We start from the raw sequence: 109,296 nt of genomic DNA on the forward strand, positions 1-109,296 counted from the left end.
CCCAAGCACGGTGAAGTCTCTCTGTAGGTACTTGGTGTCCCTCTAAACCTCGGTGACTCCAGCAATTCCTGGACCTAGAGGAAGGGGGGATGTGCTGGCTTGGGGTGCTCGCTGCCAGACAGCCTGGGGGCTTGATGCTGGATGGCTTGGGATGCTCCATGCCAGGGTGCTCCATTTCTGGATGCTCCATTTCTGGATGCTCCATGCCCGGGGTGCCCCATGCCAGGGTGCCCCATGCCCGGGGTGCCCCATGCCAGGGTGTTCCATTCCTGGGATGCTCCAGGCCCGGGACGCTCCGTGCCCGGTGACCAGGACACTCTCCAGACGCTCCCTCCCGGGACACTCCGTGCCGCGTGGTTCGGGTGCTCCACACCCCGTGTCCGGGCCCGTCTCTGCCCGCTGCCGTGGGCAGCAGGAGCTCCCCCGTCCCCAGGGACCTCCTGGGGCCACCCTCCCCCCGCAACCCGCCTCCCAGCCGGGGCGGGGGACGACAGCGGGGGGCGACAGCGGGGGGCGACAGCGGGGGTCCCAGCAGCGCCTCTGCCCCTCCGCCTCCCGGGGGGCTGCTGCTGCTGCAGCCGGTGGCCCCTCGTGTCCCGTCCCCCCCCCGCCAGAGCTCCCCCTTTCCCCACCCGCCCCGTCGCGGCGGAGCCCCGGGGGCGGGGGCCAGGTACGGCGGGGCGGGCCGGCCCCGGGGGGGCGGCGGCGGGGGAGGGCCCGGCGGCGGGTAGCTAAAGGCAGGTGGCACCGGGAAAAGCGGAACCGGTGGGAGCCGCCGTCCAGCGGAGCCGGACCGGGGGGAGGGTGGGGGGGGGGGTCCCGAGCCCGGCGGGACCATGCGACGGGCGGCGGAGCCGTGAGCGGGGCCGGGACGCCATGGCCGGGGCGGCGGCGGCGGCGGGGGGGGGGGACGGCGGGGAGCGGCGGGCGGCGGCGCTGACAGCGGTGCGCACCGAGGGTGCGGGGCCGCCCGGCGGGACCCCCCCACCCGCCGGGACCCCCCCATCCGGCGACACCCCCCCACCCCGCCGTCGGGGGCTGCTGGCGGGATCGCGCCCCGGGGCCGCCTCCCGCCCCGCCGGGCCCCCGCGGTGCTGCCGCCGCCGCCTCCAAAACTGCCTCTACAACGTGCTGGAGCGGCCCCGCGGTTGGGCCTTCGTCTACCACGTCTTCATGTGAGTACCGGGATCCCGGGGGGGCTGGGGGGGGGTACCGGTTGCAGCATCCCGCAGCCCAGGAGCCGGTCCCGGTGGCTGGTCCCGGTGGGGCGGGCGGGGCCCGGTGTACCGGGGGGTCGCGGGGCAGCCGTCGCTCCGAGAGACCCCCGGCCCCGGCTCCCCGGGCTCCACTGGAAAAGTTTCTCCGTGAGTGTTTGGCGGGGCAGGAGGGGCGGCGGGGGGGGGACACGCGGCCGCGGTGCCCGGTGCTGCCGCTGGTCCCGGTCCTGTCAGCGGGGCCGGTGCGATGGGAGCAGCGCGCTGGGGGGGCTCCGCCACCGGCTGGGCCCCGGGGATGGGGGGCACGGGACAAGCGGGGAGCCTCGGGGAGGGGCGGGGGGGGCGAGCGGCGAGGACTGAATCCAGCGGCGGATTCGTGCCAGCGGCTCCGGTACGAGGGCGTGAGTGTGGCCCCGGGGGATGGGACTTGCCCCGCGGGGTGGCCCGGGTGCCCTGAACCCCTTCTTGGTGACAGCGGCACGGAGCTGGTGTCCCCTCCCCTGGGGGGGGGGCCTGGCTGGGGACTCTGGGCCCGTGGGGAGCCTCAAAGGGTGACAGGGCAGGTCTGGATGGGCCCAGGGTCCCTGTCGCCGTGTGCACCTGTAGCGGTGATGGGACACGGCCGAAGTGCCAGCCCAGCACCCCGGGACCTGCGCTGGGGTGCGCGAGGGAAAGTGGGGAGTGGGTGTTCTGGACCCCGAGGGCTGCGCCTGCACCTGAACCCCGGCACTGAACCAGCCCCCGGGACGGAGCCTGGAGGCTCCCAGTAGCCGCGCTGCTCCCTGCCCCGCTCAGCGCCGTTTCCCGGGCAGGGGGGTGCTGCTCTGGCTTTGCCCGCTGGACCCAACTTTCCTCGCTGGCAACGAGCATCCGACGGCTTTTGCAAAGCAAAACCTTCCCCGAGATGTGTGGGCTCAGCTCCGGGCTGAGAAATTCAGCCCCTTGGGCTGTAACGGGGTGCAGAAGTGGGGTGCCCGTACCGCACCCTGTGCTGGGGGGCTGTGCCAGGCATTGCGCCATGCCCCGCAGCCCGGCTGAGCACAGACCCCTCTCTGAGAGGATGGGCCAGAAAAAAACCACCTTTCCCTCCGCTTTCCGGAGCAGTAACGCGGTGCTGAGTCGTTAGCGGGGTGTGCGAGCTGGAGCTCGTTAAAAGGCAGGAAAGTGGGTCTTGCCGAAGTTAGCACATTGAGGTGGCAGGATGAATTTGTCACTGGATGAAAGGGCACCTGAGCTCCCCGGGGAGCCGCGAGAGGAGCCAGGGGCCCATTTGTAACGCCTGCCGACACCTCCGCAGTGTGCTCCAGCAATACTCCCTACGCTGCAAATACTGCCCGCAAAAGAGCTTTTCCTGCAAGGAATTAATATCAATGGCAGCCAAAACCTCCTGCGAGGGGAGGGGGCTCAGGCTTTTTTGCCTAAGTGCTCACCAAGCTCTGGAAGAGAGATCCCCCAGCTCACCTCACGGCTGAGCCGTGTGTGCCTGAGCGTCCTCCACTGGTTCTTCCCCCCAGCCTGTGCGTGTTTTACCCCAGAAACAACCACACCGGACCCAGCGTCTCCCCTGGCAGAGCCCACCGAGCTCTGGGCCCTTCCTCTGCCCGGCCCCCAGCTCTTGGGCGATGGGCTTTGTCCTACATGGGCACAACGCGTCGATAGCAGGAGCGAAACGTCCTTTGGTGGGATGGGGAGGGTTTGTGTTCGCTTGCTCGCTGAGTTTTAGGGCTGAAGTGACATTGTCAGTCCTGCCGGGGCCCCCCCGAAGCCAGTGGGAAGATGCCACAGTGGGCGCAGGGTGTGAAGGTCTGTTTTGTGAAACCTTCCCTGTAAATGTTGCTCCTTTTGCCTTCTTCAAAGTTGGTGGTTGTTTTTTGGGGTTTTTTTCTCTCCCGCAGCGGATGGGAGTTCCTAAGCTGTTGCAGTGCTGAAGTTCTCAGGAATGGTTTGTGTGTGCCTCAGTAGCTGAGGACTGATTTTTAAAAAGAGGAGGAAGGTGTTACCCCCACTCTGAGGGGGACTGGGCCATGCGGGAGATGAAGCCCGTGGCCCAAGGTCCCCCGAGGTCGGGGCAGCGCTGGTCCGAGGACCCATCCTCTGAGTCATGCCCCCCCCTGAGCAGCCTGGCTCCAAGACAGGGCTGAAAACTGCTAAAATGGAAATACCCGCTGAGAAGCGAAGCGCTTCCCTCCCCTGAGCCGGTTAGTGTCTGGGAGCACGTAGCAGGGCTGAGCTGATACCGTTTATTGGACAAATTCTGTCTCTTTCTGTCGGCAAATTGATCCCAAATAGCTTCTCATCCCCAGCGCCCGCTCCGGGCTGGGCTGGTGCTGCTGCACCTTGCAGGATGCTTTGGTGGCTGCAACGTCTCTGCAGCCCCTGAGCTGTGCCGGGCACCTGCCCGCAGCCCTGCCTGAGGGGTTGGAGCCCCTCAGATCCCCCCATGCTGGGTGTCTGCAGGCTCCCGTGCTCCAGCGTTTGCAGGAAGGGGATGGGTGGAAGCAGGTGCCCGTGCAGGTGTAAAGCTGGGGCTGGGGTGTCGGTGATGGCCACCCAGCCCCATCCCCTCTAACCCTGCCCGTAGCCGGGCCCTGGAGGCATGTGCTTGGGCTAGGCCGGCTCGCCAGGCTTGCAAAGCTGTGCCTTGCCCTCTTGAAATGAGAGTTTCTAGCCCTGGAGCTTACAGAGGAAATCTGGGAGTGCAACCAGAGCATTAACCTAAAGATTTTACACTCAGAAGGCAAATAAAACGTCCTTCTCCAATCTCCACCTCTACAGCAGACGGGCAGGCTGGTCTCATACCCAGCTCGTGCCTTTAGCTGCGGCCTCTGCCCCTGGCACGGGCACCGCTGCCAGCCCAGGCCGGGGGCTGCCCCCCAGGGGGTCTCCAGCAGCCTGAGGGGGGGTTTCCAGTTCAGGCTGTTCCTCCCCACCTGCCAGCCCCCTATGCACCTCCCAGAGCTGCTGTCCCGATGGAACCGGGGCTCCGGGAGCTCGTATCGATGGTTATGAAACTGCTGGGTGCACCAGAAGCTCAGCTCAGCACTTTTCCAGTTCCTGGAGGAATGCTTTAATAAAGAACAGTTTGACCTGAAGCAAATTAGGGAAGACTGAGCCAGCAGCACCAGTAACAACCAGCAACCCCCTGCCTGAAGCACTGTCCCCGTTGCCGGGCCAGCCCGCTGCTGTTGGCAGCACCTCGCCTGGGTGCTGCTGAGTTTTCTTTACCTTGTGAAAGTCTCACCCGGGGGCAAGGAAGAGACGGGAGCACAGAGCTCGGAGGGTGCCCATCCCTCAGGCACGAAGGGCGGCTGTCCCATGGCACCCCCACCTTGCCCTGGCTGTGTTGGGGAGCAGAGGGGGGGCAGCTCCTGGCAGAGCCCCAGGGCAGCCCCCGAGCCGGCTCGGCACTGGGCGAGCGATGCCAAGCGCTGACTCTCCCCGGCTCGGGGCTGGCCGAGCGCCTCAGGGAAATCCCGGCTGGCTCGGGGCAGTGGGGGTGCGATGGGTGCAGGGCAGCAGCTGGCGGGTCCCCCCCTGTGCACCGGCCAGCTCCTGGCCAGGGACCAGCCTGCTGACAGCCCGTAATCTCCCGGAGTCTCTCTGCACAGGGATGCTGCTGTGGCCAAGAGCTGCGGTGGGCAGGGTGGGTCTCCCGCCCCCATGGAGGGCACCAGCACGCTCCCCTATCTTTCCTCTTTTTCCCTCTTTTTCTGAGGAAAAACCCTTTCCTTGCCGTGCTGGGGATTGTTGCCACCTTCAGTGCCCGCAGCAGCTCCAGCCCAGGCCCTCCCCATCCCACCCGAGGCCGCAATGGGCTGAAGTCCCGGAGGGTTTGCAGAGAAATTGCCTCATCCCCTGCTCGCTGCTGCTCTCCACCTCCTGCTTGAGAAAAATCTCTTTTATTAAGTCTCGGGGGTTTAACTTGCTGTCGCTGGTGTCTCCCACAGTGCCGGCTGTGGTGGTTTCCCACCCAGCTGCTGTCCTCGCGTGGCGAAAATAAAGGGGCCTGTGGAGGCTGCGCCCTTCGAGGGGGGGGCTCTGCTCCCGGGGGCCCCCCCCTGCTCACCTTGCCCAGGCGTGAAACGGGAGCTGCGCTTGGGAGAAATGTTAGTGGGAGGAGAAGCCGGCACAGCAGTTTCCCCAGCCTGATGCAGTGTCACCGGGGCATAAAATTAAGCAACTTCGGCACAATGTGAAACTGTGCATTGATTTTTCTTCTTTCTTTTTTTTTTTTTTATACCCTTTTTCCCTCTTGCTGCTCCTGTCTGACCCCCCCAGCCCAGAGCGGGAGGTGCTGGTTTGGGTGCCCGAGGCTGTCTGGCCCCAATGGTGAGGCTGGGGCGGGGGGGGGGGGAAGCCCTGCTGTGGGGGGGTGCAGAGGGGATGCTCGGTCCCCCTGGAGAGGCTTCGGTGCTTTGTCCCCCCAGGGGTGGGGGTTGGAGTGGGGCTGAGCGAGCACCCAGACCTGCCCCCTCTGCCTGTGGGTTCTCCTGCCCTCCCTGCGATATTGGGGGGCTCAGCCTGCCTCAGCATCTTGGGGCCACTCATCCCCCTGTGCCCCAAAGATCCCCTGTCCCCTGCGGAGTCCCCAGGTGCTGGAGGGTGGGGACAGCCCCGATCCCTTTCCTGGGGTTCAAGGCCCATCAGGCATCTGAAAACACGCCGGTTTTCTTTTCCCCTGCTTCAGCCAGCTCCTTGCCAGATGATTCAAGAGCAAAACTATCTCGGCTGCTCCGTGTGAGCATCTTGGCACCGTCCGCGGGAGCCGTGTGACCGTGGGGACTGCAGGGCCAGGGGTGGTGTGGGGGTGCCCTGCGGGGGTGATGGAGGATGCGTCCGCAGGCTTCGGCTCCCACTCGCCAAAGCACAAAGGTCTTGGGGCCATCGGCTCCTGCACGCTGTGGGTCGTCATCTGGAGCTGCTGCTGTGGGTGCCGCCAGATCCCTGCTGTGGGTGCCGCAAGATCCCTGCCGTGGGTGCCACCGGGTCCCTGCCGTGGGTGCCACCGGGTCCCTGCCGTGGGTGCCACCGGCTGCAGGAGGAGGTGTGCAGCCCGCAGACAGGCTCTTCATCCCACCCCTGCTTCCAGGCAGTGTCAGGCCGCTGGAAACACCCCATCCTGCCTTCCCCCCGCCAGCACCCCCAGCGAGGGGGGCGAGGGGGGCTCTCAGGGCAGCACCTTTCCTCTCCCGGTGCTGAGAACCAGGTCCGGGTCGGGCTGGGAGCGTGGGCTGGGGTTTGCGGTGCCGGTGTCGTGGCGGGACTGGCCGGCTCCTGGTCCAGCTCCCGTTTCTCTGGCCGTGGGGAAACACTCGATGCTTTTCTGCTTCTCTTCTCGGCCGCACGGGCAGGAGCGTGGCGCGGGACGGGCCCTGCCATGGTTACGGGCGCAAACAGGCCCGCTACACCCCGGTTATTTATATCCCCCGGAGCAGCCAGGCCGCCTGCTCCACCTCTCCTGAAGGGCTGTGGGGCGAGGGACGGGGGATTTGTAAGCCGGGCTGTTTGCACAGCTGCAGGCGGTGCTCAGGGAGCCCGACCACGCGGGCTGGGCAGGCTGGAGAGCGAAGCGCCATCCCCAGCCCTGTCCCCAGCCCTGTCCCCAGCCCCACCCCAGCGGGGCTCGGGCAGTTTTGGGCCAAACAGCCGGGGGGGTACAGCCCGGCTGGACACCCAGCACCGCTGCCCAGCGCCGCGGGGACCTGGCAGTGCCACGATGGGGCCAGGCCTGGCCGGAGAAGGGAGCTGTGCGTTGGGTGGAGGCTCTTTGCCCGCTCGTCCCCCGGCTGAGCTGTTTATCCTGCGGCGCGTGGTATTTTCCTTCCGCTGAGTTACTGCCGGGCTGTCAGCGTGGGCCTCCCTGCTGCTGCCAGCTCGGGGCTTTCTCGCTGGGGGAGAGCGAAGTGAGGTACAGGCCGGCCCCGCCGGGGCACGGGGGTGCCCAGTGTACCCCCACTTTGAGCTTGGCACCCACCTGGGGCTGGGGGGCTCAGCCTGGCCGCGCTGTGCCCTCTCCCTGCGCTGGCTCCGAGCATCTCTCTCCCATCGGCACTGGCTGCACCGGGATGCGGTGGCACAGCATTGCCCAAACTATAGCGGGGTGAAGCTCCTTCGCCCGGGGGTGGGCACCGGGTGCTGGCTGGTGCCCCCTTGCCCGGTGCTGCTCCTCGCTGGCCGGGGCTGACCTGGCCCCGCTCCCCCTGAGCTCAGCAGCTTTCCCGGCTCACCCGTTCCTCTGCCGGCACCGCGCTGCCGGCGCGGGCAGGAGCATATGGCAAAGCCCGTTCTAATGAAGATTAATGTGAGGAGATTCACCTTCTCCAAGCCGGGCCCCCCACTGGGTTTTAATTATTTTGGGGAGGACTTTTCCTGCGGACAGACTTTGCTCCTGCAGGGGTGAGAGCAGCTGGAGGGGCCTCGTCCCTGTGCCCAGGCTGCCGGTGACATGTCCCCTCCGGCACGGGGAGCGACAGGATCCCTCTGGGGAGGGGGCTGCTGGCTGAGGGGGGGGCTGGCCAGGGAAAGTTTATGGGGGAGAGATGATGCACCGGCTCAGCAGCACCAGCATCTTCTCCCTCCATCCCCCAGGACCCTGGTGTAGGCGAGTGGGGAGGCAGCCAGGTCCTGCCCCACCATCTCTGCCCCATCCCTGCTTTCCCTGGCAGCGCTCCTTATTATTTTTTTTTTTTAGTCTCACTTGGTGGGTGGGAAGAGCAGTGAATTCGGGAGGGGGAGCGTGCTGGTGGGGAGCCTGGCACCGCCAGCACCACGCAGGGGTTTGATGGAGAGGATGGCTGAGCCCTCGGTTCGGGGCAGAGCTGCTGAGAGCAGCACTTCTGCCCCAGGGGGGGACCGGGGCTGGCGGGGGGGGCCCGGCTGGTTCCTGGCTCCCGAGCTGCCTTCAGGCACCTGACTCTTTCCTTAAGCTGCTTAGGCGCTGCCAGCACGGGGCTGGGGCGCTTGCCCAGGCTTTACAAGTTAATTCCTACCAGGTGATGTGTTCCCAGAAAGTTTCTTTCCCAGCCAGCCCCGTGGGGCCTCGCATGCCCGTATCCTTCACCGAATCCTGTGGGATGCCGGGGCGGGAGGCGTCCCCACCCCGGGGATGTGGGTTTCCATCACCGCTCCTGCAGCACGGTTTTACCGACCGGTTGCTCACGGAGCTGCTGTGGGGACGGGTGACAAGTGGGGATCGGTGACAAGTGGGGAACCTGCTCGTTGCAAAGGCACGGTGACCCGCCACTGCCCGGGGCAGGGCCACCCACAGCACATCCCCACGGGGCCAGCGTGTGCCCAGGCACCCAGGGACCCCCCCTCCCCGCTCCCTGGCCGGGGCGAGAGGCACAAATCTTTGCGGGCTGGGAGAATTCTGCCTTTTCTTCTGCTTTGTGCTTCGCTGCCCATGTAATTGCCCGCTAAATCCTGATTGTATAATCGTCATCGCTGATGGTGCACAAAGCAGAACGGCTCTGCCCTGGGCTGCTCAGGAGGCCGATGACCTGCTCAGGGCTCCCTGCCCGTGGCCCTGCTGCCTGCTGGGCCAGTGCAGGCAGGACGGGGGTATGGCTGTGCCCGGCTCTGCCTTCACCTGCCGGAGGAATTAACGGCAGAACCGCTGGGCCGGGGGAAAGGGGCTCGATGGATAATTCAGAGGGAGAAGGATCTGGCTCCAGCCTTCTGCCGTGCAGATGGGGAGTGTCTGGGAGAGGAGCATCGTCCTCCGCAGCGAGGGCAGGGAGGTGTGGAGGCTGCGACACCCCCGGCACGTGGTGTGTGGCTCCAGCTCTCCTTTCTCCGTACTCTGGCTCCAGCACTTGCCCCATTCCCTGGGGTTTCTCTGCCATCAGTCCCATCTCCTCCTGGTGGTTTTGGGGAAGGGGACCTGCCTGTCCCCTTTAGGCTGGATTTTGAGCTGGGTGCTCCCCCACTGTGGGCCTGGGGCACTCAGCAGCCCCCTCATGCCATGCCCAGGTTTGCAGAGCCCCCAGCCCGACACAAACTGGGGGTTCACTGGGCGGGTGCGTGTGTCCCTGGGCCATGCTCAGCCTTGTGGGGGGCCCTCGGATCCCCCCCACCCCCGGTGCTCAGTGTCTGCACCTGGTCCTGCGGAGGGCACAGAGCATCGTCCCCTCTCCCCCACATCACCCAGTGCCTCCCCGCCAGCTCTGGGCCTGGTGTGTGGGTTGGGTCTGGTTTCACCCCTCGCCCACCCCAGGCAGCCGGTTCAGCTCTAAAACTCCACATCAGCCACGAGAAGAGACGGGAAAGTGCTCCTGAGTGGGTGTCGGGCAGCATCTCCCCGAGCCGAGCCCCCCTGTGCTCCCTGGAGCACCACGGATGGGTCCCACGGGCATTGCTCACCGTGGGGAGAGGGTGCTGGGGGGCCAGATGGGTGCCCACCAGTTCGGGGACGGGGTGTCAGGGCCACCTCGCTTGCACTGCCAGCCTTAGCCTGGGTGCCCCGGTGCTGCCGGCGGGGCCTCCCCGCAGTGCCATGGGCCCGCGGGTCCCCGGAGTCCCCGGTGCCGTTACGGAGCTGGCTCTGGTGGAGCGGCGGCCCTTTGCACGCCGTCACGTGGGCCGGTGGCACAAGCCCTCCACTTTCCATTTTTAGAATTGCTGGATCAGGGGAAAAAATGTATTTTGGGAGTTTGATTTGCTTCAGAGTCTATTTTTTTTTTTTTTCCCCTCCTTATTTTAAATGGGCCAAAGCCCCTTGTGTCTCAACCCAGCTCGTGAGGACAGAGAGCCCTGGAGCAGCTCCCTGTTAACTCTTCCCCTGGGTTGGCTGTTCCCAGGTGGCCCCCGTGGCCCTGACAAGTCCCCGCGGTGGCAGTGATGCTGGGGACAGTCAGGAGAAGCTCTGCTGCCCTTTCTGCAGCAGCAGCAGCACCCTGCCGTGGTGCAGGACCCCCCCAGCTCCCTCCCTGCCTTAAATTAGTGTTTTTTTTCCCGAGCAGAGGCCACAGGGCCACACCGGAGCTGTTTACTGAGCCCCGTGGCCACTGGAGCCTGGTCCTCCTCCTTGGTGCCTGTGGGACAGCCTGGAGATGTCCCATGCCACCAGCCGGGGCTGACACACGGCTGCCACACAGGACTGGTCCCCATCACAGAGGGGACCAGTGGGAGCGATGTTCCCTCTGGGCACGTGGCTTGGGGAGCACCACGGGACCCCCGGCCCTGGCTGAGGGTGATCAGAGACCCTGTCCCGAGTGTGCCGGAGGGATGTGCAGGGAGTGGAGGGATCCTGTCCTGGGCACTCAGGGAGGTGCTGCCTGCACTGAGCATCCCAGTGCCACCGGCAGCCTTGGGCAGCCGGGTTTTGGGCACAGCCCTGTGCTGCACCCACAGGCAGCTGCTTCTGGGCTCCTGAATCGCTCCGTGCCACCTTCGAGGGACAAACCATGTCCCCAGTGGCTGAGCCACGGCCGTGGAGGTCGCAGCTGGGGGGGTCAGGCTGGGAGCAGGGGCCAGCACCACAAGCTGGGCTCTCCCCGACGGGCCCCAACACCCTCACCAACACCCTCTCCTTCCAGATTCCTCCTCGTCTTCAGCTGCCTGGTGCTGTCGGTCTTCTCCACCATCCAGGAGCACCAGAAATTGGCCAACCAGTGCCTCTTCATCCTGGTGAGTGTGGAGCAGGGCTGTCGCTCCTACTCTCCCTCCCCACATTACACCCTGAGAGACTCAGACAAAACCCCTCCAACCCCTTCCCCAGCTCAGATGTCACTACTGGTCGTTGGTCTTAATGGTGGTGGCCTCTCCGGCACGCTGGGGAGAAGCTGCAGGGTGGCCTCACTGCTGCGGGTGTCCCCATGGCTCGGGGTGGCCCACCGCCGCAGCTGGACCTCTGCGGTGAGGAGAGGCATAAACCGTTGGGAAAGGCAGGGCAGGAGGGGCTAAAAAAGGCAACTTTCCCCCAAACTGTCAGAAACGGCTGACGCTGGAGTTCTTCCGAGTGATGGAGACTAAATTGGGAAGGTCCTTGTGACTTTCCCGCGAGTAAGCAGAACGGGGGCTTGTTTGTGCGAGAGGTAGGAGGACAATGCTGACGGCGGAGGAAAAGGACCCAGCTCGGTGTGAGCTTGGCACAGGTAGGAGAGCCGGGACGCTCAGACAGGCTCGACGGCCACGGCTCCCGTCTCGCTGCCCTGATTCCCCCGGGATGGCTCCAGCCGGGGCTGTGACCCTGGGGGGACACCGCGCTCCCCGCTGCACCCTCCTCAGCACCAGCATTTCCTTTGGCCACCCCCTTCGCTCCATCCTGCCCCTGCCCTCTCCACCTCACCCTCCTGCCCCCACATTTTCCCCCCATCCCCGGCAGGAGTTCGTCATGATCGTGGTGTTCGGCATGGAGTACATCATCCGCGTCTGGGCCGCCGGGTGCTGCTGCCGCTACCGGGGCTGGAGGGGACGGTTCCGCTTTGCCAGGAAACCCTTCTGCGTTATAGGTACTTGTGGGGGGGAGCGCAAGGATTTGGGGACTCACGCCACGGGTGTTTTGAGAAGAGCGGGCTCCCCTGACTCTCGCTATCCCTTAGATTTCATCGTCTTCATCGCCTCGGTGGCCGTCATCGCCGCCGGCACCCAGGGCAACATCTTCGCCACATCGGCGCTGCGCAGCATGCGCTTCCTGCAGATCCTGCGCATGGTGCGCATGGACCGGCGCGGCGGCACCTGGAAGCTGCTGGGCTCCGTCGTCTACGCCCACAGCAAGGTGAGGATGGGGGGACATCACCCGGCCACCCCCCCCACCGCCCTCTCCGAGCCCCCTCTAACCCCGCTCTGCCCTGGCAGGAGCTCATCACCGCCTGGTACATCGGCTTCCTGGTGCTCATCTTCGCCTCCTTCCTCGTCTACCTGGCTGAGAAGGATGCGAACGCCCAGTTCACCACCTACGCCGACTCGCTATGGTGGGGCACGGTAAGCTCGGCCGCCGTGGCCCCCCCCCAGCCCCGGGAGGGGATGAGGAGGGTGAGATGGGGCCATGGGGGGGGGAACTCCCTCCAGGCCTTTCCCTGCTCTGCCCCCGGGCAGGTCACCCTCACCACCATCGGCTACGGGGACAAGACACCGCAGACGTGGCTGGGACGGATGCTGGCGGCTGGCTTCGCCCTGCTCGGCATCTCCTTCTTCGCACTGCCTGCCGTGAGTAGGACAGGGGAGAGGGTCCCTGCGCCTCCCGCCCTGCAGAAATCGGGGAGAAAAGGGCCAAATCCACCCCTGTGGTGGGAGAGTCACCACCTCTGGCAGTGTGGCCGGCACCCACGGACCCCATCCCCTCCTGTCCTCAGGGGATCCTGGGCTCCGGCTTCGCCCTCAAAGTGCAGGAGCAGCATCGGCAGAAGCACTTTGAGAAGAGGCGAACTCCAGCGGCGAATCTCATCCAGGTAGCCCAGGGCTGGCCTGTCCTGCCCCATCCCTTCCCGGGGAGGCTCTGCTCTCCCCCGCCATCTGCTCTGCCTGTCCCTGCCTGCTTCAGGCGGGACCCACATTCCTGACCCCACATCTGGCAGCTGGCTCCTTTGGGCTGGACTCTGCCTGTGGTGGCCAAGGGGGATGGAGGGGGCTGGGGGGGGTGGGTGGTCTCACCTCCAGACCCCACAGGGGCTGATCCTGATGCCTCGGGGGGTGTCTCACTCCTGCATAGGCTGCCTGGCGCCTGTACTCGACGGACGACAGCCGGGTGTACCTGACAGCCACGTGGTGTTACTACGACAGCCTCCTGCCCTCCTTCAGGTAGGCAGAGTGCGGGCTACGGGGGTCCTGGGGGGGTCCCTGAGGCACCAGGAGCGGCCACGTGGAGCCACCGAGGGCTTGGTGAGGTTGAGCAGCACAGATGGCAGCTCAGCCCTGGGACGCCAGAGCCCCAACACAGCATCTGCCGAAGTGCCCAACACCTTCCTCCATCCTCACCATCCTCACAGCGCCCAGCGCCCGTCCCACCTTGTCCCCTCCCGTCCCATCCGTGACCTTCCTCCCGCACCGCCGCGGGGAAGAGGACGGTGCCAGTGGCCGCAGGGACCTCGTACGGCCCTGCCCTCCTGCCTGCCCCTGCCTGTGCGTGCTGCCCGCGCTCCACGTGTTCCTTTGCGGTGACAAATTCATTGTTCTGTTTCCCTCTTTCATTTTTTCAAAGACAGGGTTCTTAACAGCTGCCGCAGCGAGTCCCTCTGGTCCCCGACCGAGGAGATCCGGCTGCCCGCCCGTCGCCACCGAGCGCGGTGCTGGGCTCTCCCGGCCCCTCCAGCCGTGCCAGGAGCCGTTTCTCCGGCAGCGGGGAGTTGAGATAAGGCCGAGCTCAATCCCTGCTGGGTCTGAGCTTTCCCCTCCCGGCTGCTCCAGTTGGGATGGTGGCAGGTCCCCCTGTCCCCACCCTGTGCCAGGGCGGTTGTCCTGCCAGTCCCCTGCCTGATCCCAGCCCAGGTCCAACCCCTCTGCCAGCGCCCAGCCTCTGTGGGGCCCATTCCCAGCACCCCCTCCCCAGCACCGTCACCCCTGGGTGCTGCCTCAACCCGCGGTGCCAGTCGGAGCTGTTAAGACACCGTCTGTCGAAAGAAAGGGCTGGTCTTTGCTTCTGGTTTTGCTTTGGTTTGTGCAGAGGAGGACCCGGCTCCACTCAGCCTTGGTTTGCTCATCTCATTTGCTTTGGAAAGTTTAATTTCTCCATGTTTTTATTTAACCCCAACCTCAGAGAGCTGGTCCTAATGTTTGAACATTTGCACCGAGTCCGCAACGGAGGACTTAGGAATTCAGAGGTGAAAAAATTGCCCGACGGAGCCCCACCGCCTTACCACTCCTTCACCCCTGGCCAGAAAAGCACCAGCCCCGCCGCTTGTCCAGGGGACAGGTAGGAGGGTGCAGCCCCGCAGCCCCATGTTCTCCCCCCTCTCTGCCCTGTCTCCTCTGCTCGTCTGTGTCCACCTGTGATGCCACCGCGGTGCCCGTCACCGCCAGACCGGACCCCAGAGGAGCAGCCCCCGGCCCCGCTCCCCGCCCCAGCGCCGTGCCGGGGCACCCATCCTGCCCTGCCGCCGGCTGCCAGCCCTGCTCCCGGCCCGCAGCTCCCGAGGGGACACATTTGCTCCCCGCGGATGGACTCTGGGCTGTTGGACCATCGCGAAGCCTCCTGCAATGTTCAGCTCCACCTCGCTGCCCTTTTTGACGTGGCCTTGGCCCCAGGACCTTGCACCAGGTGACCGAGTGGGGCTGAAAATGGCCCTGCAAAGGCTGGAACTGTGCGGCCCTGCTGCAGAGCCAGGCAAGGAGCAAAAACCAGTTCCTGCAGTCCAAAACGGGCTTCCTGTGGCCGCAGCAGTGGGGAGCAGTGATGCCAACCTGCCCCAGTGCTGACAAGAAGAGGCAAGAGGGTTCGGGGCTGCCGTGCTGGTGGTGGCAGCTGCTCTGCACCTTGTCCCCAGTCCCCTCTGACCGAAGAGCATCCCCAGCATGCCACCACGGCTGCTGGCCTGCCACCCAGGACATCAGCACAGCGTGGGGCCCCAGGCCAGCATCAGGGTTAGGTAGGGGGAGGCAGCGCTGCTCCTCCGTGGCGTCGTGCCTCAGTTTCCCCTGTGACACCTGAGACAGGGCTGCAGGAGGTCTGGTGCAGCGTGGGGATGTGCTGAGCCGTGGGGCTGCGGCTGCCCTGCTGTGGGGACTGAGGGGGACCTGCTCCCCCCGCAGCCCCGAGGTGAGTATGGGCTTGGGGGTCTCCTCCCTGCGGCAGCGCCAGCCTGGGCTCCTGTTTCCCAGGGAAAAAATCCCACCTGGGGGGGCCCGAGCCTCCCCCCATCTCTTCCGCGAGCATCACCTCTCATAACATCTCATCTTCTCTCTCTCCTCCTCTCTCCTGCTCACTCTCCTCCATCCCTCCAACCTCCCCCCAAACCTTCTGTGCCCCCCCCACTCCCCCCCCAAGCTGGAAGGAGGAGGACGTGCAGCCCCACAAGTGCTTACGCCTCAGGTAACGTTCACCCCGGCAGCGGCCGCAGCCAGCGGGGCAGGGGCCGGGGGGCCGCAGGGCCCCAGCGATGTTCGCAGGGTCGCCGCCGTTCAGCTGCTCAGCACCAAAAATCGCTTTTTTTTTGGTGGAGAAACCGGCCTTCCCTCTGCGGGGCAGGCAGAGGTGTTTATACAGGACCTACACAAACAACTTGACTCGGGCTTCAGAGGCCGGTGCCGTGGGCAGGGCCGGTGGAGTGGGAGATGCTCACCGGTGGCAGGCAGGGACCCTGCGCCCACACGTCGGGGTGCAGGCATGGCCGGGGCGTCAGGGACACGGTGGCCCGGGATGCTCCACTCCTGGCCACGGGCTAACTCTCGTTTTCTCCTGTGTCTCTGCCCTGACCCTCCAGCCCGATCTTTAGTGGTAAGAGGAGGCTCTTGCGGACGTGGGGCACGTGGAGACGGAGGTACTGCCTGCCCGTCCCGGCTGCCTGCGCTGGGGAGCACTGGGGGGGCATGGTGCTCCGTGCCGGGCTGCCTGCGGGGTGGAGGGGCCGGGGGGGGCGAGGCAGAGGGGGGACGGTGCAGAATGAGCCTTCTGCAGGGTCTGTGCGTGGCCTGGGCTGAGCTGGCCGTCCCCGCGCTCCCCCACCGGCTCCCACAGCTAGCCCTGCCTCAGTTTCCCCCTCCTTGTGGCATGAATGAGCCCAGTCCAGTGGCCGTGCTGGGCTTGCCGAGTCCAACAAGAGGCACTTGGACGTTTATTTTATGTTTATTTATTTTGGATGTTTATCCGGCCTCCGGCACAGCCTGGCAGCACCGTGTGCCACCTGCTGCAGGGGCTTGTGTCAGCCCTGCTTGCCTGGGACCAGCTCACCAACAACCTGCATGGGGAGGGGCTGGGAGACCCATGCCCTGCCTGTACCCCTGCCCGTACTCCTGCCTGTACCTCTGCCCGTACCCCTGCCTTGCCCTGTGACTCCTGGACCGGGAAATTCAGGAGGTTCCCAAATGCCAGGTTTTGTGGACCCTGTTGTGCACCAGGTTTGGGGTTTACTCCACGTCCTCCGCAGCTTCATCTTCCTCTGCTCACATCTGCTTGGCCTCCTCGCGTGTCCCAACGCGTGCTGGTGCTCCCCCCTCACACAAAAGGCAGCAGCAGATGGTGTTTTTGTGTAGGTCCTACATAAACGATGCTTGTTGGCAGCTCAACCCCGCGCAGTGGCTGGTTTCAGGAGCAGAGCTCGTGTTAGGGCAGGAGGGGGGCTGCTCAGCTCGCCCGCCGGAGCAGAGCCTGAGCTCGGTGCTGCATCCTGGGAGAGGAGGAGGAGGATGAAGGGGCCTGGCCGGGTGCCCCGGGACGCTTGGTGCCAGTGGGGATGGGGCAGGGCTGCTCCCTGCGGGACTGGGGCCGGTGGCTCCGCCGGCAGCTCTGCTGCCTGTCCTCCCTCTCCGCGCTCTCCTTCTCTGTCTCCTCTTTTCTCTGCTCTCGGGGGGGGGAAAAAAAGACCTTTAAAGCAGTGACCCCCCAAGCTGCTCCCCACAGGCACGTGGTACCACCTGCTCCCGGCCTGGCTCCCGTGCGAGCTCGCGCCCATCGTGTGCCGGGGGCTCTCCGTGAGCTCGGCACGGCCTCCCCCATCCTCACCCCCCCACGGTGGGCACTGTGTGTGCCCACAGCAGGGATCTGCTCCTCTACCCTGTCCCCATCCCTGTCCCCCCCCCCCCCAGTTCCCAGCAGCCTCTGACGCTGCCCACTCCCGCGCAGCAACAAGATGGGCATCAAGGACCGCATCCGGCTGAGCAGCTCGCAGCGGCAGGGCAGCCGGGGCAGGCAGCACCTGGGGCCCCCCCTGCACCGCTCCCCCAGCACCGAGGACATCCCCGAGGCCTCCAGCCCCACCAAGGTGCAGAAGAGCTGGAGCTTCAACGACCGGACCCGCTTCCGCGCATCCCTGAGGCTCAAGCCACGGATCCCCGTTGAGGGTACTGGTGGGGACTGGGTCTGGCTGGGGGGGTCACGCTGGGGGCTGCAGGCATTTTGGGGGGCACAGGGGGACAGCCCTCGGTTTCTGCCACCTGCCCACTCTTGGCACCCACAGCCGAGTGCCCGCCAGAGGACAGCGGGGAGGAGAAGAGCTCCCACTGCGACCTGACCTTCGAGGACATCATGCCAGCAGTGAAGACCCTCATCCGGGCTGTCAGGTGAGACCGTCCCCTCCCACGTCCCCCAGCATCCATCCTGCCATGCCTAGCTCCTCCCCTTGGGGACAAGGGGACGTGTCCAGAGACACCCCCCCATCCAGCCCATGGTGGTGGCTGAGCCGGGCTGGGAGCACTGACAGCTCCTGGCTCAGCCCCACCATGGGGACAGGGATCGGGACCTCAGTGCTTTGCATGCACGCCCCCTCCCTCACACCCCCCCCCCCCAGCACCCCTAGTCCTCCCCAGTGCCCTGAAGCCAGCCTGGGTGTCCCTGCAGGATCCTGAAGTTCCTGGTGGCCAAAAGGAAGTTCAAGGAGACCTTGCGTCCCTACGACGTCAAGGACGTCATCGAGCAGTACTCAGCCGGCCACCTGGACATGTTGGGCAGGATCAAGAGCCTGCAGATGCGGTGAGCTGCCCTGGGGTGGGGAGGGGGCTCCCCTGGCTCTCCCCGCCACTAGCCATGCCCACGGGGAGGGGTGCTGGCCCGTCACTATGGCTGGGGCCTGTTCCCAGAGCCCCGTCCCTTGTGGTGTCCCTTGGGCTGGCTGGGAGTGATGGGCTGTGTCGCTCCCCTCCCCGCCAGCGTGGACCAGATCGTGGGCAGGGGGGCCCTGGCTGCGGACAAGAAAGTGCGGGAGAAGGGGGAGAAGGCGGCGCTGGAGACGGAGCTGGTGGACGAGCTCAGCATGATGGGGCGCGTGGTCAAAGTGGAGAGGCAGGTCAGGAGGGGACAACCCCCAGGGACCATGTCACCGGCCCTTCGGCGCCTGCAGGGTGGGGGACCCGGGACCCCCAGGTCCCCTCCCCGTGAGGAGGGACCCGCTCAGCCCTGCCTGGCCTTGCAGGTGCAGTCCATCGAGCACAAGCTGGACCTGCTGCTCGGCCTCTACTCCCAGTGCCTCCGCAAGGGCTCCATCAACTCCTTCAGCCTGGCCGCCGTGCAGGTGCCCCCCTGCGAGCCCGACATCACCTCCGACTACCACAGCCCCGTGGACCACGAGGACATCTCGGTCTCTGCCCAGACCCTGAACATCTCCAGGTCGGCCAGTGCCAACATGGACTGAGCAGGGAGGCAGCGGGACGGCTCCTGCCAGCGTGACGCGGTGGGACGGGACGCTGGGATGTGGGAGCGGCGGGGACGTCCCTCGCCGTGTTACTTGAACCAGACCTGCCTTTGCGGGGGGCACGGCTGCAGCGGGGTGCCCGCTTTGGGATGGGGTGGGAGCCCGTGGCACTGCGGCACAGCCAGCCCGCGCTCCTGGGATGCTCCCGAGATGATCCCGGGATGCTCCTGGGATGCTCCTGCCCATCCTGGAGGGTAAGACCCCCCCAACCCCAGCCATGGCGGGGATGCTCCATCCCCTGGGGTTTGGCTCGTAGCCCCAGCCCTCAGGACGTGCCCAGCTCCCCGGGGGGGCCCTGCCCAGTCCCCCGGCGCTGAGCCACGGCCACCAGCCACCTATGCAAGGCTCCATCTCCCTTCTGCTGCCGGAGCTGAGCAGGGGCGTTGGGGTTTCACCTGTGTCACTCCAGGTCAGGGCAGCGGTGGGGGCCCCCCCAGGCTGGGGAGCAGGGGTCTGTCCCCCCCTTCACCCTCTTCTGCCTGGGTTTTTTTCCCTGCACGCAGAGCTGCAGCTGTGGCTGCACCTCTAGAAGCACAGCAGAGCCTTCTGCCTGCCCGTGCATGCTCCCAGGGCAATATATATATAGAAAAGATATATATATATTTATGCAATAATGTCTTAATATGCAACGCCCCCGGGAAGAGCAACCCGTGGGGACATAGGCAATAAGCAAACCCCCCCTACGAGCACACAGGGCTGGATCCTGCTGCCCGTGGGGGCCCGCCTGGGTGCCCTGGGGGCTCAGGGCTGATAAACCTCTGCCCGAGGGTGGCCCCGGGGCTACAGGGCTGGGCAGGGGGGGGCTGTGGAGGAGGGGGGGTGCAGGCACAGGAGATGGGAACAGTGGTCCCTGAGGAGCGTCCCTCCCTCTCGTGTGGCAGACCCTGCTCTCGCGTAGAGGATTCTTTCTCTGTCGGGTCCTGCGGTGCTCAGTTTGTCCCTCCCCATGTCCCCATCCCCTCCATGGCCCGGGGAGCACGGGCCGGGCCTGGGGGGTGACTGCCCGGTGGGGACAGAGCGGTGTTGGCCTCCTTGCATGCCACTCGCGGCAGAGCCACGGCAGCCCCCCGCTCCCCATCGCTGCCCTGACCCCAGCCCTGGGGCCGGTTTCCAGTCCCGCAGCGCTGGGCTGAGCCGGGCTGGAAGCGATCGTGGTTGTGCCAAAGTTTGCTGAGCTGGGGCTGGCGCCTGCTCCTGCGTGGCCGGGGGTCCCCGAGGGGGGGGCTTGGTGCCCGGTGGGGGCTCGGTGGCACCACCTGCGTGATCTGACCTGGGCTGACCAGGACCCACCGACCCCCTCGCCGACAGCGTGGCCTCTTTCTGGGCTTCAGACCGTGGGATTTGCACCCCCCTTCCTTCCCAAGCCCCCCCTGTGCAGAGGCAGAGGGGACACCCCCAGACCCTGCTCGTTTTTCTTGCCGCCTTAGTGCATGTGGCCAGTGCGGGCCGTGCCAGAGCCGCTTGCAGCCTCCACCTTGCTCCTGCACCACCCTGGCCCCCTCCCCTCGCCCCGGGGGTGCCCGTCCCCCCGGCTGGGCCGTGGGGGCACAAGGGGACAGCTGTGGGTGGGCATGCGGTGGGCCGGGGCGAGGGCACATGCGACAGCTTTGCCCGCAGCCGCATGCAGGAACTAACTCGTAGGACCTTCCCCTGGGCTGGCTGGTCCCCGCAGACCTCCCCAGCCAGCGGTAGTTACCTCACTTGATTAACTTATTAACTTATTTGTTTCATTAAAATTTGGAGTAGAGGCTGCCTGCCTGCCTGCTCTCTCTCTCCCGGCTCTCCCGAGAGGTGGCACTCCAGCCCCGCCGAGCGCCGCGGCCACTGGACCCTGGCATCCGGCCACTGGACTCAGGCGTCTGGCAACTGGACCCAGGCGTCCGGCCACCTCCCTGCCCCGGCCCAGCCTCCCCTCGAGAGGCAGCAGCCCCCGAAACGGGAGCAGGGCTCCCGCTCAGACTCAGTCCCCCTCCTCGACTTCGTGGTGCCTGGGGGCTGCAGGCCTGATGCCGCTGCAGAGGGGCCCGTGCCCTGGGTTTGGGGCGCAGGGCTGGTGGGGAGGGTCACCTCCCCGGGAAGGGCCGTGCCCCATCTGCCTCTTTAGAAGTGTCACAGTGTGTCCCCAGAGTGGGGGGACGACGCTGTGACGTTCCCAGAGCCACAGCACAGGAGGTGAGGGTGTGAGCCCCCTTCCCCAGGAGACCACAACCCCTGGAGGGCTGGCAAAGCCTTCACCCCATCCCTGGGTGCTGGCACCCCTGGATGTGGGGGGCTGTTGGGGGCCAGGGTGGCCTCTTTCCGCGCTGCCCTGCCCCGGCGCTGGCTGGGGAGGAAGCCGGGGCTCGTCTCAGGTCAGTCCCTGCCTTTCCTGGCTGCTTCTTGCCAACAAACCCACTCCCGGCTCGTCCGGGCACGCTGGGCTGTGCCGAGCACCGCAGGGGCCAGCACCTCTCTGCCCCAGCCTGATGGGAATGGGGTCTGGGGGTGACGCCGGTGTCCCCCCAGTCCACACCGAGCGCCTGGCATGTGGGGTGCGATCCCTGGGGAGCCTCGGCCACCCCCTGGCACAGCGCGTGTCCGGCTGGCGGGCAGCCCCGGTGTTGCTTTGAAGCAGCGGCTTTGAGGGGGGGCCAAGCCACGGCAGCACCCAAAAAGCCCCACGTGAGCAGCCGAGTGGCTTCCCCGGGTGGGTTTGGAGGGGGGCATCTCCCCAACAGCAGGGGGGGTTTTCCCCCTGCCATGGGGTTGGGTATCGCCGGGGGTGCCCACCCTGCACCCCACAGGGATGGCAGCGCTGTGCAGAGGGGGCAGCTCGGCAGAGCCCGTGCGTGTCCCTGCTGCTCCGGGGGGGCACCCAGGGATCAACCCACCCAAATCTGGTTTTTTTCCACAGCTCTGTGTGGGGCCTGGTGCTGGGCAGGGCAAGCGTGTGCCAGCCCATGGCACTCAGCTCAGCTTCCTGCGGCCACGTGAGCCCAAGGTGCCCCGGCTGGACTTTGCCCCCCCCTCCACCTCGTCTCCTCCACGTGTGTGAGAGGCTGCGGGGGACAGGCCTGGCTGGGGACGGGGCGGGGGGGACACGCTCTGGGGGAGATGGCAGCGTCAGAGGGAGACGCAGCGAGCTGTGACCCTGCAGCGCCGGCTCGCTGCGTCCCGCGGAGAGCGACGCTTGGCACGCCGAGCACGGCCGCAGGAAGGGGTGAGGGGGGGCTCGGAAACACTTGGCCTGTTGCCGCTCCCGCCTCCACACACGAGCCCTTATCGGCTAGAGGGCAACTACGGGAAGGGGAAGAAGGGGCCAGCACCCCAGGGCATCCTCAGCCGCTGGCAGGAGCACAAGGACGGGGAGGGGGAGCAGAAGCTCCTTTTTGCCAGTGGCTTTGCTTTGTCCCCGGAGGGTCTTGGGGAATTTGTGACTCACTCTGGATTCCTGTCAGTCCAGTCACGGAGAAAGTACACGAGGTTGGAGACAGTCGGACTCCGGGTCGGACCCAGTTCCTTCCTGAGGCGCTCAGCAGCCCTCCAGCTCGGCCCAAGGCCGCGCTTGCAGGAAAAGGCCTTTCTGTGAGCGCTGGCCGAGCGGCCGGGCGGGGGTCCCAGCGGATGCGGCTCTTGCAGGACCCTCGTCCGGGCACCCAGCGCACCCTGGGGTCCGGGGGAGCGGGCAGCCCTCATGCCTAGCGGGGTGCGGTGCTCCTCGGGGTGCAAGCACACCCTGACCAGCCACAGCATCCTCCCCACCGGGAGCCAGGAGCCCCCCCAGGACTGCCCCAGCTCTCCCGTGGCCACCCGGGGAGCCCCGCTCCCCCCCTCCCGCCGCCCTCGGTGCCTCCCGTCCTGGCTGCCGTGAGGCATCTTCGAGGAATCCCTTGGCAGCGGCCAGGAGATGCTCCTCGGGGGCCGGAGACGGGCAGGGGTGGGTGACCGGAGCCCTGCAGCCAGCACGGGGGGAACTGGAGCCTGGGGGGTGCCCAAGACCCCCCCTCCCTGGGTCCTGAGCACCCGCAGGCCACTGGCAGTGGGGACACGGGGCTGGCTCCAGGTGACACCGACTCCGCGCCCGGGGCTGTGACGGGATGTCCCTGTCTTGCTTCCACCCAGCTGCCCACACTGCAGGTGGGGTGTTGGAAAGGGGGGAGCCATGCAGCCCCCCCCTACTCCCCCCCACACCCTGCCCCGGGCGGCGGAGGGAACCCTCTGGGTGGAGCAGGGGGTGCTGGCGGGGCTGCCGAGACACCCCCTCAGTCTGAGAGAGGGGGGAGTAGGAACCGGGGATACCCCCGCGGAGTTAGGGGAGGGGGGGCGGGGGGCTGCCGCCGGTGACCGCGGGCGGGGGGCGTCGGGGCCGCGGTTCTCCCACCCGCCCCGACGGGACCCCCGGGCTCGACCCCAGCCCCGCTCGGCCCCGCTCCGCCCGGGGAGGGGCAGCGCGGCCCGGCCGGATCGCGGCTGCCCCCGGCGCCTCCCCGTGCCCCCCCCCCGGCCGGGGCGCGGCTATAAGGAGCGGCGGGGCCGGGGGAGGCGCTCGGCGGCGGCGCGGAGCGGCGGGCGCGGCAGGTACGGGGCAGGGAGGGACGGGACGGGACGGGACGGGACGGGACGGGACGGGAGGGGGGGTCGTGCCCCGCGAATTCCCCGAGGTTCACCCGACCGGCCCCCCCACCCCTCCCCCGGAGTCCCCAGCACCCCCACCGCGACCCCGCGGGCTGAGACCGGAGAACTCATCGCACTGTCCACGCCTCGGCGGCGGCGGGGAGCCAGGACAGGGGCCGGGGCTGGGATGGGGACCTGGGCAGCCCCCCCGGCTGACCCTGGTGGGGGGCCCATCCCACCGGGGCTTTGCTTTCGGAGCAGGGGTTAAGGTGTGGGTGGGCACGGGGCCCCTCGGCCGCCTGGGGAGCAGGAACCGAGCAGGGAGCCGGGGTTTTGGGGCATCGCGCTGCGGGTCCCCGGAGCCAGGGTGGTCTTAAGGGGAGTTAAAAAATCTGAAGATTTTGAGCGTCCTGGGGGAGGGCGGGGTGGGGGCTCGGTGGGCAGCACACTGGGTGCTGGTCAGGGTGGGCGATCCAGAGGGAGAGGGCTGGTGTAGGGTGCCCTGTGCCCACAGGCCCCCTCCCCGGCTGCCCCCCACCCGCTCCCTGCCCTCCCTCTGCAGCGGCTGCAGGTCTGGGGACATCGCCGGTGACATGCGGCTGCTGCGGGCCCTGCTCTGCCTCGGGCTGCTGGCCGAGGCCACCCTGGCTTCCCGGGTGCGCACGCGGCGGGAACTGGCCCCCGGCTTGTACGAGCACGGGGTCTACGACGCCGGCGGGTCCTACTGCCAGCGAGGGGACGTGTGCTGCCACGGCCGCGACGATGGCTGCACGGTGCCCTACCACGACACCCTCTGCTACTGTGACCTCTTCTGCAACCGCACCGTCTCCGACTGCTGTCCTGACTTCTGGGAGTACTGCCTGGGCATCCCGGCCCCCTTCCCCAAAGCCCCAGGTGAGGTGACACCCCCCCTGCTTCCCCCAAACCCAGCTGGGTGAGGGTCTCTGGGTGCCAGGGGCCAGCCCTGGGTGCCCCACGTGCTGCGTGGTGAGGCTGGTGCCCCTCGGGGTAGTGGGCGCAGCGGGATGTGGCACCCCACGGCCCTGCCCTCGCTGCAGAGCCGCTGCAGAGCGGCGGAAACTTGTACAAAGCTGCCAGGCTGGGGTTGGGCTCCCAAAAACGGGGCTGGGAGCCACCCGTGGCCCTGCAGCCCATCCCCTGTGCCTTCCCACGGGTACCTGTGGGGCAAAGCAAGGGCACGGGGGGACTCCATCCAGGCTTCCCAGGTCATGTCTGGGGCAAGCGGATGCTGGCCCCGATTTAACCCGCCTGGCAGCTGGGACGGGCAGGGCGGACGGGGGCGAGAGGGGGGCACGGGCAGCCCCCGCCGCGCAGCACAAGGCTCTCTAAGAAGTCCCTGCAGAGCGGAGCCAGCTCCCGGGTACAAGTGGCCCCTTTATCCCTGTCCCGCCGGGCTGTGCAGGCGAGGCTGGCTCTGCTCCGCAGCCCCACGGTTAACCCTCCCCGCGCTGGGCCAGCCCCGCTCCCACCCTGCACCGTGGGGCGCGAGCTGGTCCCCAGCCCAGGTCTGGCGGTGCCGAGATGCAGCCAGGCTTTAAGGATGGAGCTTATTTTCCCCTCAATATTTCCACCCCCCGGAGCTATGAAGGTGCTGGCAGGACCTCCCGATGCAGCCGGGTGCTCACGGGGGTTCTTCCCCTCTCCCATCCAGGTTGTGCCCGCGCCGGCCGCCGCTACCCCACCGGAGCCACGTACCGGGAGAACTGCAACCTGTGGTGAGTGCCTCAGCGCATCCCGGTGCCATGCGGGCACCGCCGGCACGCTGCCCGCCTGGAGAAAAGGCATCACGGGGCCTGCGAGCACCAGGGCTGCCCTCAGCTGGCTCGGTGGGAGCACAAGGCCCGAGCTGGGTGGCGGGAGCCGGTGCCAAATGCCTTTGCTCTGGCATATTCAGAGCGGAGAGCCCGGGGGCCTTGAGCCGCTCCCAAGTTTCGGCGCCTGCCTTTGTGGGAGCCGCTCGCTCCGCCGGGTGAGCGCGTGGCCGGGCTGCCGACGCGGGCTCGGAGTTGCCGGGGGTTTTTGCTGGCCACGCTAGTCCAAGCCCAGCTTGCCCAAGCCTGACGGGGCACGTCTGCAGCTGGCAGCCGTGGTGGCTCCGTGCCAGGCGGCCCGAGTCCGGCCCCGCTGCCGGCTCTGGGTGCGAGCAGCCCGTCTGCGCCGTGTGCCAGGAGCTCGCTGTTTGCATTAGCGAGCAGCGCGGGGTTTATCTGGAAACGGCTGCGGTGGTATTAATGGCATCCCGGAGGTGGGGGATAAGGGAACCTGCGGGCACAGATCTGCCCGTAGACAAGGAGCAAACGCGGCAGGGCTGGCTGCCTCGCAGCGATGCGGCAGATAAGGGAAATCAAAAGCTCCGTCTGGGGCGTGTGCGAGGGCATGAGCACGCGTGTGTGCATGCGTGTGCGGGCATGTGAGCTGAAGGTGAAACGCCAGTCTGAGCCCTCCCCAAAGCCCCGATGACGCCCAGAATTTCTCTGGGACCGTGGCACGGGGGCAAAGGGGAAGGTCAAGGTCCCAGAGCTGCGTACTTGGAAGAGTGGTCCCTGCTGCTGGGAAAACATCCCCTTTTCCCAACAGCGCGGGCCCTCGGGGCTGAAGCTCCTCTTCTGCCAAAACCTTCGTCCCCCCCCCCTTTCCTCGGCGCCTAGAGAGCTGCAGTTTCTGCAGCGCTTCACCCCAGACCTTGTCCCTGCAGACACCCGCAGGGGCCGGGGGGGTTGGCAAGGGACAGGTGGAATGACTGGGTGGAACAGAGGGGGGCTGCTGCGGGCACCCCCCCGAGGTGCCCCCATGAGAGTCGCCCGGGAGGTGACAGCCAGCCACGGGGTCCCCAGCGCAGCACCGGGAGCGCTCGGGGCTGGGGAGGGGGCAAGTGCCAGGGGGTGCAGGTGCCACCGGCAGGATGGGGCCCGGCTGGCGGGACACGGCTTCGGCCTCGCAGGGCTCCTTAAAAGGGAAGAGTGTGGCGGGAGCTCAGCCGGCGGGCAGGAGGGAGCATGCCGAGCATTGCTGGCTGCGCGGGGGGAGCACAGCCCAGGGCTCCCCAGGGGCATCCGAACCCGGCACAAACACACACCCCCCCCCCCCCATCCTCTGCCCCGGGTCTCAGCTCTCGGCTAACCCGGCCAGAGCGGCTTGTCCCGGGTTGGGGGGACACACAGAGGCAGCTCCCAATCCCCTCCCCGGGCTGGCGGCCAAGCCCTGCTCTGATGTCTGCAGGCCTGGCTGCTTTTCAGCTGATTTTCTGTCCCATGCTCTGTCTGCCCTCCGGACTCCTGCAGAGGGGACCGGGACCGGTGGGGGGGGACACACACAGCCCCCAGGGCCACGCAGCGGGTTGCCCACCAGCTCCTGTCCCGGCATCACCCCATCCCGGGGTGCTGAGCAGCCGTACGACCCCCAGACCCCGGTGCAGAAGCAGCCCCAGCCCATCACAGCAGCAGGTCGCTGGTTTGGGAGGGGCAGCACCCCCCGGGGTCCCCCCAGCCAGCCCAGGGCCGCTGTCCCTCCCCAGCTGACTGTCCCCTCTGCAGCACCTGCGGCCCCGGCGGGACGTGGCAGTGCGAGGATCACGCCTGCTTGATGGACGGGGAGCTGATCGACGCCGTCAACAGGGGCAATTACGGGTAAGGACCGGGCAGCAGGAGGATGGGGAAGGGACCCTTCACTCGGTTGGTGCTTTTCGGGGCACCCCTGACCCCTGCCCCCTCCTCCCACACAGCTGGAGAGCCGCCAACTACAGCCAGTTTTGGGGCATGAAGCTGGAGGATGGGGTCCGGTACCGCCTGGGCACCTTCCGACCCTCTCCCACCGTCATGAACATGAACGAGATGCACGTGAGTTGCCACGGCCGCGAGGGGAAACTGAGGCACGCCGAGGGTGAACCCTGCCTGTCCCACGGCTTGTCCCAACGCTTCACCATCCCCTCGGCTGGTGATGTCCCCGCAGTGTCCCCGGCCCCGGGAAGGGGCTCTGCAGCCGGGGGGGAGTCAGGGAAGGGGCCGTGCCGGGTGGGTGCCACGGACAGCCCTTGTGTTTGGAGACAGCAGCTCAGCAAATTCCCCCTGACAATCCCCGGCTGCCAGTGTTGTTTTTTCCCCCTCTCCTCCGTGCTGCTTTCCCATCGGAAAGCCGGCCCCACAGCTGCTGAGTCGGCAGAGCCGGCTGCGCCAGCGCTTTGCGAGAGGGGTGCCTCCACCTGCCCCCAGGCTGCACCCGAAACCCCCCCCTGCTTTGGGGTGGGCAGCGGCCGGGGGTCCCATGGGCGCTGGCGGGGAGCGGGCGGCGGGCGGTGCACGCCCAGCGCTGTGGCCTTGACTCCCGGCGAGGTTTAATTTTAGAGGCGCTTCCTGTGCTGGGTGTTGTGGCCGCGTCCTCCCCAGGAAGGCTGAACTGTGCATGGCCACGGCGGGGGCACTGTTGTGTGTGTCCCCCCCCTGTCCCCCCCAAAGCGGAAAGGCTGGGCAAGAGCTGGCCAGAGGCCACAGTGAGAGTCTCGAGACACCCAGGGCCGTGCACTTGGGGTCCCCCGCCGGGCCCTTGGTGCTGTGGCTGCATAAGGAGCTGCTGGGGCTGAGGAGCCCAAATTTAGGGCGAGTTGAGGGATCCGGCTCCTCTGGGAGAAGGGGGCACCCGAATCGGGGTCACACTCTGCCAGGGGTATGGGCATCCCCAACCTGGGGGGGCCCTGCAGTGGGAGCTGCTGGGGATGGGCTGCTGCGAGGTGGGGGGCGGTTGTTCTTGAGCCCCCCTCTGCCTCCGCAGATGAGCATGGACTCCAACGAGGTGCTGCCCCGCCACTTCGACGCAGCCGCAAAGTGGCCCGGGATGATCCACGAGCCCCTGGACCAGGGCAACTGCGCCGGTTCCTGGGCCTTTTCCACGGCGGGTGAGAGGGGACGGAGCGGGAGGGGGTGACGGGTGGGGACGGGGACTAAACCTGCTGCTGTGGGGCTGGGAAGCGGGGCAGGACCCGTTCCCTGACCCCCTGCTCGCTCCCAGCCGTCGCCTCCGACCGTATCTCCATCCACTCCATGGGGCACATGACACCCGCCCTGTCACCCCAAAACCTCCTGTCGTGTGACACCCGCAACCAGAGGGGCTGCAGCGGGGGCCGGCTGGACGGCGCCTGGTGGTACCTCCGCAGGCGAGGGTGAGCAGGGACCTTCAGGATGGGATGGGGGGGACAGAGGCTGCCCCGCTGCGGGGGTGGGATAAGGGGGAGAGCTCGGGGTGCCCTGTGCATGTCCTGTCCCCAGGGCTGTCCCTTGGGCAGGCAGGGACAGAGGGCTGCTAGCCCAGGTGGGATGGCGAGTGGGGTCTGGGGATGGCGATCGGGGTGGGGATGGACCCGTGTGGGTGGCTCTGCCCCTCCTCATGTCCTTGTCCCCCGGCTCAGGGTGGTGACGGATGAGTGCTACCCCTTCACTAGCCAAGAGAGCCAGCCGGCGGCCCAGCCCTGCATGATGCACAGCCGCTCCACGGGTCGGGGCAAGCGGCAGGCGACGGCCCGTTGCCCCAACGCCCAGACCCGCGCCAACGAGATCTACCAGTCCACCCCTGCCTACCGCCTCTCCTCCAGCGTGAGTGCCCGTGGGCCAGGGCCAGGCGGGGCTGGGCCACCGGCGTGGGCGAAGCAGGAGCCGCTTGGCGTGGGGAGCGGGAAGGGGCTTGGCTCGGGGTGGTTTGCTGGGGAAAGCCAAGTTGGGAGAGGAAGCCGGGAAAAACCCATTGCGTAGCCCCCGGGGGAGCTGCTCCTCCAGCCGGCATCTCCCCAACACCCCGAAACAGCCTCTACCTGCATCCCCGCGGGTGGGGGGGCAGTGCCGGGGGTCCCGGCCCCGGTACCACCCGGTCCTGTGCTTGCAGGAGAAGGAGATCATGAAGGAGCTGCTGGAGAACGGCCCCGTGCAAGGTAGGGAGCGGGTGTGGGCCCCCCGTCCTCGCGGCCCGAAGCTGGGCGCTGCAGCGGCCAGGGGAGGGGGGGACGAGGTGGGTGGGGGACCAGGACCCCCCACTTCGGCTGCTCTCCCCGGTTAATGTTCAGCCACGTGCCCAGGCAGGGCCGTGCTCTCGCCGGCCTCAGGGTGCCCGTCACGCTGCCCACACCAGCGAGCGCTTGTTGCTCATTAACTCCGGAGATTTAATCTCAGCAGTGGGGTTTGGTTTACTTTATTTTTTTAATTTTAATCCTCCTCTGAATCTTGTCACATCACCCGGGGGAGGATCCAGCTGCTACACTCCCTCCTCCCGGGCAATGCTCCGTGTGCCCCTGTGCCCGTATCCTTCACGCTGGGGGACGCGGAGCCCCGGGGGGGGGGTGGGGGTGGTGGTGCTCAGCACCCTGGTGTCCCCAGACCCTCTCCCCCCTGCCCGCAGCCATCCTGGAGGTGCATGAGGATTTCTTCATGTACAAGAGCGGGATCTATCGACACACGCCGGTGGCCGAGGGGAAGGGGCCGAAGCACCAGAGACACGGGACCCACTCGGTCAAAATCACCGGGTAGGTGGGGGGTGGCGGGGGGGGAGCCCCGCTCTGGGTGGGAGAAGCCTCCTCCTCCAGGGAGGAAAGGTGTTCCCTTCCTCGGGGAGGGAAGGAGGGTGCAGGGAGCTGTGTGGGGGTTCTTGTTCCAGCGCTGTGGCCACAAGTGACACGAGTGCGCAGTGCTCAGCCCCCACAGAGGGAGGCGGGTTGGAGATGCAGAGCCCGAGGAGGGGAGCGGGGCCGGCTGCCCTGTGCTGGCGGCTTCCTTCCTCCTCCCCAGGGCTAAATATACCTGCCTGTGTTTTGGGAACGGATGTAAATACCTCGGCCTGACCCTCAGGGAGGTGCCGAGGCCGGGAAACAAGGGGGGTCAACACAGCACCCCACTATCCTGGTGCCCCAGGACACCCCACCCGCCCTACTCACAGCCCTGCCCTTCCAATGCAGGTGGGGAGAGGAGCAGCTGCCTGATGGCCAGATCCAGAAATACTGGGTGAGTGTCGGCGGGTGTCACGAGTTTGCTGGGGCTCAGTCAGTGGGGTGGGGGTGTGCAGCTTTCCCATGCTCAGATGGGGTTCAGCTTGGGGATTGAGGGGCAGGGGAGTGGAATTTGGCTGAGCCGTGTCCTGTGTCCCCTCCGCAGACCGCGGCCAACTCCTGGGGCACGGCGTGGGGCGAGGGCGGCCATTTCCGCATCGCCCGCGGCGTCAACGAGTGCGAGGTGGAGACCTTCGTGGTGGGCGTCTGGGGCCGCGTCAGCATGGAGGACATGCCCCACAAGTGACCCCCCCTTCAGCCCCGCACCCCCTCCATCCTCTCCTGGGGGCACCCAGGGGGTCGGACACCCCCCCGCCCCAATCCCTTCCCTTCCCTGCAGGGCTGGGCAGGGGGATGGGACTGTCCCCTGGGCCCCCCGTCCCCAGGGGCTGCGTGTCCCCGCTGTGCTGACACGGCAGCTGGGTGCAGTGGTGCATGTGGCTTTTGGGGTGGGGGGGGTGCCCCTGGGTGGTGGTGGGGTCTGCTCTTGCGTCCTGTGGGATTTACCCACTAATCCCCCCGCCCCGGGCTCGGCTGGGCTTTGGTGGCGGCCAGGGGGGTCTTCAAAGGCAGCCGGCCCCCCCCCGCCCCGCCCTGGCTGGCGGCTTCACCACCCTCCTCCCACTGCAGCGGGACCCCCTGAGGCTCCTGCACCCCGTATCTGCACACGCTACCCCCCCCCAGCTCCCCCCGCCTTGGGCACACCTGGAGCCGGGGGATTAAAATAACCCAGTGGTGCCCAGAGTGGGGGTTCACCCGTGTCTTGGGGGTCAGGATGGGGTCCCCCCACCCTGTCCCTGTCCCTATGGTGCTATAGCCCCTGCCCACCCCCCCCCACCCCCCCCTTGGGGATTGCAGGGATGGGGCTGGGGGGGGGCACAGCCCCGCAGTGCCCCCGTCCCGGTGGGGCCACAACTGGGGACCACACAGCAGCACAGCCCCAGGCCCCCCTGTCCCTTCCAACCCCCCCCGGGGCTGTACTTTTAAGATGGTTTTTTTGGTGTATTTATTTTGCTTTTTATTATTTGTAAATAAACTTTCTGAAGCCTCAGTGCCCCGGGGGGGGGGGGTGGTTTGCCTTCCCCAACCCCAGTCAGGGTAGGGGGGGAGGTGGCCCTGCTGTCCCTTCTCTGACCTGTCCCTGGGGGGGGGACCTAGCTGTGGCCCCCGGAAGGGCTGCGGGCTGAGATAAAGCCCCGCTCATTGTGCACCTTCCGGCCCCGCTGGCTCCCGGTGACCGTGGCCAGCGGCCAGCACTGGATCTGCCACGGGCATGTGCAGCCACACAGGCCACCAGAGCTGGCACTGTGGCTAGGAGTGCCACCACGGCCACCCCACAGCCAGGAGTGCCACCAGAGTCACCCCATGGCCAGGAGTGCCACCACACAGCCAGGAGTGCCACATGTGGCCAGGAATGCCACCGTGGCCAGGAGTGCCACCACAGCCGCCACATGGCCAGGAGTGCCACATGTGGCCCGGAATGCCACCGTGGCCACCCCATAGCCACCACACAGCCAGGAGTGCCACATGTGGCCAGGAATGCCACCGTGGCCACCCCATAGCCACCACACAGCCAGGAATGCCACATGTGGCCAGGAGTGCCACCAGATTAACCCCACGGCCAGGAATGCCACCATGGCCACCATGGCCGGGAGTCCCACCGCAGCGGGCTCACAGGAGCGGTGGGGAAGCTGAGCAGGCCCGTGGTGCGGAGTGCTGATATTCCTTTTTAAAAAATTATTTATTCTTTGCGTTTCCTCTCTTTCTTTCGCCCCCACCCGGGGCGGGTACGCGCAGGCTGGAGTTGGGTGCCACCTCGTGGAACCAGCCTGCACCTGCGTGCGCTGGGTGACAGCAGGCACCGTGACAGTGACAGCTCCTGTGCGGGTGACAGCGTCAGGGCAGGAGGGTGACAGCCCGCAGAGACAGTGACAGCCACCATGCGGGTGACAGCGTCAGGGCAGGAGGGTGACAGCCCGCACAGGCAGCGACAGCCTCTACGTGGGTGACAGCGTGGGGTCAGAAGGGGCGACAGCCCGCTGACAGTGACAGCCACTGTGTGGGTGACAGTGTGAGTTCATGAGGGGTGACAGCCTGCACAGACAGTGACAGCCACTGCACGGGTGACAGCGTCCAGGCAGGAGGGTGACAGCCCGCACAGGCAGCGACAGCCACTGCGTGGGTGACAGGGTGGGGTCAGGAGGGGTGACAGCCCACAGACAGCGACAGCAACAGCCACTGTGCGGGTGATTTAGAGTAGCAACGAGTCTCAAAAAGCACCTGAGTGTTCTCATCGGGGCCAATTAAAGGATAATCACCCAGCCATCGTCTGAAAACCTTCACCTGTACCTCAGCAGGACACCCCAGCACCTTCTTTTCTGCAAGAAACGTGGAAGAATTAACTTCAGGAAAGCAGCTGGGAGCAGCACCCAGGGGATGTGTCCCCTCCCTGCACCCAGAGCTGCCACTGGCAGCCCCCGTTGCGGGGGGGGGACAGGGGGCAGAGCAGCATCCCCACGAGCCGCTCAGCAAACACAAACCACTCAGCACCCAGTGCACGTTGCCTTTTATTCAAAAGCTGTAAAAATAAGCTCTAAACCGTTTCTGAGTTTGGCTTGGGCAGACGAATCAAAACAGATGTTGGCAACAATTGGGGGGTGTCGATGATCCTGCGTGTGACAGCAGCGACATCGAGCAGCCCGGAGCGAAACGGGGCTCAGAGCCCCCAGAAAGCCAAGGTGCTCCTGGCAAGGAAGGGCTGTTGGTGACACCGGGACGAGCTCTGCCACCGCTTGTGCCCTTCCTGCTGCTTTTTAAACAGAGAGTCCCCAAAAATGTGCCGAGACAGGGACGTTCCACCGCAGATGTCCTGCCACGCAGAGGGACAGCGTGGAGGAGGGGGGGGGGGGGGGTGTTTAAGCACATTTTTGTGTCTGGCAACGGAAAAATCTAAGCGCTCCCAGGGCAACGTGGCACAGGTTACTGGTTTGGCTGCCCCACTCCGCGGCACGGCCCCAGAACCAGGCTCCAATTTGGCGTAGAGGCACCCACTGCCACCGAGTGGGGATGAGGGATCGACATCGGGAGGGTCCCAGTGCTCCTCAGGTGGAGCAGGCTGGAAAACCGGCCCGGGGGAAGCAGCTTGCTCTTTGGAGGGGTTCAGCCACAGCCCAGCGTGAGGATGAGGATGGCTGCTGCTCCTGGAGAGTCCCCGGCCGGCTCGCAGCCCTCGTCACATCATGCGAGTCACCACCATGGTGAGGAAGTCCTCGTAGCTCAGCCGCACGTTGCCCACCAGCCCCGTGTCCTTCTCGCGGAAGGCGTCGGTCGTGCTCTGCAGCTGCATGCAGATCTGGATGAAGCGGTCGAGCTGGATGCTGGGGTTGGAGGATCGCGGGGCGTAGCGGGCCAGCAGCAGCTGGCTAAACTGGGGGCTCAGGTTATAGCCCATCTGGGAGAAAGCTGGGAGGCAAGAAACACTCGGATTAAACCTTCTCAACAGGAGGGAGAGCAACCATGCCCTCCATCCCGTGTGCTCCGCAGTGTTCACTTCCAACAACAGGTTTATTGACCCAAGGCCCCAGCGCCAGGCCCCGAGGGAATGGCCTCAAGCTGCCCAGGGCAGGGTCAGGCTGGCTCTGAGGAAGGATTTCTGTGCAGAAGGGGCTGTTGGGCATTGGAATGGGCTGCCCAGGGCAGGGGGGAGTCCCCGGGATCCCTGGGGGGGTTGAAGAGTCGGGCTGAGCCAGCGCTGAAGGATCTGGGGCAGTTGGGAACGGTCAGGGGGAGGGTCATGGTTGGGCTGGAGGAGCTTCAGGGGCTTTTCCAACCCGGATGAGTCTGGGATTCTGTGACGGGTATGCTTGGGCAGGGCTCTCCAGAGAGAAGAACCCAACCAAGGCAGGAATTTCAAACATTTTTCCCCTCCATCAGACGCACACACACCCAAGAGCTCCTTCCAGAAAACAGGCTTTAGCCACATGCCATTTGGGGTGGGGTGGGGGGGGGGCATTTTGGGTTTCCTTCAGGAAAGAAGTTCATGCCACAGCCGGTTTAGCCAGCCTGGCGTGCCCCAGGGAGCTCAGAGACACCCAGCCCTGCTGCAGGGACGGTGCCAGGAGTCGTCACCAGGCCAGGCTGGAAATAAAAACACCAAGCAGAGCCAGACAGCAGTCCCCAGGGAGCTCGGTAAGGGCCAGGTTGGTGTCTCTGCCCCTCGCCCACCTTGCTGGAGCTCATTGAAGCTGATGGAGCCTGACTGGTCCCTGTCATACTGTTGGAAAAGGTTTTTCCACTGCTGGATGAAGCGCAGCAAGGCTGAGAAGCCGTACACGTCTATGCGTCCTGACCTGGTCTTATCGAACATGTCTGGGGAAGAAAAAACAAAGCGCAGGAGCAGGGCAGTGACACGCTGCAGAGCGCTCGGGATCTGTGCCACGGCTTCCTGCTCTGGCCCCAAAAGCCCTCCCTCAGCAGGACTGCGACCAGCCGGGCCCTCCCAATCCCCGAGAGGCTGGGAGGAAACGGCACCAAACCTCGATGCCAGGGCAAGCAGGGGAACGGGGTGACTCTCCTCGCTCCTGGAGCTCTCCCTCCCTTTCCTCCCCGCTCTCTGGGAGCAGGGGCTCGCTCAGCCTCACGCAGAGCTGCGTTCCCTTTCCCAAGCAGCATTTTGGGCCCCCGACTCGCGTCCTCCACCAAAAGGACGCCCAGAGCTGCTCGGTTGGCCCAGCTCTCGCTCCAGAGAGCGCTCACAGGGCAGCGCTCGGGTAATGATGCCCAGGCAACAGGGGAGCACAGGCTGGGCTGGGCTTCACCCTGCCTGAGGTTCGTCTCGAACAGACCAGAATAAAAAGCAGCAGGAGAGCAAGGAGAGCCCAGACTCACTTATCATCAGCAGGCAGGTCTCATCGTTGAACGTTGACCAGTTGGAGTTGACCAGCGCCTGCTTCAGCTCCTTCACGGAGATGTACCCGCTGCAATCCGCATCCACCGCCTGGAACCAGGAAAAGGCCTCCGGGTCCACGCCGGGGGGGGCATTCCCTGTGCGGGGAGAGGCCGTCAGCAGCTGGGAGGCTGCTGGCGGGTCCGTCCAACACCCGGGGGTGGCTCAGGGAGAAGCAGCCAACACCCGGGGGTGGCAGCGCTTCCGCGCTGAGCAGCGTTTTACAGCTGCGTGATCCCGGGAAAACAGGCTGGGAAGGCGCGAGGCTGGCGGCGGGGACTGGGCGGTAAATCAGACCCCTCGCTGCCGCCCCGCCAACCTGGCGGTGCCGGGAGACGGACGCGCGGCTCTGAAGTTTTACTGAAGTTTTACTGAAGTTTTACTGAAGTTTTACGCCGTGGCCTCTTCGGCGCTTCCCTCGGCAGGATTTTAAAATAATAAACCGGGACCTTGCGGGCGCGTCCACCCGGGGAACTCAGCTGAGGAGGGCGAGGGGCGCGGAGCCACCCGCCCCCGGCACGGAGCGGGACTGGGCTGGGGGATACCCACCCCCTGAGCCCGCACCTCTGTCCCGGGACACACGGGGAGCCGGGTACCGGCCGCGGGAGGGAGCCCTCAGACCCGCGGCCTCACTCACCTCCGGGAGCCGCCCCGCCGTAGGGCCCCGGCTGGGGGCCGCCGTAGGGGCCGCTGCCAGGTTGTCCGTAGGGCCCTCCGGGCGCGGCGCCGCCTCCGTAGGGCCCCCCGGGCGGGGGCTGGCCGTAGGGAGCCCCACCGTAGGGAGCCCCGCCGTAGGGGCCGGCCGGGGCCGCGCCGGGGGCCTGTCCTGCGCCGGGGAAGCCCTGGGGAGGGGGCAGAGCCCGCTGTGCGGCCGGACCCGGCTCCCGCGCCGCCCCGCGCCGCCCCCCTCACCCCGGTCCCCGGCCCGGCCCGGCCCCGCCGCTGCCCCCGGCCCGGCCCCGCCGCGGCCCCACCTGCCCCGGATACGCCGCCATGACACCGCTACCGGCCCCTGCAGGCCCCGGTGACGTCACTGGAGATGCACGCTCCTATTGGCTGCGAATCGCGGTCCCGCGGAGGACACGCCCCCTCCGGGGTCAGCGGGGCGGGGCGAGAGGAAGCGGGGAGGGGGCGCGGACGGAGCGGCCTTAAAGCGGCAACGACCCCTGAGAGGGGGTGGGGCCCACTGCGTCCCCGAAGGATGCCCCCAGGGAGCGGGGTCGGGATCTCCCGGGATCAGGACTGGGATCTCCCCCGGGATCAGGACTGGGATCAGGCTGGGATCTCCCCAAGGATCAGGGCTGGGATCTACCCGGGATCAGGGCTGGGATCAAGGCTGGGATCTCCCCAGGATCAGGGCTGGGATCTACCCGGGACCAGGACTGGGATCTCTCCAAGATCAGGGCTGGGATCTCCCCAGGATCAGGGCTGGGATCTCCCTCAGGACCAGGACTGGGATCTCCCGGGATCAGGGCTGGGATCTCCCCCGGGATCAGGACTGGGATCAGGCTGGGATCTCCCCAAGGATCAGGACTGGGATCTCCCCAGGATCAGGACTGGGATCTCCTGGGATCAAGGCTGGGATCTCCCCAGGATCCTCCCCTCTCAGGCCCAGCGCCGTGGGGCAGGAGGGGGCTCGGGGGCACCGTGCCCCCACCCGGGGTGGCCTGAGCCCTGTCTGGCTCCAGGCCGCGGCAGAGCAGCGTCCCTCGGGGACCGGGACCGGGACCGCGGCCCAGCGAGGAGACACGAGGCGGGGGGGCACCAGCACGGGTGTATTTGGCCGGGCAGGATCCACCTGCCCTCACGATCGCGACGGAGCTGTACAACACCCGCACCCCCCCATGCACCCCCCCCGCGGGACAGGCAGAGCCCCCGGCACAGCGGGGAAACGATATTAACAGCAGAGGTCGGGGGGGGCACGGGGGGGGCCCCTCAGCCGAAGGGACCCTTGACGTTTTTGGGCTGGAAGAGGGGCTGCTCCAGGGGCATGGCCCCCATGCACTCCGCCGGGCTGCAGTGCCCCGTCTTGCCCGGTTGCCCCGTGGCACCCGGGGGGCCGGGGATGCCGGGGATGCCCTGTTGTCCCACAGGACCTGGGGGGCCCATCTTCCCGTAGCCTGGTGGCCCTTGGGGACCTGGAAGAGATGGAGAGAAAAAGCGAGAGGTGACAAGGTGCTGGGGCTGGTGGCAAGCTCCAGTACGGGGCTGGTGGCCACGCAGAGGGAGGGGGGCTCACCTGGGGGTCCCGGGGGGCCGCTGTCCCCCATCACCCCCACGCCTTTCTCTCCTTTCTCTCCCTTGGCGCCCGGCTCACCTGGAGGAGAGGTGGATGGAGAGGGGTGAGACCGGGGCACGACCGCTGTGCTCGGGGACACCGGGAACACCCCCATGAGCAGCACCTACCCCGCATGCCCGGCACGCCCTGCCGCCCCTCTCTGCCGATCTGCCCCGGCATCCCGGGGGAACCGGGGGGTCCCGGCCGGCCGGGCAGCCCGTCCTTCCCCGGGGGACCGGGTCTCCCCGGGGATGCCACCATCTCCACCGGGAAGTGCAGCCGGGAGGTGTAGTACGCCATCCGTTCTGCAGGGAGAGGTGGCCCGTGCTCAGCGTCGGCGGGGACGAGGTGACACCGGGGTGCAACCGGCCCTCGCCCCCGCTACCCCGTTACCGTCAAACATCTTGCTCAGCTCCTGCTGGATGAACCTCTTGATCTCGTCGTAATTCACCACGTCTCCCTGGGGGGGACACAGGAGGGGCCATGGCCACCAGGCCCTGGGGAGGGGGAGCGGGGTCCCAGCTGTCCCTCCTTACCATCACACCCGGGGGGCCCGGCAGCCCAGGGCTGCCCGCAGGTCCCGGTGAGCCGGGGGGGCCCCTTTCTCCCGCTGGCCCCCGTGGCCCCACGAGGCCCATGGAGCCGCTCTTCCCCGGCCCCCCGGGCATGCCGGCTCTGCCCTTCTCCCCGGGGTAGCCTCTCTCGCCAGGGGATCCAGCTTCTCCCTGCAGAGAGGTGGAGCGGCGGAGCTCAGCCCCAGCACCCCCAGTCCCAAGTGGGGGTACCAGGATGGCCACAGCTCTCCCCTCACCTTCTGGCCAGCCGGTCCTGCACTGCCGGGTTTTCCTGGAGGGCCCTGAGGAGACACAGAGGAGTGGGGTGGCAGGGGTGTCCCCCACCCTGGGGACACCGTGGCCACGCCAGAGGATGCCACGAGGTGATGCCGGGGTCCACAGGAGAGCCGCAGAGCCCACGCTCGTACCTCTTTACCGACGGGTCCGTCTGGTCCCTGCTCCCCCTGCGAAACCAAAGCGGGGCAGCGTGAGATGGGGGTGCTGTCCTAGACATCCCTGCTGCGGCGGGGTGCAGGGGGCTCTGCCACCCCCCTCGTGACCCGCTGCACTCACCGGCGGTCCCGGGTGGCCCGGGGGTCCCGGCTCTCCTGGCATCCCTGGCAGACCTCGCTCCCCCACAGAGCCCCGCTCGCCCTTCAGCCCCTGTAGGGAGGCAGGAGGGGGGGGGCCGGGAGCAACGGAGTCAGCGCAGGATGGGGACGGTGACCCCCAAACCTGCTCTCCGTGTCACCTACCCGACACCCCACATCCCACAGCCCAGGCAGGGTCTGGCCCCAGGCTGTACTCACCACTCCGGCGAGGCCAGCGGGACCCGGCTGCCCCGGGCTGCCAGGGGGGCCCTGGAGGCAGAGAAAGGGGTGTCAGCTGTAGAGGGGGGGCCACGGTGGTGCCCCCACTCCCTGCACTGGAGGGAGGCCCTGCCATGGGCACCGTCCCGGTGCGCTGGGGGGGACAGGTCCAACTTACGATGAGCCCCGGGGGTCCCTGCCGGCCTTGGGGTCCCATGGGTCCAGGGTCACCCTGGGGAAGGCAGAGTGATGAGGGGTGGTGTGGGGGGGGGCATCCAGCCCAGGGCCCCCCTGCCCACCCACCCCCTCACTCACCTCCGCTCCCGGCCGGCCTGTGCTCCCGGGGGGGCCGGGTTTGCCGCAGTCACCCTAAAAGGAGGAAGGGACATTGTGGGGTGCACAGCGCGTGGAGACCCTGGCCCAGGAGGGGGGTCCCCGGGGCTGTCCCCCACCATCGCTCACCTTCGGTCCCGGGAGACCTGGGTGTCCCGTCTTCCCCTTGAAACCCTGGAGGGAGAAAATAGCTGGGTGGGGGGTCCCGGCTCTCACAAGCAGACTGAGGCAGGTGACCCCCACCCCAGTCTCCACTGGGGACCCCGTCCTGCAGTGACAGGCCTGGGGAGGGGGAATGTGCACCCACCCCCTCGGGCTCAGCGTCCCCAGGAGCACACGGGGGGGACAGTCCCGGCTCAGGGGACAGTCCTGGCTCAGGGGACACCCGGTCTTAGTTGCAGGGACATGCCAAGCACTGAGCACCAGGGAGGGGTGACAAAAACATCTGTCACTCACCGGAGGACCCATCATCCCTGGTGGCCCGGGGGGGCCGGGGTCACCCTGGAGAGAAAGAGACACAGGTTGGGGTGTCCTGGGGGGGGCTGCAGGGTGGGTGCCACCCCTCTGCCAGCACCAGGGAGAGCCCCAGAGCCTCACCCGCAGCCCCGGTTTGCCATCCTTGCCGTCCAGTCCTTCCACGCCAGCGGGACCCTGCGGGGACAAGGTGAGGGTGTCACTGGGGAGGGGATCTGGGGGTCCCTGAGGGACCCACTCCAGGCACCCCAGGGCATGGGAACAGGTCCCTGGGGGATGGGAACAGTTTCCTAGGGAATGGGCCCAGCCAGCGGCGCTTCCCAGGAGCACGGTGACACTGGTGGCCCTGTCCACTCTACCATCAAGGGTGGCACAGGGGTGGGGGTCTTACCTGGATACCCGGGGGTCCAGGGGGTCCGGGGGGCCCTGGCATCCCCGTGGGCCCACGCATGCCCTCGCTGCCCTGCAGGAGCCACAGGAGGTCAGGGGGAGCCCCTTGGCCATCCCGCAAGAGCAGAGGCCAAATCCAGCCACCGTCCCCAGGGACGAGTGGTGCCACCACGCAGCCACGTCCTGGTGGCACTCACCCACGGCACTCACCTTCTCGGCCGCGGGCCCCGGTGGCCCAGCTGGCCCAGCCTTCCCTGGGAAGCCAGGGGGCCCCTAAAGAGAAGAGGGGTGTTGAGTGAGGGGGGTGGTATCGTGACAGGAGACCCCAGCCGTCTCCAAACTCATTTTAACGGGTTTGCTCTGCTTTCTGCTCCTTATCCCACGGGATGTGCCCGCGTCCCCCTGGTAGAAACCTCCATCCCCATCCTCAGCTGGCCACCCAGCCCCGTGGGGACATGGGGACACACAGCCAGGGTGGGCATCTCTCCCGGGGACACCCCAGGACGTACTCACCGGTGGCCCCGGGAAGCCGGGCTGGCCCTGGAAACCCTGTGGAGAGACAAGAGCTGAGCCGGACCCCGAGGGCCACATCCTGCCCCATGGGGGTCCCGGGGATCCCTGTCACCGTGGGGCCCTCGGGGATGCTCACCTGGTCCCCCTTCTCGCCGGCGCTGCCCGGGAGCCCGCGCTCACCCCTCGGTCCCTGCAGAAAGAGGGGGTGAGGTGAGTGGGGAGCACCTCGCTGCACCCACGGCCACCGCAGCCCACCCCCCCCTCCCTGTCTCTCCCTCCCCACAGCCCCCCCCCCCCCCGCCGGAGCCGATCAGAGTGGGCACCTACCGCTGGCCCTGTGGGCCCGGGGAGGCCATCCAGGCCGGGGGGTCCCTGGGAATGGGAGGAACACAGATGGATGTGGCTGCCAGGACCTCAGCCCCAGTGCACATGCAGAGGGGGGGCACCTCGGAGAGCCCCAGCCCCTCTGTCCCTGAAGCACGGCCCCGAGGGACTCACCAGTTCCCCTTTCTCTCCAGGGGGGCCCACGTAGCCTCGCTCACCTTTGATGCCCTGGGGAAGGAAAGAGATGAAGGCACAGGACATGGGGCACAGACGGGACACGGGGGATGTGGGGGGGGACAGATGGGGAAGGGATGGGGACAGATGGGACAGGATAGGCGGAGCACGGATGGAGCGTGCAGATGGTTGGGACACTGGGAATGTGTGGGACAGGGCTGAGCCCGGCAGGGACATGGGGCTTGACGCCCGCCAGGGTCCCCCCCACTGCCTGTCCCAGCAGCATGGGGGGGCCCCAGCGAGGCACATGGAGGGACACGAGTTGTCTGGGGGCTGGCACATGCTGCCTGGCTCCCCACGGTACTCACGGGAAGGCCGGCGGGGCCCGTCGCACCAGGGTAGCCAGGCTGCCCGGGGGGTCCCTGTGCAGGAGGAGGATGATGCTGAGCCACCTGCAATGCCCCAGCCCGGGGCCCAAAGCCCACAGGGCACCAGCGTGTCTCCCACCCCATCCTCCCACACCACTCACCGGCTCCCCTTTGGCTCCAGCGAGCCCGGCAGGGCCGCGTTCCCCCTGGAGACCCTTCGGAGGGAGAAGAGAGGAGCTGGGGGGGGGCTCCAGCAGCCCCTGCCCAGGGCTGTGCCCTCCTGGCAGCACAGTCAGGCAGAGCGCAGGGGCCAAGGACCTCGGCACGGCCCACGGGGGCTGTGATCTCCACCAGCCCACACTGGCCCCAGCCTGCCCGGCACCTCCGGGCACCGGGGAGGACCTGCTCGGCCCCCGGCTGGGCTCCCTCCACCCATGGCACCAGCCATGAGCAGTGGGCGCAGCGTGGCCGGGTACGCTCACACCCAGACACAGGTCGCTGCTGCCTGTGCACCCCACGCTGGGGGCCGCGGGCAGGACCCACGGGCAACCCCAGGGCCGTGGGAAGCTCAGTCCTGAGTGAGGTGCCAAGCTCCCGGCACCCTGGCCACTGCCCAGGACACGCTTCAGACCACAGTCGGGTGCCACCTGCTGCCTCCCTGTCCTCCCAGGCACAGGGGACATGGGGGACAGCTGGGAGCCCCCAGGCTCCGTGCCACGGGACCATTGGGGCGGGTTAGTGGGGTGACGTGGGGCCGAGGAGGTGGAGACTGGACAGGACACGCTGGCACACCACAGAGCGACGGCCCACACAGACCCACAGAGACCCACACAGACCGTGGTGTTACAGTGACATTAGTGGACACGGGGACAGGAGCAGGACACGACCGGCGTGGGAGGGCAGGATCCTCCGAGAGCCGCCGGCACAGCCCCGCTGCCACCTCGTGCTAGGAGGGAGCACAGGTGGGAACAGGCGGATGAAGATGAAGATGAGGATGAGAATGAAGATGGAGATGACGATCAAGATGGAGATGGTGGTGGAGGCTGGCTGACCCCAGAGGAGCCAGGGACCGGGGAGGAGGAGGACGAGCCTAGGCAGCACCCGCTGCATGGAGGGATCCTCCTAGTCCTCCTGAGGGGGGTCCCCAGAGGCAGCCGGGGAAGGGGCAGCAATTGGGTGCCATCCAGTGCACCCTGTGGGTGCTGGAGCGACCTGTAGGCACCAAGCCACAGTAGCCACCCCCGGCACACCGAGAGCGGCTGAGATGAGCCAACACGGGGGCTGCAGCCATCTCTGGCACACCCGGTTCCCAACATGAGCCTGAAGACCCCGGGGTCCGCTGAGACCCCCCCCTGCATGGGGATGGAGGAGGTGGAAATGAGAGGATGGAGATGGGTGGAAGGGGATGGGGGCAGCTGGGCTGTGGCCACTCCCAGGGGACACAGGGACAAGGGACACAGCCAAACCAAGCGGCAGCAACAGAGAGCACAGAGCAGAGCCGTGCTGGGTCCTTACGGGCAGTCCGGGTGCGCCAGGCGTTCCAGGAAAGCCTGGGGGGCCCTGAGGGGAGAAACAGGGAGATCACAGCCGGGAAATGGCACCCGGGAGCCTGGGCTGAGCCCTTGGGGGGGTGCAGAGTGGCTGGGCGCGGGCCAGCTCGGCCTTGGCCTCCCACCGAGCCAGGCTCCTGCTCCGTCTCCGCGCTGGCAGCACCTTCGCCTCCATCTCCAGGCTCGCCGGGGGCCCAGCCGTGCCGTGCCGTGCCACGCCGCACCTCCGCCTTGCCACGGCCCCGGCCCTCTGCCCATCACCGTGGCCTCGGGGCAGGGTGCCGGGCCCCCTTGACAACTTGCAGTGAGGGGCTGCAAGCCCCCCCAGGCACACAACACGACTCCTGCACAGCCCAGCAGCCCCCCGCCCCGGGCAGGGCTACTTACGATGGGCCCGGGTGGTCCTGGGGGTCCCCGCAGTCCCGGTGAGCCCTGGGGAGAGACGGCTGGGTCAGACGTGACTGTGGCGAGGGGGACGGGGGCCTGGCACCACTCCGGCTCTGAGGGGCACCAAGGGACCAGCCACAGCCCCCGTGGCCACTGGGAAGGGCTGGGATGGTGGGGAGGTGCAGAGGAGCAGGGCAGCGTTGCGAGTTGGGGGGGTGCACCCACCTGCTCGCCTCTCTCGCCGGGGATGCCCGGAGTGCCTGGCAGCCCGGGATCACCCACACAGTCCGGGTCGGGGCTGTCACCCTGCGGGGAACAGGGACACATCAGGACCTGGGGCCAGCTCTGCCCACAGCTGAGCCCTGCTAAGCCCCGCCAAGTGCCCCCCAAAGCAACCTCCACTCCCCAAAGCCCCAGGTGCTCCCGCAGTGGGGGTACGGTGCCGGGTCCTGCAGCACCCTGGGGACCAGGGAGTCAGTCCAGGGGCAGGGAGAGGGTGCTGGGCAACATGGTTCACTCACCCGAGCCTCCTCCGCTCTCGGGAACTGGGCAAGGCACTGGAAGAAAACCCAGGAGTCACCCGGGGATCCCTTTTAAGGATGCACTGGAGGAGCTGTGGGGCACAGCGGGGCACAGAGCACCCACATCCTGCACCCCCCGGGCGCTCAGCACCCGCTGCTCCAGCCTGCGCTGGGCCCTGCGCAGGACAAGCCCATCACCCTCCCCAGGGACCCCATGGGGGCAGGCAGGGGAGTCTGTCTGCTTGCCCAGTGGCACCAGCATGCCCAGAGCGTGCCCAGAGCGTGCCCAGCCCTGCAAGCACCCGCTGCTCTGCGCAACCACCACAAGAGCTGATGCCCCACAGCATCTCTGCACTTCACTGCAAAATTCACCAAGACCAGGGGTATTTGGGCACTGGGATCCCCACCCAGAGCTGGGCAAATACTCACGCGGGCACAGTTCTCACTGCCAGGGGCCCCCGGCATGCCCCCGTCCTCCTTCTCTCCCTTGACACCGGTGGGTGCTTCGAAGGCTGCCTGCAGCTGGGCGCAGTCCCCGCAGAGGGTCTGGGAGGAGGTGGGGAGTCAGGGGCACCCCGAAATGCTTGGGGTCCCCTCTCCCGGGCATGACCCACAGTGGGCAGGTGCTCCTCACCTTCAGCACCTCGATGTTCCTCTCGGCCATGACGGCCAGTGGCCCCTGGAAGAGACGCAGGAGGGAAGGGGACAGTCCCCACGCCAGGGGAAGCAGGACAGGTGGCCACGGGGGAAGCTGCCACGGGCAGCGCCACCACCTACCAGGTCTCCAGCCGGGCCAGGCAGTCCCGGCAAACCGTTGTGTCCTGGCATCCCCTAAAACCCAGGAGAAATATTTAAACCCGGCACTAAAAGCTGGGCAGGATCGGTCCCCGCTCACCCGCTTCATCTCCCATTGCTCACCTGGCGGCCTGGGGCACCAGGGGGCCCGGGGGGGCCCGGAGCTCCGGGGGGACCCTGCGACACCCCAAACACAAACAGAGAGAGGCGGAGGGTGAGGTGGGGGTGGGTGGGGGGTCAGCGGGCGCAGCACAGCGGGGGCAGCACCCACCTGAGGGCCCGGCTGCGGCTGCCAGGACATCCCGGTCCACAGTCCTGGGGCTCCCTGAGGCCGAGAGAAGGGGAAGAGTGTTCAGCGGGGGTGAAGCGGAGCTGGGGGGGGGCCCGTGGGTGCTCACGGTGCTTACCGGCATCCCGGCGTAGCTGGGGTCCTGGCGGGGGCCGGGCGGGCAGGGGCACTCCCCGGGGTCTCCCTGCAGAGAGAGGAGGTGAGGGCAGGGAGGGCCGGGGGGGGACACGGGGGTGCAGTTCGACTCCAACCCCAACTCACCTTCTCGCCCCGGGCGCCCTTCTCCCCCTGCGAGGAGGAAAGCCGGAATTGTGCATTAGTGGGGGGACCCCGGCACCCCCCCTTTGCTCTGTGCCCCCACCCATGGCCAGGTGAGCACCAGGGCACTGTGCTCAGCACCCTCTGCCACCCCCCCGTACATACCGGCTGCCCGCTGGACCCTGGCACCCCGGGGAGTCCCCGCTGCCCTTCGGGGCCCTGTGAGGAAGAGGAGGGTGAGGAAGCTCAGCTCCGGGCTCAGACCATGGCATGGTGGTTTTTAGCCGGTGTCGAGGGGCCAGGGGAGGACGGCGATGCCCGTCCTGGGGGACAGGACTTACCGGTGGCCCGGTGGCACTGGTCCCTGGTTGCCCAGGGGGTCCCACGGCACCTTTGGGCCCCGGAGATCCCTGCAGAGGAAGGACAGCAGGAGTGGGGGGGCAAGGGGGGGGTGCAGGGCTGGGGGACGCTCCCTTACCTTGGCACCTTTTTCTGCCGCCATCCCCGGGGGTCCCTGGGGTCCGGGGGGGCCCTGGGGGCAGGAGGGGGTGTTAGATCCCCCCAGCAGCCCCCTGCCACCCAGCAAGCCACGGTGACAGCATTGTCCCCAGGGCGAGCTGGCCAGGCCCCTCTGCCTCCGCCTGCGCTGGGGAGGGGGGCTGACACTGCTGGGGTGCAGCCCCCCCAGCTTGCAGGAACTGGGGCGGGGGGCTGGTGGCCGCCCCATCTCCCAGGGCTGGGCAGCCTGAAATGCTACTTACGGGGGTCCCGGGGGGTCCGGCGCTCCCGGGCTCTCCCTGGGAAAACCAGAGCGTGTGAGAGCTGGCAAAGCTGCCCAGAACATGGCACAGCACGACGTGACACGGCATGCCACAACACGTCATGACACGTCACGACATGACATGGCACAACACGGCACGACACGCCATGACACGGCACGACATGACATGACATGACATGGCACAGGCACCCCCCACACCCACCTGCGGTCCCGGCTGGCCGATCCCCCGTGGTCCCGGCTCACCCTGAGGGAGACAGCGGGGCAGTGAGCGGCCCCAAGACACCCCCCCCATGTGCCTGCCCCCCCCGACCCCCCCACGGTCTCACTCACCTGCAGCCCCTTCAGTCCGGGGGGGCCCTGAACCCCCGGCAGCCCCGGCTTCCCCTAAAACACATCAGGGTCAGCCCCGAGCGCACGGTGCCACCGGGCACCCACGGCACTGGGCGGGGGGGGCACTCACGGGTCTGCCCGGCTGGCCGATGCCGGGGGGGCCCTGGTCCCCTTTGGCCCCGGGTTTTCCCGGGACGCCGATCCCATCGGAGAAGTCACCATGTGGAGTGGGACTGGGCTCGCAGGCGTCTCCCTGCAGCGGAGGGAGCACAGGAGCGGGGGGGTGATGCCACGGTGACGGGGTGTGGGTCCCCAGACAAGGGGGGGGGCTCTCACCTTCTCGCCTTTGGGGCCGGCCGGACCCCTGATGCCAGGCTCACCCGACAGCCCCGGGAGACCGGCCGTGCCCGGGGTGCCGGGGTCCCCAGGGCTTCCTGCGTCCCCCTGGCAAAGAGAGGGGACAAGGCTGGCGCGGGGTAGGGGGGGGCACCAAGGCCCACAGCCCGTGGTGGGTCACAGCCCCCTCTGCCACCGCCAGAGCCCCCTCCCCAGCCCCTCTTACCTTCTGTCCCTTCTGGCCAGCGTCACCGGGTCTGCCCTGGGGGAATGGAGGAACGGGTCAGGCCCGTTGTCCCCCAGAACGGGCACCCGTGAGCAGGGGGGGGACACACACTCACCGCTCTGCCCGGGGGGCCACCCTGGCCCCTCTCCCCCGGTGGCCCGGGCACGGCCAGCACCGTCGCTGCCCCTTCGAGGGCCTGTGGCGTGGGGGGGCACTGCCCACACGGCTCGCCCTGCAGAGGGGACATCCTGGTGGCTTCGGGGACTGCAGCACAGTGGGGGCCCCCAGCCCCTGCTGCTCTCCCCAGCTCAGGGCTGTCCCATGCAGTGAGTTGCACAGGTCTCAGCTGGGGAGGTTTCAAGGACGGGGCAGGGAGCAGGGTCCTGGGGAGGCCCCCGTTGCTGGTCTCACCTTCTCTCCTTTGAGCCCCCGCATGCCTGGATCACCCTTGTCCCCTGGCAGCCCCTGCAGCCAGAAGCCAGGTGAGACTACAGCCCCCCCCTCCACTGGCTCCCACTCCTGCACCCCCGGGCTCCCAGCACCCCCCCTTGAGCCCCTGCGCCCCCACTCACCGGTCTGCCCGTGGGTCCCTCCTGGCCACCATCCCCCTGCAAGGCATCAGGGTCAGGATCGGGCCCCAGAAGGAGCCGAGGCTGCCCCAGCCCCACGGGGCAACGCAGCCCTTGCTACTCCCTCGGGAGGGGGCAGAAAGGGAGGGGAGGGGGGGGTCACTCACCTTCTCGCCCTTGATGCCGGCCAGCCTGGGGAGTCCCGCTTCGCCCTGCTGAACGCCCCACGTGGTTACACCCCCAGCACCCGCGCAGCCCCGGGGCACCCCTCCAGAACGGGAGTGGGGGGGCTCAGCCCCACGTTACTCACCGGCAGCCCTGGCTCACCCTCGAGCCCCTCGGCGGGAGCCCGCAGCAGCGCGGCGAGGACGCGGGTGTCACAGGACAGGCAGGAGTCCCCCTGCGAGGGCAGGGAGAGGGCACGGCTCAGGGTGGGGGGGCCACAGGGGATGCCCCCCCCCAAAGCAGGTAGGTGGGATGGAGGGATGGGCACTCACCTTCTCCCCTTTCATCCCATGGATGCCGGGATCTCCCTGGGATGGAAACACAGGAGCTGGGTGCTGCCAGCATGGGCTGGATGGTGCTCAGTGTCCCCCCGGCTCCGGCTGGGGATGAGCCAGCCCACCCCTCCGCCCCGTGTCACCTACCCTGTCCCCTTTGGGTCCCGCAGGGCCGGGTCTGTCCTGGGGAGCGGGAAACGAAAAGGGAACATTAGGGATGCTGAGACAAGACCCTGCTCAGCCCCGCACCCCACCCGCCCGCCCGTGAGTCCCCAGGCTCAGACTCACCGACACCCCGTCCTTGCCGGGCGCTCCGGGCGCTCCCCTGGGTCCCGGCTTGCCAGGCAGCCCGGTGGCACCAAAAATCCCCTCGGTGAGCGTGGGACACACCTCGCACAGGTCACCCTGCGTGGGGGGGGACAGTGAGACACAGCCCCAGGCTGGGGGGGGTTCCTCAGAGTGGCCCCCGAGACGCCCCAAGCCCTGGGACGGGCACAGGGGGCTGCCATGCCCGTGGCACAGCCCCGCACCCGGCCACGCTGTCACTGCACCCACCTTGTCTCCTTTCGGCCCCAAGACGCCGGGGGGTCCCTGCGGGGGGAAGGCAGGGGACAGGGCGGCTTCAGAGAGCCCCAAGGCCAAGGACTGCACCAGCAGCACCCCCAGCACCCCCCACTAGTCACAGCACAGCACAGTCCCGGCCCCAGACGAGGCCACTGGCCCTCCCAAACCCCTCTCTGCGCCTGGGCTCGGATCCCACCATGGCTCCAGCCAAGCAGCCCCGGCCCAGAGCCAGGAAACCCGTCCCTGACCCCGGGCTTTGGCTCCGGGCTCACAGTACTCACGGGTGTCCCAGGCGATCCTCCGGGTCCAGGAGCTCCCGAGCTGCCCTGGACCAGAGACAGGAGAAGCCTGAGCCCATCAAGGGAGAAAGCCGCAGCCCTTGGCATCCCCAGCACCTCCGTGCTGACCTTCCCCACCCCTCAGGGGGGTTTCCTGCCCCCCCCACCAAGCCCTTGGCCACCCAGCTGGGGCTTGCCCAGCCAGCAACACGCAAGCCAGCGCTGACTCAGCTCCGGCCAGGGATCCCCGACACTTCTCAAACCATGGGAAGGATGGGGAACGGTCGGGACCCCTCAACCCTCGCTCACCTTTTCTCCCTTTGGACCTGGGGGGCCACCAGGGTCACCCTGAAAGGGAGAGAGGACAGCATTAGCCCTGCCCGAGCACCCTGGCCAGCCGCGATGCCCACCCGCAGCCCCACGGCCCCGGGGGTCCTCACCGGCTTCCCTGGAAAACCGATCCCCGGAGAACCTGGCTTCCCTGGTGGCCCCGGCTCGCCAGCCAGCCCCTCGGGTCCCACGAGGCCAGAGTCACCCTGAAAGGCAAATCGGGGGTGTCAGTTCTGGTGCTGGTGCCGTGTACCCCCATCCTCTGGCACCCAGAGCCCCCCAACTTACCTTCTGGCCCTTGGGACCCACCACACAAATCTCTCCGGGCCGGCCCTGCCGGGATGGGAGCAGGGTGTGAAGGTTTGGCACGGGCAGCACCGTGCACCCCACAGCGGGGGGGGGCTGATCCAGTGGCCAGACCCCACTGCCCGGGGGGACGCCAGGGGATGCCCAGGTACCACCCATCACTACTCACGTCGCGGCCCGGGCGCCCCGGTTTGCCCTGCAGTCCCCCGTCGCCCTTCTCGCCCTTCTGGCCCTGCAGGACAGACAGATGTCACCCATGCTGTCTCCCACACCACCCAGGTTGGCATCAGCAGGTCCTGGCACCTTTGCCACCATGCCAGGACCCGCGGGACAGTTGTCCTCAGCGCCACACCGGGACCCACGGGCGGGCTGGACTTACCTTCTGCCCATCAGTGCCGGTTGCCCCCGGGAGCCCCTGTGTGGGAACAGGAGGGCAAAGTGGGTGCCCACGGGTGGGCTCGTGCCTCCTGCTCACTCCTTTCACCCCACCACCACCCACTGAGCTGTCTCCTCGGGGCCGGACCCCCGCACCCCCTCCCAGGGTACCCACGAGATGTTGAGGTTGGGGGGGTCCCCGTGTCGTGCCCCATCCGCCGAGCATCACTTACGGCCTCTCCACGCTGCCCCTTCTCGCCCCGCGGCCCCTCGGTGCACTGGGGAGGAGGAAGAGGAGGGAGTGGGGTGAGGGAGGGCAGCAGAGGTTGGGAGGGGGGGATGCGGAGGGTTGGGGGGGGGGTGTCTCACCTGCACGGGGCCACCAGGGTGGGTGCGCACGCAGTCAGCACCCTGCAGAGGGGGGGAGGCAGCTCAGGGGCTCTGCCTGCACCGTCCATGGCCAAGGACGGGGGGGCCATGGGGGGCAGGAGCCTTCCCCAGGGCAGTGGGACCCCCGTGTGCTGGGGACCCCCACAGGGAGCAGCCCTGCAGCAGGGAAGGGGGGTCCCTTCCCCAGCCAGAGCCAGGGACACTCACACGGTCGCCTTTCTCCCCCTTGCCGCCAGCGGTGCCGGGGAGGCCGCGCTCGCCCTTCCTGCCCTGCAAGAGAGGGGACATGTGGGTGACGAGAGGGGACACGTGTGTCCCCATGGCCACGCGTGTGCCCACGGCTCCCACGCAGGGATGCTCCAGGCACAGCCGAGGGGCTGCGTGGCCACGTCCCTGGTGGGGCTCTGTGTGTCCTGGGGGGTGACAAACCTACCTTGGGACCCGGGGGACTGAGCGTGACCTGAAGAGAGAGGAGAAAGGTGTCCCAGAGCCCCTCAGGGGCACGCTGCCTCCAAACAGTCCCCACCCTCCCGGGTGCCACCCCGGGAGCCCCATGGGGCATGTGGGGTCCCAAACACCCACCAGCTCCCACCATCAGCTCCACACCTCAGCCAGAGGTTGCCAGAGGAACGGGGCCACATCTGGAAGGGATCAGAGACCTTCCCCACAGCCAGATGTTGCCGGGCCCCAGGCCAGGAGGAGCTGCAGGTTGTGGGGGGCTGTTGGCGATGGGTGACACCCCCAAGCCAGCACCCCAGAGGCTTTTGCCATCCCCATCTCCCCCTGCCCAGTGCGGGACACTCACATTTGCCGAGGCCATCTGTGGCGAGCAGGGCGGGCACTGGAAGAGACGGGGACAGCGGTTTGCACCGTCCACAGCACCCACAACCCCACGGCACCCACAACCCCACGGCACCCACAACCCCACGGCACCCGCTCCCTTGGGCACCCCAAACCCATGGGGCTCACCCAGTAGCACCTCTCCCTGCCAGCCCTGGGGTGCCTGTGGGCACAGGGGGATGCCCAGGGCGGAGAAGGGAAAAGCTAGGAGAGCATTTCCCTGCCGCCGTGTCCCCGGGAGGGGAGGAGAGCACTGGCCTGGCACCCGGCTCTCCCTGCGGCTTTGTGGCTTGACCACAGCTCCACTGGTCCAAACCGGCAGCTCCAGCCCGATACCCTGGGACCGGGGCCAGGCAGGACGGGGCTGCCCACACCCTGCACCCGGGGACTGGTGTCAGCAGGGTCCCCGGGGCTCCCATCCACACCTCAGCCCCTCGCTGGGTGTCCCCAGCTGTCTGGGGGGGACCCTGTCACCCCATGGGAAAGCGACAAGGAGCAGAGGGTGAGAAGAAAAGCCAGGCAGGCTCGTAATCCCTGTGGCCCCCAAGCCATGCTGCTGGACCTGGCTGACACCCCGGGGATCCCTGTGAGGATCCTACCACGGGGTCACAGCAGCCCCGGGGGGACGGGGCCACGCAGGGACGGGGCCCAGGGTGTGCTGGAGACATTTCCCAGCTCCGGCAGCCGCTGGAGACGCTCAGAGGGAACAAAGAGGCCCTTGGCCATGGCTGGGATCGCTCCAGCAGTGGCGGAGAGTTAAGTGGGGCCTCAGTTCCTGCTCGGGGGGAGTGGAGCAGCCGCTTCTGCAGGCGGCCCTGCAGCTCTGGCAGCAGCAGAAAGTTCCCGAATGCAGCGGGGACAGACCCAGCCTGGGGCACGGACAGGCCCCCGACACGGCCCCGGCGCTGGTGGGAGGGAAAGGACCGGAGCCAAGTGGGCAGGGACAGGGGCAGCCGGGCTGGGACACCCTTCCCCACCTCCCCTCACCTTCTCCCTGTGATCTCCCTTCGGGCCGGTCCTCCCCGAGGTCCTCCCCGGCTCCTGTGGAGAGAAAAGAGCACCCATGGGTGCTACCTGCCTGTGCACCCCTGAGTCACCCTGCCTGTGCACCCCAGGGTGCTGCCTCCCCTTGCACCCCTGGGTTATCCTGCCTGTGCACCCCAGGGTTACCCTACCGGGGGCACCCATGGGTGCTGCCTCCCCTTGCACCCAGGGGTTACCCTGCCTGGGTGAGACCTGCCTCAGGCTGAGCCCTGAGCCGGAGGCTCAGCCTGTGCAGACCATCAGTGGGGCTGCAGGAGCCCTCCCCTCCCTCGCTCCCCGGCGTCTGGCTGCTGCCAGCTCCCTCCCTCCCCTCGTACCGAGCCTGGCGCGGTGGAAAATGTGAGGCCGGGCTTTTCCAGGGCCTCAGTCAACGTGGCTGCAGGATCAGCAGCACCGGGCACCCAGCACAGAGGCTGAGTGCTGCCCACCCGTGGGGCCAGGATGGGGACCGGGACGGGGATGGGGACCCGTGATGGGGACCCGTGATGGGATGGGGACCCGTGATGGGGACCCGTGATGGGATGGGGACCCGTGATGGGGACCCGTGATGGGATGGGGACCCGTGATGGGATGGGGACCTGTGATGGGATGCCGGAGGGACGCGGGAGCTCACCGCGCCCAGCGGCTCCTCCAGGCAGAAGCAGCGGGTGTACACCCGGCCCTCGGGCTGCGGCGAGATCTCGATGAGGTTGCTGCTCTGCATCAGCTCCGCTTGCCGACGGGTCTTGGGCACTTCTATGAGGCACTGCTGGGAGAGAGGGGGGTCACGGGGGGCTGCTGGGGTGAGAACTGGGAGCCCCAGCCCTGCCTGAGCACCCAGGGTGATTCAGGAGAGGGATGCCTCCTGCACCCACACTGGCCATGGGGACAGGCATCAAGAGACACCCCAGGGCTGGGAGAGAGCTGCCGTGTCCCCAGCCACCACGAGCAGGAGGTGACCCCCAGGGGAGCTCTGGCTAAGAGACCTCACCATGCCTCAGTTTCCCCTCTGGAGTAACCCCTGACGGGGCAGAGCAATGCCAAGGCCCAGGGAGGCGGCGGGGGGGGAGACACTCACCCCACTGTCAGAGATCTCGCAGCACCCCTCCTGCCTGGCCAGCTCGGCGTCGCAGTAGATCTGAGCTTGCTGGATGTCAAACTGCAGCGGGAAGGGGACGGCAGGTCACGGGCAGGCAGGGACGGATCCTGCACCCCAGGCTGAGAATACCCGCACCCCCCCAGCACTCACCCGCATCGGGGTGCCGCGCACGGCATCCAGCCCCAGGAAGGCATTGCCCTCGGGGGCCAGCGCCCGCCGGGGTGCCAGCGGCTTGGAGGAGATGGAGGCGCAGTCGAGGTGGACGGAGACGGCGCGGCTCTGCACGGCCACCGCCACCTTGTGCCACCGCCCGTCGAAAAGGGACGCCACGGCCTTTCCCCCGAAGACGGCGCTGACAAACGCGGCCCCCGGCGCCCTGGCCTGGAACTCCAGACTCTTCTCGGGGCCGTGCACAGCCAGGGAGAGCTGGGCACAGAGGGGACAACACCGCGCTCGGGTACAGCTCCCAGCTGGCCCCTCTCCACTGGTTTGTCCCACCACCCCGGGGCTGTACCTGGGGGTAGCCCTGCCGGTCGGTGACCTGGAAGAGGTACCAGTGCTCCCCGGTGCTGTTCTTCTTCAGCAGCAACGTGAGGATGAGGGTGAAGGCGGGGGGCAGCCCACGAGGAAACACCTGCCTGGGGGGACAGGCGTTGGGAGCTCTGATGCCGGCGCTTGCACCGAGGCTGGCGGCAGCACTGGCCCCAACACCCCCATCCCCATGGCACCCGCTGGCAGCGTCACTCCCCCAGCCACCCGGGGTCTGTCCCCATCAGTGGCACCGCGGATGCCACCGGGGTGGATCCGACCCCAGGCGGCAGCGCCTGGACCCGGAGCTGTTTGTGTCTGGGCCGGACGCGCGGGCTGTGGCCGCCGGAGACGCCAGCGCTTATGCAACAGGAGCAGAACACGAGGCAGACAGCAGAGACGCTCCCTCCCATCCTGGCACAGCACGGGGAGCTCGGACTGTCCCCCCAGAGCACAGGCTGGGCACACACACGAGGTGCAGAGGACCCAGCCCAGCTCTCCCCAGGCACCCCCAACAGCCAGCCCCATCCCTGCCCCATGGCACAGCCACCGCCTCCACCGCACCCCCCAAACATCCTCCTGGGGTGGCTGCAGCACCCGGGGCCGAGCACTTATCACCACAGGATCGAATTTTGCCCCTGGGCAGCTGGGAAATGAGTCCCTGACCACACAGGCTCCACGGGATGGATGCTCCCACGCAGGCAGTGGGCAGCCTGGTCCCCTCCATTCCCCGATGGGACGGTGCCCACCTCGCCCGCAGCCTGCTCCACCGCTGGAAATATTTGCTTTGGGCTCTGCTCTGCTCCCAGCCTCGGCTCCACCAATTTTCCAAGCCACTGCTCTGGAGCTGGCCCAAGGCAAGAGGAGCAGGCAAGAGCCAGTGGTCCCCTCCGCCCTCCGTGGGGCACAGGGCTGTCCTTGCTGGGCACCGAGGAGGGGGGCTGGGGTGGAGGAGCACCCATGGGTGCTCACGACCTGGCTGCCGGGGCCACCCCCATGCTGAGCACTCCCCTGGGCTGGCTCTGGGCTGCTGCAGGCACCCAGCCAAGAGCAACACCAGCCCGGAGCATCCGCCATCTCGAAACCATCCAAGGACTTGGCGGCCCAGGCTGGGTCTCCTTCGGCCTCGGGAGAGCCCCGTGCCCAGTGTAGCTGCGTGCCAGCCCCAGGGTGATGTGGGGACAGGCGGGCCTGCAGACCACAGCAGCTTCCTCCAGGAACAGCTCACGAGGACCATGGACTTGCTCCCACCTTGCCACGCTGCAGCATCCCTGCCAGCACCCCCCGCCAGCCCCTGCCCCTCGGGCAGGACGTGCCAGAGATGACGGTGGGGCCGAGGGCCGGACTCTGTGAGCCTCCCCCGGCAGACCCCTGCGGCCCCAGCAAACCCAGCAGCGCCTGCTCGGAGCTGGGCAGCATTTTGAGTTTGTCTAGACCCCGTCGAGCGCCTGCCAAGCTGAGGAGAGCAGACACAGAGCAGCCACAGAGCCGTGGTTGCGTAAGGGCTGGCCACGACCCAGCCGAGCTGCTGCTGCCCATGATTTACTTTCTAGGAGGAAGGTGGCTTGGGCAGCACCACCCGCACCTCCGTGTGTCCCCCCCGGGTGCTGCGGAGCTGTCTGGCCTCTCCAGCATGAGCTACAGGCAAAGCTTAAAGAGTTTCATCCAGGCCCCATCCTTAAAAGACGTGGGGACGGTGCCCGGTGGTGCTCTGGCCACCAAGAGCCAACCCCACGAGCCACCTGCACTCACTGCGTGGGCTGGACCAGCGGCACGGCCCCCAGCCGCAGCACCAGCGGCCCCCTCGGGTTGCGGATTTTCTTGATGGAGGAGATCTTCAGCAGGTCAAACCTTTTAATCAGGTTAAAACCTGCAAGGACAGAGCAGAGGTGAGACCTGGCCCTGGCAAGGGCGCCGAGGGCTGACACTCTGCAGGCAGGGCACACAGCCCATCCCCGGGGAGTCGGGGCCGTGCAGGGACCCCGACCGCAGGGCGAGGGGGGGTTTTCCTTACCCGTTACATTCTCATACTTGTCCCCAACCAGATCCTCATCCCAGAGCTGCGGGCACAACTCCCCTGCAAGGTAAACCAGCGCATCACTGCGGTGGCCCCGAGGGCAGGGGGAGGCTGGACAAGTAGGGTTGGACTGTGCAGACCCCCCTCAGGCCCCGGTGGGTCTCGGGGTGCTGCTGGGAGCTCACTTCACCCCCCCATCCCCGACACGCCGAGGCCGCTGGCAGCCACGGGGCAGCACGGATCCAGCAACCGCCGCTCCCACGGCAGCAAAGAGCCCGCCGGGAGCGAAGCAGCAGGTTTGGAAGGGATGGGGAGGGGGTGAGCTCAGAGCTGGCTCCGGCCGCCTCCCACAGCAAGTTCACCAGGTGAAAAATGCTTTTCCCAGTTGCTGCGTGTTTTGCCTCAAAACAGCCTCGCGGCTGGAATCGGCATCAGGAGGCTTGGCCGGGTGCCACGGACACCCAAGGCGGGGAGGTGGCACCCAGAGCTGCCCGTTGGCCTTCCTGCCCCGTCCTGGTGACATCCTCAGGCCTGGTGGCCCCTGGGGACAAGCAGGAGAGGGTCCAGCCAGGGGATAGCGGGAGGCTGAGCCCCAGGAAATGCCGTGTCAGTCGTGATTGCAGGGATGCTGGTGCTGTTTGTAACTGCGCTGATAAATTACCGCTTTAGCAGCATCAATCCACCTCCGCTGGATGCTACCAGATGTTGGGAGGTGCAAGACAGAGGAGGAAACAAGGGGGTATTGAAAGAAGAATTTGTTTTGTCTCTGTGCACACCAGCTCTGGAGCAGGGATGGCCCTTGATGAGTCACTCGCCTCTTCCCCAGCCCTTGGCCATTCCCAGGGGGTGGCTCTGGCCCCACTGGCCACCTCCACCTCTGCCCGAGAGCCCGGCCTCACCGCAGCACTTCTCCCCCAGGCTGACCATTCGCTCGCACAGGGCCAGCAGCAGTGCAGGGAGGTGCCCCTCGCCCCCGGGTCCCCCGGCACAGTGGCAGCAGTGTCGCAGCAGGGGCAGAGCTCCCTCCCGCCGGCGGTGAGATCATCCACAGCGGGACACGAGGTGGAAAACGAGGCATAAATCACCCCGGGTGCGATCTGCTTGGAAGCTTCTCCTGGCCCCACGCTGCCCCTAAGGGAAAACCTTGTCTCCCCAACTGTGGCTTCCCTAACGAAGGGCTGGGAGCCAGGAGCCCCCGGTGCTGGCCGCAGGGTCCCGAGCAGCCGGGTAGCCCCTGAGCCCCCCCGGGATGAGCCACCGCTCCACCCCCGCAAAGACTGATGCAACCACGGCTTCGCTGCCAGCGGCTCCTCCCCGCCATCCGCCTCGAGCTCACCCGAGCTGCAGTCGGCCTCACGCCGGGACCCAAACTCAGCAGCCCCATGGCCAGGGAAGCCTCGGCGGGGACCCCCGTGAGCTCAGTGACTGTCCCCCTGTCCCCAGCTGCACGGGGACAGCCCCAAGCCCTTCACTGTTGGCGTGAACCATGGCCAAACCTCTTCCCACCTCGCAGCCAGAGGCCAAAACCCCGTCGGGAGCTCTGTGCAGCTGCCCTGAGTGGTCCTGGCTCACCTACAGAGCAGCCCCCACCTCGCTCCCCCCCGGACCCGGCTTCCCCCTGTGCTGCCTTTTCCACGGGGCGTTCCTGGCGTTCAGCCGCTGCGGGGGCGATGGCGGGGTGTCCCCGGGCTGGCTCCCCACGCCAGGGCTCGCTCGGCGCTCCCTGGCCCCCTGCCCACACGGGATGCCGAGCAAAGCCCCAAAGCCAGGATGGCCGGCGCTCAGCAAGGAGCTGACATCCGCAGCCGCCGCTCTGGCCACCAGCGTGCCCCTGCGTGTGGTCCTGGCACACGGGGACCCGGCGTGGCTCACGGTGTCCCCCAGCCCCCTCTGCCCTGCAATCCCTGGGTCTGACCAGGGATGGGCAAGGAGGGGGTCCCTCCCTTGCAGACCCTGAGCTCTCACTCGTGGTGCCACTTACCTTCCGCCGGCGGCAGGTCCTTCCCCTCACAGGCACTGATGAGCCCCACGAGCGCGATGGCCCAGAGACCCCTCATGGTGCCCGTGGCAGTGCCTCGTGGCCAATGTGGCTACCTGCAAGGGAGAGAGCTTGGGCAGTGGCGGGACGGGCACGTGGTGGTCACCAGCCCCTGGCCTGCGAGCTCGCCCGCGTTGGGACGCTGCCACAGTTGATGCTGATCCACCTGGCCACATCTTGGGCAGGTTTTGGGGGTCAGTGTGTCCCCCATCTACTGCTGGATACCCCGTCTGCTCCGCACCCAGCCCCAGCATCCCGGCATTCACGGGTTCAGTCCACCCCCAGCCCCCACATTTACCCCAAACACCCAGAACTGGGTCCCTCTTGTGCAGACCCCCCCCAGGAAGGTCTCGCTGTTTTATCTCCCAGTCGCGTGTGGATCCCCAGGGTGGCCCAGGCCCTGTGGGTCACCCCGACCTGGCCTCGCTCCTGCCTGTTTCCTGCCACGAGGCAAGGCAGGGCTGCAGGCGGCGGAGCCGGGCGCCGTGACAGACCGGACACGGACACAGACACGGACACGCCGCGCTCCGCTCGCCGCTCAGGAGCGGGACGTGCATCCCTGCGCCTTCGCCCCACGCGCCGCAACCGGGGACCCCTGCGACCGGCGGCGCTGCCTGCACTTGGCTCTCTCGCACCCCCCAGCTCTTCCCTGCCTGCACCCCAGCTCCCCTGCCCCGAATCTCCCGCACAACCCCCGCACCTCCCGGCCCCCTCCTTTGCAGCCTCCCGGCTCCCCTGGCCCGGAACTGCCTGCACCCACCCTGCACCCTCCGCACCCCCCGTGTCCCCCCTCTCCGGCTGCACCCCATCTTTCCCACCCCTGCACCCTCCTCACCGGCGGCTCCCCACGGCTCCGGGACACCCTCCCCGGCCCACCCTCCCCCGGGGTGGTGATTAAGTACGATTAATTACGGGGAATCCCCCGTTCCGCGCCTCCTCCCCCCGACGGCGGGGCCGGGGTCTGCCCCGCTGCCCCAGGCCCGGGCCCGGCGGCGGAGGCTCGGGGAGGTGGGGGGGTGCCCGGGGCTCACCTGCGCGGTGCCCGGCGGGGCCCGGGGCTGCCCGGGGCTGGCGGGGAGGGAGCGGGCGGTGCGGCGGGTCCGGCCGCTCCGGGGCGGTGGGGACGCCGCGGGACACCGGGAGCTCCGCCGCGCCGCCCCCGCCGCCTTCCCCGCCTCCCTCCGGGGGGGGGGGGGCGAGACTCCCCCCCCGGCGGCTGCCCGCCCTCCGCCTCCCCAACCCGGGGGGGCCCGAACCGCCGCCCGCCTTCGCATCCCCGCCCTCCTCCTCTTCCTCCTCCCCTCTGGGCGCCTCCTCCGGCAGCGCCCTCCCCCCCCCCCGGCCCCGACGCGTCCTCCCCTTCCCCCGGGGGCTGGACCCCCGCCCGGAGAAGGGGGGGCGAGCGGGGCGCCCCAATCCCCGGGATGAGGGTGAACCCCATCCCCTGGCTGCCATCCCTCTGGAGCAGCTCTTCCTCCCCCCTCCCGGCGACCAGAGGGGACCCAAGTCCTGGCCAGAATGGTTGCCACTGTGGGGAGGGGGGTGGCCCCCCAGGGGTGCTCCCCCACCCGCACAGCACCGGCCGAGGTGGGAGTGACCCTCCAGCATCCCCTGCCCGCGCACACCAGGCCCCCCCGAGCCCCCCGCAGGCAGGGAGCAGGCAGGGAGCAGGCAGGGAGCAGGCCCACCCAGCACAGCCGCTGACCCACACGAGTTGGGGCCTGGGGGGGTACAAAGCAGCGGCGGGTGGCCCCGGGTCCCCCTGTCCCCACGTCCCCTCTCCGAGGGATGCCCAACACGCCGTCGCATCGCCACGTCCCGCCTCAGCCGCTTTCCTCCCAAATTGTGATGAATCTATTTACACGGAAGCTTTACAAACGTGTGTTAGGGACGCATGCATCTCAATAAACGCTCTCTAATTAACAACTGATATTTATTCAGCCCGCAGTAAATAAGCTGTCACGGGCAAACCAAGCGCCTCTGCTTTTGAAGAGCGGCTCGACTCTGCCATTTATTCAGCCGACAGCCCCCAAGATGCAGTGACAGCGCTGGATTCTCCTGCGAGTCACCTACTCTGGTAATTAAGGGTAATTAAAGCAAGTGGGTACAAAATATAACAAAACTTCTCTAATTCCGCTTTACTGGACAATTACTGCACCCGAGCTGCTCTCTGTGGCCACCCAGCAGCGACAGGCCCCCGGGCATGAGTGGGGTTTGTGCTCCTCCTGGGTGGGGGGACCTGGGGCGGGTGGGACCTGCACTCGCCCCCAGCACCAGGCACGGCCCCACAGCCCAGTTTGGCCCCATAACCCAGCCCCACAACCCAGTCTGGCCCCACAACCCAGCCCCACAACCCAGTCTGGCCCCACAACCCACCCCTTGCTAACACCAGCATAACCAGCAGCTCCCAGAACCCTCCAACTCAGCTGTGAATCACTTTTGGGGGGGTCACACCAATCCCTCCTGCTGCTCTTCCCGTGCCTCAGTTTCCCTCAGTTTGCCAAGGTGCTCCCCTGGGTAGGTTGTCCCCAATCCAGTGGCACGAAGGGACCCCACTGACCCCAGGGGCCGCAGCGCGGAAACCTCCGCTCCTGCCTGCGCTCGCTGTGCCGGGGAGGGGGAAGGAGGCCGGATCCTGCTCCCCCAGCACTCAGCAAATTGGGGAGCGGTTTATCTCCAGCCCATGCCGGCATCCCCTGGAGCGATGTCGAGCTTGAGGGGATGGAAAGCAGGATCCTGCGGCCTCTACCCACCGACCCAGCGCGGAAAAACCGGAGCCAAACCGCGCTTCCAAGAAACAGCCGCGCCGGCTGCCAAGAAACACGAGCCGGAGCAGAGCCCGGCAATTTTCAGGCTGGAGACAATTTGCCTCCGAACCCGAGCGTCATGCGGCGGTTGCGTTACCGCAGGGCTCCCCGCCTCCTCTGCCGAGCTCAGTCCCCCCCCAAAGCCCCCCACTGCCGGGGGGGTGAGGGCTGGGGTAACGCTGGCTGGAACCTGCCAGCTCGCAGGCAGCTGCCGGCACGCTGGCCCGGGCAGCGCACGGGAGGGAATTCCTGTGGCAAGGATTTTGGTGCTTCAGCATTTATTTCTGCACCGATTTGGGCCTAAACCCTTCCACCCCACACCCCCCCCTCCCCGTTCCAGTGTTCGCTGGGAAGGAAAGAGCCCGCAGGGATTCTTTCCAGCTTGACGGGGCCCGTTTGTTTCCACCGTGTTAAAACAGCGGTTTTGCCTCTTTTGGAGGAAATACGTTGCTGAAGAGCGAGGGGAGAAGAGGTTGAGGAGCCAAGCGCCGGAGCTCGCCGTCCCCCCACGCCGCCCTGCGCAGCCTCCGAGCGGTTTCTCCATCATTTCCGCCCCCCAAACTGAATATTTTTGGCACGGGGAGGGGGTACAGCTTGGCTCAGATGGAAGCTGCGGATGGAAAATGGTTCCAGAGTTCTCCAACCTGCTCAGACCCGTCCCGTACCCCCCGAGTCGCTGCCTGGACCTGCAGGATTGGGGGCTGCCCCCCGCCCCGTCCCCCCCTCCCTCCCCACCCTGTGCTGGGGCACGCTGCAAGCCTGCGCCTCTCGCCCGGGCTCCATTCCCTCACCGCATATGGCGTCTCCATGAGTAATAAAAGCTGCTAATTGCCAACAGATGCCCCAGGAAACCCTGACGCTGTCTCTCACGGCTGTGTTTGGCTGGGAAGGGATGGGGGGGGGAGCCGGAGCTGGCCCCGGGTCCCCCCAAGCGCAGGGCGGGGGGATCCCAGTTCGTGGTGGCTCCCAGCAACCAGAGTGAGAGTTACCCGGCTGCTATTATTAGCAAAATTAGCAGTCAGGCCAAGATGAGCACTCCTGGGGAGGGGCCAGTGCCCCCCACCCACAGCATCCCCCCCGGAGCACTGTCCAGCCTCCCACCCCACACTCTCCGTGGGGCCGGGGAGCCACGGCCGAGCTCCACGGCAGCCCCTCGCCATGCTGGGCCCTGTCACCCACCCGCAGCCTCTCCTGCAGCCCCGTCGCGCCCCCGCAGCATGGGCAGCTGAAGCCCCCCCCCACAGGCCTGGCCCCCTCCCTGTGCCGTGGCTCCAGCATCTGTTGCACAACTGGAGCTGGCGCCAGCCCAGCACCAACAAACCCGGGGGCAGGAGGCGGCTGCGCCGGGCCCGGGACCCCCCCGCGTCTCCCCTTTCTGCTTTGGGGAGACTCTAATGGGGTGGGTGGGAAAAATTCGGCCCCTTCCCTCACCTCCTCCAAGGGTGGTCACCCCCTCCCTGCTCCCATCACTGTGCTGCAGCCCCCAGCCCGCTCCTTCCCGCACCCCAAACCCGAACTGGGCGGTGCTGGGATGGACTGGGTTATGCAATTAAGCGTTCAGCCTTAATTGGACTGCCGGGGGGGGGGGTGAGGAGAGACACCCCCACACACACTCCGGGGGCCGCATCCTGCCCTGGTGCCCCAGCATGGATGCGTTGGGGCTGGGAGCAGCATCTCCAGACCCATGGGGGCTTGTGGCCCCCACCCCGCGGCACCGCTCTGCCAAGGGCCCCACGCCAGTGGGAACCAGTGAGCTTCTGGCAAGACACTGGGAGGCCGAGGGAGCTGGTGGGAAACCACGGGGCTGGCGCTGGGAGCAGAGAGGGAATCACCACACAGCACCGGCGGCACGGCCGGGCTGAGCCGGGGCTCTGGGTGGGAGGTGTCTGCCCCCTCCCTCGGCTCAGCCTTCCCACCCCTCTGTCCCCCCACCAGACGCAGCACCCCCAAATCCATGGCCCTCTCCTGCAGCACCTTCCCGCACTCCTTTCTGGCTCCTGTGGGGGTCCCCAATTCCATGGGCACAGGCACGGCCCATCCCCAGCGAGGGACCCCCCCAGCAAGGACACTTGGTCCTTCCCAGCCACGCTGGTGCCAACTGAGTCGTGGTGGGTGCTGGCAGCTCCGTGCGCTCCGGGGACAGGTTCGGTCAATGACACCCCCCTTTAGCCTCCCCCATCTCACTCCTTGTCTCACCACCCCGGGCCTGCACCGACGAGGACTCACTGATGCTGTGACAGGAGAAAACATGGTTACCTAACACCCCGGGGTCCCCCCAGCACCCTGGGGTCACCCCAGTATCCCGGGGTCCCTGGAGCACCACTGCAGCGCCGATGAGGAGCAAACCAGCACCTTGGAGGCCACTGGTGCAAACTGGGCAGCAATAGCCGTGACCAGGGCCTGCTTCCCGCATTACGGCACGCCACGGCGGGAGGGTTTTGATGCCGGGGCACCTGCTCCACACCACAGATTCCCGCTCAGCGCAGCTCTCCTTCGTCCCCGAGGCGCTGAGCACCACGATACAAAAGTGTCCTCTTGGGACACGAGCCCAGTGATCACAGCCACGGCCACTAGCCACGCTGCCACCTTGCCAGCCCACCCTGACCTGTCCCCGGTGCCACGGGCAGCCCAGCAGGTCGCAACACCCCGTAGTGCCTGTGCTGGGGATGCTCCGGCAGTGCGAGGCGCCCCACCTTACCTGCCTCCGCAGCTCACATGGTTAATTGCCTCCAAAGTCGTTAATTTGCTCATAGATTAATTACCATGTAATTTACTGCTCTTGGCTCCCGCGATAAGACGCTCGTTTGCAAGGCGGGCTCAGCCCTGGCCACGTCGAGGGGGAGCCCACTGGGTGACGACCACCCCAGACCCCCCCCGACACGAAGCACGAGGCGGCGGCCGCGGCCCCACGGCACCACAGAGAGTGAACTTTTATTTCCAACAACGACAGCACCTGCCCCGTGGGGTGGGGATGGTGGGGAGGGCTGGGAGGGGGCGGCCACGGGGCCCCGGGGTGGGGGGGCGAGGGGTGGCCGCTCGCGTGCACACGGTGCACGGCGTGAAGAAACATCCCGGTAGAAAAGAACGAAGATCCGACGGCTTCGACGGGCCGGTCCTGCCCCGGGGTGGGGGGGTGCAGGCGTGATCGGTGGGTGAACGTGGAGGGGGGGTGCGCGTGTCCCCTCCACACCCACGTCCGGAGGGTGGCAGAGAGGAGAAACCGCGCGAGGACGGGCGGGGGGCGGCTGCGACCGGGGGTGGGGGGAGCACGGTCCCTCCCGTAGGGACGGCTCCGGCCAGGCAGGGACCCCCCCCGGCCGCCGAGGACGGAGTGAACCCGGTTCGCCCTGCGCCGGGGCGAAGGCGGAGGGCGCGGGGGCTCACACCTCCGTCTGGAAGTCGCCGTCGGTCACATCCAGGCCGGCGCAGGGGCCCTCCCAGTCCGCGCAGCGCAGCTCCAGCCGGTCCCGGTGGGCGCTGGGCAGGGACCCCAGCGTCATCGCCTTGAACGTGCTCCACGGCTTCGGCGGCGCGGCCGGCACCTGCACCTGCGGCTCCTCGGGGCTGGCCGCATCCTGCGAGGCGAGAGGGAGCTGCGGCAAGCGGCCAGGGCGCGTGGCTCTGTCCCCCCCAGCACCACCCTCCGGCCCCATCCAGGTCAGCCCCAGGGAGGGGGTTTTGGCACTTACGTTGGCCACGCTCTTGTCCCCGCCGCCCGACGAGACGCTCCACCGCTTTTCTCGCTGCGGAAATAAACCCACAGCGCTCAGCTCCCGGGTTGCCCCGTCTCCCCCCCCTCCTCCCTGCAATGCCCTGGTCCACGCAGGGGGGAGGTGGAGGGGTGCAGGGGAGCAGAGCGGGGCAGGATGGGACCCCCAGGACCTCACCTTGGACGAGCCGGCAGCCGGGGCCCGGTACCGGTCCAGCGTGTGAAACTTCTGGTTGAGCTCGTGGTAGAGCTCGGAGTGGCGCTTCCGTGTGTGCATCACCTTCTGCGGGGCGAGAGCGGCCGTTGGCATCCAGCACGGCCCCGTGCCCCTCAGCACACCCCCCTCCCCATCCCCGTACCCCTCCTCATCCCCCATATCCACCCCGGGCACCCCCAGACCCGTGGCAGAGGGTGCAGGCGAGTGGCAGAACCCCCTGCACCACCTCTGCTCTCGGCGCTGGTGTTTTAATCACGAGCCAACGCTCGTTATGGCCTGGTGTAAATCTCCTCCTTCACTGACAGCGAGCCAGAGGGAACCGGGGACAAGGTGGCTCGGTCACCAGAGGGCACCTGACCCCATGGCGGGCACCGGTGACACGGGCTGTCAAAGGACTTACCTCAAAGTCCAGATCGGAGTATCGCAACCTCTTCCTCTGGCAGGGGACACGCAGCGGGAGGAGCGGGAGAAGAAAAGGGAAAGGTCTTTGCAGGTTCAGGATGCAGAGGGGAGCAGGGCAGGGTGGGGGGGGGCTCATGCCAGCCTTCAGCCATGCCACTGGCAGGGGACGGAGCCCCGCTGGGGACACGGGGCTCCCGGGCGAGCTGGGGGACCCGCAGCTTATCCCCGCGCTGTGGGGGCGAGCAGCGAGCACGGGGGCAGCTCACGCAGCTCCACACACGCACGCAGGCTCATGCGGGTTCCCCTCCCACACATCTCTCCCCCTCCCCGGGATGTATCCAGCCCCCCCACTCACCTCCAGGGACCCCACTTTCATGGCGGAGCCCGGGACGGTGCGGGGCATGGTGCGGCTGCGCTCCGACAGCTCCGAGGCCAGGATCTGCCGCACAGTGGGGTGCTGCTTGAACTGGAGGCCGTAGGGGGTCTTCACCGTCCCGTAGGGCTGGTTCAAGTTCACGTTGACGTGATCCACCGCGACGAAGCCGGGGTAAGCATCCCCCTCGGCGACCGGGCGTCCTGTCCCACCGGGCACCCCCTCCTCGGTGCCGGGGCCCAGGGTACCCTCCTCCCGTTGGAAGGGCTTGAGGCTGCCGGTCCGGCGGGGCAGCATCATGTAGTCGCTCTCGTGGGGGGGCTCGGGGGCCCGCAGCCAGCCGTAGTCCAGGGGCCGCAGGCTGCTCTCCGTGCACAGGTAGACGGGACCCGGCGCCTCCAGGCTCAGCGGCTGCGCCGGCGGGTCACCCAGCTCGCTCAAGCCGGCCACCACGTTGGGCGTCATTTTGGGGACCTGGACCAGGATGCTGGTGGGGGGGATGTTCCCTGGGAGGCTGGAGAAACCCAGCCCACTCTCCGAGGTGGTGTTGAGCTTGGGATCTTCGTCCCCGTCCAGGGAGATCCGGGACAAGGTGCCCGTGATGGTGGCGGGGTTGCAGGTGTTGACCTCCTTGAACAACACTGCGGGCAGGGAGCGGGGTCAGAGCCGGCCCCGGGGGTCCCGCGGGGGGGCTGGATCGACCCCCTGCACAGTGGCGTCGCGCCCGCCCCGGCACACGCTGCCTGTCCCTCCCCAGGCTTGGCACGGTGACATCCCTGTCCCCAGCACAGTGGGCAGGGGAGACCTTACCTGTCTGACACGCCAGGTCAACGTCCTTTTCAAAATCTGTCTATAAAAATACAGAAAGAGGGGAAAGAGAGAGAGAGAGAGGAGAGAGAAAGAGAGGGGGAGAGATGGGGAAATGAATGCATCTTGGCCAGCACGGGGAGCAGCGGGGCTTGCAAGGGGGACCCTGCCCCGCCCTGCCCGGCCCGTGCGGGCGCTGCCGCACTCACCAGGATCTGCACTTGCCCGTTCTTGCAGGAGTCGGGCGAGTTTTCATTCTCCTCGCTCCTGCACCCCCCCATCTGACACTTCACCACATCCTGGACCTGCGGGGACAGAGCCGGTCACGGCCCCGCGGCCAGGGGCCCCCCCCTTGGCACCCCTCCGGGGCCGCCCCACCTCTCGGCGCAGGAACCCGTGGACGGTGATGATGACGAAGCCCTGGACGGAGTTGAAGACGGCGAAGAGGACCTGGAAGAGGATGGAGCGCCGGTCGGTCATGGCGAGCACGGCCGACATCCAGGTCAGCGCCAGCAGAGGCAGGACCACGCAGGAGCTCCACAGCGATGCCCTGGGGCAGGGAGAGAGGGGCCAGGGTGAGCCTGCTGCGCCGGGGCTACCCCGTGACAGCCCCCCGAGCATCCCCCCCCACCCTGCAACAGCCCCCCAAGCATCCCCCCTCACCCCATAAGCGCGGCCGGGGCTTGACCGAGCCCGAACGCCCTGCGGATGCCGTGTACCCCGCCAGGCCCCCCCCTCCCTGCTGGCCCCTCTTCCTCGGTGTCCCCAGGCTGGCGCTGGCGGGGTGCTTGGGGCGCTGACGCTTTGGGGTGAGGGGCCCTTGGGCTCCTTCTGCCCCCCCAGGCTGAGCCACCGGCATGGCTAAGTGTGCATGTCCCTGTCCCCGCACAGCCAGCACTGAGGGTGCTGGGGGGATGCAGGCCACTGTCACCCTCCCGCAGCCGCAAGAAGAGCAGAAAGGGGATTTCTTTCTTTTTCAGCAGAGAATTTGGGGGCTGTTTCTATCGCCCTGGGAGCAGGGGCCTGGGCTGACCCGGGTGGCAGCAGTCACAGCCCAACCAGCACCCGTGGGGGCTCACGTGCCGGGAGAGGCACTAGCCCGCGGCCCTCGCGCCCTCCCCGCTCCCAAACCACCCCCCCGGGGGATGGGGGGGAAGAAGAGCTGAGCCCCCCCCGCGCCCCTACCCCGGAGATGACGTGACCTGCGGGAAGCCATGCCATGCAGACGTGATGGCCACGGTGGGACGCGCGCACCCCGCGCCCGGAGGGGGCCACCCCGAGCACAAAGCCTTCGCCCTACCCATGGAACCCCCCCCCCCAACCCCAACCCAGAACCCCATCCCCCACCCCGGGGCGATGCCCACAGAGCCCACAGCTCCCCCCCACCCCCCCCATCATTGCGCAGGGTGCAAGGCTGTGCTCGGGGCGGGGTGGGGGGGCGATGTGGGCGCGTGGCGGGCACTAACATGGCGCTGCTGGCGGTGGCGGAGGTCATGGCCGCGCTGGACACCACGCCGCACTTGGTGCATTTCAGCAGCAGGTTGCCGCAGGGGGGGGGCTTGGAGCTACGCGCCCACCACCCCCCCCAGCGCCCCGCGGCCAGGACCGGGCCACGCGGGGATGCAGGCGGCGGGGAGCAAGGCCGTGAGAGAGCGGGATGGCAGGGATTTGGCGGGGATGGACAGACGGACGGATGGATGGATGGACGGACACAGGCAAAAAGCAAATGGGAGAAGGAAAAGAAAAAGAGAGAGAGAGAGCCGGGTTAGTCGAGGGTGGCAGCAGTTAATGACGAGCCGGGGTGGCCAAGCGGCAGCGGGATGGGGTGGGCAGGGCTCAGCCCCCTCCGCTGACAGCAGGGAGGGGGGGCCGTGGCGTGCGGCTCCCCCTTCCCCAGGGGAAGGTTTGGGGGTGACTGTCCCCTCCCCACCCCACAGCTACTGCCCCTCCAGCAGCCCCCAACAAGGGGCTTCGGTCGCCCTGGGCTTGGTCCCCGGCGCCCACTGATGAAGTGAAGTCTGCCCCGTCCTCAGCCCGCTCCCAGGGGTGCCCCCATGCCATGCCCCGCGGCGGGGCAGGGTGCTCCGCGCCAGCCCCAGGGACAGCCCCGCGGGGCGCAGGGCACTTACCCAGCTCGCTGCTTTTTGGACTTATCTGAAATGCCGTCGCGGGACATGAGTTTGTTGAACACGATGATGCCGACCAGCATGTTCACCTTGGGCGGGAGCAGCGCCAGCGTTAGGGCCGGGCACGGAGCCCCCCCTGTCAGCTGGGGCTGGCGGCAGCTGCCACGCACCCGGGTGGGGTTTTGGGGGGGCGCAAGGCTCGGGGTCAGCTCACCAGCACGATGACAGCAGCAGGTCCCACGAAGGCGTAGAGCAAACCGCCCTCCAGCGAGAGCCAGCAGCTGCAGGGGACCGCAGCGTGTCAGGGGCTGGCGGAGAGGGGACGTCCCCTGTCCCCATCCCTTGCTCCCAGTCTGGAGAGGTCCCCGTGCCCAGCCCTGTGTCCCCCCCCGCCATCCCCACATACTAGCTCGCCGTCCCGTAGCCTTTGGTCCGCGTGAAGCCGACGGAGACTGCGACCACGAGGGCTGGCAACCCTGGAGAGAGGAGACGAGGCTGGAGCTGCAGGGGGGTGGCATCGCTGTGTGTGCGTGTGTCCCCCCCGGCATCACCCCTGTGGATGGGGACAGGGATGGGGCAGCTCCCCATGGTCTGGTTGGTCAGAGGGTGCCACGGCGAAGGGACCTGGGTCCTGCTTTCCTCTGTTGTGCCTCAGTTTCTCCTTCTGATAACCCTGGGGGGGTACCCAGGAGTGGGGCGCGGCGCCTCCCCTCCACCCCATGGCGGGACCAGCCCTGCCAGGCTCTTACCCCATCCCAAGCACAGGAAGCGTTTCCTGACCAGGCGTGTCCGGATCCGGCCGATCACCGCCAGGTAGGACTGCCAGGCCTCCGTCAGCACCCAGCAGAAGGACGAGAGGAAGAAGAAGTGGAGGAAGGCGGCCGTCATGGTGCACACGCCCTGCGGGGACGCGGGCGCGTCACGGGGAGGAGGCATGTGGCACCATCGTGGCACCACCGTGGCCACACGCCCGGCACCGCAGCGGTTAAACTCCCACGCCAAGCGAGGTTTGTGTCAAAGCCACCGGCATAAAGGATTTAATCCCGAGATCGAGTTAATCCAAATCCAATCTGCTGCTGGGAGCCAGAAGGGACGAGGCGACCAGCCAGGAAGAGAAGGCTCAGACCCCTCCACAGCCCCTGCACCCACCCGGGGACCCCGCGGAGTGGGGGGACATGGTGGTGGCACCCACCTTGCTGAGCATCTGGGACTGGCCCACGAGGATGAGGATGTTGGAGGCCAGGATGGAGACGCAGAAGTTGAGCAGGATGATGGAGCGCTCTGACTTGATGAACCTGCGGGCAGGCGCGGCGTGGGGCTGGGGTGCCAGTGTCCCACATCCCCGTCCCCACGTCCCTGTCCCCACGTCCCCCCCATGCTGCCGACGGGCCAGGGGCAGTGCCAGGCAGCCTGGGCACCTCTCCCACCCGGGGTTATTCTCTTCCCGCCACGTTGCATTTAATCACATCGATGCTGAGCCTTTGCTCATGCTGTGACCCCCTTTGCCGCCCCCTCCCCACAAAGCCTCGTGCCCCAGGTGCCCCCCCGGGTCCCCAGCTGTCCCCGGGTCACCTCCAGAAGGCAGCGTAGATCACCAGCAGGGTCAGCAGGGCCATGCAGGAGACGGCGCAGCCGATCATCAGCGGCACCGACGGGGTGCCCGAGGGGTCCATGGCCTGGCATGGAATGGGGTGGGGGGAGTGGCTGAGCCCCCCACAGCTCCCTGACAGCCCCCTGCCCCCACTGGGCCCCCCACTCCCCCCTCTTTGGGGACCCCCGGGTGCCGGAGGGGGTTGGTGGCCGCAGCCAAGGCGCCTTCCCAGGGACCCGTGCCCATCTCCATGCCAACGGGGGATGCGGGTGGAATAGCAATGGGGTGGGGGGGGAGGCCGGGGCTGCCCCCTCCCCTCCTGGCACACAGCAATGCCCCATATCGAGGCCTGGCACCCCCCTGCTCACACAAACACACCCTCAGGGTGCCAGTGGGGTGCGGGGGGCTCTTCCCCTGCCTGGTGGGAGACCCCCCCTCCCCTTAAACCCAGCAGCACCCCCCACCCCCATCCCCTCAGGGTGCCTGCAGGCAACGTCCATCCCCACCCCCCTCAGCACCCCCACCTCGGCCAGGCCCCGCAGCCAGGGCATCACCCCCCCGCCCCATTCCATGGTCTGTGATCCCAGCAGGCTCATCCCTGTCCCCCCTCCCTGTCCCCTACCAGGTCTCGGGGCAGCTGGGCGAGGACGGCGAAGGTGGCGAGCTGGCGGCACTGGCATTTGGTGTGCGCGGGGAGGGTCTCCAGGGTTTGGCAGCTCTCCGTGTCCCAGTTTCCCAAGCCAGCATCCCTGATTAACGGGACCAGCGCGAGGGAGAAATGATCAAACACACACACGCAGCCCCTCTCACGCCTTAACCCTTTGCTGGACCCTGCCTGGGGGGAGGCAGATTTTGGGGGGGGGGGGGGTGGCACTGGCAGGTGAGAGGTTGATCCCCCGAGCCCATGGTTGGGGGGTGAAGCCACCCCCCGCCTGCCCCGGGGCGGATCCGTGCACCGCAAAGACTTGATTGCTAATTATCCCACCCAGGTTGGGGGGGGGGGGGAACTGCAGGGGGAGGGGGTCAGGCCTGGGAAGAGGGGTGGTGGGGATGGAGGGGGGGGCTGAGGCAGCACCAGGGCAGGCCCCTGGGCACCCACATCCCCCCCCCGACATGAGCTATGGCTACCCCAAAGCCAGATCCTGCCCAGGAGCGGGTGATGCTCCCCCCACCTCAGGGACCCCTCCTGCCACGGGGACCCCCCTGGGCCACGGGAGGGGGTGCCCCGTGGTGACATTGGCCACGCACAGGGAGAGCAGCCCCAGCTCCCAGCAAGGCGGGGAAACTGGGAACTGGGTCTGTGGGACAGCTGGGAACGCAGCCAGCCCCCCCCCGCGCTCCCCATCCCCAGGCCGGGCTGAGACCTGCCACACTCATCAGGCTGGTGGCATCTGTCCCCAGCGTCACGCCGCGGCACAAATCACCCGCAGCCAGAGGCGTTCGGCCACCCGAAGGGACCAGCCCTGCTCCCCCCGTCCCCCCCGCCACCCCCCAGGGGACCGACGGGGTGCCGGGACAGCCCACCCCCACAGCCCCGCGTCGCCCACCAGCGAGGGCACAGCCAGGGTGTCCCCGTCCCTCACTCACGTCCTCGAGTAGTCCCAGGTGACGCACTGCGGGTGGGACGTGCCCTGCGGACAGACGGGCGGGTTGGTGTGTCACCCCCCCCCCCCGGCTCCCACCCCCGGGAGGGTCTCTGGGGACCTGCCCAGCTCCCCCAGCGCTGGCACATCCCCGCCGCGGGCACAGAGCCGAGGGCTTGTGGCCACCAGCTGCGAGCTGATGGCCCTTGCCTGGTTCTCAGGGGCTGGGGGGGACCCACACGGGACTGAGAGGTGACACGGAGCGGGGGGGGGACACACACACACTCACGTTGATGATGTGGGAGAGCTCCACCAGGACGAGGGGCTCCGCGGGCTTGGTCGGCGGGCGCACTGTCACCATCAGCACCTTGGAGGTGACGGCCAGGGGGGTCCTGCAGGGAGGGAGGGGCTGTCACAGGGAGGGGGGGGGACACGCAGCGTGGGGGACACGGCAGCTGGTGGCCCCACTCACCGGGGCGGGGGCAGGATGAGGCCCAGGGTGCGGTAGAGCACGGCCCCGATGACGAAGTGGGACGATTCCTCGGTTTCTGCAGGGAGAGGGGAGAAGGGAAAGCGGCGCCGTGATCCAGCGCCCGGCACACGCGGGGGCTCGGCGAGCGCCCACACACGTGTGCGAGGGGACACGTGCGCCCCCCCCCCGCCCCGACACACGCGGACACGTGTGGGCTGGCAGGAGGCCGCCTGCACGCTCGCAGGTGTGCACAGCCTCGGCCACGCAATGGCCGAGTTCACACTCATACACACACACGTGCACGCTCCCGGGTAGGCGTGCTCCTACGCCTGTGCGAGTGTGCCCTGCACCACACGTGTGTGTGCTCCGCGGGCACAGAGGTGCTCACCAGATGTGCACACACATGTGCATTCACAGGTACGCGCGCTCACACATGCATGTGCTCAACAAAAGGTGGGTGTCACATGTGCACGCTCATACGTGTGCACACATGCACACTGCCAGATGTGCCCACGCACACACAGGACGACGCTCCCAGATGTGCAGCACATGTGCACTCACACATGCGCATACATGCACGCTGTCAGATGTGCCGCTTCACGGAGGTGCCTGCATGTGCACCGCACCAGATGTGCGCTCACATGGGCGTGCTCACATGTGCACGTTCACAGTGCACACACATGCACACTTCAAGATGTGCACGCTCACACACACACACGAGTACGCTCCCAGATGTGCCTGTTCACGTGTGTGCACTCCCAGATGTGCACCCACATGTGCATATTCACACGTGCATGCACACGCACACTCCAAGATGCGCACACTCACACATACACGTGTATATCCCAGATGTGCACCCGCATGTGCACGCTCACACATGCACATACATGTGCACGCCCAGATGTGCACCCACATGTTCACTCACACATACACACCCATGTACGCTCACAGATGTGCACTCGCATGTGCGTGCTCACATATTCACACACATGCACACTCCCAGATGTGCACACACACACGAGTACCTTCCCAGATGTGCCCGTTCATGCGTGTGCACACCCAGATGTGCACACACATGTTCACTCACATGTGCACACATGTGTACAAGCCCAGATGTGCCCACTCATGCATATACACTCCCAGATGTGCACGCTCATGCATGTGCACCCTCCCAGATGCGCACCCACACGTGCGTGTTCACACACGCACCCACGTGCACACTCCCAGATGTGCCTGCTCACACCCACGAGTACCCTCCCAGATGTGCCTGTTCATGCGTGTGCACTCCCAGATGTGCCCCCACATGTTCACTCACACGTGCACACACGTGTACATGCCCAGATATGCCCGTTCATGCATGTACACTCCCAGACGTGCACGCTCACGCACGTGCCCCCTCCCAGACGTGTCCCCACACGTGCATGTTCACACACGCACCCACATGCACACTCCCAGATGCGCCCGCTCTCACACACGAGTACTCCCAGATGCGCACCCACGCGTGCACACACACGCACCCACCCGTGCGTGCTCCCACCCGTGCACACACACACAGGCCCCCTCCCGCCTGCGCGCTCACACAGGCGCCTGCATGTGCGCAGCACCAGAGGGGCACCCACCCTCGCGCACACGCACACACACGCACACACACGCGTGCGGAAGGTGCCGGCGCCCGCGGCCCAGCGCTGCCTCACCGGCGGAGGCGAGGCTCAGCACCTCCCTGGGGATGAAGAGCTTGTCCTCGGAGCTGCGGGCCCAATCCTTCATGCCCCGGCGCCCTTTCATGGGGAAGTTGATGTCGCTGGAGACGGCCGAGACGGGCTCCCGCTGGATGCTGGTCACTGCCGGGGCAGAGCGGGTGTCACCGCCCGGCTCCCCGCACCCGCCGCCGCCCCGCGCCCGCCCCGCCGCTCACCCAGGTTGTCGGTGACGATGAGGGAGCTCTGGAAAGCCTTGAGCGCGTCCCCCACGAGGTGGATGAAGTCCTCCACCACCTTCATCAAGTGCACGGAGCCAGGCGAGACCTGCGGGTGACAGACCAGCTCCGCAGCCCTGCCGGGATGCGTCCCCTAGGCTGGGGACATTCCGGGCTGCTCCGGTCACCCCCCCTTCCCCGTGTCCTGGACCACTCACCTGCTGAGCATCCTCCCACTTGTCCCGGTTCTCCGCGTCCACCATGTAGCTCACCACCTGGAAGAAGCGCTGCGGGGACGGGGCTCAGCGGGGCTGGGCTCCGGGGACCGACCGCCGCCACCTCCCCCGGGGGGTGTCCCTCGCCGTCCCCTGCCCCGCTACCTGCACGTCCTCGGAGGACGGGGTGTAGGTGGCCCTCTTGAAGGTGTCGGTGACGTTGCGCAGGATCTCCACGGAGAAGAGCAGGTCCCCGCTGTAGTAGGTCTTGCGGGCCACGAGCTCCAGCAGACTCCGCACCACCTGGGACATGCCCTCGCCCGCCAGCACCCGCTGCCCCTTGGCCAGGTGCTCCCGCAGCTTGAACAGGGGTGGCAGGAGGGGGGGGGGGAAAGGGGGGACACGGGTGTCATTTGGCCACCAGCACCCCACCCCCAGCAGCGCTCCGTGTCCCCAGCCCCCTCGCAGAGCCTGGGCGGTGGGGACCACAGAGCTAATTACACTAATTAGGGCAGCAGTGGGGGTGTGGGGAGAGGTGGGGGGGGTCCTTCCCATCCTGAGAGCCATCCCCTGAGGACACAAGAGCACAACTCCTCCCCCAGCCCTTCCTGGGGGGGGGTCCCTGCCTCAGTTTCCCCATGTGGTGGCAAAGCAAGGTGCAGGGCTGGGGTAGGGGGAGTGGAGGCTGGGGGGAGGGGGGCGGGGGGGCCGCGCCAGAGCGTGCACCTACTGAGAGATGCAAGTATCGGTACTCGTGGGAGACGCAGCGGGCGAAGCTGGGGACCCCCCAGTAGGCGACCCCGTGGGGGCTCAGCAGGCACCGGCGGCTGGCGGACCCTGCGCGGGAGAAACGGGTTCAACACCGGCACGTCGAGGACGGGGGGGGCACCGCCTGGCACCCCGATATCACCCACCGCCCCCCTGCCCTGCTCCAGGGCATGGCAGGGGGGGGTTTGGGGGCGCTCACCTGTGGCGTTGGGGGGACATTTGTTGTAGGTGACCTCCCCGGCAGCCGTTTTCTTCCAGGTCATCAGCATGACGTACTCGTCCTTGCACATCTCGTGGTAGGCTGGGGGGTGGGAAGTTGGGGTCAGGGCGCAGCCTGGATGCGGGGTGATGGGTGCTGGGGAGGAGGAGGTGGGCAGGGGGGGTGGGACAGGGTGCCCCGTACCTGGGCACTTCTTCTCGTTGCAGGTCTTCACCTCCTCGCCGCTGCCCTCGCAGGGGTAGCCCTGCACGCCGGTGCCCTCGCACATGCGGAAGCGGCGCTGCCAGCCCGTGTCGCAGGTCTTGGAGCAGAGGCTCCAGTGGTTCCACGGCCCCCACTTGCTGTCGGCTGCGGGGATGGGGGACACTGTGGGACACCCGGCTCGGTGACACCCGAGGGGACGGGGACAGGGCAGGATTAACAGGCACCATCAACAGCGCCAGGAATCGAGAGCCCCCGCAGGGTGTGAAATCCACGGAGCCATGATTTAAATCTCTGTTAGACAAGACCCCCCCCCTCCCCGCCGCCACACGGCGCAGCAACCGCCTCCCTCCGCGCCTGCCACCGGCACCGGAGGGTTGAAGGACGAGGACGGGGTCGCAGGACAGGATGAGTGAGGATGGGGTCCATCCTTTGGCCTGACTTTGCCCCCCAGCCCCACGAGCTGCCCCATGTGCACGTGCGAGAGCTCGCACGTGCTTGCGCACCCGAAGCACGGCGGGACCTGCCGCCACCGACGGGTCCCCCCAGGGTGACACAGGACGAATCCGCGGCTCCTCCGGCTGGGATGTGCCTGGAGGGAGCAACCGGCACGAGAAGAGGTGTGTGGGGGGGGTGCTGATCCCCAGTATCACCCTTTGGCTCCTGCTCTCCCAGCACCCGCGGCGCAGGGGGGGGATTCCAGCACCGCTGGCGGCGACACCGCAGCAGCTTTACGGCCAAAGCCACGGCTGGGCACGTGTGGCCTCCCCCTCCCTGCTCTCCCCACCCCCCCGACAGCGCGCGGGGGCCTTACTGGGACAGGTGGGGTTGGAGCACTCCCGGGCGTCGGCGTGGGCCCCCCGGCACTCAGCCCAGCCGTGGGCCGAGACGCTGCACTTGCGCGTCCGCTGCTGGGTGCCGTTGGCGCAGGTGACGGAGCAGCGGCTCCAGGCGCCCCACTCCAGCCACTGCCCTTCCACTGCGGGGACAAGCGAGAGCGGCGTCAGCCCCCACCGGCCGGCGGCCCCTCGGCCGCCGCGGCCCCGGCTCCCCGCCACCCGCGCCGGGCTCTCCGTCAGACGGGTCCAACCTACAGACGTGCCGGTTCCTCCCGTGCCGACCTCAACAGCCAGCGCCGAATCCTGCGCCGGTTGGGGGGGACTGTCACCGGGACTGGCCCCCACACACCCCGGGTGGCTGCTGCTACGGCCCCGCTGCACCGCAATGGCCAGCCCTGCTGCGTGGCCACGCTCGCCGGACCCCGGCATCGCTCCCTGCCAGACCCAGCAGCTCCAGCATTGCTCCCTGCCAAAACCAGTAGCTCCAGCATCACTCCCTGCCAAAACTGTGAGCCCTGGCATCACTCCCTGCCAAAACCAGTAGCCCCAGCATCACTCCCTGCCAAACCTGTGAGTCCTGGCACCACTCCCTGCCAAATCCAGCAGCTCCAGCATTGCTCCCTGCCAAATCCAGTAGCCCCAGCATCACCCCCTGCCAAAAGCGTGAGCCCCAACCTCACTCCCCATCAAACCTGTGAGCCCTGGCATCACTCACCACCAAACCTAACAGCCCCAGCATCGCTCCCTGCCAAAACCAGTAGCCCCAGCATCGCTCCCTGCCAAAACCAGTAGCCCCAGCATTGCTCCCATCAAACCTGTGAGCCCCAGCATTGCTCCCCACCAAACCTGTGAGCTCTGGCATCGCTCCCTGCCAAAGCTGGCAGCCCCGGCATTGCTCCTCATCAAACCTGTGAGCCTCAGCGTTGCTCCCTGCCAAACCCAGCAGCCCCGGCATCGCTGTATGGGCCAGGGCAGGCGGGGAAGGGGCTCTTGAGCTTTCACCACTCCAGCAGCATCTCCATGGGGCTGCCACGGCAAAAGCCATGTGCCACAAGTCGCATGTCCCTCCTGCCAGAGCTGCAGCAGACGGGGTGCACCCCGTGCACCCCTCAGCTCCCATGATCCCTCCTGCTCCCAGCCCACTGCCGGCCTCCCCACACCGCATGTGGGGTCCCCACAGGGACGCTGGCCCTGACACGGCACCCCTGGGATCACCACAGCACCCCCCGGCCACCACCACAGCACCCCCCGGCCACCACCACAGCACCCCCCCGGCCACCACCACAGCCATGCCTGGCACACAGGAGGAAGGGACAGAGATGATGCTGCCACTCACGCACAGACCCTGCAGCTGACCCCCTTTGCACCTCCCTGGTGCCCCACAATGTCCCTGTGCCACGCCGGTGCCAGCGCTGTGCCTGCCCTGGGGGACATCAGCCACAGGAGATGGAGAGGGAAGGAGACAGCTCCTCCATGGTCCCCAGGCTGGTCCACCCTGCCCACGGTGGGGACTTGAGGCCCCCTGGCATGGCCAACAGAGCCAGCTCACCACTGGGCTTCCAGCGGGGACAGGAGGGTGAACCCCATGTCACAGCACCCGCGTGCCCACGGGCTGTCCCAGGTCCCCGTGGCGGTGCCACCCGTCCCCGTGCCGGGAGCACGGCCCTGGCTCTCGGCCTGTGCCCGTCTCCTGGCATCCCTGGGGGGAAGAAGGAGCAGGGAGGAGGGGGAGGTACTGACCCAGGCAGGTCGCGATATTGCAGGGCTTGGCCTGCAGCTCGGGGCCCTCGCAGGCTTTCCCTCCGCGCCGCGGGGCCACGCACCGCCGCGTCCTGGTCCTGGCCCCTCGCCCGCAGGTCACCGAGCACAGGCTCCACGGGGACCACTCCTCCCACGCGCCGTGAACTGCAACACAGCACAGCGCCGTCACCCCACGCTCCCGGCCCCGCGGGCTCCAGCCTCCTCCTCCTCCTCCTGGCACCGAGGGGTCCTGGCCATTGCAGACCCCCCGCGCCCTGGACCAGGGCTCCACGGCAGAGCTGGGCACAGTCCCCAGCTCCCCTCCACGTCCCGCTGGCATCGCCTGCCCTGCGGTGCCGCTGCCGCTCCCTGCCCCGCTCCAGCCTCCCATTTTGGGGTCCCCACAGTGGCGGTACGTGTCCCCCCACACCCACACACAGCCCGGCTCGCCCCAACCCACACTGACACACCGGCACGGCCACCCCTCGGACACGTCACACCCACGGGAGCTCAGCAGCCCCGGGAAGGGAGCAGGGACCCGCACGGCGCACAGACACCCTGACGGATGCTCCTCCACGAGCTGTGATGTCCCTGGAGCACCAGGACTGGGTCCTTTTGGGGGGTGCAAAGCCCAAGCTCGGTGGGGCAGCACCCCGAGGCCCCTCCAATCCCCAGGGTCCCGCGCAAGACGCACGGACACCACCATGGACAAACGGGCCGGTCCATGGCCCAGTGACACCCCCAGCACCCTGCCTGCCCACTCCTGCCTGCAACCTGCCTCGAAGCACCGAGCAGCTCAGCTCCCTCCTGCCCCACACAAGCAGGGAACCCCCCCACCTTGCCAGGCCAGGCAGCTGCCTTGCCCTGAGTCCCCCGGCGCAGGCTCCAGCCCCCACTTCCCCCGCCCCAGCACAAAACCTCAGAGATGCCCCGGGGAAGCTCCGCGTTTGCCGGGAGGGAGGATGGATGGAGAGGAGCCACCAGCCAGTCTACTCCATTGGCAAAACCCCCGGCTGCAGCACCAGTGGTGGGGGGCACTGGGGCACCCACTCCCCCAGCTTGCTGCTCCCCACACGGTTTCCCAAGAGCTGCTACAGCCGGGAAGGCGACGCGATGCCAACGGGGCTCAGAGTAGCCCAGCATGGGACGGGCAACGCCTGCGTCCACTCCAGTGCCACTGCGCAGAGCCACCCTCCTCATCCTCCCCCCCACATCCCCGCCCTCCCCAGCCACCCACCTGCCCCCCCCTTGCTGCCCCCGTGTCCCCCCCGTACCTGGACAGGTGGCCGTGTTGTTGCAGGTGCGTGTCTCACGGAGCAGCCCGCTGCAGAGCGTGCCGTAGGGCGAGGAGACGCAGGAGCGCGTCCGCACCTGGGAGCCCTGCCCGCACGTCAGGGAGCAGACGCTCCACTGGGACCATTCCTCTGCTGCCGGATCCCCTGCGGGAAACACGGACCCTGAGAACCGGCCGCTGCCCCGGGGTCGGGGGGCCGTGAGCGGGACCCCTGGCACAGCACCCGCGAGCGCGGGGACGAGGACAAGGGCAACAGGGGTGACGCTGAGGCCGTAAGTGGGGCGAAGGAGCCCACAGCACCCTCCAGCTCCACGCAGAGAAGGGGTCCGGGCACAGGACTGCACCCACCCCGGGGGATCGCACCCACCCTGGGTCAGCGCGGGCAGCGCAGGCAGCCCGGTGTGAGCGGCCCCTCCCGTCCCCACCCAAGCACAGCACTGACATTTACAACAACCCGGCGCTTATTAAGCTTGATGATGTCTCTGAAGCGATTGGACAGGCCGGAAGAAAAGGCCATTAGTTTAAATTAAAAAGGAATATACGGAGGAGGGCTCCGAAGGGGACAATTTGTCCTGGAGACAGGCAGGACGCAGGCTCCGGAGCGGGGCTCCCACCGAGGTGACAACACCCAGCAGCTGCTCCACGTCACACGGGGACCCCCAGGCCGGAGCAGGTCACCCCATGCTCTGCCCAGCAGCTCCCGGAGGGGGGGCAGGACCCCCATGAGCACCCGAGCGTGGCCAGGAGGGGATCTGCATGCCAGGCACACGGAGCGGAGCTCCTCTCCCTGCGCCGGGGCTCATCCATCTCCCGCTCGCCTCTGAGCCCTCCGACCATAAATCAGGGGGGGCTGGGGAGGGGGAAGCGGCGTGCTCAAATTACCCAGATGGATTTGCCAAATAAATACATTTGAACAAAACAATTAATGGATTTTATTTTTTGTGTGTGTGTTTTACAACCCTCGGAGGAAGGTGTAAAGGAAAAACATATAAACGGAGCAAATTAAGTCGGTGAGTGAGCAGGAAGCAAAGGGAGTCACTCCATCTCCATCACCCCTGCCCGCAGCCGGGCACCCACACCCCGTGGCACCCGTGTCCTGTGCCTGTCCCCGTGCCCGTACCTGTCTGGGCCATGTAGACGCCTGGCTCGTCCGCCGACCGTGGCCACTGGGTTTTCACCTTCTGGTTCTCCTCGACCGCATTGCCTGGAAGAAAGAAGGGCTGTGGTGAGAGCGGGCAGGGGGTGGGCATGGGGACAGGCCACTGTGGGTCAGGAGACATTGCAGGGGGGATACAGAGGTGCCTGGCCCCACACCGAGCACCACGTGGCATCCCTGAGGGCAAGAGATGGTTGAGCATGGCTGAGCACACTCACAACCCCCCAATATGTGCCATGGCTCCCCCAAATGTGTCACCGGGGCTGCAGTCGGAGCACGACCCAGGGTGACACATCCCTGGTGTGGCCAGCGTGCCCGTGCCCCCGCCATGCTGGGCAGAGGTGCTCTCTCGTCCCCGTTTAACAGCTTGCTGCAGTGAGGTGGCACAAATTTATGGCTCGGCTCACCAAAAATAACAAGAGATCCATCAAGAGCACTTGGCGTGAAATTAACTGGCACGTGGAGGGCTCGGCGGGAGGTGCGGCTGCGGGCGCAGGGTGGGGGTGTCTTCCCCAGCCTCCCTCCACATCCCCTGGGCCACCCCCATGTCCCGCAGCAGGGTCCCTTGTCCCCATATCTGAGTGCAGGATGCTGGTGAGTTCCCGTGCGCTCACCCCGGGCACGGCGGATGCCGTCTGCGAGGGGAAACAGCGGCGAGTCCCTGGGCACCACTGATGCCACCTTGAGCACATGAGCCCCCCCCAAACACCACAGGCACTCTGCTGCTGTGCCAGCCAGGAGAGCAGCCAGGGATGGCACAACCGAGCTGCCCCGGCACGGCTGGCTGAGCACGGTGATGTCCCCAGGGGACGGAGAGGAGGTGACACGGGGACACTGGCATTGGTGAGGAGCCCCTACCATGCGTAGGGCACACTTGAGGCACAGGGAGGTGATATACGAGCCCCGGGCACGGAGCGCTGCCGGTGCTGGCACTTATTAGCGCTGTAAACCAGACCCAAATTTACTGACTTTTGCCTTCAACCCAGCGTAACCCCTGCCCGGGCCTGTCCCCAAGGCCAGCTCCTCACCGTCACCACCGGTGCAGCCACCGGCCCTCGGCTCCTCTCCCCACACATCCTGCCCCATGGCCTGGGGGTACGGAGGGACCCGAGGGGCTGCCCGGGGGGGGGCTCTGCCTGGCCATGGGGCCCAGCTCCCCGCGGGGCCACCTCCCCGCCGTGAGCGGCATGGCAGAATTAGGCATGTCACAGCAAGCACCCGGGGAATACCATAAATCCCGAGGATATACGAGGGCACTCTCCCCCGCTGTGTTCGACAGAGACACCAAATTCAATTTCCTTCGGGGAACACTAAATCCCCAGCCGTCACCGCAGGGCAGCTGCGGCCGGCCCCAGCACCCTCCACCCCAGCACCTGCTCCTGCCCCGGGGGTCCCCCAGCACCCCGCACCCTGGCACGGCTGCTGGGCTGCAAGGGCAGGGGGGGTCTGGGGAGCCCAGGATGTGCCCCGAGACCAGCTGTGTCCTGGCATTGCCTCTCCGGGGGGCTGGCTCCTGCAGGGTGATGGGTTTGGGCAAGGGGAAACGCAGCCTTGGAGCAAGCCAAGCTGGAACCGCTTGTCCCCAGCGCTGCAGGCCCTGGGAGGGGTGTACCCCCTCCGAAGACCCCCCCATTGCATGGCTGTGACGTGCCCACAAAGCCTCAACCCCATCCCCACACCCATCCATGCGTTCCACCCCCGGGCACCCAGCGCCGGGTCTGCACCCCCCCAGCTCCAACCTTGGCCCCCGTGGCACAGAGGGGCCGGGCACCTCGCGGGGGGCGGGGGGAGCACCACTGGCCACGGCTGGGAGCGGGGAGGCCCGGCGAGCGCTGGGCAGGCGCCAGCCCCCGCGACGCTGCGCGGCTGCGGCGAACGGCGGAGGAGACCCGGTGAGATCAGCGCTGGGCGCCCGCCAAGGCTCGGCTCACAGGCGCCATTCAGCCCCCCGGCCCTGCCTGCCACCGCCACCCTGAAAGGCGGCCATTCTCCACCCCGCGGGGTGCTGGGGGGAGGCCAGGTGGGAGCCCGGGACCCCCCCTTGGCTGCCATGAAGGGCGCTCTGTGCTCCCACAGCCCCGCAGCGCGGCCCGGCGAGGCAGGCGAAGGCGGCTGGCAGCGGCCCGGCGTGCGGGGCAGCCGAGGCAGAGCATTACCCTTGCGGTTCCTGCGCCGCAATAACATTGTACCTCCAGGCGCCTCCAGGTTTTAATTGAATGTCAAAAGTAATTTGGGGAAGGAGCAGGAGTTGACGCTCTCGCCATCGCAGCCGGTTGGCGGAGAGGTGGCGGGCGGCTCGGTGACCGAGCACGGCGGGTCTGTGGGGACCCCCCTCTCCAGCACCCAGCTCAGCATCTTCTCTTGGAGCCCTCTCCTTACTAACCCCAACCAAAGCAGCCGTGGGAAGGTCAGGAGGTGCAGAATCTCCTCCAGAAACAAGGGGTTGGGCAATGCTGCAGCCCTGCTCCCATGGGTGGCAGCCCCCACAGCAGCGGCTCAGCCAGGCCGGCCTTGGGGATGGCACCTGAACCCGGCACTGAGCTCTTAATTGTCCATGCGGAGTTGTATTTAAAGGGAAAAAAAAAAAGGAAGAAAAAAAAAATAAAATAAAATCAGCTCAAGCAGCTCCCCTTGGGATGAGGCGATTTATAACCCTGCAGCTGTAACGGACCAGGGATTTAGTCGGGGGATCTGCCCATAATGACATTTAGCTCCTGAAATAAATGCTAAAACCCAGTGAAATTATACACATACCCACAGCTCATCACCACCACCTAATCTGCTGGATAAAGACTCCACACATCTACGCCGGGGGTTGCTCCTCCCCGTGCATCACCCCGCGCTGGCGCAGGGGGAACATCTGGCCAGATGTGCCCCCAGAACCCCGACATCACCTCGCTGGGACCAGCAGAGATCCCCCACGGGCGAAGGGAGCGCTGGGGCGAGGCGGCTCCCTGCCACCAGCGGCCCGACCCTGGTGCCCGGGGCGCGGGCGAGCACGGCTGCTTTATCTTCGCTCGAGGTTCCTGCAATTCCGTAACGAGCAAATGGCTTCATTCCGCCGGGTTAATAGCCCGGCCGTGCCGTGCCGCCGTGCCGTGACATCCTGCCTGGAATAACAAGCGCCCGAGCTGCAGCAGTCAAGGGTAATTTGCCACGGGAAAGGGTCATTTTACCTGTAAATTGTTTTCCACGTCTCCTCTCCACCAATGCAGAGCGATAGGGCTCCTGCTCCGGGCTCGCAGCCTGGCTCGCAGCAGCCCTGTGCCATGGGAGGTGGTGAGCCAGGCCCTGGGGCCACGCAGGCTGTGCCAGAGCCCCCGTGGCACACAGCCGGGGCCAGCGTGGCAAGGAGAGGGGCTAGCAGGGCCAGCCGGACCGCGGCAAGGGCAAGAGCAAGCTGCAGGTCGGCTGAGCCTGGCCATCGCCCGGGCGAGGAGTGCTGGGCCGGGGATGTGCGCAGGATTTGCACTTTGAACAGCTTCCCTGCTCCGTGCGCAGCACCCAGTATGTGTCCTCCTGCCCCAGGGAGCGTGCACGGGCAGGATTTATCCATTGTCCGGCCTCTCTGCTCCATGCACAGCCCCTGTTTTGTGCTCTCCCACCCCAGGGAGCGTGCATGGGCAGGATTTATCCATTGCCCAGCTTCCCTGCTCTGTGCACAGCACCTGATTTGTGTCCTCCTGCCCTGGGGAGCATGCATGGGCAGGATTGATCCACTGTCCGGCCTCCCTGCTCCGTGCACCGCACCCAATTTGCACCCTCCTGCTGTGGGAAGCATTCATGGGCAGGGTTCACCCTTTGCACAGCTTCCCTGCTCTGCGCCCAGCACCCAGTTTGCACCCTCCTGCCCCAGGGAGCACACACAGGCAGGATTCATCCATTGCCCGGCATCCCTGCACGAGCACAGCACCTAATTTGAACCCTCCTGCTTCATGGAGCAGGGAAACCGTGCAAAGGATGAATCCTGCCCCTGCACAGCACCTGATTTGTGCTCTCCCACCCCAGAGAGAGGGCAGGGGCAGGATTTATCCATTGACCAACCTCCCTGCTCCATGCACAGCACCCAATGAGCATCCTCCCACCCCGGGCCGCACGCACGGGCAGGACTGACCCATCACACCACCTCCCTGCCCCATGCCCAGCACCCCTGGGAAGCACACACGGAGCAGGGGGTCCCTCCCCGGGGTTCCCCTCTGCACCCCACTCACCGTGCAGGACCTCAGGCAGATCGAAATCATCAGCATTCGCAGAATGCAGGTCGGTGGGGCAGCAGTCGGCGGCGGCGGGCGGCGGGGCGGGCGTGCGGGCGGCGTGCCGGGTGCCGTTGCGCCGGGGTGCCGGCGGATTTTCCGCCTGGCAGCTGCAGCCGGCGTGGGTGAAGCCGCAGCGGCGGGCGCCGGGCGCCTGCAGACACTCCTCGAGCCAGCGGCAGAGCACGCTGCAGGTGAACTGGCTGGAGTTGTTGTTGTTGATGAGCAGCACCTCCACGAAACGGAACTCCAGGGCTTGGGGGGCCAGGAGGCGGGGGGCCGCCTCGGGCTCTGCCGCCAGGCAAAGCTGCACAAAGTTCTTGTCGAAATGGAGGAAGGTGAAGGGTCCCGCGCCCTCGCACAGCTCCAGCTCGGCTTCGTCCTCCTCCTCCTCTTCCTCCTCTGGCCGCTGGCGGGTGGGCGGGGGGCTGGCGGCCTCGCCGCGGGGGTCGCAGGTGTAGTTGGCCAGGTAGTGGTCGAGCGGCAGCACCATGGGCGAGAAGTGGGTGCAGACCTGCTCCTCCCGGTTGAAGCGGAGGTAGAGCGAGTACTTGGTGGGGTCGGGGTTCTCCAGGGTCCAGGAGCAGCCGGAGGAGATGGTGGGGAAGAGGTCCTTGAGGGAGAAGGAGCCGTAGAGGACACCGGAGGCCAGAGCGGAGCAGGCGCTGGGAGCCGGGTCGAAGCCCCGCGTGAGCCACAGGAGAGACGATATCACAGCCAGTAAGAGGGGACCAGCAGCGGTCATCCTATGGCATTTGCCCTGGGGGAGAGACAGACGGATAGACAGACAGACAGATGCTTACCGGGAGGCACGCCGCCACGGCGGGCTCCCCGCTCCTCCCAGCGCAGAGCTGGTACAGGGTGGGGGTCAGCACCCAGCACCCCGCCCTGGCCAGTGTGGGAGCAGCGTCCCAGCTGGTCCATGTTCCCAGCTGCCAGCTTGCGGCGGGGGGACAGCCACAAGAGACCCCCACCCCATTCCCCAGGCTGTGCCAAGGCAGCCCCCGTGCTGGGAAACATGCAGCACGGACCAAGGACTTTACCCCGAAACCACTCGAGTGGTGACCCCCCCCCCCCTTGCCCTCAGCTCACCCGCCAGAGCCAGCCAAGCACAACCTGGGCAAGGAGCCACCAAACTGCTTCTGCCCAGACGGGGCTATAAAAAGCCTCGTAGCCATTGCCGGTAGCCCGAGCACTGTGGGGACAGGCTCAGCGGAGGAGTTGGGGTGATGTGCTGGGGGTGCACAAGCACCCCAACAGGGTTGGTGTCCCCCCCACCTGCCGTGAGAGCCCGGCACAGGGCGAGCAATCGTTAAAGAACATATTTCTTGGACACCATGCCAGGGATGCAGCAGCATCGCCGTGGATAGCTTTTTAATAACTCATTAATAAAATAATGCACGCAGTGGCCTTATTAAGTGGGACCGGAGCGTGGCTCTACAGAGGCCGAGGCCACCGCACGCGTGTTGGCACCATTCAGCTGGGTGAACCTGTGCCCGGGGGCAGCAGCGGTGTGGGGACAGCCCTAGGGACGGCGGGGGACATTCAGGAGGTGGTCGCAGGGGACAGATACCATTCCAGAGGTTGCTTTCCAAAATCACCGAGGACTCCGCTCCCCGCCGTCCCAGCCACACGCGGGGGACGCCGAGCACTCGGAATGACACAGGGATGCTCTTCTCCACCCCCAAACAACATTTCCTGCTCCCAAATCATCCCTGGGCGAGGCCCAGGTACTGGGGGAGGGTACCCAGCTCATCGGGGAGGGAGCCTGAGCCTCGGCCGAGCCTGCGCCGAAGCCACGACGGGCACATTAGAGAGCTAAAAATAACCCGGCTCTCATGCAACAGGCTGGCGCTGGCTCCTGCTGCCCCGGCAGCGCGGGGGCTCAGTGCTGGCAGGCGGCCCCCGCCCGCGGCACGCAGGCCTGGGGAGAAAGGGGCTGGGATGGAGCCCGCGGGAGCAGCCAGGCCTGGGGTTGGATCCAGGCAGGACCCCCCCAATGCAAGCAGGGAGATGTGGGGCAAAAGAAAACCCCACTTTTCTGCAGCCACTTCCACTCCCGGGAGGCCCTGGGGAATTCAAAATTCCATAGGAGACACCCCCACACACACCCGCGGCAGCAGCAGCGGGGAGCCAAGGGGCAGCCAGAGCGGGGACCCCCACAGGCATCCCCCACTGATGCTCCTCAAGCACCCAGCAAGGACTTGGGGTCCTCCAGAGAGCCAGAGCCCTCCGCTGCTCCGGGAGAGCCGGAGACGGAAGGAAGAGAAGGAGGAAGAGGTGGAGGAGGAGGTCAGGCAGGGACACGCTGCCGCTCTGCAGCGAGCTCCTGGGGCTCCCGCAGCCTGGCAGGGACACAAGATGGTGCTTGCTTCCCTCGCCCGGGAGCAGCGAGGAGGGAAGCTCTGGCATCACCATCCTCCCATCCCTCCTGCCCGGCTCCCGGCGGTGCCCGGCCGGCCTGTGCGGCTCCCGCCAGGGCAAACCGCCCGCTGCAAAGCTCGGCACGGAAGCGCCCGCCGCTGCGCCTCTCCGGGCTCTCGCCTTTTAAACACGGCGCCGTGCAACACCCGCGTGCTCTGGACCGTGGGGAGCCTCCCCCCCAACCCCAAAAACCCATCCCCGCACCACGCCGTGGCTGCTCCTGAAGGCCGGGGCTCGCTCAGAGCAGATCAAATCTGACAGAGCTCGTTCAGCACCAGCCCTGCTCCCTGCAGCGCTCGCTCTTGCTGCTGCAGTGAAAATATTTCACTGAGCTGCAAGCTGGGCCCGAGAAGATATTTAACATCTGGGGCAGCGAGTCACCTGGCGGGAGATGCTGGGCAGCTCAAGGAGGAGCCACCGTCACCCTGGCACCACGGCGAGGATCTCACACCCTGCGCCGTCACCGACCGTGTGCTCCGGCGAGGGTGAGCCCGGCCTCGCCGTGGTGCCAGGGTCACCCATCGCCCCTCCGAAACGGCCTCGCTCCACGTGGAAAAAAAACCACCTGGCACCAGCATCTGCATCCCGGCACCGTGTGAGGATGGGGGGACGGTGGCTGCCCCTGGGGACCCGCCGCACCCAACCGCCTGGCTGGGCTGCCGCTGGAGCAGGCGCTGCTCCCTGGGGACGGGGATGGCACCCGGAGCACGGCTGGCACAGGCTGCCACGCTCGCTCACTCCAGCCCCTTCCATCCGCCTTTGTTCCCCGCCCGGGCGCGGGGAAGGGGGTGGGTTTTTAATTGAAGCTTTTAAAGAGCCATCACAGAGCTGGGAAGCGACAGCGCGGCAGCGACATCCCGGGCTCAGCCCTCGGAGCACGGTCCCTCTCCATCGCTGCCATCGCGTCCCTCCTGGCTCCGGTCCCCGGCAGGATCCCACCGGGGCTCTCCTCTCCCTCGCAGCACGGCAGGAGGAGGCACTGCTCCACACCAGCCCCGCTCATGCCGCACAAACAGGTTGTTTCTCTGAAGCTGTTTCGCCTGAATGGGGATTTCGGCATGGACCTGGTCCAGCTCCATCCTCCCGGCACAGCGGGGGCCGGCTCCTGACCATCGCGATCCTGCTCGGCCGTGGCCACTTCTCTCCCGCCGGGCAAAGCCAAAAACAACCAACCAGCCCCAAAAGTGATAAACAGGTGGCACTAAGCCCCGCTGGCATTAATAATCTGAGAAACGATTAATAGCAAAGTAAAGGAGATTTGGGTTTTGAGCGACACGGTTTTTAACCCGACTGTTCTTTTAACAGGCTGTAGCAAATGCACGATCCGTGAGAATTCCCAGCGTGAGGATGGCTCGGGACAAGGGCACGAGGGTAAGGAAGGGCCGGGCGGTCCTGGGTGTTGAACCATGGTGGGAACAGCCTCGCTCCCTGCTGAAAGGCAACGAAATCTGGGGAGGAGCAGGCTGGCGGGTGGCACGGCACGGCACGGCCATGTGGCCACGAAACGGGCTCCATCCCATGGGAGCACATCCCTGCCTGCCCCGAGGTGAGGCTGACGAACAAAGCGCCACTAACGAGCTCTTCCCACCGGGAGAGTCCACGACCCTCCAATTTCCAGGATCTTCACTGGCGCTTCAAAGGCATCCGGGAACTTCAAAGCCGCCTCCGCCACCTCCGCGCCCAGCCCTCGCCGCTCTGCGCCCGTCCTCCGGCACGAGGGACCCCCAGCACCAACCCCCTGCCCTCGGCAGCACCGGCCCAGCCTCCCCACCGACTAATTAACGCTGTGAGCATCGCCAGGTGAAAGGAACCCCACGGAGATCACAGCCTTCAGCCCCCCACCTTCCCCCAGAACCCCACGGCTTCCCGCGAGGCGCAGGCACGCACACGCGTGCGCACGCATGGGGACTCGGCGGGGAGAGGGGGATCCGTGCTGCTTCCCCCCGCCGCGGCACAATCCCCCCTTCCCGGTGCTCAGGACCACGTTTCCCCCCCCTCGGCGCTCCCACGGCTCCCCCTTCCCCGCACTCCCCCTCTCCCTCTGGCTTCCCCGGCGCGCTGCCACCACCTTTCCTGAAGCAGGCAGGCTGGCAGCCGCGCCGAGCTGTAATTAATGGTGCCGCTTTGCCAATCACTGGCTCAGCCTCGCGAGCACTGGCAAGCACAGGCCTTTTTATTTATTTTACTTAACTGCTGTTGGTAAAACTCCACTCCAAAAGCAAGGCCGAGAGACAGCACAGTGAAATCTCCACTGGGATTAGGGATTACGCTCTGCCAGGGAACAGCGTGTGCTGCCTCCCCCTCCGCGGCTGCGGGGGTCCCTGGAGGAGAACCCCCCCCCCTGTGCAGCAGGGCACCCGCAGGGGCTGCAGCAGCCGCAGCTGCTCCCACCGCTCTCCCACAGCCTCCTCCAAGTAGTTTCCTCAGCCCTGGGATGCGGTTCCCTCTTCTCCCTCAGCACCATCCTGCAAAGGGACAGGGGGGCTGAGAGCCCCAGGAGGGCTCCAAAGCAGGGTGCTGAGTCGCAGGATGTGTGCTCACGCTGGAGGGCTTTGCGGTTTTGTTTTTTTTTTTTTGTAACCTGCCATCTCAGTGAGACCCAGATCCGCCGGGAGTTTCCGAGGTGCCCCGAGGAGAAGCAGGGGCCTGGCTCCATCCTGCTCTTGGAGGACATCAAGAACGAACAGACGGGATGAGAGCGGGGGGGCCGCGATGGCCCTGGCGAGCACCAAGGAGCTACGGAGCCTCTGATGTTTGGCAACCGAGTCGGGTGGCCCAGAGCCAGCCCTGTCCCCATTAGAGGACGGCTCTGGGGTAGGAAATGAGTTTGCAGGGCCTCGGCCCAAATTCCCATGGAGAAGCGTCAAGGTGTCGCAGCAGCCCAGCCCCGAGGGCTGTGCAGGGGCTGGACTGGGACTAACAGCTCGTCCTGCAGCCTGTGCGTCCGTCCGTCTGTCCGTCCATCATCTTCCTCCGGGCACGGGGGGCACAAGGAGCCCATCTTGCAGTCCTCATCCTGCCTGAAGCACAAGGGACTTGGCAGCGACGGGAACAGCCCAGGCGAAGGAAAACAATTCCCACAGCGGGATGTTGGGGCTAGGGCAGGACCCCCCCCAACCCCGTGAGCCCTCCGGGGAGGCCAGAGCCCACCCGCTGCTCTCCGGGAAGAGCCGGGCACCCCCGGCCCAACGCCACGCCGGCACGGCAGAGGTGTCACACCGGGCAGAAGAGCTGCCCTGTTGGAGGTTCTTCGAGGTGTCGGGAAGAGCCGGAGGCAGGCGGGAAGAGCGGGCAGCGTGTCCCGGGCAGCGCCGGAGCACCTCTGCCACGCAGCTGCCGGTTGGAGAGCAAGTCACCGGCGGTGCCAGCTCCGTATCCATTTTCTCTCCAGCACAAACCAAATTTGTAGGATCCCGGCTTCATGCAAACTCCTTGGATCAAAGCAGGGTCTGGTGACAAGGCTTGACAAACAACCGGGCAGGCCTCGAAGAGGAGCTGCTGCCAGGCGCCGGGTTCCGGCACAGAGGGGCTGGCACTGCCCCACGGCCAAGTCCAGTGTCCGCCACCGTCCGTGCCGCTGGTAACGAACCCCGATGGGAAATGGGGCGCCGACCCCCCCCGGTGAGGGCGGCCGGGGGGCAGCCAGGTGACGGTGACAACAGCCCGGTGTGAGCCCCGTGACCCGGCTCCCTCCCCACGAGCCCTCCTTGGCTCAACCGCCGCCACCTGCGATGCCAGGGACAGGGGGGAGAGGTCGGTCCCAAATAACCCCCCCGGTGCCCCCCCGGGAGCTCTCCCAGCAGCTCAGCTCAGCGCCAGCCCCCCACCGCCGGCTCCACGCACGCCCCAGCCACACTCTGCCCCAACCGGGCCACCCCGGGGCCACCTCCCCACGTCACCGGTGGCCCCGGTTGCCAACCCCATCCCGCGCAGGCAGCGGTGACGTGACCTAGAAAAGCGAAGGGGTCGTTCACACGCTGCGCTGCCACGAGCCCCCAGCACTGACCCCCCCCCGCCGTGCGCAACGCACCCGGCCGGGGCTGCGGAAAATCTCCCCCGCGCCTCAACAAGTGACCTGCGTGGGCACACGCGCGTGTGTGTGTGTGTGTGTGTGTGCAACACACGCGGCACCCACCGTGAACCCCGGGGCTCGCAGGGCCCCTGGGGAGGGAAATGGCTCCCCACACCCCCCTCCCCAACCCCATTCCCCCCCCTCCGGATCCGGTTGCCACCTGCGCGCTGCACGTGCCCGCGCCAGCACACGCTGGGTGCCCACGTGTGCCCTCGCTGCACGCCCACGGTCCCCGTGGCACCGAGGCTGGCACCGAGGCTCCCCCCGCGGCCCCTCCACGCTGGCACCGAACAAAGCCCCACGCCGGGGAGAAGCTGAAAAACCTTCGCCAACGCGCCGGCCCCTGCGCCCCCGCTGCGGGTTGGTTCCCCGGGGTTCAGGGTGGTGGTGGGGGGGGGGAACCAACACCCCCCCACCCCTGCCCCGGGCACCCACACGGGTCGGGCTGGCAACACACGTGTGTTCACACCGGGTGCCCGTGGCCTTGTTGTATGACACCCCACGGCACCGCGGTGCCACGCGTGTGGCCGGTAACACACGTGTGCCCACCGACACGCGTGTAGCCCCCCCCCCCCCCCCCCGTGGGGCTGTCGGAGCCTTGGCACTGCTTGGGGGGTGGAGGGGACACTGGCAGCCCCGGGGGGGGTCACTGGCACCCACGGCGGGGACCGGCAGCCCCGGGGGGGGGACCGGCAGGCCCTGAAGAGGACCGGTAGCCCCCGAGGAGGACCGGCAGCCCCGAGGGGGACCGGCAGCACTCACGGCGGGGGGGGGACCGGCAGCACCGGGAGGGACCAGCATCCCCTGAAGAGGACCGGCAGCCCCGGAGGGGGACCGGCATCCCCGGGGGGGGGGACCGGCAGCAACCACGGGGGGGGGGGGACCGGCAGCCCCGGGCATGCCCACCGCTCGCAGCCAGCCCCGGTACCGACCCCGCCGCCGCCGCAGCCCCGTGTAACTTCCAGGCAGGGCCGGGGCCGCCGCGGGGGTGCCGCTGCCCGCACCGAGCACCGGGCACCCCCGGTAGCGCGGCTGCAACTCCCCGGGGCAGGAAAGTTGGCCGGGGGGGGCGGGTGGAAGAAGGGGGGGGGGGGGGGGGGCGCGATGATGGCGGAGGGAGGAGGAGAGGGGGGGGTGGCACGGCGGAACCGGGGCTGTGCCAACCGGTAGCACCGGCCGCCGCATCCCGCATCCCCGGCGAGCTGCCGCCCCCGCTGCGCCGCGGAGATGGGGAGGGGGGGGGGGGGAGCGGAACGCACCGAACCTCGGGGCTCGGTGCACCGGGAAGGGGGGAATCGGTGCACTAAAGGTGTGAGGGGGGGGTAATCGTTTCACCGTTTTGGGGAGGGGGGGGTGATCGGTGCACCGGCGTTTGGAGAAGAGGGGGGGGGGGGGGGCGGGAATCGGTGCACCGGAGGGGATGGAGGGGGGGTCCCCGCTTCCCCCCCCACCCCCCCGGTCGCCGCCCTTACCTGCGCTCCGTCAGCAGCGCGTGTGGCCCCGGCGCGGCGCGGCGTGCAGCGGGATGGCCATCCCCGAGCGGCGGCGGCGGCGGCACCGGTACCCGGGCGCGCCCGGGGGAGCGCGGCGGCGCGCGGGGCCGGGAGCGGGCGCGCGACGCGCCGGGCCCCGGTGGCGGCGGGGAAGGGGGGAGGGGGGATGATGATGATGATGATGATGATGGGGGGGGGGGTGGAAAAAGGAGGGAGGGGGGGGAGGAGGGCGGGGGAGGGGGCGGTGCGCGCCGCTCGGGCACTTGCTGCGTGCGCCGGGAGCGGGGCGGTGTGACAGCGGCGGGGGGGGGGGGGGGGCAGAGGGGGAGATGTGGGGGGCACCCCCCATACCCCCCCCTTCCTCCTGCACTGCCCCCGGGGTGGGGGGAAGGTGACCCCTGGGGTGCTGCAGCGCTGGGAGGGATGGGGGGCCCGTGAGATGGAGAAGGGAGGGGGGGGGATGTGGTGCGCGCACGGCCGCGGGGGTTGTACTCCTACTTGGGGGGGGGGGTGGAGTGTGCACAGAGGGGACACGCGTGTGCCTGCACACGCGTGAATGGGTCGGTGGGCTGTGGCTGCGTGGTTCGCCACGAGTGGCCCCCCGGTTTGGGGGGGGGGGTGTGGGTGCTGCCGCGTGGGCAACGCGCGCGTGCCCGTCGGTGGGTGCTGTGGCGTGCACACGCGTGTGCGTGGGACACGCCAGTGCAGGGTACACGTGCTCCCTGCCAGTGGCTGCGGGGCACACGCGTGTGCAGGCCTCGGCCTGGCTTGTGCAGGGGTGCAAGAGGGGGTTGGGGGGGCTCTGGGGGGTCCTGGAGCATCAGCACCGGGTGAGAAATGGGGCCGGCGCACCCCAGGGTTGCACAACCGTGGCAACATGTGACACGAGGGACGTCAGATCCCCCCCCAGAGCCACAGTGGTGGACGGGGGGGGGCAGCTGCAGAGCTGCAGTTTCACACGTGAACACCGTGTGCAGGTGGGATCAACCTGCGCATCTTGGTGGCCCACGGTGGCCAACTGAGCAGCTGGCCCAGAGCCCAGCTCCTGCCCCGGGCAGAGCCCACCAGGAGCACGGGGAGCTCTGGGTTGGAGGGGACGGGGTGTCACAGCCACTGAGCCCCAGCCCCGCAGCCAGGACCCCCTCAGGATGTGTCCCGGCCCCTCTGGGGGAGCAGCGCAGCGTGTTCCCATTGCCCACCCCTCCACCTCCGCCGGCCGCATCCTGCCCGGCGCTGCCTGCGCTGTGCTCAGCCCGGGGGGGGCACAGATCTCCGGGCGACCCCTTGCAGCCTCTATCCAGGAGGCACAAACCTGGCAGCAGGAGGCATCACCGGCACCGCTGCTCAGCACCCTGGGGCTCAGCGCCAGCCCAGCTGGACCTGCAGGGTCGTGTCCAGCCGAGACCTTTGTGCAGTTCAGCTTCTTCCCTCCATTCCCTTGTCCCAGTCCTGTGGGTGCCCAACCGGTGTCCCCAGACAGACACTTGTCCCCTCTGGGGCAGGGCTGAGAGCAAGCACACCGGCTTGTCAGGCTGTTCTCTATCCCAGGGAGAAAAGCATCGTTAGCTCCGACATAAGGCGGCTGTTCCAGAACCCATCTCTGTAAATACAGCTCATGGCAGCGGCCGCAGCTCGGCAGGAGAACGATCCCAAAGCCCCGGCGCTCTGGGTCACGCTCTCTGCTTCCCGCCAGGTCTTTGCTCCCGCAGCCGAATAGGTCTGCACGCTTGAAATTACTTCCAAATTTTCCAAACGCTTCGCTTGGCACCAGCTACCGCTGCCCTGCGAGCAACGTGGGGCGTGATAGGGGATGTGATGGGGATGCGATGGGGATGTCATGGGGATGTGGTGGGGATGCGATGGGGATGTGATGGGGATGTCATGGGGATGTGATGGGGATGCCATGGGGATGCCATGGGGATGCGATGGGGATGTCATGGGGATGCGATGGGGATGCGATGGGGATGTCATGGGGATGCCATGGGGATGCAATGGGGATGTGATGGGGATGCCATGGGGATGCCATGGGGATGCCATGGGGATGCAATGGGGATGCGATGGGGATGCGATGGGGATGTCATGGGGATGCCATGGGGATGCAATGGGGATGCGATGGGGATGCCATGGGGATGCCATGGGGATGCAATGGGGATGTGATGGGGATGCCATGGGGATGCCATGGGGATGCCATGGGGATGCGATGGGGATGTGATGGGGATGCGATGGGGATGTGAGGGGGATGTCATGGGGATGTGATGGGGCTGCCATGGGGATGCCATGGGGATGCCATGGGGATGCAATGGGGATGCCATGGGGATGTGATGGGGATGCGATGGGGATGCGATGGGGATGCGATGGGGATGCAATGGGGATGCCATGGGGATGCAATGGGGATGCCATGGGGATGCGATGGGGATGTGATGGGGATGCGATGGGGATGTGAGGGGGATGTGATGGGGATGCCATGGGGATGCCATGGGGATGCCATGGGGATGCAATGGGGATGTGATGGGGATGCCATGGGGATGCCATGGGGATGCCATGGGGATGCAATGGGGATGTGATGGGGATGCCATGGGGATGCCATGGGGATGCCATGGGGATGCGATGGGGATGTGATGGGGATGCGATGGGGATGTGAGGGGGATGTGATGGGGATGTGATGGGGCTGCCATGGGGATGCCATGGGGATGCCATGGGGATGCAATGGGGATGCCATGGGGATGTGATGGGGATGCGATGGGGATGCGATGGGGATGCGATGGGGATGCAATGGGGATGCCATGGGGATGCAATGGGGATGTGATGGGGATGCGATGGGGATGTGAGGGGGATGTGATGGGGATGTGAGGGGGATGTGATGGGGATGCCATGGGGATGCCATGGGGATGCAATGGGGATGTCATGGGGATGTGATGGGGATGTGATGGGGATGCCATGGGGATGCAATGGGGATGCCATGGGGATGCAATGGGGATGCCATGGGGATGCGATGGGGATGTGATGGGGATGCGATGGGGATGTGATGGGGATGTGATGGGGATGCCATGGGGATGCCATGGGGATGCAATGGGGATGTCATGGGGATGTGATGGGGATGTGATGGGGATGCCATGGGGATGCCATGGGGATGCCATGGGGATGCAATGGGGATGCCATGGGGATGTGATGGGGATGCAATGGGGATGCGATGGGGATGCGATGGGGATGCAATGGGGATGCGATAGGGGATGCGATGGGGATGCAATGGGGATGCGATAGGGGATGCGCTGCCTGCACATTGCCCATGGGCCCTGCCCTGACACTGGTGCCAGCTGTGGCATAGCCTGGTTTGCACCATTCCACCCTGCAAGAGCCCCCGTGCCACCAGGCCTGGCCACGCTCCATGGTTGTGCATGTCCCACCCCCCCACCCCGTGCCTGCTGCTGCACTTCCAGCCAGGGAGTCACTTCCAGCCTCCGCGTCACCCCCCTGCCCGAGGGTCCCTGCTACGATGTCCACAAAACTCTCCTCTGCCCCAGGGGGGACAAGGAGGGGCCAGAGGGCTCCAGCGATGAGGGGGGGGGGGGGCGAGCTGCGGGAGCCGGAGGCACCCACTGTTACCAGGACAACTGGGTGCTCTCTGTAGCTGCTTGTCGCTGCTGCATCCCTGCAAACCACCCCCAGCCGCAGCGGGAGCTCCGCCACCAGCCGTGCCCCCAGCCCAAAGCAAGACAAGGGGGTGCTCAGCACCCCCTCCCCAAACCCCTGGGCCAGGCAGCGCTTGGGAAGGCGCTGGAGAACCCCCCAGCCCAAACAAAGCACCTTCCTGGCGATGGGTGCGAGCACCCGGAGCCCCCCATCAGCCTCCTCACCCCCATGAACTGCTGGGGCGCGGGGAAACACCAACAAGGGCTCTCGGCCTCACCGGTGCCCACGGATACGGGGGGGCCGGGGGTGGGTGCAAGCAGAGCAGCTCGCGGGGCGTTAATTAGAGCAGCGCCCGCGCGTGCGGAGGTTGTGACACCAGGGCTTTGCCGGCTGGATGGGAATTAGACCTGCCCATTAAGGCAATAATAACCCGTCAGGTTGACACAAGGTCCCCGGGGCCGCCGCGATCATTATGTCGCGCTGCCGCTGTGGCTGACAGCATCCACCGCCGCGGGCACGGGCAGCGCCGGGACAGGCAGCGCCCGGCAGGGACCGGCCGAGCCCTCCCCACCGGCCACCGGCTCCTGAGGCACCCGGCACTGTCGTGTGTCCAACACCCGGCTCTGATTCCCCCTTTATTTGGCACAGAAATCAGGGACCAGGGAGATTCACCAAGGTGGCAGCTACTCCGTGCCCGGCCCTGAATGAGGATTCAGGGAAGAGAAAACGAGTCCAGCTCCTCGCCGCGGGGGTGTGAGGATGCTGCAACCAGCCCTCGTGGTCCCCGACGGGCCCGATCCCCGGGGCTCATCTCCCCCGAGCCAGCAGCTTTTCAGAAAGGCTTTAGCGGGAGCATCGCAGCTCGAAGCGCAGGGCGAGGCGGGAGCAGAAGGCAGCCCCCGAGAAGCCGGTAACCACAGCTGCCGGTCTGAATCGCTTCCCATAAACTTCACCGCGAATTGCTCCAGTGGAAAAACAAAAGCAGTGATAAACAGGAAAGTTTGGTTTGCAGGATAATCCGCTCTAAGGGGAAGAGGCAGTTAAGTGCCGGCGGAGGGGCCTCCGCCAGTCGCTTGGTGCCATGGCCAGGACAGACGGACCAGCCCTGCACCGCCTGCCCGCGGCCACTGCTCCCCTCCCAGGCACCTTCACCTGAAGTTTTCTGCTGGTGGTGGCAGGAGAAAAGCGAATAAAATGAGCGAGGGAAGCCCACGCGATGAGCAGATGAGGAAGGATAAGAACAAGCTCTGAAATAAATTTCACTTTGGGGTTTGCTCTGAACCGAGGAGCGCTGCTGCGGCAGCACAGCCAAGAGCCGATCCCAAGCGGCTCCCAGACCTACGGACGTGGCCGTTGTGCCCAGGGAGATGGATTTCAGCTCAGCATCTTCCTTTTGATTTTTCCAGGCGCTTTGTGCTCTGGAGGACAGACCGGGGCCCATCCGTGTCCGTCTGCGCCAGCGGGGAGATGATGCCGCAGCACGAGGCAGGGCAGCGTGAAGGACTCGAGGCGCTGGGCCGGGCGTGCTGGGGAAGTTTCTGGGAGGAACTGGGAGAGTTTCTGCCGGGTGAGGGTGCGGAGGCTGCCTCCTGGACCTGTCGGACCGACGTCAGTGTGAGATTTTCACCTCCGGGTCTCCACGCACCAGGAAGCAGCCCTGCTCCATCCCAGGGCTTCTGTGAGGATAAATCCCTCCGGATCCCAGCGTGCTGGGAGATCCTCCCCGAGCAGGAGCAGCCTGGCAGGGAGCACGCTCACCCCCAGCCCTGCCTGCCTGCTGCCTGCCCACCCCCAGCCCTGCCCGCTGCCCGCAGCCTCCGGCCACCCGGAGCCATTTCACCGCCCAAAGCGGCGGCGGTAGCTGGATCGCGCCTGCACACGAGCAACCGCTCAAGAGCAAGAAACTTTGCATAAATATTCATCTCGATTAACATACACGAGGGCTGCAGAAAGCCCGGCTGAAGCCGTCAGCGGGGATGTTATCTCGGCTGCTGGGGCTGGCAGGAGCGCGGTGTTCAGCTCTGACACCTGATGGGTTTTCGCAGCCGGAGAGCCCAGAGGTTGGATGTTGGGAAGCCGCTCGGTCACGTCCCCTGTCCCCTTCTCATTGGGGGGGGGGTGTCACATCTCTGGGGCTGCTCCCCCAGGGGGCTGGAGCCCCAGTGCCTCCCAGTAAGACATAAACTGGGATGAAGGGCGTGCAGGAGGATGTGGAGGGCAATGCTGGGGTGTGCCTGTGGGAAGCTTTGCACCCCCCCTACCAGTGACAGCCCCACAGAGGCACAGGGACCGTGGCCACGGGCAGTGGTGGCACTGGGGCCACCGTGCCAGCGCTCCCCACCCCTGCGGTGTGCAGGGAGATGGATCTGGGTATTTTCAGCTCCCACCAGGGGCAAAAATTAGGCAAAGGGACAGGCCCAGGGCTGCTGGGGGAGGCGGTGGCAGAGGCAGGAGCTCGCTCCCGGCCCTGGGGGAGCTGTGACATGGTGATGCCGGAGCCGGCAGGTCCAGGTTACATGTGGCTCCTCCGGGACCCTGCCTTTGTCACTCTGCCAGCAACCCGGGGCATAAACAACTGCCTGACATTTCCGCACCGCCGCCAGGCCCCTTGGATAAAAGCAGAACATAATTAGCAAATTAATCAGGAGACAATAGCCAGGGATCTAACACTGCCGAGCTGTCATGAGCTCTGTGTGGAGCTGACCCTGGCCGTGTTCGGGGCCAGGCAAGCCGGGGCTGGCCGTGCTCGGGGAAGGGGCAACCACAGTCCCCAGGCTCGTGGCCCCTGAATCCGTGGTAGCCAGCGGGGCAGGAGGGGTGGCCGGAGTCTCGTGACCCATCAGGAGCCTGGGAACGAAACCTTCAAAGGGCAGCACCTTCCCTCGCTCATCAGAACATTTAAAAACTGTGAATCACGGTGAATTTGCATTCGGCTTATTAGATGCCCTGCAAATACGGCGAACCTCGTTCAAACACATTTCAGTGATAAAATGATATTGACTCTGAGTAATTAAAAATCATTTCCATATTCAAATACGGCTGATTGAGGAGAAATGGCTTCCTTTTAATTGCCTGGAGGGGAATTATCAACTTTTGGAGCGTGCAGCCCGCCAAATGCATCTTCACTTGGCAGCCTGCAAACGGCCCATGGAGGAGGAGGAGGAGGAGGAGAGGAGGAGGAGAGAAGGAGGAAGAGGAGGTGTAGGGAGAGGAGGAGGAGGAGGAGGAGGAGGAGGAGGAGGAGGAGGTGGAGGAGGGCTGGCACGAAGGCAGCGCGCAGGGCGATGGTGTGACCCTGCTGCCTGCGAGAAGCTCTTCCCTTTCGCGCCTGCCTGCTCCCCGACCCTGAACCGGTGCCCTCCTTCCTCCTCCCACATCCGCAGGGTCTTCTCGGGAAAGTGGGGCCTCCCAGCCCCTGTGCCAGCGGGGTCACAGCCCCCCAGGGCTGGGGGCTCTGGAGAGACCCAACCTCCCTGTTGCTCGGGAGGGGATTTGCTCTGGGTGAGCTTTGAGCAGCCCCGATGCTGCCCCAGGCCGTGGTGGCAGCGAGGACAGGGACATGCCCCAGCACGGGTGACAGCCCCACACCACATCCTGGTCATTTGTGAGTGCTGGAGGAGCACCCCGAGGCTGTGTTCCATCACCAAACCCCCCTCCCCAAACCCCCCCGCTGCAGCCGAGCTGCCACCAGCACAGCCCCTCCCGCACGCCCAGCCCACCCGAGTGCCACCGCACTGTCCCTGCCATCGGTGTCCCCGGGGCACCGGGTGAGACAACCAGGCTCCCTGGGTGTGGGGCTCTTTGGGCCACGTTTCGGAGCCCCTCCAGCACCTCCCCACATGATTTTGGCCTCGGCTCGGTTTCCTAGGGAAACCAGGCTGCAGCTCGGCTCAGCCTCCGCACACGTGGGTGTGCACGGGGGACGTGGGTGTGCACAGGGGATGTGGGCGCTCACGGGGACATGGGTGCTCCGCACCCTCCATCCCCCCCTCCCAGCTCTCTCTGGCACAGTGACCCTCGGTGCGGAGCACGGAGCCTCCCAAACCCTGAGGTGGGGGCTGGAGTGGAGCACCCAGCTCCTGGGTGCCTCCTTGGCAGGGGTCCCTGGGGATGATGCAGGTCACACACCATGGGGATGCTCCGTGCTGCCACCCCCAGCCCGGCCAGGGGGCTCAGCACCCAACAGAGCTGGGTCTGGCCTCCCCGGGGCTCTGTGGAGGCAGGACGAGGGCTCAGCCCCAGTGCACGACCCGTTTCTATGCCGTGGGGACAGACCACGCCGGTGCAAAACCCTGTGCCTATGTCCCCAGCTATGGGGGACACACAAGAGCCCCCCCAGGCGCATGCACCCAGCGCCAGGCGCGGATGTGCAGCACCTCAGGGTGCATCCAGAGCCCGGTGCTGGGCCAGGGAGTAGGGAGAAGGGGAAGGCAGGAGCAGGGGGTCAGCCCTGCAACCCCTCTGGACAGAGTCGCTCTGCCTCAGCCCCACGAGCACCCCCATGCCTCCTGCTCCTCCAAGTGAACTTTTAGCCCTGGATTTGCGAAAAGCAGAGGGGCCACTGTCACACAGAGCCGCTGCACCTGGGTCCTCCCGTAGCCGCTGCAAAAAACGCCACCGAAATGGACCATTATCCGTTGCCAATGAGTCCTGCCGCCAGCAGGCGAGATGAGAGGGCAAAGGAAGAGGCCGAAGTCTCCTCTGAGCGCCGAAGTGCAGGCAGGGGGTTGTGCATCACCTGCCTGTGCTGGGCTGGCCACGGGCCTGGCAGAGCCGGAGGAGCAGGCAGCGAGCCGGGCAGCGCTGCCCCCGCACAGGCTTCACACCAGGACGGGCACGGGGCTGCCAGAGCTGCGTGGATGGCAGCTCGGAGATGATGTATGTGCCAGCTCCAGCTTCCAGGCCAGCCTGTGGCCAGTCGTTAAGCTCACGCTGATGAATTTGCCAGCGTGATGGCCCAAGAAGGTCCTTCCCTCCCCAGCACCGCTCCCGCTGCGCAGCCGGGCAGAGCGCACGACCCCAGCCCACTGGGAAGCCGCTGACACGCGGCACAGGCAGCCCCGAGAAGTTTTTGGAGAGTATTTTTTTTTTAATTACCCACAGCCAAAGGCACTAAACGTGCTTGAAAAGTATCAGGGAGAGCCCGGTGTGCTCCCGCAGCACCGGGAGCTGGGGTTTACAGGGACACCGGTCCTGGGAACGGGGCTAAAGCCAGACTCGAGGGAGCCAGGGATCGCCAACTCCTCCCGAGCCCCTTCATCCTGCGGGGTTACAGTCCCGGATCCCCCATCCGGGTACCCCAAAGCTTTGCTCCACAGAAGCATCATGGTGGGAGCAGGATCATGCCCAGAGGGACCCCCCCAGCCCTGGGACCATCTCGCCCCATGGGATGCTCACCCTGGCACCCACTGCTTGCAAGGGAAAAATATTGAAGATGAAGCCGGAGTCAGAGGAATTAAAGAACCATAATTAAAGAAAATTTTGCAGCATGTTGAAGACAGAATAGGATCATTGTGTTTGCCTCCCACATCCCAGATGGATGCATGAGGGCTGCAGACAACATCGGAGCGTGTGGAGAAGAGGAGAGGAAGGGAGTGAGCTAGACCGGGACGTGTGTGAGCAGAAATTGAATTTTTATCAGTTTCTATGTAGATTGTGTTTATTCATCTGTCTCCTATCCATCTCCCCCTGCATCTCCCTATTTCTTTTACAAAATTACTTTCCTCCTTTGGCCTAATTTTGTTTGTACAGATAGCAGCTGCTTTCTTCCATTTCAGCATAAAAAATATCATCGTAAATGAGGTGCTATATATCCCTGGCAGAAGTTTTAGCAGCTACCCAGAGCACATTAGCCTTTTGCTCCTGCAGGGCCGCATTTCCATCACAAAAAACTAACGCTGGCTGCCTGCAGAAAAGGTTCCTGACACCTCTGCCACGCCACGCAGAGCCCTCGGGGTCACAGAGGATGGGTGAGCTGGCCCAAACCTGGCCCCGGTCCCCAAGTGACACCCTGCACTGGGTGGGTGCTGCTCCCACGCACTGGGTGCTACCCGGCACCCAGGGGTGCTGCTGCTCACACAGCCCCGGGCTCGCTCCGTGGGGAGATTCCGCTAATATGTATTAAGTGTCCTGCCACTGGAGATGAATGGAGCTGGGATAATCCAGAATACGAATAAGAATATTTTTTTCCCGAGAGCTACTCTTGGCGCTACCTGTCACTTGGCCTCTCCCCTCAGCACCGACAGCTGAGCCGGCTTCTCCGGGAAGGTCCAGGATTGATGTTCCGGCAGTGGCCCAGGTCACAGGCAAGCCCGGAGCAGAGCCCTAGGCCTCTCCCAAAAACCAGGCGCCGTGGAGGGAGGCCGGCAGCCAGGCGGGACCCCACATCCCAAGGCAGGACCCAATCTCAGCGTCCCTGGGTACCACCGGGGAGAGCATCCCGCACCCTGAGCCCCATCTCCATACCGTGGAGACCCAGGGCCAAGCTGAGCACGTTTCTTCCCCACACAAACCCCCAATAACAGCCCCTTGGTGCCACAAAGCCGGAGAAACCTTCCCAGTGAGAGCCCAGCCCAGCCAGGAACTGCTGGGGAGATGCAGCCGGCTTTGCCGAAGGGCTGTTTCCTGGGGAAAGGTCCCCCGGAGGAGTTTGCCATCAGAGGGGGAGAGGAGCCAGGGGCTCCATGCTCCCTTGCACAGGGAACCAGCCACGTTCAGCTCCTCCTTACCAAACAAAATTGCTTTGTGTTGTGCCTTGTATTAGGGAAACTCAACTGCGTAGCGTGATTGATTCTCCCCCAGGGTCCACCATTAAAAATGTATGGAATTACTCATGCAAAGTCCCACTTACACATGGGTCTTTTGTGAGGACATTAAAATACCAGCGTTTGTCAGTCACTTACCCACTGTTTGCAATTTGCTCCCATTTATTATCATGAACAAACCAGCATTGATTCTATTTTCGACTCCTTACACGTCACGCTGAGCTCCCAGGCTCCCCGGCGGGGGGCCGTGTGCTCGGCACAGCGTGGCTCCAGCCCCCCCAACCCGGTACCCACCCGAGGCACACACACACACACACCCCCCCCCCCCCCGTGCTCCCCTCTGCTGTGGGCAAAGCCCACCTGGGGGAAGCTGGATGCTCAGGATGGGGACGCTCACGATGCTCAGCACCAGGCCCCCCATTCCCTCCCAGCTCCCTTCCCACCTCTGATGGGGGTAAAACCCCCCTGGGGGAAGCTGGGGAAGCTCCGGGGTGCTCAGGATGGGAAGGGGCTTTATCCTTGAGCAGGATACAGGCTCTCCCCCAGACCCTGCCTGGTGTTCCCTTCACCCCTCCGGGCCAGGCTGGCTGCGGGGGGTGCCCGGTCAGTTGGGAAGCGGTTGCTGGTTGGGAATTGGGTGCCTGTTGGGAAGCGGGTGCCGCAGCAGCCTACTCCTGCTTGCAGCCCAGGCTGCTGGAGCTGGGGAGGGACCGAGCACATTTACACACAGGGCACAGGGAGGAGAAGGAATGTGAAGAATACAACATATTGTGTTCACCGGGTTCCTCTCGCTGGGAGGGACGGGGCTTGAATCACGTAACATTTCCCCTCTGCTCTCAAAGCATTTCAACTTGTAATGCATTTCCCTCCTCGCCTGAGCACCTTGCAGAGTCAAAAAGACAAATTTCCCAAGGCTTCAAAAGCTGCTGAGAGCCACAGCTTCATGCTTCAAAACCATCACTCATTTCCCCAAACAGCGTCAGCTTTCGGTGGCTCCTGCCCTCCCTCACCGTCCCCTCCTCTCCCATCCCAAATCACAAATCAGCATTTTCCCAGGCTCAGGGTGCGGGTGCCAAGCCCAGCCGCAGCCCCCAAAACACAGAATGGGGGGGAACGATGACTCCCCCTGCCCCCCGAGGGGAGGCTGCACCCGGCCGCTGCTCCCCGGGACAGCAGCACGCGGCGGTGGGGAGCCCAGCGCAGGCCGGGACGGTGCCACGGTCCCCTGAGCAGCACCCGAAGTGGCGGCGATGCCCTTAGCACCCACCACCTGCCACCAGCACCCGAGCCTGGGCCGGGGCCGCACCCTGGCAGGAGTCTCTGCCGGTACACGGGCAGGACACGTTCCACAACATCGCTCGGTAATTGCATCCCCCAAAAAGCAATTACTACACAATCAACCCCGCGGCTTCGGAAGTGAGACATTATTTATTCACCCAGTAAGGAGGTGGCAGCCCTGGAAGGTGCCCTGGCCCCGGGACATGGCATTTAACCCTTTGTTAGGCAGCTGTGCCAGTGACACCTGCCCCAGCCAGGCAGCCCCATGCCCAGGGGGCCAGGGCAGAGCCCAACACTGAGCTCCGTGCCTCAGTTTCCCTTCCCTGTTTGTATCCTACACCTGCTCGGAGCAGAGCAGAGCCCAGCCAAGAGCTGGCACCCACCTGCCCCTGTATTTGGTCCCCCCAAGCTGCCCCATCCCCACTTCTGTACCGAGCGACAACATGCTGATGCGGCTGAGCCCGAGCAGGTAGAAGTGGTGGGAATGAATCAATCGACATCTAAAAATAGGCTGATGAGGATCCCAGCATGTGTCACCTCCCCGGCTGCAAAGCCCCAGGAGACACACGCAGGGTCCATTCGTCCCCAGTGCCAGCCCGTGGCACCGTGCTGCGGCAGAGGGTCCGTGGGTTGGGGAGCGCGGCGGGGTCTCTCCTCCCCACACAACCCCAGACAGGAGAGTTTAACCCCAAACGCTGCTCCCTGAGCAGGGGCAGGGCTGAGGTCCTGCCCCGTCAATCCTGTTGGAGACCTGGAGTTTTGCTGCAGATGGAAATATGTTGTCTGGGGCTTGAGACATCAAAGGGAAATAAAAACAACAAAAACCAACAAAATGAAGCAAAACCTGATGCTTCCCTCCAGGAATGAAACAAGTGGTGATGTTGAAGTGAGAGATGCCACTTGGTTACAGCGGCTCGGGGCAGACTGTTCGTTTTGGCTCTTGCAGTCATGGAAAATCCGGCGAGGAAGGGCTTTTTTCTTCTGAATGAGGGACCAGTTTTGAAACCTTTTCTCCGGCAGGACAGAAGATGGAGGTGACACCTTCACTGATTCAGGCACGGCTGGCAGTGACGGCAGCTGGCCGGGGCAGAAAACCGGGGGGCAATGGGACCCTGCTGAGCCCCCTCCATCTCACAGCAGCCCCTTCCCCTTCCCTCCATCCCACTTTCCCCACTCCCCACCAGAACCACATCCACGCACCAACCTCCTGGAGGGAGCAGCCCAGGGGGGCACCCCACGGCGAAGCCCCCCCCCCCGTGGAGCAGCACGGCTGGCAGCAGCATGGCCCCATCCCCACAGAGGCCCCCCCCCGGTGTCCCCCCCGGGTCCCCAAGCACAGGGAGGGGATCACCCCATCGCTCCCCGCAGACATCCCCGGGCCGACAGGCGCTGAGGTCAGGATGGCACCGCCGGCCCTGGGGCTGGCTCCAAGCTGTGTGGCGAAGCAGCACATGCAATTAGTAAATTAATTATCGAGCGGTAACGGAGATTTCATAGCTCGGAGCTGTCACATCAACAGTGTTTTGTCAACCGAGATGACGACTGGTAGAATTATTACTGCGGTGCTGGGGCTGAAAAAAGAGGAGAGAGAGACTTGCAGGGAGAGGGAAGGATAAAAATATAAAGGGAAGAGATAGGAAAGAACAAGATAAGTGGGTTTTGTTGCTAATGGAAGCTGGCACAGGGACAGAATTGCAACTATTATAAGACAACACACTACACTACTAGTGGCTCTGAATGATCCTCTTAATTAACAACCTTCACAAAAGGAGCCACTGCCCACCTCCGAAAGCCAGCGTCGCCGCGCGAGGAGCCTGCACGACTCCGTGGGAAACACCCGGCGCATCCAGGCCGAGACCAGCGATGTCCCAAAACGAGCAGCCACGAGCAGGAGGGGATGCTCGGAGCCGAGGGGATGCTCGGAGCCGAGGGGATGACCAGAGCCCTTTGGATCCTTGTGTGGAGCAGCCCCGAGCACCAACACAAGTCGATGGCTTTGCCTTCCCCTGCTCTGACTATTTGCATTTTTGCACCCTGGTAACTGCCAGCGCCTGGGCCCCTGTCCCCTTCTGCCACCTCAGCCGGGGCTGGGGAAGCAGAGGGACGTGGCGTGGCACGGCCTGGAGCTGGCAGCCATGGGCGATTCTGCTGGCGCATCCGGAGCCGGCGACTGCAGAGCAGCAACGCCGGGACGTGATTTCCCTTCCCCACCCCGCCCCGTTTCCTTTTCATTTTCCAGGACCAGATTTAAGCTGCGTATCCAATAATATATAAAAATAACACCCCGCCCTCCCACTTGGGAAATTGATTCCTTCACTTCCCACCCGGCTCCGGCTTTAAATATCCCCATTTAAATGCAGATTGTGCTGCCTCCCTGCCACCGCCTGGTGCGGAGCCGGAGCTGGTCGGTGCGTGGCCATGCTGAGACCTTGACCCGCTGCTCCACTTGAACCCAAGGCCAGGAGCGAGGATTTAGAGCAAACACCTCCAGCGAGGTCCCTGCGATGCCCTGATGCTCCTTCCCGGTCTGGGCACCCGCTGTCCCGGCACAGCACCGCGATCGAGGGCCGCCCTGCCCGTGTTTCGCCGCAGGAAGCCAGACAGAGACAGAACGGGGGGTCACATCCTGGATCTGACCCCCCCTAACCCATCGCCGGAGCCCTCCAGCCCCGCAGGTGCTGCACCCCAGGAGGGACACGTCTGCTCCCCGGCACCCAGAGCAGCAGATGCTATCGGGGGGGGATTAGGAGCTGTGGGCAATATGGCTGCGCCCTAGTTTTTCAGGGCAAAATCTGGAGGGGGAAGCAGAGCTGTTGTGTGAGCAAATACAGCATCTGTGCTGACTGGCAGAGCTCACACCCACGGCCCCGAGCCTCCCCGTCTCGGAGCGAGCCTTCCTCAGCCCTCCCGGCACACCGGCACCTTCCTCAGCGCAGAGAAACCTGAGCGGGGGGGGAAGGAAGGAGCACGCAGCGCGCGGGGAGATGGTGTGGGATGGGAGCCCACAGCCGTGGGCAGGGATTTCAGGGTCCCCCAGGTCTCTCAGCCGCCTCGCAGGGAGGTTGGTGCATGGATGGGGTGACGCAGAGCCCGGCGGTGCAAGGGACTGCTGCGCTGGAGTGGAGCAGGGATCGGCAGCGTTGGCACCGGCAGCGACCTCGTCTCGTAACATCTGATGGGAGGGAAAAACAACGATGGGTTTGAAGAAGTCACCACAGGGCTCCCAGAGGGACCTTTGCTGGCTTCTCCAAGTGCTTAATTCCTTCCCCTCGGCAGCGGCAGGAGCAGCCGAGATTCATGGCAGCGCTCCCAAAATATCCCCCCTCGCCACATGAAGAGGAATCGACTCGGGGCTGTGAAGCTCTTCCTCAGCGAGAGGTTCCAACCCCGCACTGCAGGGCCCAGCCTGGTCCGTCCCCCCCCCGCCTCCTCCCAGCAAGATGCTGAGTTCAAAGCATCCCCCAGCGGGATGGGGAGCAGCCAGAAGCGATTCCGTGTCCCCCCCCTCCCCAGGGCGGCCAAAGGGATCTCGTACGCTGCTGCTTGTCGCTAGCAATGGCACTCGCCGATTTTGGGTGAAAAATCAGTATTTATAGGAGCTTCTGGGAAAAGGGTCATCAAGACCGAGGGGAGCTCACAAATCCAGAGAGCCCAGCTCCTTGCCCCCACCCCCCCCCCCCCCCCAGCACTGTGCCCCAGCGCTCCCTGGTCCAAACTTGCCGCCTCAGGCTGAGGTTGGAAGAAAAGCATCGTTCTTGCTGAAACTAAGGAGGCAACAGGGCAAGCACAAATAGCATTTACATATTCAAGCGCCTCAATTCTATTTTAGCACCTCTTTGGCTATTTTTATCACAGCAGAAACACAAACAGGAGGACAAGGCCAGAGAAAGGGCAAGGAACGAGCTCGAAATGTGGGGCAGAGGCAGAAAAAATAAATCCCAACTCAGGCAAAGGAGCGGCTGAGACCTCTCCTGCTCATCACACCCAGCACCTCGAGCCTCAGGCCATGCCCACGTCCCCCTGTCACCGCCGGGAGCTGCCACTGCTGCTAATGAGATTAAACTGGGTGTGAAAGGCACATTGCTCCATACACAGTCGATTTATCCAGGGGGGGAGTTTAAATGGGGAAAATTCACCCAAACGGGTGTGATTTGACCATCTGCTCGTCCCCTTGGTCTAAACTGGCGCTTTCTGTGCCGAGGTTCAAGCCTGCACCAAATTCTTGCATCTGCAGAGGAGGCTGGGAGGGGAAGATGGGCGGTTTCGGTGTGGGTGGGTGTTTGGCTCCGGCACGGGGAGGGGGCTGCACTAAAACCCTGTCCCTGGAGAGGACCCCCCCGCGGCTCTGCCTGCCCCCACCCCGTTACCAGCTTGTGACTGGGGGCTCTTAAGTCCCAGCAGAGCCCTACGGCAAACGGCTTAATGCTGACAGCCAGGCAGGCGGCCTGATGATAATTAACTAATTGATACTCCGCTGCGCCGCCAGCCCTGCTTTGCTCCTCACCCCGTAAATAATCAGAGCCCGCCGAGGAACGGGGAGGGGGCAAAGGGACGCGGATGCCACCAGGCACCCGCATCCTCGTGGGGGGAGCAGAGCGAGCTGGGACTGTGGGGATGGGATGGTCCCCACGCTCTCCCTCATGGCTGGCTGGGAAATGCAGTGGGACCCTCGGATCCAGGCATGGGGGGGGGTGGGGGGTGTATTTCAGGGCAAGGGCAGCCCCCCGTAGCCGGAGGGGACCGGCCAGGGCTGGCTCAGCAGCATCCTTGCCGGTTGCCAGGACAACGGGATGTGATGGAGCCACCTCCATCGGGCGATCGCAGGCGCAGGGAGACGTTGGGGTGTGGGGGACACAATCAGCCAGCAGATTTGGGGTGCTGGGGAAGCCCCCCCAGGCTGAGGTTCCTATGAGTCCCTCGGACAACCCCCCTAAAAGCCACGTGCACCATGCTGAGTGCAGCCCAGCGGGCCCCACATGGACACAGGGACATGGCCCCACGGCACGGGGCACTGCGGGGACACGGGGGAAGAGGGATGGGGCAGGGAGCCCCCAGCACCAACCCCACATCCCCGGGGAAGAGACACGGCACAGCCGTGGGGCCAGGGCCCAGCTGCCCCATCCCGACACCTCTGCGGTCACGGGGCAGAGGCCAGGGGCAGGCGGAGGGACCGCGGGGTCCCCCGAGCCCCGCAGCATCCCACCGCCCGGGGCAGAGGGGCTGGAACGCCCCGAGGCTCTGGAGCAGCAATAAAGGTGCAGCTTCATTTCTTCGCTTTTGGTACCATGGCAACCTTTCCCACTTGGCTTAATTACAGAGCCGGT

At 66.5% G+C, this 109,296-nt stretch overlaps 5 protein-coding genes across 15 annotated transcripts; 2 read left to right on the forward strand and 3 right to left on the reverse strand.

The window, feature by feature from the left end:
* The first annotated feature begins 852 nt into the window (after positions 1–852).
* Positions 853–20,248, forward strand: KCNQ4 (potassium voltage-gated channel subfamily Q member 4). Of its 8 annotated transcripts, none has more exons than XM_074926003.1 (15): positions 853–1,175; positions 10,754–10,844; positions 11,542–11,668; positions 11,759–11,934; positions 12,015–12,140; positions 12,228–12,365; positions 12,512–12,607; positions 12,868–12,956; positions 13,912–14,067; positions 15,139–15,183; positions 16,933–17,150; positions 17,267–17,369; positions 17,647–17,778; positions 17,956–18,091; positions 18,218–20,248. In XM_074926003.1, the coding sequence occupies exons 1-15, from the start codon at positions 877–879 to the stop codon at positions 18,434–18,436; spliced, it is 2,151 nt and encodes a 716-aa protein (XP_074782104.1). In that variant the 5' UTR covers positions 853–876; the 3' UTR covers positions 18,437–20,248. The 8 variants fall into 8 exon arrangements, with proteins under 8 accessions (XP_074782104.1, XP_074782105.1, XP_074782107.1 ...); XM_074926004.1 differs by having other exon boundaries at positions 12,255–12,365; XM_074926006.1 differs by lacking the exon at positions 15,139–15,183.
* Positions 20,249–22,981: 2,733 nt separating this feature from the next.
* TINAGL1 (tubulointerstitial nephritis antigen like 1) lies at positions 22,982–31,182 on the forward strand. The gene is made up of 12 exons (XM_074926037.1): positions 22,982–23,053; positions 23,652–23,983; positions 24,762–24,825; positions 26,644–26,736; positions 26,832–26,946; positions 27,875–27,998; positions 28,112–28,262; positions 28,509–28,692; positions 28,979–29,024; positions 29,489–29,612; positions 30,042–30,087; positions 30,238–31,182. Exons 2-12 carry the CDS (start codon positions 23,683–23,685, stop codon positions 30,376–30,378), a joined length of 1,389 nt encoding a protein of 462 aa, XP_074782138.1. The 5' UTR covers positions 22,982–23,053; positions 23,652–23,682; the 3' UTR covers positions 30,379–31,182.
* Positions 31,183–32,680: 1,498 nt separating this feature from the next.
* Positions 32,681–36,095, reverse strand: PEF1 (penta-EF-hand domain containing 1). Its single transcript, XM_074926038.1, has 5 exons — positions 36,051–36,095; positions 35,714–35,918; positions 35,019–35,174; positions 34,356–34,499; positions 32,681–33,593 (listed from the first exon to the last, which is right to left on the reverse strand). The coding sequence occupies exons 1-5, from the start codon at positions 36,069–36,071 to the stop codon at positions 33,364–33,366; spliced, it is 756 nt and encodes a 251-aa protein (XP_074782139.1). The 5' UTR covers positions 36,072–36,095; the 3' UTR covers positions 32,681–33,363.
* Positions 36,096–36,859: 764 nt separating this feature from the next.
* COL16A1 (collagen type XVI alpha 1 chain) lies at positions 36,860–58,736 on the reverse strand. 4 transcript variants are annotated; one of them, XM_074926032.1, is made up of 71 exons: positions 58,655–58,736; positions 57,567–57,679; positions 55,583–55,645; positions 55,321–55,438; positions 53,555–53,678; positions 53,191–53,466; positions 53,020–53,100; positions 52,576–52,707; positions 51,906–51,959; positions 50,884–50,919; positions 50,512–50,538; positions 50,286–50,348; positions 50,058–50,099; positions 49,922–49,966; positions 49,693–49,728; positions 49,483–49,545; positions 49,296–49,340; positions 49,118–49,213; positions 48,987–49,025; positions 48,681–48,725; positions 48,391–48,426; positions 48,124–48,240; positions 47,983–48,018; positions 47,833–47,868; positions 47,646–47,735; positions 47,503–47,547; positions 47,339–47,374; positions 47,178–47,231; positions 46,882–46,998; positions 46,767–46,802; positions 46,541–46,648; positions 46,335–46,457; positions 46,205–46,258; positions 46,077–46,118; positions 45,855–45,890; positions 45,572–45,625; positions 45,435–45,503; positions 45,259–45,312; positions 45,097–45,123; positions 44,954–45,019; positions 44,818–44,871; positions 44,670–44,723; positions 44,529–44,582; positions 44,386–44,430; positions 44,181–44,297; positions 43,752–43,787; positions 43,456–43,536; positions 43,231–43,275; positions 42,809–42,853; positions 41,455–41,508; positions 41,294–41,347; positions 40,926–40,979; positions 40,755–40,799; positions 40,564–40,617; positions 40,428–40,463; positions 40,125–40,187; positions 39,916–39,987; positions 39,648–39,701; positions 39,507–39,551; positions 39,180–39,224; positions 39,033–39,086; positions 38,896–38,949; positions 38,718–38,768; positions 38,482–38,571; positions 38,337–38,372; positions 38,166–38,210; positions 37,891–38,079; positions 37,748–37,814; positions 37,483–37,659; positions 37,316–37,393; positions 36,860–37,214 (listed from the first exon to the last, which is right to left on the reverse strand). In XM_074926032.1, exons 2-71 carry the CDS (start codon positions 57,640–57,642, stop codon positions 37,012–37,014), a joined length of 4,848 nt encoding a protein of 1,615 aa, XP_074782133.1. In that variant the 5' UTR covers positions 57,643–57,679; positions 58,655–58,736; the 3' UTR covers positions 36,860–37,011. The 4 variants fall into 4 exon arrangements, 3 of the variants coding, with proteins under 3 accessions (XP_074782133.1, XP_074782132.1, XP_074782134.1); XM_074926031.1 differs by having other exon boundaries at positions 47,503–47,550; XM_074926033.1 differs by lacking the exon at positions 42,809–42,853 and having other exon boundaries at positions 47,503–47,550.
* Positions 58,737–63,345: 4,609 nt separating this feature from the next.
* On the reverse strand, positions 63,346–92,387 carry ADGRB2 (adhesion G protein-coupled receptor B2). The gene is made up of 31 exons (XM_074926029.1): positions 92,280–92,387; positions 84,270–85,071; positions 80,023–80,106; positions 78,883–79,047; positions 75,844–76,008; positions 75,012–75,176; positions 74,808–74,909; positions 74,571–74,677; positions 74,006–74,200; positions 73,844–73,912; positions 73,626–73,734; positions 73,405–73,551; positions 71,711–71,786; positions 71,528–71,630; positions 71,243–71,286; positions 70,278–70,404; positions 69,637–69,740; positions 69,257–69,359; positions 68,814–68,964; positions 68,471–68,540; positions 68,279–68,345; positions 68,068–68,153; positions 67,405–67,503; positions 66,317–66,488; positions 66,148–66,243; positions 65,942–65,981; positions 65,114–65,772; positions 64,757–64,792; positions 64,318–64,422; positions 64,120–64,173; positions 63,346–64,005 (listed from the first exon to the last, which is right to left on the reverse strand). The coding sequence occupies exons 2-31, from the start codon at positions 85,054–85,056 to the stop codon at positions 63,811–63,813; spliced, it is 4,482 nt and encodes a 1,493-aa protein (XP_074782130.1). The 5' UTR covers positions 85,057–85,071; positions 92,280–92,387; the 3' UTR covers positions 63,346–63,810.
* Between the last annotated feature and the right edge of the window lie 16,909 nt (positions 92,388–109,296).

Source organism: Athene noctua, chromosome 24 (assembly GCF_965140245.1).
Source record: "Athene noctua chromosome 24, bAthNoc1.hap1.1, whole genome shotgun sequence".
Classification (NCBI taxonomy): domain Eukaryota; kingdom Metazoa; phylum Chordata; class Aves; order Strigiformes; family Strigidae; genus Athene; species Athene noctua.

Bases quoted from the DNA above. Each gene is read 5' to 3' on its own strand.
- PEF1 (XM_074926038.1), bottom strand. From the start codon at position 36,071: ATGGCGGCGTATCCGGGGCAG. The intron at 35,919-36,050 runs GTGGGGCCGCGG...CCCCCTCCCCAG, and splicing joins TGGCGGCGTATCCGGGGCAG to GGCTTCCCCGGCGCAGGACA. The intron at 35,175-35,713 runs GTGAGTGAGGCC...CTCCCCGCACAG, and splicing joins CGGCGGGGCGGCTCCCGGAG to GGAATGCCCCCCCCGGCGTG.
- COL16A1 (XM_074926031.1), bottom strand. From the start codon at position 57,642: ATGAGGGGTCTCTGGGCCATCGCGCTCGTGGGGCTCATCAGTGCCTGT. The intron at 45,626-45,854 runs GTAAGTAGCATT...TCCTGCCCCCAG, and splicing joins CCGGACCCCCCGGGACCCCC to GGCCCCCCCGGACCCCAGGG. The intron at 43,788-44,180 runs GTGAGTATTTGC...GTTTTCTTCCAG, and splicing joins GCAGTGAGAACTGTGCCCGC to TGCCTTGCCCAGTTCCCGAG.
- TINAGL1 (XM_074926037.1), top strand. From the start codon at position 23,683: ATGCGGCTGCTGCGGGCCCTGCTCTGCCTCGGGCTGCTGGCCGAGGCC. The intron at 23,984-24,761 runs GTGAGGTGACAC...TCTCCCATCCAG, and splicing joins CCCCTTCCCCAAAGCCCCAG to GTTGTGCCCGCGCCGGCCGC. The intron at 29,613-30,041 runs GTAGGTGGGGGG...CTTCCAATGCAG, and splicing joins CACTCGGTCAAAATCACCGG to GTGGGGAGAGGAGCAGCTGC.
- KCNQ4 (XM_074926003.1), top strand. From the start codon at position 877: ATGGCCGGGGCGGCGGCGGCGGCGGGGGGGGGGGACGGCGGGGAGCGG. The intron at 12,957-13,911 runs GTAGGCAGAGTG...CCCCAACCTCAG, and splicing joins AGCCTCCTGCCCTCCTTCAG to AGAGCTGGTCCTAATGTTTG. The intron at 15,184-16,932 runs GTAACGTTCACC...ACTCCCGCGCAG, and splicing joins CACAAGTGCTTACGCCTCAG to CAACAAGATGGGCATCAAGG.
- ADGRB2 (XM_074926029.1), bottom strand. From the start codon at position 85,056: ATGACCGCTGCTGGTCCCCTCTTACTGGCTGTGATATCGTCTCTCCTG. The intron at 73,735-73,843 runs GTGAGTGGTCCA...TGTCACCCGCAG, and splicing joins AGTGGGAGGATGCTCAGCAG to GTCTCGCCTGGCTCCGTGCA. The intron at 68,346-68,470 runs GTATGTGGGGAT...GGTCCCCTGCAG, and splicing joins GGCTACGGGACGGCGAGCTA to CTGCTGGCTCTCGCTGGAGG.